Source organism: Festucalex cinctus, chromosome 14 (assembly GCF_051991245.1).
Source record: "Festucalex cinctus isolate MCC-2025b chromosome 14, RoL_Fcin_1.0, whole genome shotgun sequence".
NCBI lineage: Eukaryota > Metazoa > Chordata > Actinopteri > Syngnathiformes > Syngnathidae > Festucalex > Festucalex cinctus.
The window spans coordinates 22,780,659-22,924,837 of NC_135424.1; the positions used below are offsets into that span (position 1 = coordinate 22,780,659).

The 144,179-nt window shown below is 39.2% G+C and overlaps 2 protein-coding genes across 7 annotated transcripts; one reads left to right on the plus strand and one right to left on the minus strand.

Annotated features, from left to right (window-relative positions):
- The first annotated feature begins 11,606 nt into the window (after positions 1-11,606).
- On the plus strand, positions 11,607-97,904 carry gbf1 (golgi brefeldin A resistant guanine nucleotide exchange factor 1). 6 transcript variants are annotated; one of them, XM_077494409.1, is made up of 41 exons: positions 11,607-11,932; positions 14,132-14,235; positions 17,820-17,886; positions 46,628-46,759; positions 49,246-49,364; positions 49,712-49,820; positions 49,921-49,981; positions 54,690-54,744; positions 61,548-61,583; positions 63,020-63,167; positions 63,315-63,520; positions 63,608-63,761; positions 65,122-65,333; positions 66,704-66,802; positions 66,908-67,102; positions 67,189-67,384; positions 67,629-67,766; positions 67,857-67,945; positions 68,030-68,232; positions 68,385-68,508; positions 70,153-70,278; positions 71,832-71,914; positions 72,299-72,535; positions 73,169-73,262; positions 76,400-76,576; positions 76,885-76,949; positions 77,145-77,268; positions 78,076-78,147; positions 78,290-78,384; positions 78,469-78,622; positions 79,560-79,785; positions 80,496-80,653; positions 80,744-80,993; positions 82,448-82,668; positions 86,726-86,876; positions 88,292-88,422; positions 88,510-88,611; positions 88,808-88,921; positions 89,003-89,180; positions 95,827-96,033; positions 96,102-97,904. In XM_077494409.1, exons 2-41 carry the CDS (start codon positions 14,140-14,142, stop codon positions 96,347-96,349), a joined length of 5,652 nt encoding a protein of 1,883 aa, XP_077350535.1. In that variant the 5' UTR covers positions 11,607-11,932; positions 14,132-14,139; the 3' UTR covers positions 96,350-97,904. The 6 variants fall into 6 exon arrangements, with proteins under 6 accessions (XP_077350535.1, XP_077350538.1, XP_077350537.1 ...); XM_077494412.1 differs by having other exon boundaries at positions 95,857-96,033; XM_077494411.1 differs by having other exon boundaries at positions 82,448-82,656.
- Positions 97,905-98,938: 1,034 nt separating this feature from the next.
- On the minus strand, positions 98,939-110,449 carry macroh2a2 (macroH2A.2 histone). Its single transcript, XM_077494416.1, has 9 exons — positions 110,136-110,449; positions 108,654-108,831; positions 107,386-107,492; positions 105,964-106,161; positions 101,218-101,322; positions 101,029-101,128; positions 100,843-100,932; positions 100,587-100,761; positions 98,939-99,593 (listed from the first exon to the last, which is right to left on the minus strand). The coding sequence occupies exons 2-9, from the start codon at positions 108,823-108,825 to the stop codon at positions 99,428-99,430; spliced, it is 1,113 nt and encodes a 370-aa protein (XP_077350542.1). The 5' UTR covers positions 108,826-108,831; positions 110,136-110,449; the 3' UTR covers positions 98,939-99,427.
- Positions 110,450-144,179: the final 33,730 nt, after the last annotated feature.

Consider the following 144,179-nt stretch of genomic DNA (forward strand, 5'->3'; position numbering starts at 1 on the left):
TCTGTGTATAGATTTCGATAATAGTTATAAAAAATATGGTTAATTTCTTCTGGTGATTGTGTGCATTCACCATTTATATCTTTAATAGCCGTTATAAGAGATTTTTCCCGATTCCGTTGAAGTTGATTTGCCAGGAATTTACCTGATTTATTATTATGTTCAAAATTGTTATATCTCAACTGTTGTATTATAAACTCTGTCTTTTTAGATAACATGTTATCTAACTGTATTTTTATATTCTGTAGTTCTATCCATATTTGATTATTTGGGTTTAATACATATTCATCCATTAGTTGTTTAATTTTATCTTCCAGGTATTTTTCTAATTTTTGATCCTGTTTCTTTTTATAAGTTGAATATGATATAATTTTCCCTCTAATTACCGCTTTCCCTGCTTCCCAGAGAAGAGATGGAGATATATTTGGAGAGTCATTTATTTCCAAAAAATCTGCCCACTCCCTTCTAATAATTTTATCAAACTCTACGTCTTTCAGTAATGAGATGTTAAAACGCCATATCGGGGGAGGTTTAAAGGTAGAGTCAATTTGTAGAGTGAGGGAGACTGGTACATGATCACTTATAATTATAGAATGTATTTTTATAGCAGTTTTATCAACAATAGAATTATTTGTAAGGAAAAAATCAATTCTTGAGAATGATCGGTGCACAGCAGAGAAGAAAGTAAATTCCTTCTTAGTTGGGTTTTGAAGTCTCCAGCCATCGCTGAGGCCAAAATCCTCCATATATTCATCTATTACTTAGCGGATCGTAATCGCCTTGTATATATCGTATTATTAGAACGATCTATTAACGGGTTCAAGACCGTGTTAAAATCACCTCCAATAATAATAGTAGAATTTGTTGCTAAATCGAGTAACCGAGAGAAAAATTCATGGAAAAAATCAGGGTCATCATTATTTGGGGCATATAAATTACCAATTGTATATACTTTATTAAATATAGTTACCTGGATAATAATATATCGGCCCTCTAAATCTGTTACTATATTATTTAGAGTAAAGAATAAATTCTTATGTATAAGTATAGAGACACCTCTTTGTCTACTATTATAGGAGGCAGAGTAAACTTGACTAAAATTTTTATCTATAAATAATTTTTCTTCTGATTTTTGTAAGTGGGTTTCTTGTAGGAGACAAATATCTGCCTTAAATTTTGAGAGATGGTCTAAAATTTTTATTCTTTTTGCCTGGGAGCGAGCGCCACACACATTCCAGGAGACCAGAACTAATTTCTGCATACAAGCAATATAGACTCAGTCTTATGTATACATCTATATAAGCTGCTTATTAATATTAACATATTGTAGGATAGCAAAAGAGTAATTAGGCAATTTATATAATTTATATAAAGAGAGAGATAGCAAGTAGATAAGTATAATAGTGAAGAAACGTGGGGGGAAGTGAGTGTGAAGGAAATCTGTGGGGGATTCAACATAACAATACACCAGTAAATGGTGACCTAAGCGAGATTATTATTATTATTATTATTAATGTATTTTTTTTAAGAATATATTTTTATATTATTATTATTATTATTATTATTACTATATAGCCTATGCATAATATAAATTCATATTCTATTTCGTAACCCATTATCCATACATATACATATACATACATATACATATACATATATATACATATATACACATATACATACACATACATATACATATACATACGTCAAATAATCACACAATGCTCGGCTCTACCAATTGTCAGTTAGAACAGCCAAGGGGTCGAGGTTGGGTTTCGGAATAGCTGGCCGTCGATATATAATTTATCAACGACCATCGAAGTCCGTTTACCCTCCTGTCTATTTTGTTTCATTATAGGAAACAGTACTTTTCGCCGCTCGTTTATCTCTCTTGGGAATTGATCATTCATCCCGAAAGATGTCCCTTTGAGCTCCCGTCCTTTACTTTTTACCAATTCTTTATGTTTAAAATGTTCGAACTTAGCAATAATAGGACGGGGCTTATTGCCCTTACGAGCTCCGAGCCGGTGTACACGGTGAAAAGAGATATTATTTACCGTCTCCTGTGGGATCTTTAGCGATGATGTCATGAATTTTTTTATCTCACTCTCTGGATTATCTGGAGAATTTTCGGATATACCTGAGAATATTAGATTTTCCCGCATACTACGGGATTGAACATCTAAGACCGTTTCCTTTAGCATTTTATTTTCCTTTTTAATCGTCTCCAACTCGGCTGTGACAGCGACGAGAGAGGAGCGTAGCTCGGAGTTATCGCATTGGAGATCGCTTACCTGTTGGCTAACGAATTCCAAACTTGCCTTTAATTCTTTGACGTCCTCGCGGATAAGACAGAGGACGTCAAGTTTTTTATTTATGGAATCCAGCATACTCACCGATACGTCGGCGGTTGCTAAATCGTCCGTGTCTGTTGACGAGTCATTTTTCCTTTTTTTTTTCGAAGGATTATCCCGACTAGCCGCCGGCTCATCCATCGCGCAGCTATAAAAATAATCGTCAATAAAACGTTCGAGGTCGTCCACACTGGATAATATTTCCGATCTTTCTTAGAAAAGAAAAAAATCGAATTTATCTAATCATTAAATTCGGGTTTAATTAGAAATATAAAGCTAATTCTATTTTAGCAGCAGAGCGCCGCCATGTTAGATTTTCCCAGTCTCGCTACCGGTCACGCGATAGTCACAGCATCTCGCGATGGGAAATGTAGTTCCTATAAGAAACGTCTCTCTCAATGGATCGAGGATGTGATTCGGCAGTCGTACCAGGTCTCTGGTCGTTCCCCTCCTCCTCCGGTCACTCCACCAGGAATATGTGTACTTCGTGGGCCATTCTGAATGGCGTGTTCTTGAAGGACATCTGTGCGGTTGCTTCCCGGTCGTCGCCTTGTACGTTCTCAAGAGTCTACAGTTTGGATGTCACCTCTCCTCATCCACTGGATGTGGTTCGCGGTCCTGCGGAGACCCCTCTGTGAGGTAACATTTCCAGGGTTTTGGAAATGTTGACATGTGACAATGTGACATCGCTGGTATTCGGCGTTCTGTGCTGGTTTCAGCACCGCCATCTGGCGGTCGGGAGGGACGAAATAGAACGACAGTTCCGAATGTAACTACGGTTCGATCAGTCCCGAACGACCGCCAGCATTGCTAGTAACTCAGAGCCCTCGTATTGGTTTGCGCGAGAAGGTTCTGAGAGGCTGAGTTACGGTTACTATCCTTTTTATGTATGTGGATTATGTCAACTGGAACCATGGACAAGTTCTTTCATGTGTTCTTTCTAGAGCGATGCTTGCACGTGGGGGAATTCCATGCTGGTTTGTGCACCGGCACCTGGCGGTCGTTCGGGACTCAAAGAACCGTAGTTGCATTCGGAACTGTCGTTCTGCATGCAGACCAAGGTTTCTTTGCCAAGGTTTCGTTCTTTCCTTGAAGCCATCTGCATCCAGCTCCACAATCTGTGGTTACTTGGTATTTGTGTGTTCTCCATCCAGCCCTGCTCTCTGTTCTTTTCTAATTTTGTCTACAAAGATTTTCTGTTTCTCAACTTCCGTTTGATGTCTGCTGTTGAGTCCAAATTCCGCACCTCACATGACACCTTGGTCCAGAAAAAATGTTTTAGAGTAAACATTGACGTTGCCTGCGATTGGCTAGCAACCAGTCCAGGGTGTGCAATGCATACTGCCCAAAGCCGCGACCCTTGTGAGGAATAAGCGGTTAAAACCATCCTATTACTAGCATGCAGCAAGATGTCCAGAACTGGAATCTATAGCTATATTTGTGAGGAATAAGCGGTTAAAACCATCCTATTACTAACATGCAGCAAGATGTCCAGAACTGGAATCTATAGCTATGTTGCACTGTTACTTTGGTTTAGGCAGCTTGTGTTGTGATGGTCACTGTTAAGGTTGAGAAGTGCATGGTATCTTGCTGTTGAAAAACACAAAATGTTCAGTAAAAATAGTAGACTATTGCACATTTCAGGATGGGTGAGAATGGTGTTACAGTACCCCTGCATTCAGGAAAAAGAAAGCAATGAATCACACATCTTTGAGTATTAACAGATTCTTAACACAGCTGTGAGCCTTGAGATATGACACTGTACCACAATGTCAGTGTTGGTTATCTTTCATTGACCTTTACTAAAATCACCTGCCAGAATTGGCTAGAAAAGTGATGCAAACAATAATGCAGGTGTATTTGTTTCTGTAACACCTGGTTTGGAAAAAGGAGCGGCGCTGCATGCCGGTACTGATAAACTGAAGTGAACACATTTGTGATTAGAGCAGTGTGAATAATGCATGCAGCTGAGAAAATGGAACTTAAAACAAATATAAAATAAAATAAAAAGAATGGAGGGGCTCATTCGTATTTCATTTCTAACCTATAAAATGTTCAATGTTTTACTTCAAGTATGTTGTTTACTCAAAGGCATCCATCCATTTTCTTGACCGCTTATTCCTCACAAGGGTCATGGACAGTGCTGGAGCCTATCTGAGTTGGCTTTGGGCAGTAGGCGGGGGACACCCTGGACTGGTTGCCAGGCAATCGCAGGGCACACAGAGACAAACAACCATCCACACTCACAAGCACACCTCGGGACAATTCAGAGTGCCCAATTAACCTGCCATGCATGTCTTTGGAATGTGGGAGTAGACCGGAGTGCCTGGAGAAGACCCACGCAGGCAGGGGGAGAACATGCAAACTCCACCTAGGATGGCCGGAGCCTGGGCTTGTACCGGAGTCCTCAGAACTGGGAGGTGGACGTGCTAACCACTCGACCACCAGACAAAGGCATAATTTCAAAATAGGTTTCTGACAGTATAGTACCATTTACCGTTCATGAATAAATATTACAATAAACCTTATGCCCTATTAAAATACACCCTTGGCATGTTTTTACGTTTTATGTTTTTATGTTTTCACTCTTTTAAAGCTACAGAACGCAGAGAATTCAGTTTCGAATCGCTTCTGCCACCTGTTGATGAAAAATGATACCCTTTTTCACGTACACAATGCACACATAATGTCACATCTGTGGACAGAGGGCGGGAAATTCAAAGCTGAATCCAGTCTAAAAACTAAGAAAGGCTTTGTGACTTGTACTATAAGATAATGATTACTAAACCGGAAGATGAGTTGACCAAGACCAAGAAAATTCTGGGATTGTGATTCTGAAATTTCGAGCATACAACATCCAACATACAACATACAAAACATTCTAAATATGCTATTTTACATCATAGCACATTATTCCAATATTTTGCTATCACAAACTAATACATTTGTCGGTATGAGCAATCCTTAGCATTTAACTGGACACTGCTGCTTTTTTGGGGGGAATAAATAAAGGTGAGTTAACACAATGATGTGAAAAGTATTTCTTTAAGTGCTAAGGAAATTGGACATGGTTAAATTGAATTAATCGGTACTATATAGCACAACACTGAAGGAGCAGAATTAAAGAGTATTTTAATCAACCTATGATGCACATCTGTTTTCCTCATGCAGACTGCAGAGTTCTTATTGATAAAGAGCTGTCTGATCTAATGAGGGAAAAGTATGCATATGTTTGATGATAAAAATGTACAAATCCCACAGGTGATCAAACATTTTGTATAAAGTAAATAGTGGTCTGATTCATGACACTACTGTGTATCCTTTAAACTTAGACAGTCCAAATGTTTGACTTCTGATTGCACAGATTGATAACAGATCGTAAGCATCAGTTGAAGATTTGCACAGACCCACGCACTATAGCCTACAGCAAATATTTACATAAATAGTTTAAGATTTAGTGATACCTCTTAAGAATTGAAATTACTATGTTAGTACGTTCGTACAACGCTTATCTGGTAAGTGAAGTGAGGACACTGGGTACTTTATATATGGGATCGGTTTACGACGAATTCTGCTCCTACAGAACTACAGTGATAATGCTCATTTGTAGGAACTAGGGTATAAGGATGAGTTTGAGCCTTCGCTAACAGTAAATATTTGCGGTAAATGACATGCAATTCTAGGCAATAAATATGAAGTAATTAATTGAAAAACACTAAATATGGCGGTAAGTGACCATGCCCTGTTTTATATCCAGAAGAACAAGGCTACAGTGTATATTCATCAGTGACGTGCAGTGAGCTCTAGGCTTGGGTAGGCAGGCAGTCATAAATTGAAACATACACACCAATTGCAAATGTGTGTGTCGGCAGGCGAGTGTACAACATATACTAGGGTGACCCTATTTTAATCGGAAAAAAAGAGGACACTTAGGCCTAACTAATATAATTAAAAATGATACAGTTTCCTCCAAGATGCTATACATTCAAACTATTTTAATGCATGCCTCCTCTGTATTGTTAGAAAGAAAAATTACTTGACAAAATATGATTATGACAGACACAATGTTTTAAGCGCATTTTTTTCTCTGCAAACAAAGTGGGATGAGCAAGGTTCGTGCTCTTCGCCTCCCGTGAGGCAGCTCATCACTTCGCCACTCAGCTAAAGCTCCGAGCCACCGTTGCAGCCGAGGACAATATTCAAACACTAACTGATGTACGCAAATGTGGGTCTCCCCGTCGCGATAAACACGGTGCAGTGCACTCCGCCTCCCATTTGCCGCACAACAAAAACCGGACAATTTCATTCATTAATAAAAACCCTGGAAAGGTTGTAATAAAGTGGACATCTCCCAGTAAAAAAAAAAAAAAAAAGTCTAATTCCTTGCAAAATCAAGCTAGCAATAGCAATGTCAAACATCATGTAAAGTGAAACCATCCACAAAGCCAGTATTTCCTTTTGTAGCATTCCTTGTGAAAAGTACGAATAATTCTCCATCCCTTACTTTGCTGAAGATCCGGTAGCTAAGGCGTTGGTCTCCCATCCTTCAAAAGATGACGTTTTTCCTCAAAAGAAAGGCGTGAACATAGTTTTATATTTTCCAGAGTGGCGTCATGTTACCGGCGTACTATGCACTTAAGTGTGTTTTGAATTCACGAATGCACCGTGCGAACGTATGTTTGCATAGGAACAATACAGCTACGTAAAAAAGCTGCGTAGCAATCTGCCTATTTGCGTAAAGGACTTTTCTACTGAGAAACTGACTACGCATGCGTGAACACACATCGCTACTCAGAAAGGGCTGCTGGAGGCATCTGAGGCATGTGCCTTCAGCAGGAGAATTTTGCAGCATTTTTGCCTGCAGGCCAGAAGAAGTCGTGAGTCCTTTTTAATTGAGCTATGAAAATCGGCAGATGTTGTCACTTTCAAATCAATATAGGTAGTGTAGGCAATATGAAATGCAAAAATAATTTCAATCAATAGAAGAAGCCAATTCATTTTCGTTTCATTTCAGCCTTGGTCAGGCAGTGCCTACCTTGCCTGACCTGACCGCACGTCACTGATATTCATTGACAACAAAGTCCTTGTAAATTGTCCATTCAAATCTAAATCAGAAGGATGTTTGACTCATGTTCTTCTTGTTCGTGTCTTTGATGGAAAGACAATGGATGGATGGACTTTTCTAATAGCTTTCTATTAGCTGACCCTTGTATAAGAATACTTTAAGATTTGCGAGGCCCCGTGGAGGGAACGTAAGTAGGGTAACTTACTCTGAGATGACACGGCAAAGGCATACAACTAATATGTAGTTTGAATTTGGCTTCGTAAAGTGCATACATTACTTGAAATTCATCCAACAAATGTCAAGTATAACTAAAAGTAAATCTACCTAGAATCCATGTTGTCCAACTTTCCGCCAGTGGCTAAGTTTGGCTGCAGGTTATTAACCTTGCCTACAAGATGATTTCTCTCGGGATCTGTAAATTCACAAACCCCCGAGAATTCATCTTGTACCGACCTTGATGATTTTCACCGATGGTTCGGACCAATCACAAAGCAAAATTGTGTTTGGCTGCGGGATATGCCGCTGTGCCGAACACATGAAGTGCCGAGGCCGTGGGAACCGAACAAACCTAACATGGACAAATACATGGATGCTGCTATTCTGCTTATGCTGCAATTTTCTTGTTGAATGAAGAACGGCGAGAGGCGCTTCATGCATTTTTTGCTGGAAAAGATGCTAGTGCTATTTTTTTTAATATTATTATTATTTTTTTTTACCTACGACAACAATGGCGACATTTTCATCCGCTGCCGTGATTGGTCAAAACAAAAGCTTTGATAGACGTGCACAAGTTGCCGCATTGCCCAATCAGCTTGAAGTATTGTACTGAATGTCCCGCCTTTCCCCTGTCATGTTTAGGTTTTGGGGGGTTGGGTTTTGGTTTAGTTTTGTGTGTTTATGTTGTCTGTTGTCCGGTTTTGTCTCCCTTAGTCTCGTCATAAGTTAACCTCATCCACCTATGTGTGTCTCCCCTCCCCGTATGTGTTGCTAATTAGTGCCCTCTGCCTGCTATGTTTCCCAGGTGTGTCTCGTTAGTGTCTCGTTAGTGTTGTATTTAGTCAGTTGTGTTTGTTCACGCGTCATGTTAGCATTGTCTTGTCTTGTCCAGTTGAGGTGTGCTAAGCTGTGTTAATAGTGTGTACGTCTGGTCAAGTTTCTCTACGTCTGGTCAAGTTTCTCACCTCCAAGCCAAGTGTCTCTCTCTCTCATCTCCAGGCCCAGTTTCTCTCCCTCGCCTCCAGGCCCAGTGTCTCTCCCTCACCTCCAAGCCAATTGTCTCTCTCGTCCTGCCAAGTCTATCCACGTCATGCCAAGTCTGTTCACGTCATGCCAAGTCGGTCAACGTTATGCCAAGTCTGTTCACGTCATGCCAAGTCGGTCAACGTTATGCCAAGTCTTCTCACGTTCCATCCAGTCCCTTACTTAGTTACTGAAAATAAAGTTCCTTATATTGTCCATCCTTTTATTCTCCCTGTCGTTTTTCTCTGCCTTTGGGTCCATCCACCACATCCACAAACCTTCAATCATAACATCCCCGGGAAAAAATATGATTGATATTATGGAGAGCTCATCTGAGTGATTCACTAGTCACATTGTCAATCTTTGTGGGGGTGTATGTGATGTCGCTGAGCATTGATTGTGAAACAGCTGGATCTACATAGGTAGTCATTTTCATATAATTTGAATAATAACGATAAAGACGCTTTTAAGCATTGTCTTTATAGAGTCATATTGTAATAACAGTACAGACATGCGATTGATTGTTCTGACACTTTAACCAATTCATACATACTGTATCTCAGAAAGAACACCACTTATTTTCTGTCTGCAGTTCTGCAGACCCTTTTCAAAAAATTTGAATTTGATTTCAATACAAATTTGTATTTCACTCTTCAAAAAAAAAAAAAAAAAAAAGACGACAGAAAGAAGAAAAACTTGACATCTGCCCCTGATCAACACAGACACGCACCCACGCACGCACACACAAACATCAACACAAAATGAATGACAGCAAGCAGTCAAAATGCTTTCAATACAAAAATTCAACAAAATAATTTAACAGCATTACCTTGTGCTACCCTGGATATGCTGGAAACCATCTCAGGGTGTAATTGTGCTTTTATAAATTAAAAAGAAACAAAAAACAGATAGACTGAGATGTTAGTTTTACAATCAAGATTGTTGCACAAAGTGACATCTTGAGTTGAAATAAATACTGTTTGTTTTGTACTGTATTTAGGTTTGGAAAAAATGTCTGTTCTTCTTAATTTGTACCCCCCCCCCCCCCCTTTTTTTTGTTTTTGTTTTAAATTTGATATGCACGGTGATTGGTGATTGGTAAAATGTAATGATGGGCTTTATACATTACTTTAAGAGGGTTAAACTCCATCAATTCTTTAAATGTTAAAGTTTTTAGTTGCATACATATTGGATTACTGTGATCTCTGTATACACATCCAAAAACAACACAAATTTCACGTTTCTGTTGGGTTCGGTGTAGGTTTTGTCAGCACACCCCCATACTTCAATGATATAGGTCAGGTACGGAACAATCAATGAAATATATGACAATAACAAAGCACCCCATACTTCAATGATATAGGTCAGGTATGGAACAATCAATGAAATATATGACAATAACAAAGCATTATTAAAACGGCTACAGTTTGGGATACTTCTGATTTAACATGTTCTATATGCATTTTCCATGTTAAATGTTCATCAATAATAATGCAGAGAAACTTAATTTCATAAGTCCTTTCTATTTCTATTCCTTGCACTGTCAAGGGTGCTTCAACATCTATATTTCTACAACTAAAAATCATAAATCTGGTTGTACTAATACTTATAGACAGTCTGTTGGCGCTGAACCACTTCATAATATTCTTAAACTCTCTATTACTGTATCTTCACAGAGCGAAATTCCCTGCTCAAGTTACCTCTACGGGCCCACAACAATGCTCATGAGCAGAACTAAGCATGTAAGCTAGAAGTTCTGAGAATTGGTTGAGTCCATTTGGACTTTACTGAAGTACATATCTATTACAAGCTTTGAAGGGAAAAGTAGAAGCAGAAGTAGAAAATTTATCATGATTAATTACAGAAAAATGTGCGATTAATTAGTTAAAATATTTTAATCGTTTGACTAATCAGCTTGAACTATTGTCCAGAATGTCCCGACTTTCCCGAACAAATTAACGTGGAGCGGTACCAAATGGATATTGCGGAGAATTCGCTTGAGTAAACCGCAATATCAATCTGGCTATTGCCAGGTTAACACAATCCCAAAAAAAGGTGTAAATCATTAAAGTCAGTGAATCTGTAAATTATATAATTGCAAGGGCAAATGTAGTGTACAATTTTAAATTTACATCCTCTTACTTTACTCGAAATGCAGAACTAGAAGGGGCGTACGTTTTACGCCAATTTATATGATCTAATTGTAAATTCTCAGATGAATTTTCCTCTGGGGGAAATCCTTTTAAAAAAAAAATAAATAATAATAATAATATTATTATTATTATTATTATTATTTTATTTTATCATTTTATTTTATTGTATTATTATTATTATTATAATAATAATAGTAGTAGTAATAATAATAATAATAATATTATTATTATTATTATTACTACTACTATTATTATTATTATTATTATTCTTATGGGGAACATTTTAATACAATCATTGTATACAATATAAACAATTAGAACATAGAACATGCCAGGGAAGTTAAAACATTTAAAAGCTAAACAAAATAGAATCAATAGTATAATTGAAAAAGAAAGGAGAATAGGATAATACAAAATCCTATAAATAGATGATAAAGTTTGCAATAGTTATACGTTTTTACAGCTTTCGGACACAGACAACCAGACAATGGCAAAAAATAATTTCTCATGGATACAAAAAAATCAATAAAGGATGGTTTTCTAGGGGAAATCCTGTCAAAAGTTAATCGTTGAGATGACGCCATTTCCGCTTACTAGCTCAGACAGGCACACTGCTGTCTTTGTCCCACCCCTATTTTACTCAAATGAAGTTTATTTTATTTTTTATTTAAGAAATTTAGAAGATCCTGTAGTGTTTATACATATAAAATAAATACATCAAAATTCTCAATTTAAAGTAGCCTTATCACCCTTATCGCGTCGCTTCTAAACATTACTGCAAGACTGTCAATCAAAATACTGTCATCAAGCGCGGTTGAGAGCGCATTGCTTTTTCCACGTCACAGCAGTGTGTTTACCAAGACCAGACTGACAGCTACTGCAGGATATTTTAATTTTCCTAACTGCTCGTCATTTACTGCGGATCGAATGAATCAACGGTGCGGACAAAATATATTCTATTATGTTGTAGAATGTCTCAAAATTGTAGTTTGTCTATACGCTGTGAATTGAACTGCAACTGGGCTTCTCCACTCACCGGTGGCCGGCTACCTGCTAGCTTTCACAGCTAGTTCTTCAGTAGCTTCTACGGATCTCCATCTTCGAAGGAAAAGTCACACGCACAGGTAATGCTTATTTACTTTACAGCGAACTTTTCGGGCATTCCCCTTTGTCGCGAGCATTATACTTATATACCCGTGTTGTTTGCATGCTGAATGCATAGCCGATCTCGGCGAGTTTACATGCTATAGTTGAGCTAGGTTGCTAGCTGTACCTGTCAGTATTTTAGGCTGTTTTTCGTACAAGTAGCTTTAAATTTTACCCGAGTAGTGGTCACTGGCCATCATTCACTGTGATAGGAGCTTGTCACTGTTGACATGAACGTAACTAGCTTTCGTGGATGCTGACAGCATTTGTTCTATACAGTAATTGAAACGTGAAGATGCTTAATGAAATGCATGGCTGGATGATTTTAATTTTAACGTTTTGACAATTCCGAACATTTCTGATATTTTCCGCAATGCAATGCATTGCAATGCAAATGCTTCATTTACACGCGGTGAAAGCAAACTGCGTATTGCATTGCCTTTGTCTGTGACTAGCTTACTAGTCAATGACTATCAGATTGTTTGTAGTCAAACGGCGACATCAAATTACAACGATCCAAAGTAAAATGCTTTTCAATGGATGGAGAGCGACATTTCACCGAGTAAGACTTGCCATTTTGTCTTGACGTAAGGTCGGAATTGTCAATATATTGTTGGTGTCAAGTCGAAATCTCAGGATTTTGGTAAATTTTTTGTTCAAAAATCTACTGTTATTTTTAGAAATTATTCTAAATTAAATTATTCTAATCTAAAGTGTTGAAAACGGCTTGCTCTCTTTAGTGATGCAATGTTAACGGTTGAACAAACATGTCGTTGGGGGGTTTCCAGAAAAGTGACTATTTTAGAGGTAGTCTACAAGGTTTCGGCCCAACACCAGCGATATGGTAATTGATGTAACTCATTCACTGCCAGTCATTATAGAAAATTTTTACATTTCCAATACTCACGTGATATTACATTCAATAATTATATATAAACCGAATCTACCAAATAACAGAATAGACTCCCTACTTTTTGTCCCGTCCCGTTCTTTTATAATTGACAGCAGAAAAATGTAGGTTTGCCAAAATACAGCCATTTCTCCCATGGACTCTGAAACTGTGTTTATTTCCTATAAAATGGGGCAATGATGTCATCTACCGGTGGTTGGGCATCAGTAAAGTTGTTTCCAAGTTTGATATTTACAGTGGAGCATGCTCAGATTCGCCCCCATTTAGCACCGCTCTAAAAAATACAATTGACAAGTATACTTGTCAAAGGCAGTGAATGAGATTTATTAAGTGAGTAATAAAATGTGGCTACTCAGCCTTTGACTTCAACAGGATGCTGTGGACTATTTTCAAACAAAGTGTATTTTGCCGTGACCGCCGACCGGTAATTAGCTTTTTAGCACTTTTGCTGTGAATTGAGGAAAAACTACAAGTACAAATTCTGCGCCAGTAAATTGTACTACTATCTTACTTCATTCCTGCCTTTTAGGAGCAGCATCACCAGGTGTTGAAATTCAAGTACATTACAATGGAGGCAAACTTCATGTGGGCTGTGTTGGATGTTATTCTCAGAATGTACTGCAGGCCGATCATCATTGTCACCTTTGCTGTGTCATATCTTTATCCTCTTATGTTTTATGACTGCTTATCATGAATGTAAAATAATGTAGTGTCACCTGCTCACTGCTCAGCATCAAGATGTGTAGTAGTATTATCTGAAATGACTTTTTTTTTTTTTGGACACATGTATAAGGTTAATCCACCAATTTTTTTGAGATTTGCTCTTCAAATATGAACAGCCCAATATGTGGATGGTTTCCTGTAATCCATATTAGTATTAGGTGTTGACAAGGAAGACATATATTATAACTGACGGTAACCATCCTTTTGACACAAATCTTTTGAAAATAGGATGCAGACTGAGAACACACGACTCTTGCAAGTGTGTGTGCGTGCGTGTGCCTGTGGGTTTTTGTCACTATGCCCTTTTAGGGGGTTATTGGGTTATGCAAATTTGGGTCATGCGAACAAAACGGGCTGGTACACACGTGCCATGAATCCAACGGTGATTTTGCGTATATGCCAAACTTATGCGCAGAGTACAAACATTCCTATCCTAATCATTTGTTAGTGAATGAGGTTCATTCCATTGACTTAGATTGTCTAGTTATGCTGACCTAGATTGTTGTTCAAAATCAGTAATTGATGTTTTCATTTTTTCCATCAGAACTCAGCATGGTGGACAAAAATATCTATATTGTCCAGGGTGAAATTACTGCTGTTGTCGGGGCTATCAAGAGGAACTCAAGGTGGAACACCCACACTCCTTTGGTAAGTGAACACTTTTATTTTTATTTTTATTATTATTATAGCAAAGTGGTGATATTAAACATTCACCTTCCACTGTAAGAAGTACACTTATATAAAGCAAGTTTCACTTTTATCTCAGATAGAGGTGTCTTATAAAGTAATTTGCCCCAAAATATCTTTACATTAGTGTTTTTATTTGACCATTTATGCCTCAAGCTTCTTCTATTTAGTAGATTAACTCCTTAGTTGTTCACAGTGGGTACTCCTGCAAGCCTCTGGCCAATAGTTTTCAAACTGGATTCGGGTTTGAATTTCCCATCCTCTGTCTGTGGATGTGACATCATGCGCGCAGTGTGTACGTGGAGAAGGGAGTGTGCGGTTTAATTTTTCGGTCTCACGTGGCAGTAGCGATTCAAAATTAAATTTGTATTTTTTTTCCCAACCTGGGAGGGAGATAATTTAAATTTATTTTGTGCAACTCCGGGGCAATATGTTTGGCACTTTTTTTTTGTTTTTAACTGGCACAATATTTGCGTTTTCTTCCATATTTAGTATCTCAACAGAAGTGCTAACTTGCTAGCATACTGCCCCTGGCGAATGTAAACAATGCGTCATTGGCTTAAGCGATGTTGTGTTGATACTGTAATCGATCGTACGTCACTGGCCTCATGGAGGATTGTGGAATTACTGTGTGCAATTTGCATATTTTTGCTTGCAAAGGGACATTTATATTTAGTAGTTACTAGCAAGGTTCCCACAGTTTAATTTTTGACAGACAAATTGGCTGCTCGTCATAGTGCCGAACGTGGGAACTATTTACCTCACCACTCCCGGTCATTGGTTAGGTGGTGAACAGGGAGCACACAACCTGCATCAGGACGCTTGGTGTATCACTTTACAAGCAAAAGATTCAGCATTGCTGCATCCATTCACACTTTCTCATTCTACAGATCAACTGAGGGTGATTATTGGGTTCTTGGCGGGGTTTTCCATTTGAAAATGACCATTGGTGGCAATTTTGATCCATCTCCCCAAAATGCCAGCACTACTGTGAAATGTGATTTTTCATGACCAGTTGTCACAATATTCACACTTTGCCAGTACTCTGCAACACTTTGGCTCATGGGGATGTCAAACGTGGGGACCTCGTCCATGTTGGTGTTATGATCTGGTGTCACATCTTACATCTTTGTAGCAAATAAGCAAACTCAATAAATTCTTAGTTAATTGTAATTACCTCTCGATAATGTTCAACTGTTGTATTGCGGTGCACATTTTAGTTAGCAGCTGACTGGTCAAATTCAGATTAAAGCATAAAAATCCACAATTATTGCATGTCTTTGCGATATGCATTGTGCATTGGCCAATATCTCAATATCTCAATATCTCAATATCTCAATATCTCAATCTCTCTCTCTCTCTCTCTCTCTCTCTCTCTCTCTCTCTCTCTCTCTCTCTAATAAATATATATATATATATTTATTTATTTATATTGTGCAGTCTTATGCTGCGTTCTCACCAAAACCGGGAGGAGGCGTTTCGGCTACGCGTTTGCATTGTAGTCAATGGAGTTAATACGCGGTGCACAGCAGCACATTTGTGACGAAAATCGCATATTCAGCAAAGTTAAAAAAAAAAATTGAACTTTTTTCGCTTTTTCGCCTCGCGGCAGCCAATCGGCTTCGAGTACGGGCTATGTCACACACAGCGTCTCTCTATTGTCACTCCGAGTGCAACAACACGCCAGCCCGGACAGATTGGTGAGCAAAGAAGTAGCATTCAAGTGGTGGTAAGTCTGTTTACTTGCTAATGAACTGTACCGAGGTAGCAGCAATGTTTATCATCCATGTCAAAGCTATTTTTAGCACAAATGCCGGCCGCCAGATAGCCACTAAAAAAGCGAAAGGGCTATCACGTACCTCAAAAAAGGAGAGAATAGTGCCACAGCTGTTTAGTCTCAGGAAAGAAGTGGAAGTAGTTGGCGGTGCTCACTTTTGGTTGACTCGCTAAAGTGCTCCACTTCCTTGTTCACTAAGGGACACGCCTCCTCCACTCCGGGGCGCACGAATGAGTGGCAATCGTTCCAAAAAACTCTACGCAGTGAAACATTCTCGAAGGAAGAGTTTCAGTTCGCCTTTTTGGATTTGGTGAGAACCCAGCATAACTCTTCATACACCAAATACAGCAGCACCCTAGTGAGTACATTCCGGAAGCTCTAATGTAGGGCTTACACCATATTTCATGAGAAGCAGCACTCAGTCGTCATATTTTTCGGTATAGTAGCAAATCATATAGCAAATATCTCTTTGGCCTTGAGGTCGCCATCGTGAATGGTCATATGATCCCAAACGTGATGAACACAACTTTTAAGCTGCTATGCCAACGCTGCCTGCCATGCGCAGAACAGCGCCGTCGGTGCTCGAGGGAGCCATCCGCGCCGGAAGCCGATGGCACAGTGCCAATGGCGCCTTGTGTGCACCAGGCTTTAGCAGATTGTTCAAGCACCCATCTATGAACTTGTTCTTCCACTACTTGCAACGTGGAATCTGCAGAATATTACTTTCTTTTGGGGGGAATTTGGGTTCAATCTTTCAAAAGGCACAATAACCGGGCAGGATTATATGTTTGGCCACAATGCAACACAAAATTGTAGTTAAGGTGTAAGCCATTTTAAGGTAGAAGTGGAAGTTTTGCCCTTTTCTACTGCTGTCAACACTGGGTGCATTGAGAAATTAAACACCTTAACACCAGGAGAGAGAGGGGGTGATAGACAGAGACACAGAGAGACAGAGCGTGTGTGTGTGGCACGTGTGCTCAGAGAGGCAGAGTGCGCACCCATCCTATTAATTTCCGAACACAGCGATATAGTAAAGCAATCAGCAGTTTGTGCTTGAACTAAACGCTGTATGTAGTGCCTCACACACAGGGTTCTGGCACTCCTTTTTAGGGCACTCTGGATAACCCAACGGCACATTTGAAAAACACTGAAAAGTTGGAATAAAGCAGTGCGCACTTGGTGCCTATTTCCGAATGCACCCACTCTCAAAGTGGTGTTGGCAGTAAGAGTGAGTCTTTGAACACACTTTAGGGAACAGGGGTTTTGGCTACCAGTACAAGCTCTAATTTTAATGTATAGAAGTCATACCTGTAGCAGAATCAGACAAAAAAGTGCAACATACAAACAGAATAATATGGTATTTGATCCAAACCTGTAAGGTTTTGGTTGTCTTCTGCATTAATAATATATGTTGAGGCATTTACTGAGAACCGTTTGAAACAAGGTTTGAAATTCGTGGGAGCTGAGCCTCCACAAAGTGGAACCTATTTCCTACTTTTCCCTCTTAGCTTTAACTTTGACAACTTCTAACCAATCGAGATGTGTCTAATATCAGGCTTAACGAGTAAGTAATATTTGAACTTTTTTCAGTATAGTCAATAAAAATGGCTATCCCAGCAGTATCACATTTGTTGCATTAAGAGTTTTTGAATAGTACGAGTATTTTATTTTATTGCTTTAATTCAAACATTTTTTTGTTGATTAAGAAAAAAATCCAAATGAAATATTGAGATTTTGTCAACCCTGCTTCTTTTTTTTCCCCCCTCAGGATGAAGAGCAAGATCCATTGTTGAATAGCTTTGGCCACCTGAAGGAAATACTCAGCCACATAAAAGGTTAGTACTCTATTTGACATTTTTTCTCTGCTACTGTCTATCTTTATGAAGTATTGCTATTAGGGGTGGGACGATAACGGGTAACTCAGTATTCGATACGGTGACGATATGTGGCACACTAACGATAATATCACAATACACGGTAGCTACGATATTCGATATATTGTGAGAAATTTTCTCAGCGATATATCAGGGTATTCAGTATGAGTGACTGTGGAAACTTGCCAACTGTTCCTCTTTCCCAATAGCGTCTAGGCACAAGTTTGTTGCCACTGCTTCTGCCTACTTTCCCCCCATTTAGGGGATTAGCACCCCCACAAACAGGACAGGAGAGATTAAGTACTGACGGTGACCACAAAGGATCATAAAAGTCACAGCTTCGGATCGGATGAGTCACAGATGGAATCATATTTTGGATCAGAAAAAAAATAACATTAGATAAATAGTATGTTGCCTTCATTTATATATTTTCTAAAACACTTTTGCCCATTTAAAAAAAAAAAAAATCAACTCTAAATGTCTAATATTGCCGTTTAGGATTTAGGAACACAACTTTAAAGTGCAATAAGTGGCAGATCTAAAGTATAAATGACTAAGTTATTTTTCTAAAATCTAAACGGCTATATTTGACATTTTGAGATGAATGTTTTTTGTTTTTTTTTAAATTTATTTTATTGGCAAAGGTGTTTTTTTGTACCAGCCATGCAATCGCTGCTGATGCTTACACTAGCTGCTAGCCACGGACATTGGAGAGTTTCGCCGTATCATGATAGGTGTGATTAACGAGCTGTTTCTTAGCGTCCTAAATTAGCGATTTAATATACTTTCGGGATGGAATAATGTTGGTAGAAAATAAGTAATTTCAATAAAAACTTTGATAACACGTCGAAAAGGGAAGTCAAGCTGGCGGTCACATCGCCGTGTAGGCTGACTTCATAGTAAAAGCCCACACAAGGCTATTGCATTGGCGTCAATATATTATTTGGAAAAGCTTTATTTTGTGCATCTTGGTTGGTTGTAATCTGTGAAGTTGCCACGTTGTGTAACTACGAATAAAATTTTGAATCACCGCTGAACCATTCTCTGAGTCTTAGCCACACGTGAAAAGTATCCTGTATACTGCACGAGAGTTAACTCAGATTTCCCTGCATCGGCATGTTATATTTTCTGTCTGGCAGGAAGCTTTACTGGTTTTCTTTTGTACCAGTGACATGATTTAATGAGTTTAGTTTTTTTTTTATATGCTATGCAGTGCTTTCTGACAGACTTGAGCTGGCTTGGACAATATTACATGTTGTCATGCCTTTGCAATGAGACCTGGCAGCTTTCATAGCCCTTCATCTCCAATTGCAACAGTGGAAGGCCATTGGACAGTCAATACACGATTCTGTGAGGCTTTAACCCACACTGCTGTTGTCTGTCTCCGGGGAATGCCTCTGCCATTGTGAGATGGACAGGCACTGCTGGCTGAGAAATTTAGCATGTTGGTTACCCTTTTTTTTTTTTTTCTTATCCCAATTACCTCTTACCATTACTGGCAAAAATAAAAACATGTCTTCTATTATATTTGAACTGTTTTTTTGTTTTTTGTTTTTTTTTAAATCACAACTAACTTTCTTGACAAGGGGGAGACGGTTTAAATAATGAGTCCATGTCAAGACACCTTAAGCCCAATTCCCATGTGCAGTTTGTCTTAAATGTTACATTCATACCCAGTTGAAAGACGAAGGAAAGCCAAATATCCTCGATCTGTGCCTCACATACTGATTTGAGTTTTTTCGTCTTCACCAGCATAACATTGTATACCTAGTTTATCATTCAGAAGCACACAATATTCGTTAGAAAATGTAGTTTGGCGGCCGCTCCGAGGCTTTCACATTGTCCCAGCTGCCTGCATTATGAAAGCTCTGTAATTCCATTCACTCAAGCGTGTGTGTCTGCTCTTACTAACACCAAAAGGCAATAGGGAGAGAAATATGAATTGGTTCCCTCAAGATTTCTCAGCCAGGCCAGGTCTCCGATCTGTTGTTTCTTTTCTATTGCTCTGTGTCTGACTAACGGCTGTTCTGTTCGACCTAGCATGATTGACAGGACCATGTGCCACAGAGCTAGAGAGTTGTGCAGCTGGAAGTATATCATCTGTGATTTTAGTTGGGTAAATATAGCAGGTTGTCTTGTCAAGAAGAGAGATAAATTGTTCTGGGAAAGGAAGTGTTGCCCTCTTTTTAAACGGAGGAAAAAAAGTTTCCATCATCTCAAAAAATCTCTCTGGGCTTAAACAATGAGAGCACCACTGGAGAAGCTTGTCACTGATTGAACATGTGGTGTGATCCGTCAGCTCTACACTACAGTCACTCTGTCCAAGGCACCAGGGCCATCATGAGTAGGGGCGGCATTGTGGCTGTTCATTGGCCTCAACCAGTTAAGTTGAAAGTGAGCCAAATGTCTAAGCTTTTAATCTTGCGTTTAACACAGAGTTTAGTCTTTGCGTTCAAGTTTTCAAGTACAAAGTAGCCTTAGGAAAATTTGTGTTTATTCCAGCCATCAGTTTTCTTGACCACTTATTCTGTTCACGGTAACGGTGACAGCATCCTATTGGTTTATCCAATTCATACGCGTGTTTGTCCATGTCTGAACCTTGGGGATCACATAGCGTTTTAACCTGAATCTAACAGTCATGAAAATGGCTCTTAAAGAAGTAAAGTTATGGAATGATTTTGTCAATGCCAAGTTCCTTTACAGTATTCTCTATTGATGTAATTTTAGTATAAATCTTAGGGTATTGCTATTTCAAAATTCTCACAAAAATGCCCTAGGAAGTTTGTATCAGACACCGCCAGTGTATACTATACTTAATGGCCAACTATTTGCGAAGTGAAACACTGCCCTCATCTCTCAACTTGAAAACCATGCCATATTTTGCAGGATACTATAGAACTTTAGGGGTCATCCCCGTTCTTTTTTTGACGAACAAAAACTGGATTAAACCGAAGTTTGTCAGAACATCTGTGACACGAAACAAACCTGTTGCCATTTCCAGTCAATTACAGAAATATCAAACCAAGCATATGAAAAAAATAGACAGTATTTTACCAAACTTAGTTAAAACAAGATGACAAATGTCTGCAGTACTGTATATAGTTTATAACCTCTCATTCAATATCCATTAATATTATTTGTCGACTCAGTGACACCACTGCTTTATTTCTGCCTTACTAATACAGTGGTCATAGAAAGTGTTAAAAACCACTTTACAATCAAAAATTTTTTTTTTTAAATAATAAAATAATAATATATAGTGACGTGCGTATACAGTGTCACCTCAATTTACCAGGCATGAAAACCTCTCACCTTTTGGCGAAACTCGCCGTATTGAACCCAAAATAGGTGACCCACGTGAATCGTGCAGATCCAATGAGAAAATATCTCGGGGGCGTGGGGTATGGAAGGTAACCAGGGAGTGTATTAGTGGACTACCGACATGTGCGTAATACATCGTAAACAGGCATTAAGCGGAAAAGGCCATTATTTGGAAACCCCAGCGGCCACCAACAGTCGCACGCCGCATACGTCGTTTTATTTTTTGCTATACTAACTAGGGCTGCCAAGATTAGTCGACTAGTCGTGACTACGTCGACGACCAAAACCGTCGACTGCTAATTTAAATAGTCGACTAGTCAGTTTTACATAATATATATCAGCCTTATATTTGTTTTCGCTTCCAAGACTGCCTCAACCGCTCGTTTGACTGCCTGCCGCCCGTCCTCCTGCCTGCTCTTACTAGACGCACATGTACAGTAGCATTAATCCGGGTCAGACGTGACGTCAGCCCAGCTGTACACAGTATGCTCTCATGGCTAACCGACATCGGACTTCGAAGGTTTGGGAACACTAAAGCGAATAATGTTCAATGTAAAATATGCAAGACAGACCTTGCCTCTCACGGCAGTTGAGACCGAAGCAACCTTTTGTCGAATCCTTCTGACGGCGAGGGACAGTCATCTCAGCCACTGTAAGTTATTTGGATGGTTAGCGTAGCTAAGTGCTAACGTGGACGTTCATTTAGCACACACTGTGTGATAAAACGTGCCCACGTTGGTTACAGCTTTTAAGTCCTCTTCTCCTGCCCAGGGACCTCCAACCGATGGTATGCCGACTGAGCAGGCAGACTCTCGTTTTCCTTGTTTCACACAAACCTTTATTTTAGCACTCCTCAACGACAGACGGTGCACACACGCAAGGTCTTCCGCTCTCCTTCTCTTTCCTAAACAACACCGCCCTCCTGCGCCAAAAGTGCGGCACTACAGCACTTGAAGGGCCAGGCTTGGCCTGTAACACAGCGATGTTATGGATAAATAGTAAACGTGGCAACTAGGGGTGTGAATTGCCTAGTACCTGACGATTCGATTCGTATCACGATTCACCGGTCACGATTCGATTCGATACCGATTAATCCCGATACGAATTTATAAGTCGATTGTTGCGATTTTTTTTCATTCAAATTTAGAAAATACTAATCAGTAAGCTTGTAGAGTGTAAGATTTATATGAAAATGTATTATTTATTTATCTGAAATTTCAGTCTTATAGAGGTTGTAATCTGTTTCATGTTTGAACAGCATTAAAATAAAATATTAAGGCTTAATGTTCTGTTCATATAACATTCTTCCATGCTCAAGGTGTGAATCCTAAAAAAAATAAAAATAAAAAATAAAAAATAAAAAAAATCAAAAAAAATCGATTCTGCCGATTATTGAATCGATTCGAGAATCGCGCGATGTAGTATCGCGATATATCGACGAATCGATTTTTTTTTTTAACACCCCTCGTGGCAACGATGTCTTAACGTTACGTTACAGTGCTAAAAGACTCCGTTCCACTTCATTGGAGAGCTTTATTATGAAGCCATCAACGTGCATGCCTCAAAAGTATTTTTTATATTGTTTACATGTTTTGTTTTATTCTTTTTACTAATTGCTATTTAGTTTTGGTTTTATTTTCAAATGCACTCAACATTTGTTGTTATAAATGTTAAAGGCAACAGTGTTCGATAGGGGTGTGAATTGCCTAGTACCTGACGATTCGATCCGTATCACGATTCATAGGTCATGATTCGATTCGATACCGATTAATCCCGATATGAATTTGCAAGTCGATTGTTACGATTTCTTTTACTCAATTTAGAAAATACCATTCAGTAAACTTGTAGATGTACGCTTTAAGATTTGTATGAAAATTTATTATGTATTGATCTCAAACTTCTGTGTTTGTGAGCCACTGTATTTAACAAACAGGTTGTAACCTTTTTCATGTTAGAACAGCATTGAAATAAAATATTAAGGCTTAATGTTCCATTAATATAACATTCTTCCATGCTTAAGGTGTGAAAGTTAGACGTTTTGTTGAATATTTTTTCATCAAAAATGGATGTTAAAAAATCGATTCGGCTGCCTATTGAATCGATTCGAGAATTGCGTGCTGTAGTATCGCGATATATTGCCGAATCGATTTTTTTTTTAAACACCCCTAGTTTTTGAGCTAAAAGTTCAAATTTACTATCGGCATAATTGTCTTTTTTTGGATTGCAGAAGGAATCCTGGTACAAACTGCACTTTAATAAAAGTTGAATGTACTGTTAGTCTGTTACCTTTCACCTGTCACCATCTTTATTACTAACTTGTACATATATGTTAACAAATTCAAGCTATATGCTAATGATGGTTATATAAGAGTAGCTGCTTGCTTGTCAGCCCCTTAAAAATATTGGCCTAAGTCGTCAAAATAAAAAAAATTAAAAAAAATGCTGGCCACCTTTGCTAAAATTGGCTACATCCTTAGTTAAAAGGATAGTTTATTATTTTATGTATGTATAATTATATTCCTGAAATGAAAATGAACACATAATCAGAATGTGTTTCAGTTTTTGGGGTTTTCTGAGGAAAAAAAAAGACTTTGGGCAATTATTTAAGGAGGCTGACGATCCGATCCCATTAGTCGACTAATCGCGACCACTGTTGGTGATTAGTCGACTAGCAAAATAGTCGTTTGTGGCAGCCCTAATACTAACTAGAGCTGTCAAACAATTAATTTTTAAAATCAGATTAGAATTTTGATTAATTAATCAATCTTTAAAAAAATGTAAACTTAAAATGATTTTTATCAACATTTTTTGGCCGCCAAATTTGAAGAATGTTATTTAATGTTGAGGATGTCTTCCACATTTTTTTTGATCCACTCCACACTCTCATCCTCCTTTTTCTAATCAGTTAATTACTTGCATAATTTAAAATGAAACAAGACTCCAATATTTTTACTAGAAGAAATATTATGATGTCATATGCAAACATTTATTAAATGCTTTACTTACTGCATACTAATGCATGCAGTTATGGTTATTGCTCAAACACAACCTGCGCTACCTTTAAAGAGGTAACCATCCGTGTGTCAAGCTAAAGGATCATCTGCAGTCAAAATTAATACTGTGATCTGCGTTCACATATGATTAATGCAGTACTTTTTGGGATTAATCAACGCTTTAACATTGACAGCACTATTTCCACATGATGTGGCACAAAATACAATTACTGAGGTTCCGTCCCAAGGTAGCCACCATGTCCCACGACTTGTGAAAATAAGATCAATATGATTTATAAAAAAAAAAAAAAAAAAAAAAAAAAAAAAAAAAAAAAAAAAAAAAAAAAAAAAAAAAAAAGTCATTTTGTAGTCCTCAAGAATAAAGTGTTCAACGTGCAGTCATGAATATATACATGAGGCTATGATGATACTTTTGACCAGTTGAGTTTTAGCTGTTGAATACATACTAAGTTTTGAATTTAATGAATTCGATGACCGATAACTTCCCCCAGTATTTCATTATCCTGGCGGGCTGCCAAGATTGTTTGTCAGCCATGACACAAATATGTTCATTTTCTAGTCTTTCTCGTCAAAATTAGCAGCATAGGTTGTTAATACTCTGTATTAATGGTAAAATTTTGGGTGATTTGTGATACGATAGTAAAACGTTTACTTACCTCTCTATATGTAGGCATGCAGGCTAGCCTGGTGCTAGCTCCCCCGTAATAAAACAACATGCAGTTGGGATGATTTAGCTCATACTCTTTATAAATGTTAAAGTTAACTTTCCAATCCAATACCTGTGAGTCGCTTTAAAACTGTAATTTGATTGAATGGCTAATACTTTCCTGGCGATGAGCAACTTGCTCGTCACTTGTCAACATAACATAAAGCTACCTCCGGTGGCTCAAATGGCAGCGATGATCACAAGGTTTGCTCACAGTATCGCGTCTACGACCTTGGGATTGAAACTAGTGGGATTGAGCCATTTGTGGCAATTTATCAACTTGTTGGACTCCCCAAGCTAATGCCGGTTATGGCAAACGCGTCGCTGTCTCAGCAGGGGGCTAATTTGTGGGCTGGACGCTTTGCTCTTGTCTGCCAGATCTGGCCCGCAGGTCGCTAATTGGGATTGTCTGTGCTTGTCCATGCCAAGCCCGTTCATATACCTAAAATACTATTTAAATAGAGGTAATATTTCTAAGAAAATTTTATATGTTAACTCGAATTGTTTCTGTATAAGGACCTTTTTAAGTTTTGATTCCACTATATTTGACAAATAATTTTGAACTGAGAAAGGAGCGAATCGTTTCTTGAAATTATTTCATTCATTAATCGCGAACGACAGAACTCTCGTGGTGAATAACTTTTCCATTTGTGAAGTCTGGTATTAACTCGTGCTTCAGGTTACTTCCTTTACTCACTTTTCAGGTAGTTATATTGTGCGTCACAATCATGGACTTTGGGCCAACCAGGCCTAAAAAAAAAATCAATGATTTTTATTTTTTTTATTTTTTACATGCATGTCTTCACTTTATGCATACCACTTATTCACCCAATGTTTTCACATAGCAGTCCTTGTGTTGAAGACAACTTCCCTAATTTGTTGCGTTTTACTGCCATGTCAGTCATCGCTAGAGAATGCACACATAATGCCGACCGATCTTTGTCTCCTTTCAAGGTCGTGTGTATGTGTGTTTCTCAGACCTCAGCTGTGGTCAGCCAGGCGCTGGTGGGCGTCTCTGGGGTCATAGTCTGAGCACATTGGAACTGACTGTGGCCTTACAGCCCTCCCCCTCACATGCCATCTGATCCTTGCGCATATATCACTCCCAATTGAACCAGCAAAAGGCAGCTGGTAAATGCCAATGGGGAGGAACCGTATTTCATATAGCTCACCCATTTATGCAAATATGTTTACTCATGATGGCATTCAGAGCAAAGAGAATCCACATCATGGAAATTCTTTACATGTGTGGCTCCAGACCCTTGGGTCATGGAGCTTTAAGTATGAGGTCATGGAAGATACTCTCAGTTTGCTGTTAGTGTTATTTTTATGACCTGGTCAAAAAACAATACACTGAATCAGGCTCAGTTGCTGTGATCATCTGTGCCTTAGACCAGTGGTCCCCAACCACCGGGCTGTGGACCGGTACCTGGCCGTGGGCCACTTTGGACCGGGCCGCGGCGGGCAGCACAGTTGAAAGAATAAAAAAATTACTGTACTTGCGGTTAATTGATTAGCCAAGGCATTTAAAATGTTTTATTTTGAAAAATGACAGGATTCTCTCTGTTTACGACGGACTCTTGATGCATGTCAGGATGAACGGACACGGTGGGTTCACCGTATGGTAGGCCGCACGGACTGCGTGCATTGCGTGTCCGGAAATTTGCACCAGCCAGACCACACGATCACCGGGGTTCACACTGGAGAGTTGAGTTGAGCGGCGTCCGAAAAAAATAGAAAGCTTGTGGAACCTTCCGTATCGCCGCATCCTTTCCGCACCGCACTGCAGCAGGTGTGAATTGACACACAGACTTGAATGTGTTGTATTCTTGCGGCGTCCGTACAGAAAAAACACCGCGCCCGTTCAGCAGTTAGTGTGAATTTGGCGTTATGTTGGCGCATAAGGAGGGCGTTGTTCATATAGTTACATAAAATGAGGCTTTTTAGTTCACATTATTGTTATATCTACAAAATACCCCAGTTTTTATGTTGCTCGCATCGTTCATAAGCATTGCCATAGTGACGTCACCATATTTAAACGTTGTTGTTAGCCTTGTATGAACCGGTCCGTGCTGGAAAAAAAAGTTGGAGACCACTGCCTTAGACCATAGTTTTATGTAAATATATTTTTTTCATATTTGCTGTTCATATTATGTAGGCAGACATCAACAAAAACAAACTACAGTATTGTCTATTCATGTTTTATTCATAGTATTTTACCCTGCCCACTTCAATTAATTACACCAATTTGTAGACTGCATGAAAGCAGAGATTGTATGAAATGAGTTTGTCTTGGAAAATTTGAAAAATGCAAGCATTTATAGTTTGCCTAACTGGGTAAAAACATCCATTAATAATCCATCATGCTGAACCCTCACCCTGGTGAATACCACAGACAACTCAATTATGTATCGTATCTATAATGGCTTCATGTGGCAATGTATAGGTCATACTGCAAAGAAACAAAATCTCAAGATACAAAAAAATAAAATAAAAATCTACTGAACTATCTGTATTGTCTTTAAGTAGGTTTTATGACTGATTCTGATGTTGTGGATTATACTTACTACTTACTCTTATTATATTTATACTTTATTGATACTATACTCCCCATCAAAAGAGATGTGATTAATCAGTGTCTCTCTCCCACCACAGACAGGTTGCCATCTAGTTCTGATTAGTAGCTGTAAATTACAGTTAACTGGGGAATGGCAGGCATGGCTTAGGTTCAGTGTGAAAAAAGGATGCAACTGTTGTCCTGTATCAGAGGCTGCCTGCAATGTGCTGAGTGGAAGGAGTGTCCCAGCATAGAGCTATTAATCATGCGCACCGACATGTCTACAGGATTCGGGTGGGGGTCCAAGGGTGAAAGATTTAGACTAGAGTAAGGACAGGTTGTGGAGGGTCCTTTGTTGGATTTTGATGTGTTGACAGAAAAAGGGCAGAATTTTCAGCTTAACCTACCAGTACCTCATTACCCAAAAGAAAGGCAATTTTAGCAACTTGAACTTGGATTTTTATGTGAAAAAGTCTTTTATCCATCCCCCTGAGGGCAGACAACCATGAAGCCCTTAAAGCCATAGGAGAGTGCGAAATTTTGATTGCTGATTTTTATTTTCCATCTGTATCGACATTCGACACCAATTTCTTCTAAACATATCTTTTTTTTTTTTTTTTTTTTTTTTTTTAATCTCTTCCTGTCAGTGATTTGGATCATTGTAAATTGGATCTGATTAAAATGGCATCCAGAGTCATATCAAGACTTTTTAGTTGTTCCGATTGAAATGATTCCCGAATGGAAATCTGTGGTAACGAAGTCAAGTCATCTTTATTTATGTAGCACTTTCAAACAGCCGTATCTGTCAAAAAGCGCTTTTAAAAAACGCATAACTTAAACGACATGATCCATTCCGATCTGCCTTTTTACATGTTCCCCTCCATTAATCAGGCCAGCCCCGCGGCAGCAGTGGGACGTGCGGACCTCGAGAGTTTTAACACTATTAATGAAGCAACATCTTGATAAAACAAGTTTCAAGTACTTTAACCCATTTTGGCCATGAGTGCATTACCGCATTTCTAACACGAGAGCCAGGTGTGCTGTAGCGCTCTTGCACCTTTAAAGCGGGAAAGTGCATACTGGACACAGCCTGGCTATTCCGTTTGAACTATTTACTTGACTCCTTCATATTGACAAAGGGAATATATTGCCCCTGTGATTCTGATTCTAGATGAAATTCCATTTGGATTCAGCTTTTTCATTCTGATTGAGATGTCTATATGAAGCATTTTATTCCGTTTGCCTGTTCGGATTCATTCTTATCAGAATACATGGGTTCCTCCATGTGAACCCAGCTATTGGTTCTATTGAATGAAGGTGGGCCCTCCATGCGACCTGTGGGGCTCCATATGCTTGCGCTCAGTTAATTATTTACACTTATTTTGAATGAAAAATAATATAAATAGGAATAATCTAGTCAAACCTTTGCATGGATATATTTCATAAACCCAGTTGGTGGATTTGGACTAGTGTTGTTCCGATACCGATACTGCATAAAAACAGTGGTATCGGTATCGGTGACTACCCACAAGTAACATGCCGATACCATTAATTTCAAAGCTAATATAGGATTTTGGATGCAGCATGTTGTGTCTTGCTCGTGCAGGACATTCACTGATATGTGACATGTTCACTGCATGCCGATCTAAGATATCCTATTGGCCCTTGAATGCTCTGAACCAGTGGCAGGACAGCTTTTTCATGTTTAAAAAAAAATAAAAAAATAAAGTATCGGTATCGGCCGATACTGCAAAGCTGGGTATCGGTATCGGGAGCCAAATAACGGTATCGGAACAACACTAATTTGGACCACAGAAAGCAAACAGCAGCAAGTCTTTGTGTTACATGTCATGTTTTATTATGTGGTAAATTGAGTTAAGATATACCCGGTCATCCATCTAATTTGCTAAACTAATGGGCTTTGAGTTCAATGTTGCTTTAAGCACTTCACACTAAGCGAGTAACATTTTTAAAAGAGGGTATTAACATTTGGTGTGTTTCAACACCCTTTAATTCCCTGCCTTTTTTTTTTTGCCACCACCGGTTTCTAAAATCAGACTGGTGGTTGTCATGTGATAATACTTTTATTGGCTATACATTTTGAGAGCAAACTATGCTCTTATCGGCAAAATCTGGAGATGGCAAGTGTAGGTTTGCACTGTATTAACGAGTATTGCCTCTAAGTTTAGCACCCAAGTGTGAGTTAGGCCCACCACATATAGAGCGGTGTGACCAACCTGCACTGAACTGAAGTGCAGTCATCGCCATTCTGCAACTACAGTAGTTTTCACGATTATAGCTGATCGTTGGCAACCAACGCTTTGCTGTGATTTGAAATTTGAATCTTAGGTGAGCGGGGTCTCATTGGCAGATGTATTTGATTGGCCAGGGATGCACTGAAATTTCGGCCACCGAAAAATATCGGCCGAACATGGCAAAATAAAACGCATTCTTGGCTTTTGTCCGAAAAGCAATTAAAACCGAAACAATTCGACCAAAAAAGGATGTTGTGGAAACGCAAGCAATCACCGCGGCCAGCTAGTGTGACCTTACTACTCACTGGGGTTTCACCGCTGGAGTCTGTACCGGATGCAGCTGCTTCACACCGGAGAAGTTGAGTGGGCGTCACCTTGTAGAACTAATATAGACCTTTTGCACCTATGTCATGTGATCACGTGACTTCAGCAGTGTGGACGGCGGAAATGAATGAATGTTTAATTTATGTGGACGGGACACGGATCAACTTAGCGATAGGGCCTCTTTTGCAAGTTAATATTGCCCATCCAGCCATGACGTCTACTAGTTCGACTGAAGTTCGCCTGTCGGTAAGTGGCAAATTTAGTCGGGGCTCATAGAGCACGACATTTACAGAGGTTGGAGATTGGTAGTTTGGACCTTATCTTCTATTGCCTGCTGTGTTCACTGATTTAACAAAATTAGCGACTTTGCTGAAATTCACACAGGCCGCACGACATATATCATGTGGTCAACACCGTATCCCCTTATACTGGAGCTGATTTTAAAGCCTGAAAAGCCTGGATGCGTACCAGTTTTTTTTTTTTTTGTCGCTGGCTGGGTCTCCGGGAGATCCGCTGACACAAGGGGGACAAGATACCTATTTATCATGTAACTGACATATATTTTATGTTCACTATGGAGGAAAAAAATTAACGTGACTTAATGTTACCAATAGGGGTGTTAAAAAAAAATCGATTCGGCAATATATCGCGATACTACAGCAAGCAGTTCTCGAATCGATTCAATAGGCAGCCGAATTGATTTTTTAACATCCATTTTTGATGAAAAAATATTCAACAAAACGTCTAACTTTCACACCCTAAGCATGGAAGAATGTTAGATTAATGGAACATTAAGCCTTAATATTTTATTTCAATGCTTTTCTAACATGAAAAAGGTTACAACCTGTTTGTTAAATACAGTGGCTCACAGTTATAACACTTAAGTTTGAGATCAATAAATAAATTTTCATACAAATCATACAGTGTACATGTACAAGTTTACTGAATGGTAATTTCTAAATTGAGTAAAAAAAATCTTAACAAACGACTTGTAAATTCATATCGGGATTAATCGGTATCGAATTGAATCGTCACCTATGAATCGTGATACGGATCGAATCGTCAGGTACTAGGCAATTCACACCCCTAGTTACCAAAGACCTGGGAAGTGGTTACGCTTTGAGTTTCAACGGTTTCAATAGATGTAAATGGTTATTTTGCCGTCCAGCGTCCCGTTCCTGTGAAGGCTGTGACGTCACGTGCAAAAGGTCTATACAGCATTTCAGTGGGTCATGACAAGAAAAGGAGCACTGCCCAGGGACTGTGGCCAAGCTACTATTTTATTTATTTATTTATTTATTTATTTATTTATTTATTCATTCATTCATTCTCTTGTGGTGCCTTTTTTTTTTTTTTTTTTTTTTTTTTTGGGAGGTACGTGCGTGCCCCTCAAGTCCCTCCACTTTTTTAGTGACAATCAGGTGGCCACTGGTTGTGTGAAATACTTTAGCTAATGCTAAATACTATTGCTAGCTTGGTAGTTCACCAGCTGTAAACAAGTAAAAACACTTCCCAGTTACTGTAAGGCTTACAGTGTAAGCCGAATGTCTGCCGTGTGCAGATTTTCGGTGCACCACGCCGTTGCTCCAAACACGTCATCCATGCCGCCCCACACACATCCACGCCCGACCTGGAGCAAACTCCATTGCCTAAAATGCAATCACACAGCCAGAAACACTGCACATTTGATGAACGTAGCAGAGCCAACATGTTTAAATAGGCAAAAATGGTACGCAAGTACCTGTCTACTCTGTGCACAAGCACTAAGAGTGTTGCAGCTCATGTCCTCGAGGATGAGAAGAGGAATCACTGCAATAATGCAGAGAAGCTACTCCATCAAGAAAAACCTGCCTCTTTACCTCATGATGTAGAATGGGCTGACAGTATGTTTTTTCTACTTTGCTTATTTGCACTTAACAGGGAGAGCTTATAACTAGTGCTGTCAAACGATTACAATTTTTAATCTGATTAATCACACTTTTTAATTTTGATTAATCACGATTAATCAGCTAAATTACTTGCGTATTCGCCTAATAAAATAAATACAAAATACCGTAATATTTTGACATTAACGCATTTTATTATCTGAATGTCATTTGCAAACATTAATTAAATGCATGTACGCAATTGCATGCATGCGTGTATTGATCGAAATGTAACAGCATCATATCAATTGGTTGCAATTCAGCAATTATTAATTAATTCAACGCAAATTACTTTTGTTTTATCTAAAGTCCCGTCGGGGTGTTTTTTAAAGCGAAATTTACCACCGAGCACACCAACTGGAGTCACCCCGCTCATTTTGGAACAACAGGCGTAGGAAATGCCGTGCATTGACCTAATCACTGATCTGCGCAGCCTTCAATGTAACCATCCGCGGTTACGTTCAAGGCTCAAGTGCGGTCGAAAAAAATAGTGCGATTAATATGTGATTAATGCAACATTTTTCTGTGATTAATTAATCTATTAACGCTTTAACTTTGACAGCCCTACTTATAACGCAACTTGTCCAAGGTACTGACTAGGCAGCTAAAATTAAGTTTTAAAAATTTCTGTAATGCCGTTGGTAGTTTGAAAGGATTCTGCGTCTCCGTGAATGTGTCCCAACTAGAAATGGTAGATAGATGTGGGTAAAGGAGAGCAGTCATGCTGGTGCCAACCCAACATGCCACAATTTTTGAGCTACAAAAAAAAGGCATGCAACAAGGAGTGTTTTTAAATCTGACAACACTCCCGCATATTAAATAGAATGCTATCAGTATGGCTGAAAACATTTTGATGAAAGCCAACCTGCTGACATTGGAGGGAGCTAACTAAGCAAGACCGTCCGTATAGGCCAGTGCAGCTGACAAGGAGACGTGCTCAATACCAGAGACAACAAGGTGTTGATTGCTTTGAATGCAAAATAGATCTGCTGATATGTTCAAACATGTTCACTCCCTTCTCTCAAACCATCATTCACAGTTTTGGATTTCACATCTGTGGTATAAAGATACGGTCTTGGAGAGGAGATTTCAAAGTGTGGTACAGTGAGCCCTATCCCCTCCCCGTCCCATCCCATTTGCTATGTCACTCTGTTAGTGGAATAAAATTTGCGGTCGCTGCGGGTCGCACTAAGTCTCTTCATAACACCTCACTTGCATTCTTTTCTGCGTTCTGATATAATTGGAGGGATGTTCAATATCACTTTTTTCAACTCGAATACTCACAGGGACGAAGTAACTCATACCGCTATTATATTTTATATATACAATTTCAATGAAACCAATGACAGATAATTTTAGAGATTCACTCGGGTTAGCATCAATTAGTTAGTAGTGTTAATTTCGTCAATAATAACTAAACAAAAATAATTTTGTCAACACACATTTTTCACCGGACTAAAACTAGACTAAAACCCTCATTAATAAACAATAACTGGGACTAAATGAGTATGCATTTTTCTCAACTAGTGAAGACGAGACACATCATAAAAAACTGGACTAAAATCTATGGACATTTTAGTTCATGAACAAAATTATATGATTTTATAAAATCTTGTCTCTGCTAATCTGTCATGTGACACAGCACAAACACATGGGACAGACAGGAGGTTATTTCACGGTGAAAGGTTAAAAAGAAAAAAGAAAAAAAAGTAAATTATAGTTCTAACTTAACATTAATCCAGCGGCTATAACGTTAGAACAATAATGTTAATGCGACTTCTAACTAATTCTGGCTAACTTACTAGCTCATTGCATGGGGCCATAGTAGCCACTGTAATTGTGTGTCAAGTTGTTTTTCATCAAAAAGATGAGAAAATTGTATGTCAAATAGTTCTAGATCAAAAAATGTTCAATATTGTCTGCCAAAATGGTTGTCCTGACTAAAAGTAGACTAGTATTGTCATGATACCAAATTTTTGATGTCGATACGAAACCTGCATAATATACCTCGATACCGGTACTGAAACGGTACCTCGACAAAAATCTAAAACATCAGCAAAAGCAGCAATATTAAAACTGACAAAACAACTTACAAATTATTTTTTATTAATTCAAAATAGTAGGATGTATACATGTTAATGTATGTACATACTGTATATATTTATGTATATACTGTATGTGCTTTCACATTGCATGTTATATTCTTGAAGTATATATATATATTTTTTTTAAGGGAAGTGTCAAAAATGCGTCACAAAATGTCACTTTTTCTATGCATATCTGTGATTTACTAATGTGTGCCTGTTAATTGAACGCACCTTGAGTCCACGGCAGGAGTGATTGTTGCTTTTTCTTCTGTTTCTCCACGAAAAACATTTGCTCTTGTTACAAAAGGTTTCTAAAATTGAAAATCGAAAACGCGTGTGTTCTTCATGTGTTTATTGAAAACATGCGTAGGCAGAGTGTGGCTTCCACTCTGCGTGCGCGCTCCCGCGCCGTGGCAGGGATACAGTTTTTTTTTTTTTAATCATTATTACGATGGTAAGTACACGTTCCATATGATACTTAATTAGTGCGTCTTGCTTGTACCGAACCTGTTGATTTCCAGCAGAGCGACATTGTGTTTGCGGCGGGATATGCAGCTGTGACGTAACCAGGAAGCGCCGACAGTCGACACTGTGCGAAACAAACTAACCAAACATGGACGAATGGACACTGCAGTTAGTTCTGTCTTGCAAAATTACTCGCCGTTTCCTTGTTGAATGTTGAACAATGGAACTTCGTGCATTTTCATCTGGTTCAAGATGTTAGTGCTTTTTTTTTGTTAAAACTAAGATGATTGGCCACAACAAATGTGTACACGATGCTGCATCGTCCAATCACCTCGAAGTATTGTACACAATGTCCTGCCTTTCCTGAGCAAGTCACCGTGGAACAGTCCCAGATTATGTGAATGTGATAATGTGAGGAACTCCATTGAGTGAATCATAATTATCAATCTGGCTATTGCCTGGTTAGGATGCCAGGGCAGAACGCAAAAAAATATCTCCCGTTTGCAAAATACCCGGCTACGTGTAAACAGGGCGTGAGAAACCTTAGACTTGATTGAGCAAATTCAGATCAGCTGTTCTGGACCTGAGCGATCCGAGTTTTCAAATTCAGGACAAGTCAAATCAGAACTCGGGTTTACATGAGAGCATGTTAAACCTGCTTGATGGAATACACCCTACTCTGCAAAAATGAAGGTTGTTTATATTACAACATCCTAACAGGACTAAAATTTGTTTCTTGTTAGTCCAAATATGCAATTATCACATTGCTCAACAAATTTTGTATCTGGATTCCAGAGAATTTGTCTCGGTTATATCTGCCAGCTCCAACCATTGCTCACATTATCAGTGCCATTTTCTTTAAAGGTGACAAAAGCAATAACCAATTGTTTTTCTGTTTATCAGAGGTGACATGACCAGTGGCGCAAGGGGATGAGGAGGCCCTGTGTAGCCATAGCTAAATATACATCCCTGACAGCTCCATAATAGGTTCCAGGAAGTTCAGTCGAAAATAAAAACAAAGCAACATTTCTAGCTGATTGGCTTTGAAAGGCCGCTTTTCCTTGCTGAATGGGAAAAATGTGGACTTCAGCATTCCATGGCCGTGATGCCAGTCAGATTGGATAGGCGCAGCCTTGCGTGCGCAGAGCATGCTTGGTGTTAGGGAGACACATTACACTGCAGAAATGAACTTCATGGGAAAGAATTTGTCTACATGTTTTCAAAGGGCTCACGTAATATTAACAGGAAGTTCCTGAAGTGTAAAAATCTCTCAGTATTATAAATTATAGTTGTCCAAGTTGTTTTTCCACTTTAAACCTAGTAGTGGGCCATACAAACATAGTTTAGAACTATTTTATTATTTCTGTTAAAATGCATATATTCAGGCGTGGGGAGGGACTTTTCAATAGCTTTTAATTGTAGTGTTGCAAATATTCCATTACCATTTAGACTTTTCATAGTTCGCAATGACTCATCTGTGCTCCTGCTAGCTTCAGTGCCTTTGGTTTTGCTAGCATAATCTTACATGTACTACTGTTCTATCTTAATCTTCCCCTCACCCCACCTCCAGGTTCATGTGGAAGCTTTGACTGTTCACAAAATCAGGTATAGTTTATGAATTGAAGCAAATCACGGATTACCTTTGTGCCATATGTACCATATGAGCTCCTGATTTGCACCAGATTACCCTCCCCATGGCAACAGCTAGACTTTCGAACAACAGGGAGTTACTTACAAGGGATATTTCAAACCACTGATGCCACATTGGCTCTATGGAGGGGAAACATTAAAGCTCATCTGGTTTAACCCCACTGGGGCACCGAATTGCCCTTTTCTTAGTCTTTGGAGTTGTCCTGAACTGGCTTAGCAGACCAAGGCGACAACTGTCATAAATTATTCTCTTGTGGCTCCAAATGCCTGGCATGCTCGGATCAGCTTTAGGGGACCTTAAAAGCAAAAAGACTGTATTAAAGAGCACACAGGGACAGTCATGAATGAAATGTGCAAACAAGACCTGTCACTATCGTGTCCTTTTAAAATCGTTTATTCCATCGAATAATCGACCAATCGACGAGTGGCCAGCATTAGTGGCAAGCAACTAGCTGCTTTTTGCTAGCAGTGAGTGCCCCAATATAGGCTGCCAACAGCTGTTGAAGTAGTAGACAGTTTAATAGGCGAAAATTACTCTGAACTCGTCGATGCTAACAGCTTGACACAGTTGCAGTTCCCGAGTGAAACATTTTTAACAAAGCATGCTCACTCAAATGGGCCGTTTTAGCTGGCAAAGCGCTACCGTGGGTATGATGTAGGGCTGCTCGATTATGGAAAAAAAACAATAATCATGATTATTTTGGCAATAATTGAAATCACGATTATTCAAACGATTATTTTTTGGTACAAATCAAGGAAATCTTTAAGTATTTAAAAATATTAAGACCAATTAAAAAAAATAGAAACACTATAATTATATAAGTTCCTTTTGGACCAAACAGAATTTATAATATGTATTTATTTATGTTGGCAAAAATTTGAAGTTGGAGTGCAGCATGTGCACTATGCAGTGGGATGATTTTTTGGTAAAAAACAAGAGAATGCTTAAACAAAACAAATTCAGACAAATACTATAATTTGAAACACTATAATTATGCAAGTTACTTATGGATGAAACAAAATGTATTACATTAGCTATTGTAAAATAAAATAAAAAAGAGGTGCAGATGTATACATTTAAACAACTCAAAAATGAGTATTAACCTTTTTTTTAATATTATGCTGATAATTTTGATTAATTGCACAGTTTGATTATGATGTCACTTTTTTTTTTGTCCCATTACCCAAAGTCTCACCTACTAATGTTTCCATGTTTGGTGCTGTGCAGAATTTCAATTAATGAAAAAAGTGGATTATCTAAAAATGGAAATCAACTGGCTGCTCATTATTAAGTGAAATATCATTTTCTCTTGTGTATTCATAATTGTTCTTTAACCAAGCAAAAATATATTTTTGCCGAATACTCCATCGTTTCATAATTTTTAGTATTGTACCGAATACTAAAATGATAGATAGCTAAAGCGGTAATATTTATTTATTGTTAACAATTGTTTGAATTTTAAGAATATTCACAGCTTTCAGATCTTTGACATTCACATTTTTAGTTACATATTTCCAGTGTTATAGAATTCTTTATAAAGCAATGGTAATTAGAATTGCTACTATTAATTGTGGTGACAATTTTACAACAAAAACACTAGTGGCTGTAGTTGCATCAGTGTCATAATATTGTGTCTGATGAGCACACAGTGCAGTCTGCCTTTACAGTGTGTGGTTTCTGAAATGCCCTCCCCCATGGGTATGCCATTAGTAGAGAATTGAAGGAGTGCAGCAGGTGAAACAAACAAGGATCATAGACAAACCCACGAGTGCGCGCACACACGCGCACACACACTTGATTGCTCTACTAGTTTGTTTTCTGGTCTTTGCCAGATCTTATACATGCTTGCTTTTCTATTATATTTTTTTCCTAATTATCATGTCCAGAACAAGCACTTCTGTATATATTGTTTATACAATATTTGATGCTAAAGATATAATTCAGATGGTGATGTTCAACGATAGCAAGCTATGACTTGAATTTATTGCTAATTTCATGAATGAAAACAGGTCGGTTGGCATTTTAAACTTAATGTAACATAGTTGTTAACGGGGCGGTTGCAGATAAAGAACGGGATGCCGGCTCCTTGGCCCACATCCAGCCATTATTATTACTTGGTCGTCAACGAGGACATGAATTAGCACGGCGGACTTGACTACAAGTCGGGGGGGTTGGGGCTGGGGCAACACTCAGCCTGGCCATGGGGGCAAGATGAGCCTGGCAGGCTTCGGGGCTAATAATTAGGGGTGCACCGATCGATCGGCCGGCCAATTTCCTTAATTTTAGAAGATCGGTGATCGGCCGATCCCTTAAAAATAAACCGATCTTTTCCACCAATCTCATCTCCCTCTTCAGAGCTCTGAAAAAGTCAGCCACTGTCCTCTTCTGCTGAGATGACTAATAGGATTTTCATTTTTATTTGAGAGAACTACTTTATGTGCAGTTAAAACAACCCATTTGTATTATTTCACCAATATTGTTCATTGTTTTCCAGTAAAAGAAGATTGGAACACTGAAGGTATATGCTGCTTGTAATGAAAAAAAAAAATCGGTATCTGCAAAAATCGGGATCGGCAGGTCAAACTTTTTAAAAGATTGGGGATCGGTGATCGGCTGGAAAATTGTGATCGGTGCACCCCTACTAATAATATGCTGACGGAAACCCTGATTTATTTATTTATTATTATTATTTTTAATTTTACAAATTTTGCCCTTATATTATCCCAAACTGATAAATGAAAATCCGTCCATCCCTCCATCCATCCATCCATCCATTCATTCATTCATTCATTTACTTAACCGCTTAATCCTCACTAGGGTCACAGGGGTACTGGAGTACTGGGGTACTGCCTAGCTTTGCCTACAAATTCTGTCCATAAAGATTATGAACAGATTCTGTGACAAAGGGTGGCCGTGGTCGATTCCAAGTCCATCTCTCACCGGAAACAAATTTGAGTTATTGCCGGCAATGTGGACCAAACTCCGACATCGGCTGTACAGGTGACCGAAACAACCCATGTACTACAAAGATGATAAAATCAGAAATGTTCGGTCATGCTTTATGGTAACTGGGTCTTGTAAATGACAATTTTCATTTAAAAAAAAAAAAAAAAGTTCACATCAAATTCAGCCTAACCAATTACGTAAATGTGTAAAGTTTTGTAGAGATATGTAGGCAAGTAATGAAGTTATACTCTTTTTCACTATTTTTTTTTCTCCCCCCCACAAGATTCTCTATTGGGGATGTCACAAAAAGCATGCCCCACACAAGTTTTTACACAATCAAAAAGCTCAAATTTTCCATTATGCATCATCCAATGTTCAACATTTATTGTGTTGTATTGTAGTTGAAGTGATATTAACAAACCCGACTTTGTATTTTGACATTTTTGGGAAAATTTGACGCATTCCTAGTGTGAGACACTGTCATTGGGTTTCAGAAACGTTCAGTTAATGAAATGAAAAAAAAAGAATACTGTTTACTTCAAATATAAAAAAAAAAAAAAAAAGAAAAGAAGTAAAGAAAAATCTAAATTTATATTTAAAGCGTAAAATTAAGTCAATTGGAATAGCCCTTGAACTGACTCCAGCCTAAATAGATAACGACTGAAATATAAACACACCCTAAATTGAACTTGTGAGATGAAGATATTAGTCATTTTCACGTCTCGGAGAGTTACCAAGTAATCCTACTCTGCTTTTGATGTACTTGCTCCACTCTTCAGTACTGTGATTCTGTCTAGGATTGCCCTGTTTGTATAACTCTTGACTCTGCTTAGATAGCCTTACAATAATCTGTTGAGGTTCCACATGGAAATAATTACGTTTTATAGTCAGAAGGTTTGGTACATTGTGGGTATTGTTTGTATTTCATTTTTGCTGTTGAGTTCTTTTCGTCATTGTCTGGACAATAAAGTGTGTCTGCAGCTCAGTTTCATCTCCTGTTTTTCTCCCTGTGTCCTAAGCCTTTTCTGCTCCAGTGCCAATAGATGTGCATGTGTTAAAGAGAGCTTCTGTTTCTGCAGTAAGCCAGCTTCATCCCGAGGTGCTCTCCTGGGGGTTTGAGGTTCACCCCCGCACCCTTTCTTTTTGCTAGGGTCATTTGGAGTAGTAATCCACACATGGCTGGATACTCAGATCAGAGCGATAGGGCTCTAGCATTGTGAGAGCTTGAGGAGATTAGGCTCATGGTCAATCAGAGTCTGTACACAAACCATATTTTACAACTTTCATTTTATAACAAATTCAGCTCATGTTTGGATTGGTTTAAATGGGCAAACTCAGATGAGGACAGCATCTGCAGCACATTTATTCCTGCGTTTCCCGTCAGTTGCTTATTTTGTTGTTGTTGTCAATTCCAAGTAGAGGTCATCAGGCTTTTGGGTGGTTGCTTCACTATGACCACTTTGTGAGTTGAAATACTGAGTCTCTATTTGTGTTTTATTTAAGGTTGGTGATGGCCATTGACACATGGCTTCAGTCACTACCGTGTGCACTGATGGCCATCCAGATCAATACCGCAATTTAGTTTTCCAATCTGGTCTTTGGGAAAGAAGCTATAGCACTTATTGGGTGATCACCTCTGAAGAAGTCTTCATCAGGCGCTATTGACAGATTCATTTGGGCGCCCGGCTTCCACCAATACTACACGTTTTTCATCTCCACATTGAAACATAATGGGATACTAAAACCCCCCCATTTTTTCAATGAGTAATAGACTCAGTGAACACTTACTGTTTAATGTAAGGCGATTTGTATGTTTGACCTTAGTATATTTAAAAGATGTCCATCTCAAATAGCAAACTGGTTGCAGCATTATGCAAACTCAAATTCTTGCTTGGTTCTAAATTTTCACTTGGTTGACCCTCTCCCTCCTAAAAATGACTGCTCAAAGCTCTCAGATTTAACCCAAAATAAAACACCAGGTGAAAAAATATTCAATAAAGCAGAAAGTAATAGATTTTCCTTTGAAAGTAAGGAAGCCTTAAAGTGACCTTGGCGGCAGATAAAGTCTCTTTGAGTTTCCAAATGATTCCATATTTTATTTCTAAACAAAGCCGTAGGGCTATTGGATATCAGGCTCTAATGCATGCAGTGGTCACATGTGCAGTTTTAGAAATTAGTTGTGCTCTCACTACAGCTCTTTTGATGCCCAAGTTGTTTTTCTATGCCTGGAGTGGAGCCATGATCTACACGGTATTGTGAGGGCAAATACTCAATGTATCATCAGATTATGAAGAAAGTTATAGACAAGAATGTTTACGCTGTAAGACTAGGGGTGTCCAAACTTTTTAATTTGAGGGCCACATACAGAAAATCAGAAGGACTCAAGGGCCACATAATGTTATGAACAGAAATTGTGTTTAGTCCTAAAATTGTACAAATAATTTATTTGTGCTTTTACATATTTAGGAAAATGCTACAGTGCATAAACCAATTTATTTGTAATATGGCAGTTTTGGGAGTTTTTCTATTTTAGTTAGTTTTCAGGGTGGTTCTGTTAGTTTTTATTAGTTTTGTTCTTTAAAAAATGCTTATTTTTAGTTTAGTTTGTTAGTTTCAGTATTAGTATTATTTTTTATTTATTTATTTTTTTTTTTTTTTTTTAAATGTGTATTACTTGAGCGTAATATTTAAAAAAAAAAACACCATGGGAGCAATGTCATCTGAAGGTGCTTTTCTATTGTCTGCTGCTAGATGACGTCACTTCTGTGTGACATACTTTCAAACGTCATTCCGGTTTATATCAAAATAAATCTACTAAAAATCACATTTCAAATCATCCCCAAAGGCTCATGCATTAAATTAATTACCAAAGGCAAAAACGAAGGGCATGTTTGATATAATTATAGTTTGTTTTAGTTAGTTTTGTAAACATAAAATATAGTTTCAGTTAGTTTTTGTTTTTTAAAAAGCATTTTTTTTTTATTTCAGTAACAATATTGTTTTTTTAATTTTAGTTTTAGTTTTTTCATTAGTTTTAGTTCATTAAAATAACCTTTAATGGCACCTGTTTTTCGATACCCTCCCTTCTTACTTTGACCATCTCCAACATTTTTTTTTTAAATGTATTTTATTTGAACGGAGTCAAATGCCATTTTTAGCATATATCGCAGGCCACTGAGAAATGGATGGCGGGCCGCAAAGGGCCCCCGGGCTGTAGTTTGGACACCACTGCTGTAAGACCATTGGCTATAACAGTATTTCTCAACCTTTTTTGTGCCACACTTCTTTCATTGACAGACTCTCGAGGCAGTCCACATATAGAAAAAAAATAAAAATAAAATAAAATGCCTATAGTGTTTAATTTTTTTTTAACGCTTATATCTATTGTATATCATTGAGCAAATGAGCAACAAGTTTACATAACTTGGAAAAGTGCAAATATCTTAAAATCAAAAGTGCAAATATTCTTACAGTTGCATTATGCACATTTTAATCAAACTGTATAAAAGATATTGCCAATGCTAAGAAATATGCAGTGCTTAATTCTATCATGGCCAACATTGCAATCACTACTACTTCATTTCCTCCTCAAAATCATCAGCTTACACTTGAGCTCTCTGAAAAACATACTTTTGTACACTTTCAGTTAAGAGGATGGTGATATATGTTCAATTTATAATTCTGCATATTAAGAGATGTTTAATGATTGATTTACATCAGAAAACTGTCCAAAGCCATGCTTGCATCGTTCACATACAAATGTTATACAACTGCGCACAGTTTTTCACTTTAATTTGTTCGGTGCTCCCGACGGACCTCGACTCCATCCCCTCCGCCAGTATGGTTTGCCGAGACTGCATATTTCTTTCAACACTTTTCACGGGTTTAGCACTTGTGAAATTAGAGAAATACAATTGTTGGTGCTATTACAGTAGGCTTACTGGTATCTTTTCTTTATCGCTGTTATGGTGCTTGTTGAGTCGCGATGTTCATGGTTCTTGGTGGAACAGAATTGTCAACAAATCTGCTCCACCAATGGCGGCCGTTTTTCGGCAAATCTCTACTGTTATTTTGATTGTCACTCTTGTCAGCATTGTCAAACCCGAATGCTTAGGCGAGGAACGTGAACTCTGCTAAAATGCTAAGGAACACGTCCGTCACATCGTGACACTCTTCCCGCCGTACCTTCAAAATAAGTTACTACACAGTTAAGCTGTCACGACACTTTTATTGTGACGAGGTGCGACAACAACAGTGCCTCTAGATGTGCGCAAATGACATTTTCAGAGCCAATCACTGCACAATGTCTTGTAAGCTTACTTCGAGCCTTGAAAACTAATAAATGTATTGTAACGCAGCATATTTCACATACAATAACAATAACGGTGTTTCAAATATGGGGAGAATAATTATTTAGATGAGTCCGTTTATTTAAAAAAAAAGAAGAAAAAAAAAGAACGGAGTTACCCAACACCGCTAGTTTAAACACGCCGGTTATTCCCAACACTGGTTGTTACCAATTAGTTGGAATTGGGCAATTTCCCACAACACACCAGACAGTATCTTAGGTCACACTAGTGAGCTGCGGCACAGTTTTTGAGAAACACTGACTATATTGCTATGGCTATGGTATGGCTATAAGACAATTGCCAAGAAGCTTGATGTTCCTCTGACTACAGCTGCACATATTATTTTAGAAGTTAAAGATCCACGAGAATATAACTAACCTCCCTGGAGCAGGAGGAAAATTATGAAAAATTGAAGGGATGTGTAATATGAATGCTACCAAAAGAGCAAAGAACAATCCATCCATCCATCCATCCATCCATTTTCTTGACCGCTTATTCCTCACAAGGGTCGCGGGGGTTGCTGGCGCCTATCTCAGCTGGCTCTGGGCAGTAGGCGGGGGACACCCTAGACTGGTTGCCAGCCAATCGCAGGGCACACAGAGACGAACAACCATCCACACTCACACGCACACCTAGGGACAATTCGGAGCACCCAATTAACCTGCCATGCATGTCTTTGGAATGTGGGAGGAGACTGGAGTACCCGGAGAAGACCCACGCGGGCACGGGGAGAACATGCAAACTCCACCCAGGAAGGCCGGAGCCTGGACTCGAACCGGAGTCCTCAGAACTGGGAGGCGGACGTGCTAACCACTCGACCACCGTGCCGCCCAGCAAAGAACAATATCAAAGAAATTAAAGGTCTACTCCAAGGTCAAGGTACATCAGTGTCAGATGGCACCATCCGTCCTTGTTTGAACCAAAGTGGACGTCATAGGAGATGACCAAGATGACCAGTGTCTTGAATCTTTGCGTAGAGTACAATGAAATGTCAAGACTATCAAGGCACTCTAGCGAGAAATGTGCTGCCTAATGTTATAAAACTTGGTCTTGTCACAGGTCATGAGTTAAGCAACAGTATAATTACCCTAAAACACTACCACCACCACCAAGAATGACTAAGAGAAAAACATTGGATTATTATGATGTGGTGCAATATGAGCCCTGGTCTATTGAACATCCGTGGAAGGACCTGAAATGCACAGTCTAGAGAAAGCGTCCTTCAAACGTCAGAAAACTGGAACTGTTTGCTCATGAATGAGTGGGACAAAATACCCGCTGATAGGTGCGGAAGTCTCAGTAAAAGTTAAACGTTATTTAGTAATTGCCTCAAAAAGTTGTGCAACAAAATAATTCTGTTAAGGTTACTGTCATTTTTTTTCCAGACCTGTTTCATGTTGTTTTTCCCTTTAATTAAAACCCCCTTACCATGCGGACATACCGATAATTTTGTCCATGTGTGTAATGTACTATAAGGTTATAACTGAAATGACGTGTGCGAAGATAGTGTGTTCTTGTTCTGCTTGATGCTGGCACAGAAGATGATGGTTGCACCCCAGGCATGACATTTGGGATAGTGGGGATTAATTGTGGCTAAGATTTCGACATAATGTGTGCACAAAATGCTAATTTGTGGCAATGACTTACTAATTTGTGGCTGAGAACTAGGTGGATCATGAGCCAGAACCACAAATTTGTGACCACAATATCTGTGGCTCCAAAATGAGTTGAGTGAGTTGAGTAAGCAAATCAAGAGTTTCTTCCCGATCAGCTTTTAAGGTGCAGGTCGATGCCACAGCTAAAGACAATGGACAAGGATACAGTGGTATTATTGAATTTTATTTTAGGCGAGGATAAGATACAAAGAAATTATTAAAACTCTGGCTTTGCAGGCCATTGATGAGAACAGACTAAATTGTCACTAGGGATGTAACGATATCCAAACATCACGATACGATATTATCACGATATGAAGGTCACAATACGATAATTATCACGGTATTGTGGGGGCGTTAGTGATATTTAAAAAAAACATCACAATATTGTAAAAAAAAAGAGCTCATACAAAAAAAAAAAAAAAAAAAAAAAGCACAATATTGTGCTTTTGTACATAATATAACATAATATAAACCACCTACAATCTCTAATTACAATATTCAGGCACTTACTTGCTAATGCAAGCACACATTGATTGCTTCACAAGCAAATTAGGTTCCCCTTTATCTGACAATTAGCATAGATTGTAAACATAGAAGGCCAAAACATCCCTAATGAAAATTTAATTGCACGAATAAACTACTAGAGGGTGCTAGAACTGCACAAATGGAAATCAACCTGACTTTTTTTTTAACAGATGTGTTCCTTTTAAATATTGTGAACATGACGACGACGATATTGTGGCAGTTTTAATATCACGATATCACGATATTGCCTTTATCGTGACATCCCTAATTGTCACTATCACATATGCAGAGTTGTGAATGTGAACAGCAATAGTTTTAGTCAAATTTGAGTCTAATTCCACTTGAAAGATAAAGCACAGTCTAATGCATAATTATTGTTATAGGAATAATATAGCCACCAAGATGATTGATTTGTTACACCAATTAATGACGTGATGTCTCATTTCTCCAAACATTTGTACCTTGTTACTCAACTCAGCCTTTCAATGGGAGCTCCGGTGGCAGGCACTAACATGTAAAAAGAAGACGACTTTGAGGGGAGCGCTGGTGGGAGGTGCTAACATGTAAACAGTGGGGAGAGGAGGTTGCAAATAAAGAAAAGAGATTGAGCCTATATATGATTAGATATGTCGCCGCCTCACTGGTCATCAGTTGCTAACTTCTCCGAGCTATGTTTGCGTACACCATGTTTGCGTGGATCATCTGACCAAGGGTAGCAAGGTCATTTAGTTTATTCCTAAAGGCAATCAAGTTACAGTGGATAAGGTGTACTGTATGCAAGGGTTTAAGGAGAGTGGTATGTGACCATCCAGACCTTGCTTAGATAAATACATTCTATTAAACTATACAGCACATATGTTTGTTTAAACTCGATTGCTAATGAATTATCACATGTCTGATGCCTATTCCTTGTTTACAGAGCTGCCAGATGTTGAACCCAATGTATTCCTACGACCATTCCTAGAGGTGGTCCGCTCGGAGGATACCACTGGACCAATCACAGGCCTTGCCCTTACCTCTGTCAACAAGTTCTTGTCATATGGCTTAATAGGTAAGATCATAGCCATTGCCCTTATTACAACTTTGACGAGACAGCAGTCACATTGTGTGACTCTCACTATCACAGTGCATCACATGACACTGGGGAGGGAAAATTACTAAAGGTGCTCAATTTGGACATTTTCACTTGCGGGGTGTACTCACTGTTGTTGCTAGGGGTTTAGCTATTAATGGCTGTATTTTGAGTTATTTTTAGGAAATACAAAATGTTTATAAGCTGATACTGAGTACTTGTGTCAAAATGTCATTCCTTTAGTGTTGTCCCATGAAAAGATAATTGAAAATCCGCACAAATGTGAGGGATGTACTCACTTTTGTGATTAATTTTAATAATTGATTAATCTTTTTTTTTTTTTTTTGTTTTTTTGTTTTTTTTTTTTAAACAATTAATTGATTAATCAGATTAAAAAAACATTGTTGAAATGCATATCCCTTTATGCAAGAATAGGACAATATTTCAAATGGACTGAAGAACAAAAGCAATGTATACTATGATTCAATCTAGGGATGGCCGATATGGGCTAAAACAACTTTTTTTTTTTTTTTTCTAAAAACTAACGATATTTTGACAGTATTCTACAACAAAAATCCTGTAAAGCTGCACTCTCTTCACAGACCAATTCTAGAGAGACACTATTTCTGAACAACAGTATTTGTTTATATTTCAATTTGCTTCATACATGTTCTGCAAAACATTTTACAACAAAATTCTAAGGCAATGTTTAACAATGAAATCTTGTATTATTCTGTTCAGGCTATATAATGTTGTTGTCATTGATTTTTGTAAATAATTTGTCAATTAAATGTCTCTTATGCCGTAAAAACAGATATTATCATATTTTGAGCTGCAGTAAGGTTTTATGTAATTTTTGCTGATGAACCTGTGAGTTCCCTGAAGTTTTTGTTATCATTTTAGTACATCAATGTCCATTGATAAATACAAACAACTTTTTAATAAACATATGCTAAAAGACATTTCTACAAATTTTGACAAATTGTTCTTCTTGTTAAATATTCAGCTGATGTCAATATTATACCTTTTTTTTAGTTAAAGTAAAGAATCTGCCCCAAATATCGGCCTCCTTGAGTACTAATAATTGTCATCAACCCTGGAAAAAAAAACATCATCATCATATTGGTCTATTCTCAAATGACAGCTTCAGCAGTGGTCACACACTGATTTCCATCGTTTTCACATCCTGTAGCACGTTTCAGTTGAGAACGGCTGCGCTGTAATTGTAGTTTTACTTTAAAAGTCCTTAATTGTACCTTCTATTCTCAGGCTTTGCATCTATGCTTCCCATACACTCATCTCTTTACCCATGCTTATGAATTGCTGCTTTCAAGGGTGATGTTAATGAAAAACAGGCTGACATAGAGCTTGCTAGCCACTCAGATTTCCAAAACAGAAGATCCTGTTGCTCCACCAGCCAATTTGTCCAGCGCTCCTCCTCACATCTATCTGGTCCCATGTTGGGAAGAACAAAATGAATGAACTGAAACTAGTTTTTGCCTAGACATGGATGAGCTTGACTTTCACTTTTACTGTTACATATAACTGTTAAATTGTAGGCATCAGCCAGCCCCCGTTGCTTGCTTTGATCATAACGTTGTACCTTGTTGAGAGAAAATATACTGAAGAGTTGTGCAATTTACTCTTGAGTTGAGAGATATTTATAGTATCCATGGATGGGTTACGAGATATGTACTACTTTGTTTGGTAGGTCTTAGATCAAACGCAAATGTAATGTAATTGAATGTCAAAATGAGTTGTTTTGCTCAATAGCATTAAACTATTACATTTAAAAAAAAAAAAAAAAGACAATGATTCCATACATCCAAAAAATTCATACACATTTTGGTTTGTGTCTCAGTGAACATTTTAATCATTGTCACTGAAACACTTAATGGATACTTAGAATTAGCGTTGTTCCGATACTGATACTGCTATCGGCAGTGGTGCCGATACTGCATTAAAACAGTGGTATCGGTATTGGTGAGTACTCACAAGTAACATGCCGATACCAACGCTAATATAGGATTTTGGATGCAGCATCTTGTGTCTTGCTCGTGCACGACATTCACTGATATGTAATATGCTCACTGCATGACGATCTAGATATCCTATTGGCCCTTGAATGCTCTGAACCAATGGCAGGACAGCTTTTTCATGTTGAGGGAAAAAAAAAACTTAGTTATCTGAATGGTATCGGCCGATACTGCAAAGCTGGGTATCGGAATCGGTATCAGGGAGCCAAAAAAAAAAAAACGGTATCGGAACACTACTACTTAGAATACAAACAATAAATTGAAATTCATTTTTTATTCCCCTCAACTTGCTAAAGTTATAATAATCTTACGTCTTCGCTCTATCATCATTATTTTAGTTTTTTTGTTTTTTTTGTTTTTCTGAATAAAATGCCCTAAATTATATTTAATGAACACTATATCCAAAGCATTGTAATTTTGTACTTGCAGATGCTAACCATGAAGGTGCAGCCGAGGCCATAGAGAACATGGCAGATGCTGTAACACATGCCAGATTTGTCGGAACGGACCCTGCCAGTGATGAAGTGGTTCTTATGAAAATTCTACAGGTACTACATCTCTGCTGGACATTTATTTCTTTTAGACCTGAGAGGATGCTGATTCTACATGTTTTTTATTTATTTATTTTTTATTTTTTTTATTTATTTACAAATATGTAAGTATATTGTCTTACAGTCTCTTTGGTGCTGTAAGATTGTATCGTTTTATTTAATTGTTTTAAAAAATGTATTTTGGTGTGCGCGTGTGAGTGTGTGTTTGTGTGTGTGTGCGTGCGTATGCGTGTGAATAGTTTAATTTTATTTTAGTTTAATTTTATTTAGCAGTGCATTTTCATGACAAAAAAAAAATCCACATTATAGACAACGTCAAGTCCCATCTTATGTTCCTCTTTCAGGTCTTGCGGACACTGCTGCTGACGCCTGTTGGAGCCCACCTGACCAATGAATCTGTTTGTGAGATCATGCAGTCCTGCTTCCGAATCTGCTTTGAGATGCGGTTAAGTGGTTAGTGATCCAACATCCTTTTTGTTTCTTTCACTTGTATCCTTTTTTTTATTTTTTACATTTAAGTTATTGTTTTGGGTTATTTTTCCTGTCTCCACAGAGCTCCTCAGAAAATCAGCTGAACACACCCTTGTCGATATGGTGCAGCTACTGTTTTCAAGGTAAATTGATAAAACTGTATATTGATAAAACTGTTTATATAATACTGTTGTAAGATGTGTATTTTTGTATCGATTTTAAATACAGTTGCATTTAATGTTGTAGAGTTTTTTCCCCATCTTAAAATTCAGATTTTGAGATAACATATTTCTCTTAACTAATTACAAAGGACTAAACCTTGTGAAATTATTTATGCTTATACATTCATCTTTACTGTCTTTACTGTATCATGGTTGTGATATGTCTGGATATTTTCTTCTTTGAGTTTATTGTTCATTTTGGTTATGGATTGCATTATTATTATTACCGCTGATTGACTAATGGCATAACATGATTTGTACATGGCATTTAGCATATGCGCTTCCATTTTTCCATCAGCCACTCATTGGGCATACATCAGAGTGCCAGTCAGATGCCGTTGTGCTCTTTAGGGAGTGATCTGTATGTTGATAAAGCTAGTCTCAGCTTAAACTACAAAGCCCCATAAATATTACCAGCTGCTTAATAGTACAATCAGGATCATCTAATTTTAATTACTTTTCCGTTCATCTAACTAGAAATACACGAGCATGAAAAAAGAAAACATGTTGGTATTTACATGCATATACATGCGTTTCCAGCAATTATGAATTTACAGACAACTGGTATAATGCTAAATGATGCGTGGGGTTCTCTTTACAAATCAAGCAAAACTCATTTGTGGTTTTTATTGTAAAATTTTTAAACAAACTACAGTCGACCACCACATGTTCGCTGTTCGGTGGATTCACATTATTCACCTTTTTTTTTTATATTAACTTTTTGTTCCAAGTTTGTTAAAAAAATAAATAAAATAAAAATAAAAGAAAGAAAAGCTCTGACCTGGTACTTATGGTGCATTCGAGGATGGTCACAAAGTCGGACTTTTCCGAGTTCAAACCAGGAAGTGTGTACGTGAACTCGGAAATTACACTTGCGAAGTCGGAAGAAAAAAAAAGGACCCCGACTTCACCCGAGTACTACAATGTCACGTCACTCTGAATCTGGCAAAACACAATTTACTCAAGTATAAAACTAGATATCTTTCTTCATTTATAAATATTCGTCATAACTTCATGTAACGCAACGTACGTGACAGTATGCCGCTATATCCCTGCATGAAATGATACAATAAACTACTTAACTGTATGGAATGCTTATGAAATAAGATTAAAACAATAAATGAAGCAAAGTTGCAAAAAAGTACGTTTTCTGGAGGTCAAATTGAGTTTTATGGAGCAAAATAAAAAACAATTTATTACTACCCGCCATTTTGGTTGACTTTCACCTCGAACGCTTTTTAGGTCGGAACTGGGAAGTTTCAACTCAGATATTTCCGACTTCCGACCATCCTCGACCTCGAATGCAGCATTATTCTGACTTGTATTGCCTTACTTATTAGGACAGACAGACCTCAAACGGTAATTTATTTAGAATGTGCCACATTTTTGGTTTTCTCGAATGCAGCATAAAATTCTTGCTTCCTTCCCACCTTCATACTACAGAAACACTGTACTTTTCTGCCATATTCATATAAATTTCTTGTCAGTCTTATAGAAATCCTAAGACTTCACAATTCTCCAATCTTAAAATGTGGGGGTTCTTATTCCACGATCTGACAGAAACCGAAGATACCAAAGACAAATTTTCAAAGATTAACACCTTGACACCTTTTTTCAACAGTGCATGAGTAAAATACAGTATATAAGGCACCATATATGCACACATGCTTACTCTTCTCTTTTTCACAGACACAGACATTCGCCTCCAAACTTGCATGCACACAACCTCCAACCCCCAAGCACGCATTCATACTCACAAATACACACACACACGCTGCACACGCCTACACGCAAATGTGCATGCACACACAAATTTGCACGCACACACACGCTTATTACTTATCATTGTTCAACCTCCACCAGCCTCCAGTCCACAGATGGTGGATAATAGAGATGTGAGTGAATCGGAGCCCTTAATGAGCAGTGCCGCTCGTCTGTTTTACTGGACTCTTGGATTCTAAGAGTATTAGTATGTTAATCTGTTGGACCCACAGCTCATCCAATAATCATGCTTGTGAGACAACTCTCTATTATCACAGTTAATGTCAGGGGGGCTGATTCCTTCTGTTTTTTTTTTCTTTCTTTTCTTTGTATTTGTGTGTGCGCGTGATTGCTGGTGACATCTCATTTTCCAGTAAAGCCTTAAAGTCCACAAAACTGCAGACATGCACACAGTCTTGCATGCACACGCACACACGCATACACACACTTTTTATAACATTGCTCACCATCTTTAGAATTTGCTTGAGACTTAGGCAAGGAATGTTCAAATTCCCACCATGTTATTGGCTTTTAAGTGGCTAAAGGCATGTTTTACCTTCCTGCAGAGTTAATCATATGTTTATTTTTATGAAAGGGATGTCCATGGGCATTTTTCTTTAGTCGGTTTTATCCTGTGTTTTTTGTAAGTTGTTCTTACTGCTAATCAGTCATTTGTCTGTGAATGTTTTGTAGTTATACTGCTACTTATAGATGCATTGTGGAGTTTAAATTGTGGTAAAGATTTTACAGCATTTTTTATGCTCCACAAATGCCCAGATGAGCTTGTATCTTCCATTCAATATGGAGTGTTCTTTCCTGGGGGGGGTAGAGGGTGATGTCATGCTCGTCCCCATGGACATTTAGTGCTGCGTATTGTAACAATCGGCAGTGTGGCACCGCACCACAAGGTGGCGCTTTCTTTTCTTTGTATGTTAGTAGTTTTTCCTTTTGCCTTTTTGGCGATGAATGTTTTTTTTTTTTTTTTTTTTTTTTTTTTTTTTGTATTGCCCGGATTTTTCCCTGAACGGTCTTTTTGGAATGCGCGGTGGCGTCAAGCCCGCTTCTTTTTTTGTTGTTAGTTTAAAATAAATGTTCACGTAAGTTGCTCTCCCTTTTTTTTGCGTTGCTGTCCCGCTTCGCCTTCCATGGCAAAATCAGCCTCCACGCATTACAGTATGACACACTTGACCTTTAGCAAACTATGCTCAAACCACGCCTCCCAAACGGCCAAGGTCCGCCAAGCTCGTATCCGCTCCATTGAAGTCCATTGTAAAATCAATCCACAAAACTTTTCAACAAACAAGTTCTTTATGACGCGATGCCCCGTAAATACTAGTAATACACGGACTGAGAAAGACCAACTTTACTAAGCCCGATCGATGGACGTAAACCTGGTTCAGTCTGTGCTCAGTCCGTTTATTTGTACGAATCTTTGTGTCATACATAACTCGCTAAGATTATCTTGATCATTGTTATTACTGTTAACTGGGTAACTTTACAACTTTACAAGGAGGTAGTTTACGCTGGGTCTCATGGGAGGTTTGCGATGTTGTTGGGTGGGAGGTTTGCGATGTTGTTTCATTGATTTACACAAAGTGAACATAGGAAAGTAACTGGCACTTTGAACTTATTTTGTTTTCATCTTTCACGTAGCATTTTGTGTTCCCTCAGAGTAAACAACTGTTCTATTGCAGACAATAGCAAACCAAACATGGTGACACCGGTGACACCCGAGAAAATCACGGTGGAGCAATCCTAGATTTATATTGTGGAGAACTCCCTTGAGGGAATACCAATTAACAATCGAGATATTGCCAGTTTAAGTCAATCTGCTTCTGGCTAATGGTGTCTCCAGCAGTCGAAAATGTATGATGATGCTCTGCGCACAAATAACCTGGTTGCCAAGTTTGATAGAATTAGAAGAGTCCTCACATCAATGTTAGAGACTACTGTGAGAAGATAAACATACAGTGAACTTTAGTTGACCTGTTTAGCTAGCTGAGTAAGGCGACCCAGTGGTTCCGCACATTTTCACAAGCTAGGCTTTATTTGTTACTGTCATCTTTAGCTGTAGTTACCGATTGATTGAGCAAGCGTCATTGCCACAAAATGACACTCGTATTTTAATATAGCGCTACATCAGTCCCAGTAATCCCAATATCCCTCCATCCATCCATTTTCTTTACCGCTTATTCCTCACAAGGGTCGCGGGGGGTGCTGGCGCCTATCTCAGCTGGCTCTGGGCAGTAGGCGGGGGACACCCTGGACTGGTTGCCAGCCAATCGCAGAGCACACAGAGACGAACAACCATCCACACTCACAAGTCACACCTAGGGACAATTCGGAGCGCCCGATTAACCTGCCATGCATGTCTTTGGAATGTGGGAGGAGACCGGAGTACCCGGAGAAGACCGTAATCCCAACACTGAAATCAAATTACCCACACTTAAGAAAATTAATATGTGCTGGCACCATTGCCATTGAAATTTTTATGAGGTTTGATAAATCTCACTGTATGTGCTCAATTAATCTTCTTGCATATATTCCTCCTACATTGCAGAACAAGAACCGAACAGCAATATTGCCAGTTTGGCAGACACAATTATTGTGTCCAAGTAATAGATCACCTTTCACAGCAATCAAGTTTGCACATCAACATTTCGCAAACCTATAGCAAATCAGGCTCTAAATTTGATTTATTGTATTTGTTTCAAAATCTAGCGCCTATAAAATAAATATGCAGCAATAAACACTGAAAACATGATTCTCTCTAATTTGATCAATTTTAGAATGAATGCACCAAAATTTACAATGTGGCAAGGTACAGTCCTGATTACTGACCAAATTTCTTTATTTCTTTTTCTCACAGACTTCCCCAATTTAAGGAGGAGGCCAAAAGTTACGCTGGTGCCAGCATGAAGAAGGTAATTACATTTTGACTGAGTATCTGATATGCTTGTTAGTTGATTAACTTCTATTATGTTGTTTTGGTTTTTGCAATGTTTTTTTGTTTGTTTGTTTGTTTTTACACATTTCCATTTCCTTTACTGTCTATGGTGATGATATAGAATTAATTTGGTGTTACTCAATTACTTTTTTATATGTAGAATAGCGAATAATTTAGAATAGTGCTACAGTGCGAGTCTGTGTGTATAGCTTAACTTCCTTATACAATGATTGAAATCATTTACCCACTGTAAAGCACTTTGTTACAGCAGTAGCTGTGATTGCGCTATATAAAGAATAATTGAATTAATTTCTAATGGAAATTGACAAACACAATCAGAAGATAATGGAGTTATTATAATACTACTCCTAGTTAATGATGCAATAGCATTACACTATAACATTTACATGTACAGTTGCACTCAATAGATGTAAGTAGCGGTGGGCTCACTATTTTTCTTATATTAGTTATGTTGAGCTATTTAAATTGTCATGGTGGTTCATGAAAACCACTGTGTGACTTAGCAAATATACAAATTACAAATGGGGGTTGAATTATTTTGAGTAGAACTGCACCTTCTAGGCAGTAAAATTAGTGCTATTGCATCATCTACTAGGCATGCAGTGGGAATTGCTCGAAGACTGCAAGGGAAAAAAAGTGGTGAATAGGCCTATGTTATGTACTGCTGTGTGGACATTTCATTGACTAAATATGCGCTAGATCAGTGTTTCTCAACCCTGGTCCTCCAGGGCACGCTAGCTAGCCTGTTTTCCATGTCTCCTGATTCCAACGCAGGTGAGGATCGTTGTCAGGCTTCTCCGGAGCTTGCTGATGAGCTGTCACTGGAACCCATGGCGTTGGGAATATGGTGACATGGAAAACAGGCTTGATAGTGTGCCCCGAGTATCAGGTTTGCGAAACAGTGCGCTAGAATACCTTCATCTTTACTACTTATTACAAGTCACTGACGCGACTTCCTTCTCACTCATCCCTGAAGCGGTAAATGCTGGATTTTATCCCACCCATCAGACGCTCAGCGTCTCTGGAGATTAATGGTGCAGTGGGCTGGCCCACACGCTCGGCTTCTGCGTGATGATTGGATGATATGTCTGAGGCAGAAATGATGAGCTTACCCTCATTTGAATAACCAGTAGATGCCACTGTAGACATGGTAATAATGAATTAATCAATTTAACTGATTAAGATTGTTTATAATTGATTGTAGGCTAATTGCGTCTTGTAAATGTCCATAAATGACAGTCAACTACTGGTTGGTGTATTGCAGTCGGGAATATTTTTCAAAAGGTTGAGAACAAATTGCTTTGAATAAATAATAATATGCTCCAGAGGACACCGTTTATTCCAAATATGTGTAGTTCCTTTCAGCACATATGGTGCTGATGCAAGGTCTTGATCTCTGGGCGAAGCAAGATTGCTGCCCACTGCTCCTCCGGAATAGTTTTATGCAGAAAACAAATGTTGCTGTATATTGTCCTTGTGGCCAAGTAACATTACCTTTTATCTTCATTGTGAAAGTTAAATATACTACTGCATGCTGACCAGGGGTGTGTTAAAAAAATTGATTCACATGGATTCTCATTTGCTGCGATTCAGAATTGATGTAAAATGTCCCAAAATCGATTCTATTTATTTAATAATTTATTTATAACCGTTCTTGTGAGTGATAAGTGCCGCGAGTAGCGTGCTAATTAGCATTAGCGAGTCAATGGCGGTTTCCATTTTGCATCAACCTTGAGCTATCTACCTTTAGGAAACAAGCTTAACGAAATGTTATCGTTCACCTCAACTGGCGTGTAATAAACAGATCGATACCAACAACATTGGATGCTTTTTGAGGGACTGTTGTTTACTAAACTATGCTCAATCTACTCAGAGAGGGCAGAATATACAGTGGAGTAAAAAATATTTGGCCAAAATCCAACAGGAAATGTATGGGAAACTGGCCGAATACTTTTTTTGCCCCACTGTACACCTACTATAAAACAGGGTTCACCAATTCCGGTCCTCGAGGTCTGGAGTCCTGAAGGTTTTAGATGTTTCCGCCCACTATCACACCTGATTCATATAATCAGCTCATCAGCATGCCTGATAACGATCCTGATCTTTAGTATCAGGTGTGTTGCGAGGCGGAAACATCTAAAACCTGAAGAACTCTGGAAGTGGAGGACCGGAATTGGTGAACCCTGCCATAAAAGCTATAACGTTTAAAGTTAGCTACATAGAGTTGCAGTTGTAGTCCACACACTGTTTTTGTGGAAAAAGGGACTTTACTTCCAATTTACAACTTCATAAATGTTTAGAAGAAAAAAAAAAAAAAAAAAAAAAGAGACCTGGTCTCTATTTGTCATTCTGTCTTGCAAAGCAGACTGAAATAAATCATGAAATCATGTAGATTGAAATAATCATGAATCATTTTGAATCGCAAATCGTTTCGAATCGAAAATCGATTCTGAATCGGACAGCAGGGCTTAATTCTACCTTCGATCTCCGCCGTGGTACGCGATAATTCCTCGAGAGTCTCTTTGTTGTCACCGGCAGCCATGTCATTCAATGTGTACTTACGCACACGATCACGTGACTGTCCATAACGGCCGATACTGTACTTACTGCAAAAATATTGTTAAAAAGTGTTATAAAATCTAAATTGCTCAATATAAATTGACAATTTTTTTTCAGGCAAGAGTTGAAATTAATCATTTCACAGAATTATTGGTTAGTTTTTCTAGTCTTGTGTCTTAAGTCTTGTGTTCCTTGAAATGTTTCAGGTCATCACACCAGTTTCTATGGGGTATATGCCATGGAAGAGGCGGGACATGATTTTGCACAACAGTTTATTTCCGGTCCGGGTTGCGAACGTGCAACCGAGGGCACAAAGTCGGAAGCGCAATTATTTTTGAAGCAGCCCACGTGTCGCAAACCGAACCGGAAACAAACTGTTGTGCAAAAAAAAGTCCCGCCTCTTCCGTGGCATATACCGCATATATAATAAGAAAACAAGTTAAGAAATGCTTCTGGCGCTCTGTAGACAAATAAAATTACTTCCCTATGATAATTTTCTGTGATTAATCATTTTTGTAAACTTGAGTTCAAATTCGCCTGCCAAATGCAGGCATTTGCTGCATGAAAGCGGAGTGAAATTTACAAGATCTCAAAAAAAGAAAAGAAAAGAAAACTACTTAACGAGCTTGCGAGGAACGGGAAGTACGGAGCAGTAAACGTCACAATGACGTCAAACCAAACACGCTGGGCGCTTCCTCCGTTTCGACGTCGTTGCTACAGCAACTTGTCAAGTCAAATCTCAAAGGGCTTCACATGCCCACAGTTGAAAAATACCAATGACATCCCCTGATCGAACCACAAAAGGGCAAGGAAAAAAAAAAAAAAAAAAAACTTGGATCAATAATGTGGCTCAGTCTGAAGAGGGCCAGATCGGATTTGGACACATGCTAAAAACAGTCTGGATAGTCAGCCCAAAAAAATCGGATTTGAGGAGAAATATGATTGGAGTCAAATATGCCTGCAATCTGAACGCAGCCTTTGTTTGACTTTGAACCCACCCACTGCCATCTCCAATTTTTTTGTTTTTTTTGTTTTTATAAACCAATAATAAGCCTTGGCAGAAAACTGTTGTCAGCGGTATATAACAAAAAAAGTAGATTTGGTGAATCTTGCAGAAAGAGTAGTTTGAAAATGGATGTTTTCAGCTTTTCCACAGTTGTATTGGTTTGCATGGCCTGCCTGTTTGTCTAGTCAACCTACCCTGCTGGTTTGCACCATAATGGTTTCAGTCTATAGTTGGTGTTTGTTCCCAAAACAGTGTTGCATTTAGTACCCCGGCCATTGTCACAATAGGTGTATCCGGATAGTATTATTATTTATTTATATATTTATTTAGTTGTTTAAACAGTCTTATTCCAAAATGGACTTAAAAAAAAATCCTTGGAAAATGTTTTATTAATAAATTCAGTAAAAAAAAATAAATACATCACATGTACATAAGTACTCACAGTTTTCTCAATACTTACAGCCTCACGTCTTTTTGAATGATGCCCTAAGCTATCTTTCTGCGGTTCACTCGTTTGTGTTTGCTGCCTCTCCATATGCATCCGTTTGAATGGAGAGTGTTGATGCAGATCTTCCCTGACATATTCAATATGATTGTGGTTTGGAGGGAAAGCATGGACACGTTTTATGAAGAAATAGAGTATTTCACTTTATATATGTACATACATTAAATCTTGCAGCCCGAGCATATCTGGTACCGACAGTGGGCAGGAACTGTCGGGCCATAAGCAAAAGTGACGTAACACCCTGACCCCGGGTTTTCACTGGATGCGGATGCGGTGCGGTGCGTCTTGACTGCGTGCTCCGGACGGGTCAATTTTTTTGTCAATCCACACCGGCTCCGCACAGCTGCGGTCCGGCAGCTCCGTCGCCGCCCACTTCCCAACGTGTCTCGCGGGACCGCGCGCGCGCGATCATGTGGCATTTCACAACGACAAACATACAGAAAGTCTGCTCAACAGAGAAGCAGAAAGATATGAGATTCCATGCAGCATCCTTTTTTTGGTTGTCCTTGTAAAGTATATTAATAACGAGAGTCGGGTCAGTGCGGGTCCACTCTTTATTTCTGTCTTCCGCGTCCGGTTGCCGCTCAGTACGGCAAGCGAGACGGGCACAACAAGCAATCGCGAACATCAAACTCACAATACATTACAGTCCTTATAAAAAGGATGTGCCGTGTCATATATTATTTTGTGGTTTTCCACCTCCAATATAAACCTCTCCTCGTCCATGTTCGCTGGTGTCTAAACCGTGAATGAGCACATGGCCCGGCGACGCCCACGTCACGTTTTGCTGAAAAACTTGCGAAATAGGAGCTGGCGAGTATTTTATTCTGAAAGGTAACCGGAAATTTATTTTGAAACTGCCTCGGTCTTCCTGTCCCGCTCGATGTGTTTTGTGCTAGCTTGCCATTTGCCGGAGGCCTACCGCTGCGGCGTCCGGCAAAAATAGAAAATAGGCTATCCTTGCGGAAGGCTTGCGGCACGCCGCAGGCCTTCCGCAGTCGACACGCAACGCACCCGCAAGCGGTGTAAACTGCACCATTCGAATGAATGGAATCTAATTGCTTGCGTCGCCGGACCGCACCGCAACCGCACCGCAACCGCATCCAGTGAAAACCCGGGGTGAGTAAATACCACAATCCACCCTCCAACCCACTTACTTTTTTTGTTCAGAAACATTAACCTATACATTTAAAACAATCATAAAAAATGTATCTGTATTCGAGACAAATACAATACATGGAAAAAATATGCTTAAAGGGATAGTTCGGATTTTTTGACATGAATCTCTATTTCATCCTCAACTCGAGTATGTGCGATCATCACTGACTTACCCCTGACAGCGTTCTGTGACACGAGTTCTGGTCCGGTGTTGGACGAGAACAAAATAGTCCAGCAAGCTGGCTGGGGTCACGGAAATAAAAGCGTTTTTCTTCTAAAAACAATTTGTGCTCAAAAGAGTGATACATTTGCACACTAAACTCCTTTCTGAAAAAAGTTAGACGCCTTTACCGCCGGGCCTTATTTTTCTGTTCGTTCGTATCACTGTGCGCCGCCCTGTAGACAGCTAATCGACGCGCTGCATACTTAAGAATGATGGGTGTGATATCACTGTTGTTTTTTGTTTGTTTGTTTGTTTTTTTAAACTTAATTATTACAATCAATGTTCCACCTAGTCACTTGTGTTTACAATACAGAATCATCTACTCGGCTTCCATCCTCCATTGTAGTTGTTGGTATGTCTGAGTTTACATATTATACCCCCTGCAATGTGCTCACATACTCCTGGTTGGGGAACACTGCATTGGACAACCTAATCCAAAGTAATGCTGAAGGACCAGATTTGACTGCTCAGAAATCCCACCTCTCCATTGAAAAAACTAATGTTCATAAATGCAAAATATCCCCGCCCTCCATTTCTTTTTTTAAAGTAATATAAAATAGACCTGTTTTAGCGCAGACAAATCTTGTTACTCTTTACTGTCATTCTTTACGTCATCTGAAACTACGCTATGGAAATTGTGACAAACTATACATGAGCAAATACGGTGAAGCTGTATCTCGACAAAAAAAATGATGTGACCAAAACCTGTGCTGTGACTGCAACAACTGAAAAAACTGGTAGCACCAGTGCTACCAATGCAAAAGTTAGTGGTGAGCCCTGAATATGTTTTGTTTGCACTATTTTGCACCAGATTGCTGACTTCTAGTTTTGATTTGAAATTTGCAAAATAAATGTTATCCAAAGTGAAGTTATTCTTTAGTTTATTTTTTTTAAATCCATATAACTCCTATAAAGGACTCTGTAAACCAGTAAGCAAATTATTTATTCAAAACAAAAAAACAACAACACTTAATTCTGTACTGTGATATATACCGTTACCGTGAAGAGATGCAGTTTATACCGTGATATGAATTTTGGGCCATATCGCCCAGTCCTACCGTCTTTGTCTACAGACAATTCCTTTGAGTTCGTGCTTGTTACGTAGAATTTTGAGGAAAAAATAATTTCTTCAATTTTGGAATAAGGCTGTAACAACTATCAAATAACAAGAAAACAAGATGCACTGAATACTTTCCGGATGGACTGTACGTACATAATTGTGCCTGTATTTGTTTTGTGTTCATACCAATGCTGACATATTTCCAATCACTAATCACGCACACCTGCCTACTCCCCTTTTCTTCTGAGGCTTACAATATCTTATGGAAAAACAAACGAGTGCAGGTAAGAAAGATGACTTATTATGTGGGAAAAAACTACACGTCTATTTTGCTTACTAATAATGATTGAACATGCATACATATCCATAAATATTGTGACATCAACACAATTATTTTATTTTTTAGTTTAAAAACAACCATGATGGTTTTGAAATGAAACCATGAAGATGCACTTTAACTACAGACTTTTACCTTTAATTTGAGGTTATTTTCCGCCAAGTCAGGAGAATGGTGTAGGTAGTCAAACGTTTTGCATTTATGCCTCCCACTTGTTAAGGGACCCAAAAGTACTGGGTCAAATTAAGAATCATAAATCAAACATTCACTTTTTAATGCTTGGTTGCAAATCATGTGCAATCAATTACAGCTTGAAGTCTGGAAGCAATTCCTGGTGATGTTCTGCAAGGTCTCTACTTGCCACTGTCTTAATTTCATGCTTGTTCTTGGGACATTGTTTTTCTTCAGTTTTGTCTGCAGCAACTGAAATGCATGCTCAGTCATATTCAGGTCAGATGTGTGGCTTGGATAATGTTTAATGTTCCTTTTTTTTTTTTTGCCTTAAAAAAATACTGATTTTGCAGTATGTTTCAGGTCATTGTCCATCTGCACTGTGAAGCACCATCCAATAATTTCTGACACATTTGGCTGACTATGACCAGATAATATTGCCCATAACACTTCAGAATTCATCCTGAAACGTGTCAGCAGTCACATAATCACTAAATACATAGGAAGGCAGTTTCATTGGCAACCATACATGCTGTGGGCATGCATATTACCAAATCACTGTGTCATCATCTGTTGCAGCTGCGAAAGTTTTATTAAGCATGGAAGGAAATTTGGACAGGATCATAATCACACAAGTGCATGTAACTCTTTTCCGAAAACATAGCATTGGCTCTCAAACGTTTGGGCACACATTTACACGTTACTTGATAGCGCATGAGCTGTACGATTACCGGGACACAATTTTGTTTGTCCACAGATGAAACGCTTGGTTTGTGTCCATACCCAAATTAGAGTATTGGTACAGCACTCATCTCTCTTAGCTCAATGGGACCATTGTAAAACCCAGTGTCCCAAGATGTTGCTTCAAGTCCGATGACAAATGCACAAAGTTGATCGTTGACTAGGGTGTCGTGCTGCACATATGGACACACTTATGTTTGGACAGCGTGTTTGTCATGGACGCGTCCATGATAATCAAGGAGATCCAATAGCAAAACACTGTCGAGATTCAAATCAGGCGTGCTTTTCTCCCAAATCATACACTCCAAGACCATTGTCGAAGTGAATATTTGTCACCTAGCAGAAGATTCAGCAGCAGGAGCTTTTTCCAGCTGAACTGGTGTTTGGTGCATAGATACAGTCAAGACTTGATAGTCATCCTTCATTCAAATTTTTGGGAAGAAGTCTCAATAAGGTGATTTCTCTTTTCAGTTGAAGATGCGCACAGGCGGGATGAGTGAGTCATCCAAATGGAAAAAGCAGAAACGTTCACCAAAGCCAACTCACCACATGGTGCGAAGTGCCTCTGGACAGATGGACCCTACTCAGTCTAACAATCTCAGTAATGCCAGCCTATCTGGTAAGTTTTTTAAAACATAAGCAAAATAAAATGTGCCTCACTTCCCAACGACTGTTACCTAATGTTACTGCAACTGTCCAAATTCATTTCAGCCACACTTCCCGAGCATTTTATCTTTCCCTTGAGCTGTCCTTATCCTTTGCTTAGGTGGAGTTGTCTTAATGGAGCAGAGGTGTTCACTACCAGCCTCAGACAGTGCTGGCTCTTCAATCTCCAGTCCCACAACGACAGACAGTGGCCTAGACTCCAGCTCCAAAGCCACTTCTCGAGAAGACCTCTCTGACTTGGATCAGTGTAGCTTGGTTGCAAGTACACCTGGCAATGATAACTCACTCCTAGACACAGATGCACAGGTGAGCCTGCAGTCATATTCTGTTTATGGCTAATACATGACTACTATGCTAAAGATGTAAATTATGTCCTTTTCCACTTTAATCAAGTCTGAGGGTAAACCAACTCAATCAGCATCAGTAGAGTCGATCCCGGAGGTTCTTGAGGAAAAAGACTCAGAACAGTCAAGTAGCACCTCTGTCCATGACATGGATTACGTCAATCCCCGAGGTGTACGATTTACACAGTCCACGCAAAGAGATGGTAAGAATATTCACAAAGTGTGCAACATATTTACTTGGAGATTATGTGAACGTGATTAGTGATCATGACGCATTGCAGGTTGATCACGTTGATTAGCAATGAGATTTACTCGATCAAACATAGCAGAAATGTGCGCGTCAACCTTTTCCTTCTCTACTGCCTTTTTAGTTAGCAAAACACAAAAAATTAACATATGCTAGCCTGTCACACTGTAGTTCCGAAGTGTTTTTGTCGCTTCTTCTTTTAGAATGTCATCCTCTATTAAGTCTGTTAATGCTGCACTCTGTTGGTTGACTTTTGATATTGCAACCCATTACAGATTTTTCTCAACTCAACTCAAGTTTATTTATATAGCGCTTTCAAACAGCCTGAGCTGTCACAAAGCGCTTTACAGAAACACAAAAAACAAACATTTAATTGTATATTTTATATGTTTACATTATATTTTATTTTTACAGTCTACACATCTCTCTCTCTCTCTCTCTCTCTCTCTCTCTCTCTCTCTCTCTCTCTCTCTCTCTCTCTCTCTCTAGAAAGAGACAGACAAAGTATTGGTGTCATTTTAAAAAGTTTTATTTTCCCGCTTTTCTCTTTGGAGTTGCGTAAAGTTTTATTTTCCCGCTTTTCTCTTTGGAGTTGCGTAAACAAACCTCATTTAATTGTATATTTTATATGTTTACATTATATTTTATTTTTACAGTCTACACATCTCGCTCTCTCTCTCTCTCTCTCTCTCTCTCTCTCTCTCTCTCTCTCTCTCTCTCTCTCTCTCTCTTTCTCTCTTTCTCTTTCTCTCTCTCTCTTTCTCTCTCTCTCTAGAAAGAGACAGACAAAGTATTGGTGTCATTTTAAAAAGTTTTATTTTCCCGCTTTTCTCTTTGGAGTTGCGTAAAGTTTTATTTTCCCGCTTTTCTCTTTGGAGTTGCGTAAACAAACCTCGTTGAAGTTAAATGGCTTCAAAATGTTTTGTACTTCTCCTGCAGTGCACTAGCAAGGAGGAGGGCGGTGTCGGGCGGAGGAATGAGGAATGAGGAATGCATTGTGTACTAGTAACCGGGATCTGTTCTAAAAAATAGCTTACCAGTGATTGTAACTTGCTAAGAAAAATTTATAGAAGAAAAATGTCAAGATTTTTTTTTCAACTTATCATGCTACACATTTCTTAATTTACTAAATATTCTATATTTTGTTTAAAATGTAATCGATTGTGTTGAATGAAAGTAAGAGCTGTTTTCATTTACTTAAATATTACAAAAAATCTGTGAATCCGTAATAAGTGAAACTTGAAGTAGTGAGGAACCACTGTATATATGTCTGTATGTACATCACTTTATTCTCTTTTTTTTTTTTTCTCCCATAGGTGCATCCCTCATACCCTATGGTCTGCCATGTCTAAGGGAGCTCTTCCGGTTTCTAATCTCATTGACCAACCCTCATGACCGCCACAACACTGATGCGATGATGCACATGGGCCTGCAACTGCTGAATGTAGCCCTGGAGTCTGCGCACTTTGTCAACTACCAATCTCTGCTAGGTCTGATCAAAGATGAGCTTTGTAGGCATCTTTTCCAGGTAAATTAGCATAATTCATTTTTCAGTCATGTTAATATAAAAAATCAACTCACCATTGTTCAAATGCCAGGTTATTATGATATAAAATAAGGCTACGTTCACACTCCAGGTCTTAATGCTTAATTCCGATTTTTTTGGGTGAAATTATTTTGAGTAAGTGTTTATTATCGATTAATTGTGACCTCAATCTGTCTGCTATGTGAACGTTATGCGTCCGCAAAGTGACCCTCATGTGCAGAAGAAGATATGTCAGTCACAATGCTGTTTTTGCGGAAGTGAAAATGTATGTATGGTCTCACGTGTCAGGGTCACAGACTTTTATAAGTCCGTCATCGGGGCTCATACTTTTACCATCTCATATCTACAGCGGAGTGATGCGGGAGGAGGTAAAAATACTATTTAGTGAAAATGAGGCAAGCCTGTTTGAGCTCCTCATCTGATGTAGACCCCCACCCCCAACGATGACATGTCATTGCCGCAACTAATAAATGAGTCTGCATGGCTAAGTATAAATATAATCTAAATAAATAATATAAATAAATAAATATTAATATAATATACAACTAATATCACCACAAATGTCTTGTTATCCTTTAAGTTTCAATTGGGATTAAATTAAAGTCAAATATAAAGTCACAACTGTTACTCAAAACAACTTTGCCAATTCACGTATATCTATGTAATGCTCATGCCCGCGTGGAGCACGTTGGACGACTTTTGATGACGTAGACATTGGATATATTCATTCATTCCTTTATTGAATCAGGTACGAAACTCAGTGAGATGAAAAATCTCTTTTCCTAGAGTAACCTGGCCATTCATACGGCGGTCGCATTGCAAAAATTTGGGTACATATCCGATCTAGGACCGCATATGAAAGTGACCCAGGTCGGATATTTAAAAATCAGATTTGACCCGTTCAGACTGACATAAAAGAGACAGATACAGGGCACATTTGGGCAAAAAATAAAAATAAAAATCCAGTCTGGGATGCATTTGCCTGCAGTGATAACGTAACCTAATTGATTCCAAGGAAAATAATTTCAAAACTTATTTCACACTTAATGGCACTTGTACAACTCAATTAAAAACAAACTTTTTAAGAGAAAAAAAAAATGAACATTAAAAAAAAAGAGCAATAAGCTTTTGATGATCTTTCTGTGGCAATATTTGCCCACCTTTGCAAATACACTATACATCTATTGATAAGGACTGCAAAGACATCTACTGTGCACAAAATTAATAGATGAAATTCAAAATGTAAAATTTAAGAAAAGTACTGCATTATAATGAAAGTCAAATGTTATGGTTTGGAAAGAGGTGCGGAGAAGGGTGAATAAAATCTTTTTTTTTTTTCTGCTTTGTTGTAGCTGCTGAGCATGGAACGTATGAACCTCTATGCTTTATCATTACGAGTGTGCTTCTTGCTATTTGAAAGCATGAGAGTTCATCTTAAATTTCAACTGGAGGTAATGTTTCATTTTTCAGTATTCTTTATTTGTAATGTGATATATTCCGAATGGAAACAGAACAATGTGAGACTTAATTGTGACGAATTATGGTAAACCTGACAGATGTATCTGAAGAAACTGATGGACATAATCACATCAGAGAATATCAAGATGCCATACGAAATGAAGGAAATGGCTCTGGAGGCACTGGTTCAGCTGTGGAGGATCCCAAGCTTTGTTACTGAGCTGTACATCAACTATGATTGCGACTTCTACTGCTCAAACCTATTTGAAGACCTCACCAAGCTATTGTCAAAGGTACCCACCCTCCCTTTGTAGGGGACACATTTAATGATGGATTGGTTTGAATTATATGCATATTAATATTTATTTTAATCCTACAGAATGCATTCCCTGTATCAGGGCAGCTCTACACCACTCACCTTCTGTCACTCGAAGCTCTACTAACTGTAATTGACAGCACTGAGGCCCATTGCCAAGCTAAAGGGCTAGACAACACCATTGTTCACCAAGACCAGTCAGAAAAACTGCCACTGGAGGAAGAAACGTTAATGAAAAATGGAATAGACGCTACATCTGGTAAACTATAACGATATTTATATTATTTTCCATATTGTATTACAATAATATATATTATTAAAATATATTTGTTTTTTTTGTTTGTCTCATGATATCATATTTGGTAAAGTTCTTACCTAAAAGGGAAGTCTAGCTGCATATAACATTATTATTCTACCAAAAATGTTTTTACTTTACTTCCACTTTACCTTTTTTTAATGTGTACACATTGATTGATTAAGATTTTTAAACTTTTTTTTCTCAGATCTTATTCAAGAAGGCAGCACCAATGGTTTGATTTTGCCACTAGTGGATCGTGGTCCAGGATGCCCACCAACCAGTGGAAATTTGATGGCACAAAAGATGAAACTGTGTAGAGAGGAACAAAGAGAGAATGACCCTAGTATGGCTCGAGACTTGCATTGTATTAATGAAATAAAAAAGCAATATATGTGAATTAAAAGTGCATTTTATTTCTCATTGTTTCCCCCAGCTGACAAGAAAATCTTGAAAACACCTCAGCGTTTCTCTTCAAATCTACCTGAGTCGCAAGAGTTGCTTGAAATAAGAGCAAAGAAAAAAGTATAATATACACACACATTAACTCTTGCTCACTGTTGTTTGGTATGTATGTAATTAAGACATTTATTTTTGCCTTGTTCATAGCTTCTGATAACAGGAACAGAGCAATTTAATCTGAAACCAAAGAAGGGAATTCAGTTTCTTCAGGAGAAAGGACTTCTCAGTAATCCAATGGATAACAACCAAGTGGCCCAGTGGCTTCGAGAAAATCCCCGATTGGACAAAAAGATGATAGGGGAATTTGTCAGTGATCGCAATAATATGGAGCTCCTGGACAGTTTTGTCAAGTAAGATGTTCAAAAAACATTAAACAGTTGGTAATTTTGTTAATTATTTATTTGCCATCCTAAATTTTGTTTGGTGGTGATTAACTTAAACATTTTTTGTGATAATCTTTAATATACCCCTTTTTTTATATTAAATATGAACTGTGTTGCAGCACATTCACCTTCCAGGGACTTCGTATTGATGAGGCCTTGAGACTTTACCTGGAGGCCTTTAGATTACCTGGAGAGGCTCCTGTCATACAAAGACTTCTGGAAACATTTACGGACAACTGGCATGTAAGACATTGTCTGTCACCTTTGGAAAGAATTTTATGTACACAGAAATATTTAGAATTATATGTAAAGGCCGTTCATCATTTTGCATTAGTTACAGCAGATGTTTCCAACATTGTTATTGCAGCACAATATTTAAGCCACCTTTTTTTACACAATTGAAATGTAAACAAAGGTGCAAATATACCAACTGGAATGGAATAAAATGGAAATAAAAACAGGCCAGGTAATGTTTACCCTGCCTGCAAGTCTAATTGTAGCATAACTGCTTAAAGCACATTTACTTAGCAAATACAATGAAAGCACATACCTTCAGAAGTCAGTGGCAAATTGCATGACTCAAGAAAGTCCATAATTTTCTCCTGTGTGGTTGATCGTCGTGTTGTGGGGTGGAAAAATCGACAATGATACGGTAGCAGCCAGTTGGTGGTGGCATCATGCTTTGGTACGTCGCAGGCAAGTGTATTGTTGAAAAATGTTTCCCCCCTGTGATTGTTTAGGCAGTGGTAACCGGCAACCCTCCTGCAAGCGTTAGTTTGCCATGAATGTCTCTGATGGTCATTCAGAGGAGCGAGAAAATGCCGTGATTGCTTGTTGATATTACTAGCGGGTATGTTGGCATCTTGGCATCACAAACTCACGTCAACTAGATGGCGAGTTACGGTCACGGTAAAATAAACACCGCGGATTGTTTATCTTGGCCAAACAATACTCGACCGCATCCTCTTAACTTTACGGCAACAGTTTTCCTGGACAATTTGCAAACGATTGTTTTTTTTTTTGTTGTTGTTTTTTTTTGTTTTTTTTAATCAAACAGGCTCCACACGACGAAGGTAGCTCACTCCCACTTTGCCAAAGATGCGACAGAACTGGCTGCATCTCATGCAGCCTCACACCCTCCGACATTGTTTTTATGCAGCAACGAACGGTGCATGTACATCCAAATTGACACGAAGACGTGTAATGTTCCGCATTACGTCATGTCAATTTCGCAATATTTCATATTTTTATCACCCAAAAAAATACACCAGTAATATCGTCGAAGGTATGATATGGAACACCCCTAGCATTTAGCATCCTGGCCGTTTTCAAACCTCAAACCAGTTTCAACTTGACAGAATCCCTTACCGCCAGTGCCGACAAATAAGTTACAGCCACAGCTCCGATTGGCCACCTCAGGAATAGAGGGGCAAGTGCCGTAGCACAATCAGACTCAATGCTGCTGCCGCCGACCTCCATCTACCACCCCTCACATGGTTAATTAAACCTTGCATAATATACTGTTGGTTGACATCAGTTTTAAAGACGGTTTGTCCCTGTCAAACACACTGGGACACACAAGGGGAAAAGGCCTACTCTATTGCTAGAACATTTGTCTTCCCTAAATAGCAAGAGAGACCATGTGACCTGGAAACTATTCCTAGTAGTGACCTTTTCTTGGATTGAACACTTAATATAAAAATAGCGTCAATGAGTAATTATAGGTAATGACTCAGCGTGAATGGGTTTTCCACGCTATTGGATATCATTATATCAGACGACTTTCAGTTGAAAGTTTCGCATGACATTTATCACAAGTCTCTTTACATTTAGCATTTGGCTGTAAACCATGACATATAATCTGCACTTCCTTTTGTGTTTTTGCAGAAAGTAAATGGCTCTCCCTTCCTGACTAATGATGCAGGATTTGCCTTGGCCTACGCTGTTATAATGTTGAACACTGACCAGCATAACCACAATGTCCGAAAGCAGAATATCCCTATGACTGTAGAGGTGAGTACTCACTCACTCACTCACTCACTCACTCACTCTCATAGCTGAACTTGTTTCTTTTTTCTGCCCAACTTTTGAGATTCCACAAAAGCAAAATTACGAAATTATAGTTTGCTACAACTTTGTACCTCTCTCTATCATGTGTTACCTCTTAAATATATTTCCATTTATTTCTTCAATTTTTTTTTATTTTATTTTTTATAACCCAAGTAAAAATGGTTTTGAGAATTTTGATCTTTAAAATTAAATGCGCAGATGCCATACTAATTAACCTAAAGCTTCCTAGTATTCATACATCAATAGTTTTTCTCTTTGTTGTCTGAGCGGTGCATGCCAGTGTCTGATGGTATGACATTCCTCTGGGAGTTGTAGCATTTGCACTAGTGCAGCTTGGCGGCTCCGAAAGCCCTCAGTCAACAGCTGTAACCAGTGGTGGTCTGTCTGAGATGTGAATTCGCTGCAAACAGGCGACCAAGGCTTGAGGGAAGGCAGACTCACCTCATCTGTTGTCTCTGCCTATATTTTTGGCAGCTTCGATTGCAGATTCTGAAGACTAAACAGGCTCGAGGTTTTGTGAATAGATCGTGGGTGGGCCACATGTCCTGATTAAATCGCAAGTTCTTGTTTTCTAGCTGTCGCTCCTTCATTCTTTCATGTGCTTTGAATGATCTTCCATGAGGCTCCAGTTTGTTTCGATAATCACACTTCCAAGAGAGCATTTGTAGTTTAGGAAAGAAGGCATTTGACCTCTTGGCTCAGACAACAGGAAGGGGTTACCAAACAATAATTTAAAGAGGCCCAATAAAAGTGGCGCCGTGCACTTCGGCTACTTAGCAGCTTGCAATGTGTAGTATTCAACACAGCACATGTTGGCACTGTGGTTATTTTAGACGTGAGAAAACTATGCAGAGCAACAGTGTGTAAATCAAAGCCTTTTGTGAAGGATTTGACAGCGGGGCAGCATATTTTTTATAGAGTGTTGTAATGGTAAATGTGCATGCATCATGCGGACCTTATTTCAATATGCATGGGTTTTTTGTCGACTAACACGGATTAAGGACTCTGCGGTCCTTCATGACTGCAACTAATTCTCTCTCTCTTTTGGCCAGCATATAGACACTTAGACAATCTTTAGTCCAAGATCTGTGGCAAAAAAAAAAAAAAAAAAGTATTTACTAAGATAATGTTGAGTAGCTATTGATGCTCTAGCGTATTCATTGATGCTTTGACCATTTAGCACATCCTACTAACCTGAGACTTGAGGCTGTCAGTTATCACTCACCGATTGTGTTTATTTACAGGAGGCTCTTTGCCCTAATCCCTGTTTTGGAGCCTTAACCATATTAAGTGACACATAATGAGTGTGTACCCACCCGGAACCCTTTTAATTGTTCAGTGGATGCTCAGTTCAAGTAAAAGCATGAGTGTTTGTAACATTATCTGAAATTTATAGACAGGGGCTTAACTTTAATTGATGAAAGTTTCTGCTGTAGAAGAGGAAGTCCAAAAGGACGTTCAATTTAATAAGCTGCCCTTGTTTTTGTTTTCAACAGCAATTCAAGAAGAATCTGAAGGGAGTTAATGGAAACCAAGACTTTAACCAAGACATGCTAGAGGATATCTACAATGCCATCAAGTAAGCTTGAGTGCACACCAGCTTTAAAACATTTGTAAATTAAAAAAAAATAAAATATAGCACACCTCTGGCAGGTGTGTGGTTTTTCAGAATATGATGTAAAGCAAGCCCAGAAAACTGGTTTTGTGGCATATTTGATAATCTATGGCCGTTGGTATATATAATTTTATTTACCAACTAGTGTTGCAGCATCATGAGCAATTACACAGTCTGTATATTGCTTGAGTATACTTCAACAGGATTGATGGAAATGGACCTCAGAATACCCAACTTGAACAACACTTCACTATGCATTAAGCATGAAAGAGTTCTGGAGACAAGCACTTTATTTTGCCATCAGTCGTAATGATTTCACTATGAAGCATATTCATCTTTCTTTTGCAGGACTGACGAGATTGTGATGCCAGATGAGCAAACTGGTTTAGTGAAGGAGAACTACGTGTGGAGTGTGCTGCTACACCGCGGTGCTACACCAGAGGGGATTTTTCTTCACCTGCCACCTGGCAGCTATGACCATGACTTATTCACCATGACTTGGGGTCCTACTATTGCCGCTCTCTCCTACGTCTTTGATAAGAGTCTGGATGACAACATACTCCAAAAGGCCATTACTGGCTTTAGGTACTGTACGTATGTTGACAATTTGGTTGGGCTGGAAGTTGCTTAGTGAGATCATGTTTTGAAGACAATTCCCCACAATATGAAACTTATCATAAGCTCAATTGACTTTATTCACAGCATAACGCAAAGCTCAATTGACTTTATTCACAGTATAATGCATTAAAAAAATCATATAAATATCAACATTAATCAAGATATGCATTAGAAAGTATATATATTCTAAAAAGTGACATACAAGAGGCGGCTGTTCCATTGTCACTCGATCTGGGATAAGTATTGTATATACTTAGCCCATAGTATCTTTATCTTTTGAAAATATTGATAAAGTCTGAACTTGCCGGTCCACATATGTATAGCAAGGCTGTCTGAGGAGTCTTTAAATGTAATTTTTTTATTTTATTTTTTTTAATGAATGCTTTCCAGAACATCTTCATTGTGGCTTTTGATATGCAGAATGACTACTTTGTACCGGTACTTAAAATTACTGCCTGGTTGTATTAAACATGATTTATAATTGCGAATACATCATCTTTGTAAGGATAGTTGTAGGGATATTATTGTAGTACAGTAATGTGAAAACTTGTGGTCATGCCAAAATTGTGTACTAATGTTTGTGTGTTTGCCTCTGTGTAGGAAATGTGCCAAGATAGCAGCTCACTATGGATTTAACGATGTTTTTGACAATTTAATCATCTCGCTGTGCAAGTTTACCACGCTGAGCAGTGAGGTGACAACACTTTGCATTTACCTCTTGTTCTATTTTATTTGATACCATCCTCTTAATTTCACTCATGAGATACAAAAACAAGGTGCTTACCTCTTTTACTGCCACACGTTATCCAAAAAACAGCCCCGACAGTGCCAGCCGATTTCGAGCATTCTAACTGATATTGTACATAACATTGATGTTTACTAGGGGTGGGAATCTCTGACATGAGGCCGATTCGATATGTATCTCGATACACAAGTTGCGATTCGATTGAAAAACGATTATCTTTCAGAACAGAACGGTTCGATACGGTTCGATTAAGTTTGGGACCGATACAATTTTCGATTCGATACGATTAATTTCAATATTCAAAACTTATAGTGACATTTGTTGCTTGTAAACATTAATCTTAAAACACCACAAATTTTTACAGTATCTACAAATGTGTAAAAAAAAGAACAACAACAATGTCTTATATATTTTTATATATTGAATCAATTATTTAAATGGACCGGAACAAAGGGCTGGGCGATATGACTGAAAAATGTATCAGTTTAAATATTTATTAGTTGTTATTGACAGTTCTAATTGTTTTTTGTTTTTGTTTTTTAATTTAAAATCAGGATCAGGAAAACAAAAGGCTGATAATTAAATTTGAAATATAAATATTTAACCTTTAAAAAGACACCAACACAATTAAACAGAATATGTCCACATTGTGAAGTATTTCAGAAACATAAATTTAAGACATGAAATAAACCTACCGTCCAGCCAAAAGAAATATGAAGCCACCTTATGGAACAATAAATCTATCAAACACATTTTAACAACTTAATATGTCCAAAAATATTTCCAAAAGTGCATTTCCCTTTTTATAACAATTTTTGTTTTTAACAATTTTAGTTTTTCTTTGCCATTACATTCATTTTTGGTTAATGTATGACATCTTTTTTGTTTTTTTAATCTGAGACACGATGATGACCACGGAATCACTACTGTTTGTTTTGTTTTTTGGGCTGTCGTTCATTTTGAGTTTGATGACGTAATTGCGGGCACTTCTCAGTTCCCTGCTGCTCATGCTAGTTGTGTACATTGACAGGGAGCCACAAACTGAGAAATGAGATACTTGCAGTGTGCTTTTAGCTTAGCTGGTGTGTTGGCTGTGGGACATACCTGTGTCGTTTGAATCCATGCATTGGATCGTCACGGGAGTTATTCTTTTTGGCTCGCGCGCAGTACCAACGCCGGCCCGGGACATACAAGTGCACCGAGAGGACTCGATAGCCATGGGAAATACCGAGATGTACGGCACCGGCTTCTGCTAACTGTCTCCACTGTTGCATGTTGTCACTCGTTGTGCGCGCGCGTGCCGTGTTGCGAGCACGGCGTTGACGGTAGGCTCCCCCCCAAGGTGCGTAACGTCTTTGCATTATGTTTACAACATCCGGGGAATGAAGCGTCTCTGAGCGCTACTTTGCTAGCTCTCTGTAAACACGGAAGTAGCTTGAATAGTGCTGCTACTGAAATGTAAACAAAACAAGTAGAGCACGGTGCAGAACTCTTGCTATTGTTATGAAAACCATAAAGCCTCACTCGCAACCGATTCACAGCAACGCGATATCCGGTCCACAGCTTTACAAGCAATGTATCTAAGGATTCCCGGCGGATTTTGTATCGGTTGACAATTCTGCTACCGATACGGCCGTTTAGCTCCCCTTGACGACCGATGGTTCGGTCGAATCGGTTTTTTGTCCCACCCCTAATGTTTACCACATGAAAGATCACATTACATTCTTTCATTAGAAAAAAACAGTATGTTTCTAACTTATTCCGTTCTTTCGTAATCACCATTTGAAAATATGTAATTTGAGAAAACAAGCTCTTTGCGGAAAGATACATTTTCTCCACAACAGTGACTTTTGACACTTTTTTTTTTATTTATTTTTTTTATTTTGTGAGGCTCTGTGAATTTGATTAAATGTAACAAAAGCTTTGTTCATTCATGTAATCCTTGAAAACGTTCTATTTCGTCAGATTTTGTCATGTTTCATTGTAATTTCTTACACCTTGAGCCAATTGAAAAGAGATACAATGCTGCCATCTGCTGGCCATAGTTAGTGGGCGTTTTTGATTCCACAACCCATTGACCAGGCAGCGCTGCATTCAACACTTCACATTAGGGGTGTGAATTGCCTAGTACCTGACGATTCGATTCGTATCACAATTCACAGGTCACGATTCGATTCGATACCGATTAATCCCGATACGAATTTATAAGTCGATTGTTGCGATTTTTTTTCATTCAAATTTAGAAAATACTAATCAGTAAGCTTGTAGAGTGTAAGATTTATATGAAAATGTATTATTTATTTATCTGAAATTTCAGTCTTATAGAGGTTGTAATCTGTTTCATGTTTGAACAGCATTAAAATAAAATATTAAGGCTTAATGTTCCGTTCATATAACATTCTTCCATGCTCAAGGTGTGAATCCTAAAAATAAATAAATAAAAAAAATCGATTCTGCCGATTATTGAATCGATTCGAGAATCGCGCGATGTAGTATCGCGATATATCGCCGAATCGATTTTTTTTTAACACCCCTACTTCACATTGAAAAACAAAAAAAAACAACCACAATAAAACTTAGTTGACGTCATTCAACGTTTATGGCGGCATATATCGTGATTTTAGTCATCGTTATTAAACTTTTTTGGCGGTATGAGTTAAAGAGGACACATTTTCTTGAGTTAGTAGTTTGATATCTGTCCATATCTGTGCTTTTGAATGGCTGTGCTAAAGAATAATAGCATGTTAAAACATTACAGTGCACCAAACAACTAAGATACACATGGCAGTCATGTTTTAGTGATTTAATACTTTTTCATAATACAATTTCATATGAAACTAGTGAAAGGTGTGCAATGCAAATGAAAAATGTAAATAATGTGTTTAACAAAATTAAGATGAAAGGGCATTTTGAAAAACATTCGGTGAGCATGAGGTGGTATCAGACAGCTTTTTTTTTCCAAGCTAAATCTTAAACATCAGACAAATAAAATTTGTAACAGGATGCTGCATTGACAAATGGACAGAGGAAGGAAAAGTTGGTATTGGTCACTGACTGGTTGTTCTCCCTTCTATCCATCCTTATAGTCAGTGGAAAACCTTCCAACTGTGTTTGGGAGCAACGCAAAGGCACAAACAGCCGCCAAGACAGTGTTTGATCTTGCCCATCAGCATGGTAACATCCTGAGAGAGGGTTGGAAGAACATCATGGACTCGATGCTTCAACTGTTCAGGGCCGAGCTCCTACCCAAAGCCATGGTTGAGGTCAGTTGGAAGTGGCTTAAATTTTTATCTTATTTTTTTTTTATTCATTTCCTTTTTTTACAGTAAGTTGCTTTTTAATAGAGCTACTCGTGCATTCCAAAGAGGTAATGATGAAGGCCATCATATTTGTATTGTGTAAAACGGGTTTTGAGGAACCTTTTTGAATTGCAGCTGAAAGTCTCTGTTATCTTAGTATTGTATCAAATTTTCATTCCGTTCCTTGCTTGTGTTAGTGCAGAGCTGTATTTTATTAGAGCTCTCTGCTGCCACCTACAGTCATTCATTGTTTTGTTGTTTTTTTAAATCAGGTGGAGGATTTTCTTGAACCAAATGGAAAAATCTCTCTTCAAAGAGAGGAAACTCCTTCTAATCGGTATGTACATTGTTTGCCACTGTGAATAATGTCTTGTGTAATGTTCTTTTTAATACTGTCACTTTGGCTATTTTGTACAATGTAAGAAGGGTTCTCTAACTGCAATGAGAGCTTTTAATGATGCAAAGAGCAATTAAACAAATCAGTAGTAAAAACAAAACAGCATTTTTTTTTTCTTTTGCAATATCATTTCAGTGGGGAGTCAGCAGTGTTGAGCTTTGTCAACTGGCTCACTCTGAGTGGTGCTGAGCAGTCTGGACTTAGAGGACCATCTATGGAAAATCAGGAAGCTAAACAGTCCGCCATCCTCTGCATAAAGGTGCAAGATACAATTTACAATACATGACTCTGATAACAATATATCCATCTAAAATTATAACCGCCTAATATCCATTATGTATTAGGATGTGTTGTTATATTGTTAGGCAGTGGACTCCTGCTGTTCGCCTGACTATGCATAGAAAATTTCTGCAAATAATTGATGCTCTAAAATTTATTTTAATAGCCTATATTAATAACTAAATCCATAAAGTTTATGGTTGCAAAACATTTTATTAGCACTTCATCTGCTTACAATATATCTTCTAAAATAACAGCTTACCTGAAGCACACTCTTTTAGTTTGTAATTGCGACCTGCATAGCAAAAGTTGTTTGCGACGTTTTCCTGACGTGTATGAAGGTAAATGTCAACCTCTGTCGTGTAGATTTCAGAAACTTCAGAGAAACTCATTCTCAGATCAAAATGTTTGGACGGCCATTTTAAGGACTCAGATAAAGCAAGGTATTCTGGGAAATGAAGTGCTATTCTACCATCATATCAAACAAGACGTAGGCTAAATGCTAAGCTAACGCCTGTGGATTCATACAGGTACATAACCAGTGCTAAAGAGCACTTTGCTCCCTAGCGTCCAGTCTCTTGACAACAAGATGGACGAGCTGAGATCCAGGATAACAGCAGGCTCAGGTGATAGAAAAATAGTGCTTGATGGATATTGACCTGCTGATGGAAAAGTGTCGAGCAGCTTTTCTTCTATTACAGTTCAGTGTAATACACAAATACAAATACCGAACTGCAAATAAGTGTGGGTCCACTGTATACTGGAATCTATTTGTCTTTATCTCCAGCAATGTGACCCGGAGAAGATGATCACAGAGAGCAAGTTCCTCCAGCTTGAGTCTTTACAGGAACTGATGAAGGTAATTGTTAGATTACATTTACCTGTAAATGTTAATTACAGCTATACCTTTACCCATGAGTTATCTTTTTTTGTGTTGTTTCTCAGAAGTCTCATTAATTTATTTGCTTCCGATTAAAGAATAACTAGATTATGTTCTTCAGGCTTTGATATCGATAACCCCCGATGAAGAGACATATGATGAAGAGGATGCCGCATTCTGCTTAGAGATGTTACTGCGCATTGTAATGGAAAATCGGTAAGGGTTGAAGCAGAACAAAGTGGTACCACACTTTTGTTGTTTTGACATTTTCGTAAACTAAATATAAGTTTCTGCTTTCAGAGACCGTGTGTCATGTGTGTGGCAAACAGTGCGTGACCACCTCTGTCACCTCTGCGTCCACGCCAACGAGAGCTGCTTTTTGGTTGAGAGGGGCGTAGTCGGACTCCTTCGACTTGCCATTCGCTTGCTACGACGAGAAGATATTAGCTCCCAGGTATAGTAGTCACTTTCTTCTATATGCTCATATATCAGACAACCAGTATGTCACCAGAATTTCCAAGCTTTTTGATTATGGCCATTTTCTTGTTGGCTACACAGTAAATTCTGTACAGTAATTTTTACTCTAAACAGTGTATTTGGTAACACTCCAAACAGAGTAAATTTTAAACATGGATCGAAGAGAGTAAAATATCCAGACTAAATTGGACTCAAATTATTTTTAGTGTATACGAGGGAATTTGCCTATCCCATGAAAAACTTATTAAAGATTTTTCACTCAGAAATTCTAAGTAAATTTTGCAAGGAGAAATGTTGACAAAATTATACTGGTTTATTAAAAAAAAAAAAAAAAAAAAAATTTACACAAGTGTTGAGGAATGAACTCACACCATCAGCTTGGAAGACTGCCACTCGACAACCTGAGTTATGCCACTATGCTACTCCTACTGTTTGCTAATATACACAAGGATCCCTAGGAAGTACAAAGATTCCAGATAACACGAGTGATATACAGTACTAACACACGGTGGCGTTCCCAGGCCAGCCATGAGACATAGTCTCTCCATCATGTTCCAGGTATCCAGGAGGCGCTCACTACATGCCACCTCATATGGCTCCTCTTGATGCGGAGGAGCAGCTCAACCCATGTTTGATTGTTGTTTACATGACGCTCATTCGGATTGACGTATATAATGTGCTACCTCTGTGATTCCGGATGAAATTCCATCCGGATTCAGCCTTTTCATTCTGATTGAGGTGTTTATATGGAGTATTTTCATCCCGTTTGGACGTTCAGACTCATTCTAATCGGAATACATGGCTCCATGTCAACCCGGCTACAGATAACCTCGCTGCATGTATGATATAATCATTGTGCAATCAAGAGATCTCAATACCCCTGATCTTTGTTGTTGTTTTTTTTCTTCATATAGGTGCTTCTTTCCCTGCGTCTCCTGCTTATGATGAAACCACATGTTTTGTCCCGGGTAAGCAGAGAGGTGGCTTATGGCCTTCATGAGCTGCTCAAGACCAATGCGGCCAACATCCACAGCACAGACCATTGGTACACACTCTTCTCGCTGCTTGAATGCGTTGGTGCTGGAGTGAAACCTCCTGCCTCCTTTCAGTTTACCTCTGCCAGCACGGACATTGAGACAGGTGCAATATTTCTTTGACTTCAGATTGCCATTGATGATGGACACACATTTCATTATTATTAACTGTTAATAAATATTAGGGGTGTTAAAAAAAAAATCGATTCGGCGATATATCGCGATACTACATCGCGCGATTCTCGAATCGATTCAATAATCGGCAGAATCGATTTTTTTTTTTTTTTTTTTTTTTTAGGATTCACACCTTGAGCATGGAAGAATGTTATATGAACGGCACATTAAGCCTTAATATTTTAATTTTAATGCTGTTCAAACATGAAACAGATTACAACCTCTATAAGACTGAAATTTCAGATAAATAAATAATACATTTTCATATAAATCTTACACTCTACAAGCTTACTGATTAGTATTTTCTAAATATGAATGAAAAAAAATCGCAACAATCGACTTATAAATTCGTATCGGGATTAATCGGTATCGAATCGTGACCATTCGTATCGGGATTAATCGGTATCGAATCGAATCGTGACCTGTGAATCGTGATACGAATCGAATCGTCAGGTACTAGGCAATTCACACCCCTAATAAATATAATATATATATATATTTTTTTTTTAAAGTGGTTGTTTGTTCAAATAATGCTATCGTTTAAATTGTATTCCAAACCCAGATGTAGGAAATGAATGCAAAACCATTGATCTCTTGTCTCATATTCATTGTTTGACATCAAGTAATGTTTTGTGTTTCCAGGAGCTCAGTCAGATAGTGAGTTGCCATCCCATCATCCGAGTGACGTGTGTTTAGATCGCGGCTATACGTCTGACTCGGAGGTCTACACTGAACACAGCAAGGCCCGAATCCCTCGCTCCACAACAGATGTGGATGTAGCAAGCAGCGGATGGCTGGTGGTCAGTTCTCACACGTTATTTCAGATGAGGTTATGCTTTGACATTATTTTCTGTAAATCCTCAACTTAACCACTACTTTGTGTTTTTTAGGTAGGAAAAGAGGACTTAGAGACCAATAAGAGCCCACCATTAAGCTCCAAATCTCAACTCAATCACCCCTTGGTCAACCAGTACAGTCTGACACTGGGTCAGGACCTTGGCCAGCATGACACAAAGTCTCTCATCAAGTGTGTGGAAACATTGTCATTCATTGTCCGTGATGCTGCCCACGTCACACCGGACAACTTTGAGTTGTGTGTTCGAGCCATTCGGGTATTCGTGGAGGCTAGTCTCAATGGAGGTTAGTTATTGAAGTGAACATTACTAAGATTTTTATATTGGTAGATAATTTCTAGCCAAATGGGCATGTATAACATTCTGAAGATATTGAGAGTACGTACTTGACTCAGTTAACAAGTTTTTTTTATCCTAATGGAAGGCATATTTCACTTACTTAAATATAATGTTAATATATCAGTGTGTAGTCCCTCCGATGTTGTTACTGACTAGGAACATTTGAAAGTTACATATTACAAAGCACTGATAGAAATTAATACATGCAGAGATACTGTATTACATTTAACTACAACTACTTCAAGTTCAAGCATGCAGAATTTGTTCCTTCTCAAAATTATTTATTTATTTATTTATTTATTTTTTGCAGTGATTTCCAACGAATTAAATAAATGAAAGATGGTTATGTTTACTAAAAGAAATTATCCAATTTCACAGACACTGTCCCAAAATTATTAACAATGATTAAAATTAACAAATTATGTATAGTCGATTCCCGCAATTTGTGTCGGCTGTAGGGCTGTAACGATATCCAAATATCATGATAAGATATTATCACGATATTGTGGGGAGGTTGGCGATATTTAAAAAAGGTCACAATATTGTAAAACAAATGAGCTCATACAAAAAAAGCACAATATTGTACTTTTGTACATATCAGCAATACATATAAACTACCTTCAATTCTCAACTCAACTCAACTCAACTTTATTTATATAGGGCTTTCAAAAAGCCTGAGCTGTCACAAATCTCTAATAACGCTTAATATTGAGGCACTTACTTGCTAATACAAGCACACCTTGAGTTTCTCCACGTATTGACTCGCTTCAAAACATTTTACAATCGCCTTCATCTGACAATTAGTGTATTTTAAATATAGAAGGACCAAAACATACCTAATGAAAATTAAACTGCACAAAAAAAAACTAGCCACCAGAGGATGCTATAACCGCACAAATGGAAATTAACCTGACTTTTTTTTTTTTTTTTAGCAGATGTGTAGCTTTTAAATATCATGAACATGACAACAACGATATTGTGGCAGTTTTAATATCACGATATTGCCGGTATTGTTGCATCCCTAGTCGGCTGGGAAAAGCGACTGAGCAAGCCCACAAATCATATAATTGGCGCCCATTGAAATGGATTGGGGTAAAGAAAAGGATAATTTCTTTCTTCTTTATTTTTCTTTTTTACACAAAAACCTTTAAAACCACAGATGTACTTTCAATATATCTTTTTGGCAGATTTCACACAAATAAAATTTTGGAGTAAGCTACTGAGTGCTACTGTGTGAACTATTAATTAATGTTTAATTTAAAAATAAAGGCAACAAAGCATTTGAACAAAATGAATCATTCAAGATGTAGCAAGGACCTCTTTATTTTTTATTTTTTCTACAAATCAACAAACTGTTCCGAGTTTTACTGCAAAGATGTTTCAGCACGTTTCATTCCTCAGGTTACCGCAACCATGACAAGAAAAGGAGTCATAAGTATGATTCTGCCAAGTCCCGCTTGAGGAAGAAGGCTGGAGGAAAGGAGAAAGAGAATGGGAATGGCACAAGACGAGGCGGAAGCCGGGCTTCTAGCCAACGTCCATCACGTTCCCATAGTGATGATGAGGAGGACGAGGGTGTTCCTGCAGGTTACCATACGGTGTCATTACAGGTTAGTCGGGATGTAAGTACAGGAGCCTTCTTTTTCATTCTCTCTCATGGTATTGAGGTCCCTCTCGCGTTTACCAAAAGCATCTTGGTCAACAAACACAATGGCCTTAAGCAACCAGTAACTGCATTTTTTTTTTTTTTGTTGATAGACGACATACATCGACAAAATTGTTTGTACCTTCCCTTAAAGAAAAAAAACGTTTTCACCTTTGTCACTGAAATAACGCATAACCGGAACGTTACTTTAGAAAAGTATTTAGTTATAGATACTAATTGCTTTGGTAACTGAGTTACGGCCCAAAATTCACATCACAGTTTAAACTGCATCCCTTCACAGTAACGGTCTATATCATGGTATAAAATAGATTGTTTTTTTAAAATAATTTGCTTGCTAATAGAAAACCTAAATGCCGTTAGTTTTAACGGTGTGAACTTATTCCCAACCCTGTGTATAACTAACAACTGTTATAATGAACTTTAAAAAAATGCAGTGGTATAAGTCTTTAAATAATTGTTGTCCAACAAAATATTATATTAAGCGTCCCATCATTTTTGTCTAAAATATGTATATATGTATATATATATATATATATATATATATATATATATATATATATATATATATATTAATTATTATTATTTGTCTGTTTGACCACCGAAATAAAATACAGTAATGCCTGGTTTTAATTAGCTAATTTTCAGTACATTTTTATTATTCATCATTTTTGTCAATTTCAGTTGTTTCAGTGACAATTGTTTCACAGAAGGGAACTAAAACCTTTGATTCCAAATAATGGGATGTAATTTCACATAATACCTACTTTATTAATAGTAATACTGCACCTTAAAGCCGTCATATTGAGCACGACGACGCTTAGAATAAAGGCTTTTACACACCTCCTGTAAAGTGTTTGTTTGGCTATAAGTATTTGTTAATGAAAAAAATATGCGGCATAACAAATCAACTCTAACATTGTCTTTTTAAAGTGTTGTTGAAAATGTGTTTCAAAAACATGCATGGTAGCTGAATTGGACATTTTTAGTTGTCTTCTATTTGTGTATTTGTGTCCTGTGATTGGCCAGCAAATGGCGACCAGTTCAGGGTGAAAGAGAAACACTGAATATTTTTGAGTATGCACTGTATCAGGGCTGGACTGACCATCTGGCATACATGGCAGATGCCCAGTGGGCCGGCCTCTTCTGGGGCTGATGCAGTGCTTTTTTTGCTACCTTTTACCACAAGAGACTGGCCTACAATTTAGAAGGGCCAGACCATCCATCCATTTTGAATATAGATAGCAAACTGAAACATCATCAATCAACATCAGTGGCAGAACTACATGTTAGGCAAGATTGGCCGGTGGGCTGAAGTCACAATGCCAGGGCCTTTTTTATTATTATTATTATTATTATTATTATTATTATTATTATTATTATTATTATTTATTTATTTTTGTGCCAGTCCAGCCCTGCACTGTATGCATTGCATTGGAAATGGGCACTTTGCTGGTGTCCGACCAAAACCTTGTGCCTACAAAATCATCAGTTTTTAGTAGTGTTGTTCCGATACCGTTTTTTGGCTCCCGATACCGTTTTTTGGCTCCCGATACCGATACCCAGCTTTGCAGTATCAGCCGATACTGATATAATGCCGATACTTAAGTTTTTTTTTTTTCCTCAACATGAAGAAGCTTCACTTCAAGGACGCATCTGTTGAGGAAGGACGCATCTGTACTTGCTCCTGCACTCGCTCGTGAATCTAACTACTTGTTGATTTTTGCATTGGGATTTGTAACTACATTGTTGCAGAATGCCTGGCGGAAAAAGAGCCGACGAGATTGAGGAGATAAAATCTTCTCTTAAAAAACTCAGTGGAATGGTTGCCGAATTACTTGAAATGAAGAAGAGCATTGAGCCACTTCTTCAGGAAATACAGCAATTGAAGAAAGAGACACAGGAAAAAGATCGACGCATTGTTGCCTTGGAACAAAAAGTGGATGATTTGGAACAAAATCTTCGTATCAACGATGTGATAGTCACCGGTATCAAGATCAAGCCGCGCCGTGGCCCTTTGAGAGCTGCGGCGAGCACGAGCACGGAAGATTCTGACCAATATTCAGGGAACGAGACTGTGGAACAGCAAGTGACACTTCAACTCAGAGATTTGGGATTAACTGTTGATCCTGCGCACATTCAGATGTGCTTTTCGCTTCCAACTGGAGGGACACGACCACCGGCAGTTCTGATCAGGTTTGTTGACAGAAAGAAAAAGATTGCTCTTCTGAGAGACCGTCACAAGCTTCGTGGGAAACATGTCTACATCAACGAAAACCTCACCAAACGGAATGCTGACATCGCCAAAAAAGCTCGACAAATGAGAAAGAATGGACTTATCGAAAGCACGTGGACAAAAGACTGCCGAATTTTTATTCAAACTAAAGATAACTCTGGTCAACTAAAAACACGAATCGTGAAAGGAGCTGAGGAATTGGCTGCGCTTGAGAGACAACAGTAATTCACAATATCACAACAACAACAACAACATCACTAATTACCCAAAGCTGGAGTTGTATATGATTATTTGCTGACTTTGCCAAGGCTAACTCTTGTTTATACACCTGCATTGATAACATGTATTGCTGTTCCCGTTTGAATCTAAATATTGTCTGGCTCGAATTCCGTTTGGACATTTGTTGTAACAGTCAAGGCTACATGATAAGGCTGTATTGTGGCTCCAATGAATCTGCTGTCAATACGCAAAATGGGGGTTGGTGGTCTGGTTCCTGGAATGCAGCTGGCGTGGGCCGCTCTGCTGGGTGAGCGAGGCTGGGCAGCGCACAGGAGTAATCAGATCCACAACATGCTAGCAACCAGTGGTGCTACCTGACCAGAATCGAGTGCTGAAATTGCTTGAAAGCAATGGGCCGAATGCAAGCCGATCTACTCTTCTGGAAAGCACAACATGTGTGAAAGCTGATCCGAGGTCAGCGAAGACCCTACTGGTGAAAGAGAAGAATTGCGCTTGCCTTGGCTGCTCGCCTGGCGGGGTGGGCCTGCTGGTGGCGTCTGGGAACCGACTCACCAGTTCCAAATGACTGGGACTAGCCACAATCTACACACGGACATTCAAGAAGAACTGAGCGAGCAGTGTCTGGGATAGTATGGGATGGATAACGATAAAAATTAATGTCTATTCTAAATAATGTATATGATTGATGCGTTATAGTAATGGGTCGATGGGGACGGGTCTCGAATAAGCTTCGGCTTCTACCCGTCAGCCCTTCTTTCGGACGTCAATGTTGCAAATGATGTGATGTGATTGATGTAAACTGTAATGTGTCCGAAAGGAAAAAATGAATTAAAAAAAAAAAAAAAAAAAAAAAAAAAGCTGTCCTGCCATTGGTTCAAAGCAGTCTTAGCAATATTATCAATATTACTACTATTACTAATATTAATAATTAATCAAAAATAATTAATATAAGAATATTAAAATTACAAAGTAAAAATAAAAATGTAAAAATAATTAATAAAAATATTAATAATATTACTAATAATACTGAGCAATATTAGCGTTGGAATTAATGGTATCAGTATGTTACTTGTGAGTAGTCACCGATACTGATACCACTGTTTTAATGCAGTATCGGCACCTCTGCCAATACCAGTATCGGTATCGGAACAACACTAGTTTTTAGGAGAACCTAAAAATGGCATGTTTGGTCAAATAGAACATTGCATCATAAAAGAGAGCAAGTCATTGTCAACACTAGATGGTCAATAATTTGTAAAATAAAATAAAATAAATAAATAAGACCCACACATGTGGACTGACCAACAGTCTAGATTTTTGAAAAAATTAGAAATTTACCAAGATGTGGATTATGAGGTTTCATCTTAACACCAGTGACTTGAACCTGCACTCTAAATCTAGAGAAATCCATCTAATATAGACATTGCTCAAAATCATGCACCTTTATGATTGTGTTACGTTGTGTTGGATGTAGCGTTGCTTCCATTTTTATTGTATTATTCTTATTCTTACTGATGTGGGTGTGTCTTTGATGGTTCAGCTTTTAGACTTGATGCATACGTTGCACACTCGGGCTGCCAGCATCTACAGCTCTTGGGCGGAAGAACAGCGCAACCTGGAGGCTGCCGGTAAAAAGATTGAAGCGGACTCCCAGACATTGTGGAGCAGCTGCTGGTGTCCACTGCTGCAAGGTTTGCTCCTATCACATTGTACACGGGTTCACTCTTCACCTGATGTTCTCATTTGAGAGGATTTGTGTTGTGCTAGATTTGCAATATTATGATAAAGGAAGGTTGAACTTTACTTTCCATTTGAAGTCTCTCAAAATATCACTGTTAGTCATGAGAAAAACATCTGAATGGGAATGTCCCACAAAAAGTACCAACCAGTAACCAAAAACTATAATGGCACTCTTGATCTGCTCCTATCAAATGGGGTTTGTGTTCATGTCAACATACTTTAAAAATATAGAAAAAAGATGCTCAGTTACATATTTTTGTGAATGTTTTTTTTTAACAATAAGCCTACTGCATGTTATTTTTATGTAATTTGACATTAAATTAGACTAACTCAGGGGTGTTCAAACTTTTTTTATTTGAGGGCCACATACAGAAAATCAGAAGGACGCAAGGGCCACATAAATGTTATGAAGAGAAATTGTGTTCAGTCCTAAAAATTGTACAAGTAATTTATTTGTGCTTTTGCATATTTAGAAAAATGCTACCGTATATAAACCATTATATTTGTAATATGGGAGTTGGTTCTGTTAGTTTTTATTCGTTTAGTTCTTTAAAAAATGCTTAGTTTTAAGTTGTTAGTTTCAGTATTAGTATTGTTTTTTTTGTTTTTTTTAAATGTGTATTACTTGTGTGCAATATTTAAAAAACACCATGGGAGCGACATCATCTGAAGGTGCTTTTCTATTGGCTGCTGCTAGATGACGTCACTTCTGTGTGACATACTTTCAAATGTCATTATTACGGTTTATATCAAAATAAATCTACTAAAAATCACATTAAAAATCATCCCCAAAAAAATTAATTACCAAAGACTAAAACAAAGGACATGTTTGCTATAATTATAGATAGTTTTTGTACACATAAAATGTCATTTCAGTTAGTTTTCGGTTTTTTTCAAAAGCATTTTTATTTTATTTTGGTAACAATGTTGTTGTTGTTTTTATTTTAGTTTTAGTTTTCCATTAGTTTTAGTGAACTGAAATAACCTTGAATGGTACCAGTTTTTCGATACCCTCCCTTCTTACTTTGACCATCTCCAAACATTTTTGTATTGTTGATTTTATTTGAACTGAGTCAAATGCCAATTTTAGCATATGTCGCAGGGCACTGAAAAATGGACGGTGGGCTGCAAATGGCCCCCGGGCCGTAGTTTGGACACCACTGGCCTAACTGTTTCCAAATTATAACATGTACCATATCAAAACAAGGAGCAGCATAACAATACAGTACAATTTACAGCTTTATATAAATACATTAAATTCAAATCAATTGTCCACCCTTGGCATAAGCTCTAATCAAAACCACATTGACAGTGTCTGTCACCTCTTTGATTGATATCTTTGTGTCTGCACTGTTTCTGTCTCAAGGCATTGCGTGGCTGTGCTGTGACGCCAGACGTCAAGTGCGTATGCAGGCTCTTAACTACCTCCAGAGGGCGCTGCTTGTGCATGATCTGCAGACGCTAGATGCTACAGAGTGGGAGTCATGCTTCAATAAGGTGATTTTTAATTTGCTCAGGAGACTTTGGAAACAACAACACTATTTTATGTACATTCAAAAACCCAAAGCAATAATCTCCTTGCAGGTGCTGTTTCCATTACTGACCAAGCTGCTTAACAACATCAGTCCAGCTGATGTTGGTGGAATGGAGGAAACCAGAATGAGAGCCTGCACCATCCTATCAAAGGTTTGCACTACACATGGATAAGTTAATGTGAATTTTTATTGGCATTGGAGTTTCATATTGTTTTACTGCCATCTAGTTGCATCTTGGTACTAAGGAGCTATGTTGAAGTCTCTAATTTGACTTTTAGGCTTCTGGGAAGATTTGTTTTAAAAGATTAATGGGTATTTTTTTTTTCTTATTCTGCAACGTATGCCAGGTTTTCCTGCAGCACCTCCTACCGCTTTTATCCCTGCCTACCTTTGCTGCCCTGTGGCTCACCATTCTGGATTTCATGGACAAGTACATGCATGCAGGATCAAGTGACTTATTGGTAAGCGCTTTGTCAGCAAACGTAATTTCAGTAGCATGTAAATGTGGGACTCAACGTATGTGACGGTGTTGGTATGTCTAGTTGGAGGCCATCCCAGAATCTCTGAAGAACATGCTGCTGGTGATGGACACAGCAGAAATCTTCCGCAGCCCAGATTCCAAGACAAGATACTCGGATTTATGGGAAATAACGTGGGAACGAATCAACTGTTTCCTGCCTCACCTGAGAGAGGAGCTCTTTAAACAGACTGTTTTACCAGGTGCGTGTTTATTAGGGCCCGAGCAGCGACTGCTGCGAGGTCCTTATTGTTTTTGTAAAAATTATTATTATTATTATTATTCCGCTTCTTCTTCTTCTTCTTCTTCTTTATTCTCCGCAAACGGTCGCATTTTTGAGGACCTAAACATTTACGAAAACTCACTAAACTTTGCAATCTCTTCGGGCCCGGCGAAAAATTTGATATTATGTAGTTGTCATAACAACGCGACTCTATAGCGCCCCCTAGCGTAGACAAATAAAAACCAATCCCGGCCCGTTTGACCTAGAGCTACGAAAATTGGCAGGCACGTGTAGCATCCCGAGACGCACAAAAAAAGACAATGGAAGCCATTTCCTAAAATGTACAGGAAGTGAGCTACGAATTTTTGAATGTCCAATTTTGGCCCATTTTGGCACATTCCCTGTGGTCATGCTTTTCCCCCCTTTGCAAACATTTTTAATCCAATTGACTTCAAACTTGCCATGTATCATCTCAAGACCTGAGACAACAAAATATCTTGACTATTCGAAATACTATATGACAGGGGCGGGGCATCAAAAATTGCCTTTCAAATTTCATTTGTCCAGAAAGACAAAATGCTTAATAACTCCCATGTACAAGCTCCAAAAAATCTCAAACTTCTCATGCAACTTAATCGTCACGGCCTGAAAACATCTATATAATAAAATTCAGTTATACATTTAGTGCCACCTAGTGGTGACAATAAATGTCATACTTTACATTTTTAGCTACTGTGCCGAGCTCGTTGAAGGGATCCAGTTGAAAATTGATCAGAAAAGCCTTAAGATGTTGATCATGCCCCACACCGAATGTTGTAACTTTTCGCCAAAGGGCGTGGCCGTTACGGTGCCGCAAAGTCTGAAGATTTTTCGTGACAATAAAAGTTGCATGAACTTGACCCAGATGATCCTATCTTCTCAAAATTTCACACATTTGATGAGAGTCCAGGCCTTAAGACATCTACGAACTTATATTTCATCTTACTTATAGCGCCACCTAGTGGCAATTTTTTTTCTTATGAATTTTCTTCAACGTTTTTCTCCTAACACGTTAACTGGACCTACCTCATATTTGTTCAGAAGAGGGTTTCGGCCTTCATGATGTCACAACACGAAGTTTGTGAGTTTTCGCGAAACGCTGTGGGCGTGGCTAAGCACTGTTCGCCAAGAAAACAACGCCGATTTTGAGGGTCTAAACATGCACAGAAAGTCATGAAACTTGGCACACACATCTGACCTGGTAAAATGAGTATTATTTTATCATGTATTGTGCTATTTTTACAAAAATGACTCAATAGCGCCCCCTAGAAATTTTTAACTAAGCAGCCCCGCTTGTACGTTGAAGCAAGATCTTTGGAAATTTTTAGGTGTATGAGGGAGCCCAAGACCTACAAAAAAGTCTCTTGGACCCATGTGCTAAAATGAACAGGAAGCGAGCTACGAATTTTTGAATGTCCCATTTTTTACGATTTTAGCACATTTACAGGGGGCATAGTTTTGCCCACTTCTCCTGCACGTTTCATCCGACTGACTTCAGACTTGACTTGGTCCATGTCAAGACCTGAGCCAACGACAGTGGAAAAAATCTTGACTTTTCGGAATACTATATGATGAGGGCGGAGCATCAAATTTTGTGTTTCGCAATGAAAAAGGATATGCTTAATAACTCCCCGGTACATGCTCCAAAAAATCCCAAACTTGACATGTATGTTAATATTTAAGGCCTGAAGCTATCTCTATGACAACATTCAGTTATATATGCAGCGCCACCTAGCCCTTGAGGAATGAAAAAAAAATACCCCACTTACGGTATTTTTACAAAAAATGTAAACTCATTCTAAGTGTTATAACTAAGTCATTTATGAATATTCTTGTACTTTCCACCACTCAAAATGTTCACTGGCATCAGACCTAACCAAACATACATATTTTTGTTATTTAGTTTTATTGATTTTTGATAGCCTCTATGGACATTAAAAGCAATGTCGTGAATGAAGGATATGCTTAATAATTTCCAGGTACATGCTCCAAAAAATCCCATACTTGAAATGTATATTTATAGTCAAGGCCTGAAGGTATCTCTATGACAAAATTCATCTGTAAATACAGCGCCACCTAGTCCGTGAGTCATAAAAAAAATGCCTCACTTACGGTATTTTTACAAAAATTTTAAACTCATTGTAAGTGTGATAACTAAGTCATTAAAGGGACACTTTACTTATTGATCCATTTTTAGCAGCAAAAAGTTGCTACTTTTTCAATAATTAATTTGGTGACGTGATTATTTTTTTATGTACATTTAATAACTTTTAAACCATTGTTAAAATGAATCGAACGCCGGCATGTTTGTTACACGTGACTAAATAACCCGGATGTTTACGTCACTAGTGTGTAAACGCTACACTATGGAAGCACTATGCAACGCAGCCGTGCATCTAGCGTCAAACCCGGAAGGATTAAACCTTATCGCTTCGAGCCAACACGACAAAATAACACTACCGAAGGAAAGTCTGCCTTGGATGTGAAAGTTGTGGCGCCAGATGGTCTTTTCGGGCACAAAATAAACTTTGACGAACGAGTGAATCAGGCGGGGGGGTGAGTGGTGCTCGTGCGGGAGCTGCAGGAATGGACAATCCGCTAATGAATGTGTGCTGTCTGGAAATGAAAGAACTCGAGGATCGGTTCCTTGCGGACAATCTCAACTGCATCCTGGAACATCAGACATTCAACATGGCAATACTAAATAGACATTCTCAGGATAGCTTTGGTTGCGATGAAAGATGTGAAGAAGAAAAGTCTTGGAGGAGCAAATATCCAACAGGTAAAGTGACACACAGTACGAGCAATGCAAAACGTGTGGAACTGACGAAATATTTCATGAAAAAGAAAAAATAGTAAAATTAAATGTATCGTCGTTACAGCACCCAACCTCCCCTAGCTGTTTTTTTTTTTCTTTTTTGCGTAGCGTCCCACTGCGGTCAGGCCAGCCGCCACTCGAAAAGACGAAGTCAAGCCAGCCGCCCCAACGATTGTTAATACTGTGCATTACGGTAACGTGCCGACGTGCCCCTGCGTTGGCCACCTTCAAATGAATTATGAAATAAAACAGTCCGTGCAGTATAATAACCAATGCCCCCCCACCCCCGAAACATGCCTACCTTTCGCTTTAAATTTGCTTCGCTTCTCCGAGATCTTTCAGTGGCCGTAGTAAGACCTCGATTTGTGCCGGCTGTTGTGAGAGTGAAGGCTCCGTGTTGCTAGCAGTTGCGGCTCCTCCATCGGCTTGATTATTTCCCACGTCTGGTTCTTTAAAGATACTCGGTACTGCGTTGGGCTTTAGTATTAGGCGTGTGGCGTACCCCATCTCAAATTGTAACATATATTCGAAGTCCTCATGCCTGAAATGTTCGCTGCGCGCACGCCTGCTTGTCCTTCGGGAGGTTGACAGCACTTAGCAAACAAACCATTGTCTACTCAAGTAGCTTTTTTTTTTTTTTTTTTTTTTTTTTGGGGGGGGGGGGGGGGGTCTCGCGGGTTTTTCCTTGCCGACGCCTTGCAAAATTTTGCAATACAGTAAGGCATAACTGACGTTTGTGTCTTCCTCGTTGTTATGTCTGCGTGAACTACTGTTCCCCAAGCGAGTATACACACTAGTGACGTCACCACTTGGGGGCGTTGCAACACGGAAGTACTTCTATGTTGAAAAAATCAATAAATCAATAAAGGAGTGTATTCTTCAGCTCTTATGCATGTTTCGTAGCTATACTAACTATTTACTGCCAATCAAGCCATACATGTAAAATTAAAGGAGCCTTCCTTTAATGAATATTCTTTTACATTCCACAACTAAATATGTTCACTGGCATCAGACCGATCCAAACATATGTAATTTTTTATTTAGTTTCATTTTTTTTTATCGCCTCTATGGACAACAAAAGCAACATTGTGCAATGAGTACGAGCGATGATGTGTAAATGTACTTTTGCAAAAAATACCAATCAGGGCAACTCATTGCCTAAAAATAAAAAAAAGACGCTGATTTTTGCAGATCTTAACAATCACCAAAACACATTGAGCTTGACACACTCATCACACCTGGCAAAAAAAAATAAAAAAAAATCCAAATGTAAAGGTTTATCATGGCATTGTCAAAGAAATTCTGCTTCCAACGTGCCAGTACCCCAACGTGCAAGTACCCCAACGTGGCCCGGGCTGCGAGGGCCCTTTATAGCTGATCGCAGCTCTAGTTTCATTTACTTTCTGCACACCATTTTGCTTGACTCTACTTTTACAATATAATCCAACATAATTTCAAGTACCGTATTTTCTGGACTATAAATCACACTTTTTTTCATAGGTTGGGTGTTCTTGCGACTTACTCTAGAGAGCCTTACACATGAAAATAATATACTGGGGGAATATACTTTCACAGACAGCCACAAGGTGGCACTCTACACTTCCATCCATCCATTTTCTCGACCGCTTATTCCTCACAAGGGTCGCAGGGGGTGCTGGAGCCTATCTCAGCTGGCTTTGGGCAGTAGGCGGGGACACCCTGAACTGGTTGCCAGCCAATCGCAGGCAACACAGAGATGAACAACCATCCACACTCACAAGTACACCTAGGGACAATTTGGAGCGCCTAATTAACCTGCCATGCATGTCTTTGGAATGTGGGAGGAGACCGGAGTACCCGGAGAAGACCCACGCGGGCACGGGGAGAACATGCAAACTCCACCCAGGAAGGACGGAGCCTGGACTCGAACCCGAGTCCATAGAACTGGGAGGCGGACATGCTAACCAGTCAGCCCACCGTGCCGCCCCCAAATCAAACTTTGACCGAAAAAAAAAAAAAAATGTCTTGGACTTTGATCTAATTTTCGGAGTCCGAACACGAACGCAAAACCGAACGTATCTGGAATGGGTAGACAAGTCAAGCAAGAAATAAATTAAAATAGAAATTTTCGTTTTTGGAGCTTGGGAACAGATTAATTGCATTTACGTTATTTCCTACTGGAAAAAAATGTTTCAGAGGTTGAACAAATCGAGCTTTGAGCACTTCACAAGAATGAATTATGTTCAAACTCCGAGGTACCACTATACTATATATGCTTAAGGCAACTTATACTCCAGTGTGACTTATGTGTTTTTTTTGTTTCTACCCAATTATGCATTTGTGGCCTAGTGCGACTTATACCCCGGAGCGACTTATAGTCCAGAAAATACGATGTTATATGCATATGTTACACATCGCGGAAATAAAAATATTCTGCTCAGGGGATGAAACTTCATATTCATCATAATACTCTTAGATATTGACACATACAGGCCACGTTATATAAGTTGAATTTTGTATGGTAAAATTGTCACTATAATAGCAAAAAGAAGTTACAAGTAACAGTCAGTTTTCACCATTGCTATTGTACTGCTACACTACTAATGCTACATTCAGACCAACAGCAGGGGAGGCCTTGTGGAATGCTTCCTTCGCTAGTGTTTGACCGCGTAGAGTTTTTTTGGAACTTTTTTTTTTTTTTTTGGGAATGCTGTAGAACACTTTAGCAAGTCAACAAAAAGCACCACTACTACTTCTAGTACTTCTACTTCTTTCCTGGCACTATACAGCAGGGGCACTATTTTCTCCAGCATCACATTTTTATTGATTTTTTTTTATGTACTATTGTATTACAATATTGTGATATTGCGATATTAAACCTGCCACAATATAGCATTTTTATCATGTCACTATATAAAATTCACTGCCTTTGACAAGTATACTTGTCAATTGTATTTTTTAGAGCGGGGATAGATTGGGGAGAATCTGATTAGGCTCAGCTTTAAATGTCAAACTTGGAAACAACTTTACTGATGCCCAACCACCGGTAGATGACATCATTGCCCCATTTTGTACGAATTTAACACAGTTTCAGAGTCCATGGGAGAAATGGCTGTATTTTGGCAAACCTACATTTTTCTACTGTCAATTATAAAAGAACGGGACGGGGCAAAATATTCTATTCTATTCTATTCTGTCATTTGGTAGATTCGGCTTATATATAATTATTGAACATAATATTGCGTGGGTATTGAAAATGTTGAAATTTTCTAAAATGGCTGGCAGTGAATGAGTTCAAAGCAGCACATCTGTTAAAATCAGGTTGATTTCTATTTGTGCACTTGTAGTACCCTCTGGTGGCTAGTTTTTTAGTGCAGTTTAATCTTCACAAGGCATGCTTCGTCCATTCTGTTTAAAATTCATGCTAATGGTCAGATGAAGGGGAACGTAATATGTTTGTGAACAAAGTCAATATGTGGAGGAACTCAATGTGTGCGTGCATTAAGTGCTTCAAGATAAAGTGTGATTGTAGATTAATGGGTTGGTTATATGCATTGCTTTTATGTACAAAAGCACATTGTTTTTTTTGTTTGTTTGTTTTGTTTTTAAGTATGAGCTGATTTTTTTTTTTTTTTTTTATAATATTGTGACATTTTTCTTTTTTGGAACGCCAACCTCCCCACAATATCGTAATAATTATCGTAACGTGACCTTCATATCATAATATTGCATCGTGATGTTTGGATATCATTACATCCCTACTAAATACTGACTTTTCATCTGCGTTCAGCAGATCCATTGAAATTACCTCATCCTTCAGAACCGGGACCCAGTCCGCCATCTGAGGCGCCATCCTCATCAGGCCGGCCTCCCTCGCCACAGGTTCCAGCACTCCAACAACCGCCCTCCCCCCTGTCTGTGCCCATAAGTCCTGCGGAGCCTCGAGCGCCAAGCAGGCCGGCATCGCCCCAGGAGATTCAAGCAGCCAGTGTCAATGGTAGCGCATTCAAATGATTCAACTGTGATCCCACAGGAAAACAAAACTTTTTTGTTGTTGTCTTTCAGGACCAGAGCGATCATCTTCTCCATCGTTGCCCCCGCTGCCAGTGGCACCGCAACCCCCTCACGGTCAAGTGTCCTCAGCCTTGAGCCAGTCCCCTCTCATCATCCAACCGCTCGCCTCGCCGCTGCAGGTGGGGGTCCCGCCCATGTCCCTGCCAATCATCCTCAACCCCGCCCTCATTGAGGCCACATCCCCGGTACCACTGCTTCCTGCTCCCAGACCCACAAGCCCCTCTGACGAGGTCCAGTAGGACGCATGCGCTCGTCAACCTGCGACTTCTTGACGCCGGAAGTCCGATCCAGTCGGTTTCGCCTCTGCTGGAGGATGCATCATTACTAATCATGGCAATTCTGACAGATTGCAGTTTATTTTGACTCATTCCACAGTCAAAATGTACAAATATTTGTGAGAAGACTTATGTTATCACATTCCCATTTTAGAGAATTTTCTGTTAAGGGTCACGGTTACTTGCGTTCACTCTCAAAATATTTTATTTTAAGAAGTAGTAGTGATGGTGCCCTTCCATATTCCATAAATGCTCAACTTTAGCTTACGTAGTTTGTCTGATTCTGAGTGACAGTGCATGCACGTAAGCTACGAGCTTCACAACATATTCCTCACTGGAGCAAATTCCACATTTAAACCTCCTGAGAAAAGATGAAATACTTAAGCTTGCTTCGTGCCTCTTTGGTGCATGTAAATGCTGAGATTGCAGACATTATAAATAATGCATGTCAGCTCAATCAGGTTGCTTCATGTTCTTAGCAACCTTGTAATCACTCAAATGAGGGATCAGCTCAGACTGCAGAAAATCAAAACATTTGCAGTAGATTATTGTTCTTTATGTATTTGACTAAGACTGCTCTGGACTCCCCTCTTTCTATACGTGTATTTTTTAAACCCCATTCAACAAAAAAAACTGTTTCAAAACACCTCCTGAATGGTTAGTGTGCATGTGGAGCCCTTCAGACGACCCGCAGATCAACATTCCAATGTGTAGATGAATTCTATAGAGGTGCAGTATTATTTTGTCGTGTTTCGCTCGTCACTGTGTAGAATGTAGCACACATGGTTAAAACCCGGGGCCTGCAAACAATGCTGAAAACCTTCATGACAAACATGGAACTGAATGAATGAGGTTCCACCCTCATTTTGTTTTCAACCTGAAAATGGCTGCCAAGAGTGGAAAACCAAAGTTGCCCATTGCATCCCTTTTCAGAAAGGATTTGAACCGAATGGGGAATGAATGAGGAAAGATCACGTTCATTCAGAAACTCACTCATGCTTGTGCTTGCTGCCTTTGTCAATGACAAGTGAAGACGGTTCACCCACTTTCATTGACTGGCTTGCTGACGTGATATAATAATTCTCACAAAATTCCAAGTGTATTCAATTTAAATTGATATATATTCCGTTTGTGCTGAGCAACGGATACATGACAATTACTGGATTTGAAAAGATTTTGTGCTTGTGTTTGCATCATTATGGCTAAAATTCTCTACTTGAATGCCAATTATGTCACTGAGATAGTACAGGGGCACCTTAATGTTGGCCGACTCTGAGGTTCTCTTTGTGATGTTTTATGTTATTTATTGAGTTGACATGGAAAATTAGTCTCATAATACCAACAGCTTGAGATTTTTTTTTAAACAAAAAAAATGTACATTTATTTTGTTGTGGATCTGGAGCTGATGTTTTGCGTAAACAGGAAACAAATGAATATGTACATAATATATAAATGAAAGGTGATGTACTTTTTACAATGTAATAAATATAATGTAAATAAGGTTTGTTGTATACTTTCATCGGTGTTCATTATGAAATGATTTATTCATCATCCACAAGTTCTACACATCAAGTTTATGTCATATTTTTTCTAAGGTGTTGGCGTCATAGGATGAAAACAGCCACTCAAGTAGATAGGTTGTAATAACATTTTCTTTTATGTAGCATCAGAAGTCAGACACTTGTTTATGGATTATCCATCATAGTAGTGTAGATGATGTAATTGTTTCCACTGAGGGGACAGCCCACCAAAAGTGGCAATTACCCTTTGTTACCTCATTATATAGTGAATGTTAAAAGTCTACCACCCCTGGGCCTGTTCAAATGTCAGGCTTTTGTGATATTTAAAAGACAGAGAGAGAGACCAAGAAAAAATCCAAAACATTTTCCACCATTAATGTGGCTTGTAACCTGTAAATCCCAAAATTTAAAATAGTTTCTATTTTTCAAAGAGGAGGTAAATCAATAACTGAAATCATGTGGTTGCACAAAAAGAGAGGGGTATCTGCTTGGCGCAAAACATGATCCAATTAGCATTGTTTACCATTTTTCCAACCTTAAATGAGTCAAGGACTTTTAGTATTCCTGTAAAGACACTCCCAAAAGCAAATGATGTAAAACATTTTATTTCAAAGCAGAATGAGAACCTTTTTTTTTTTTTTTTTTTTTTAGTAACTAGTGTATCAGAAACTACAGAAGCCAAGAAATAACTTCTAATTTGTACATGGAATGTAAAAACATCTGTGACACAGCAACATAATGTAAATTTAAGGGCCTTAAATTATCTCATCTCTACGGGACAGCAACATACAATATATGTCAACAGCTTTCCACTCACATTTCCTTCTTAATTTCAATCAGATCCACAAATGTTATCAGCTACAGTGCCATGGAAAAACGGTTTTCTTCTCAAATTCTTACTTTTTCTTTAATAGTTTCCCCACTTCAAAATTGTCAAATAAACGTAAACATGAGATGCAGTTATGGTGATTTCATTTTCGTGGTAAAACGAGTCATTAAATTGATTATTTATTTTTTTAAATGTGTCATGTCCTGATGTTTCAAGAGAAAACAATTTTTTATGTACAGTTTGAATTTAAGAAAAAACTGATGAGCTAAAAAGAAAACTAGCCTAGTTATTTATTAAGCGAAATGTGTTACTTTCTCTTCTGTATTCACAAATGTTCTTTAACCAAGCAATAATTTGACATAAATACTCAATTGTTCAAAACAATTTTCAGAAGGATAACCTAATACCAAAGTATGACAGTCGCAGCCGTTTTTTTATTAAAGGGAAAAAAAAATACTCAAAGCTATATGGTACCTTGCCCTCTGTGAAAAGGTATAGCTAAATAGTTTTATTTACTTAATAAATAAAAAATGTGTTGTTTACGTAGGTTACCTTTTGTCTGATATTTACATTTGTTTGATTATCTTAAAGTGGAGAAACAATGCAAAAAAAAAAATTAACATGAGAAGAGAGCACACACATATTGACACCAATCAGCATGACACACGAAGAAAAGTCAACAACGATGAATCCTCACTTGGAGTCCAACTTGGCCATTTCCTGAAGGTATATTCCGATGCTCTCACTGTCAAACACAACAAAGTAGATGTTCTTCAGAGAGGAGTTGGTGGATGACACAAAGTGGTTGGAGATGGCCTTGAGGATGAGCTGGGCAGCCGTTGGCTTTGGGAAGCCGTTCCTGTTGGCGAGGTTCAAGTAAGGACAACAAGAAAGACTCTCGCATTCAGTTGATTACATGTTAGGACAAAGATACAATATTTAACTGTAATCGGTTTCCATTATTATGATTTATTTTGCATTATTATTAGTTTGTTGTTTTGTTTTGTTTTAAAGACCTTCTTTTTGTCTCTTAGTTTGTGGACAAATTTCCAAACACAAATATTGTACCCCCAACTAGTTCATAGGTCTCAAACTCAGGTTCTCAAGGGCCGCAGCACTGCATGTTTTAGAGGTTTCCCTCCTCCAACACACCTGAATCAAATGATCAGGATCGTATCCGGTTTCTGCACTATACTCTACATTCTTCTTCGTCGCTTAGCTATGTCGTCGTCATGTCCACAATATTTAGAAGGAACACATCTGTTAAAAAAAGTCAGGTTGATTTTTATTTGTGCAGTTCTAGCACCCTCTAGTGGCTAGTTTATTAGTGCAACTTAATTTTCATTAGGGATGTTTTGGCCTTGTATGTTCAAAATCTATGCTAATTTGCTTGTGAAGCGATCAATGTGTGCTTGCATTAGCAAGTAAGTGCCTCAATATTGTTATTAGTGATTGTAGGTGGTTGATATGCATTGCTTTTATGTACAAAAGCACAATACTGTTTTGTTTTGTTTTTTTAACATGAGCGCTTGTTTTGTTTTTTGTTTTTCAATATTGTGATCTTTTTTAAATATCGCCAACCCCCCACAATATCGTGATAATTATCGTATCGTGGCCTTCATATTGTGATATCGTATCGTGATGTTTGGATATCGTTACATCCCTAGTGCCTTCTAGTCTTCATGCTGAAACACGACATAACCTTGTAATGTAAATACTTTCTTCAAAAAGTGGTCCACTATTTGTGCTCGTTCCTTAAACATCCAGCCAAGGTACATCAAATCCAGAATGAATCACTTCAAGTAGCTGAAGCACAAGTCAGTGATTAGCATAAAAGTGGGTGTGTCCTCACCGCCCGGCAGGGAGCGATGGGAAAGCCAGTGACTTGAATTTCTTCTCCTCTGCAGCCGAGAGGCAGTTCTCCACCGTCTTTTCCAGATGTTCCTCACACTTATCTGAGCCCCACTGAGGAACGTTGCAGTGGATGACGACGCGGGCTGTCATGCCACTGGCCTGGCTCACTGCCACTGCATGGGGGGGGGACGCATCCTTTCAAGTTCAGGAGCAAAACACACAAAAGAAAAGATGATGATTCTTGCAGTCGTTACCTGATGCCACCTCCAAAGGTCCCTGTGCTTTCCGTAGCTCCTTCACTCCCTCCAGGAATTCTTGGCCTCCTGCCTTCTCCAATGCGTTGCCTGCAAACAACACAGCAGCAGCAACAGATCAGATGAGTGCAAAAAAAAAATTTTTTTTTAAAGTCAAAAGGTGTCTCCAAATCGCTCCTTTCTCACCGACGCCATCTTTGAGGTCCATCTCTGCATTTGTCGGGTTAATTATGGCATCTACCTTGATTGTTCCAATCTTGCCAATTTCAGTCACTGTGAGCGAAAGCTGTGGTTCCCCCCACCATCACCAGCATACTGTGAGTACAACGTAGTGAAAAAAGCAAAGCAAATCTGGCCGTTATTACGCAGTACTACCTTTTGACCAAGGAACAGGCTCTTGGCTGAGAGGACGGTAAATCCATCTCCGGGACCATCTTCCGCTGTGGAGTTTGGTACAGATTCTTTGTCGTTGTCTGTGCTCTTTACCACATGGAGAAACAAGAATGCGACAATGAAATTCAAAACAAAATCCACAACGTCAACACTGTGAAAGCTTTTGAAAAATTATCCAATTTTTTTCCACAATATTGTGATTGTGATTTTTTTTTCCCCTTTTTTTACATCCACTCGCCATATATATTTTTTAAAACAGGTAAAAAGTTAATCTGTATTATATAATAAATTGCCAGATTCATTGTACTATTGTATTGTTTGGTTGAAGTATGAATTTATATGAAAGATATATATATCTACTTCAGTTAATTGTAACCTTAGTAAACACTCTGACTTGCCGTCTTTTAAGTATTAACGATGACAACTTGACAAAATTCTATCAAGCAAGTGTGAAGTAAACGTTAGCATCAGATTAACGCTCAAAACAAGTGGTTTTGCAAGGAAATGCTTTCATTTTGTAAATGACCAAAACACATTGAATATCAAAACTGAGAATTAAAAGGAGACAGTCCCAAAAACTTTGACTTGTCGTCTCTCATGAGGTTGGCCCGCACCAGCTAGCTAGTACGCTAGTACTGAAGAGCTTTGGCTGGCTACTGTGGCATACGTTGTGAAGTTGCTCTTCTTACTACGCCACAACAGTGTGCTGAAATAAAAACAATGTCATGACGGTCTGTGAGCAGGTGTGGAGAATGGGTCGCGAGTAATTGGCATATCTGGTGTATGTTTACACCTGTTGAACAGTCAACCGTGACAGTATTTAGAAGCCAAAGTAATAACACAACCACCGGTCACCAGATTGAGTAGTCATGTTCAAACGTTTTTTTTGTTTTGTTTTTTTTCTGTCAGAGCAGAAGCTCGACAGTTTGATTCTGAACCTGACAGTAATCATCACTCTGTACATAAAGAACAAGCTTTGCTCATTTCTAAGCTAAGCTAAATTGTTTAAACAGTAATCAGTAAAAGTGTTGGGGCGATTTAGTAGACTTTTCACAGATGTTTGGCCAAAATTGTGTTCAAACGTAACGTAGCTAATTTTGCACAGCAAAATAGCAGGCAAATATAAAACATGTCTGGAAGACTGTGGAGAGAAAATCTACTGGCCAAACTGAACAATAATCAGAAAAAAAATCCACTTCGGTTACGGCATCAACCTGGGGAAGTGGCCTATAATGTTAAAAGTATATTAACTCTTTTACTGCCACATGTAAAAAAACAACCCCCACAGTGCCAGCTGATTTCGAGCATACCTCATCTTTCAAGGCAAACAGAATATTGTGTTCTGCCATCTGCTGGCCATAGTTAGTGGGTGTTTTTGATTTCACAACTCATTAACCCACTGAGCCATAGATGTCTATTAGACGTCTAGTCTAAGTTTAGACCGAAATTAGCCCGGCTATAATTGGTCTATATTTTAGCCCAAATCTAGACGATACAATTAATCAAGTAAATATTAACTATTAAATTTGAAAAATAACTGTAGGCTGTATAAATGATGGCAAAATGTTGAATTACTACGATTTAAACAGTAATTGATCAATGTAAAGTGTAGTTCATATTTAGATTTGATTTAGACGTCTAAATGAGGTTCTCATTCCAACTCTATTTAGACCAAATCCTGACGATTACGGAGGTTTATATTTAGACCAGATTTAGACGTCTAAATCAAGACCTCGTATCAACCTCTCTTTATACCACATCTTGACAATGTAATTAAATACCTTATAATGTCCCAAAAATAACCACACAACAGTTTCGGTATAAAATAAAATGCCGGTTCGCACGAATGGTGAGCGGCAGTCCCAAGCATGCAGATGGTCAACACTTCCTCCCCACTAGGTGGCAGCAACGCGCTTAAAAGAAGCTTACACTTCTGGTCAACACAAACAGAATGCCAACTGTAGTCGACTGTAGACGTCGGTTGCAAAACAAATACTTGCTTCTCGAAAACAGCTCGAAGAGCTGCTTATGGGTGAGTGCTCAGCGATACGTTATTGAAGTGTTATTTTGTTTTACAATGTTTAATGTATCTATCACTCCGATTGTGAGTAAAACAATTGCATGCTACCAAGTTAGCTTAGTAGCTAACTTGTTAGCTTGCCAGTTTATGCTATATACATGGTGTTAGTTTGTTCACAGTTAAGTTGCCAATTTGTGCTACATCGTGTCAGTTGTTTCATTTATAAATAATTTTGAAGATAAGTGCTTCCGGCACAAGGTGTTAGGGAGTTAGTCAGCTTTTTATTTCTTTTATGTTGGCTAGTTGCTACAATGTTTTAAATAAACATAATGATTATGGATTGTACATCAGCTGTTAAGATGCTTCCCCTCCCAATAGTGAACCGTGGATCTTGTGTGATCGCAAGGAGTCAACATATCCAAAAGCACAGACAGAATGCCACATCATTTTTGTAAAAAAATAAAAATAAAAAATAAAAAAAAAGGCAAAGATTTTTTGGTAATTGGAAAATGTTTATTTATTTCATTCTTCAAGAGCTAGGAAGAGAGTGTACGAATGGAGAAAAGAAAGGAGGTCATAAGGATTAAACAAATGTATTTATTATTATTATTTTTAAAGGTCATATCAATAGTAATTAAAGTTATTCTGTTATTTTTATGTCTGTTTGTCTCAGAGTTTCAGACAAGAGATGTAGATACCCTGATTGCCATCCATCCAAGTCTTTGGGAGAAATCAAAGCTGAGAGTGGACAGTTGCCCATGAAAACTCTGGAGACTTTTAACAAGATGTTCTGGGGAATTGGTGTATTTTTTTTTCTTCTGTGTTTTAATTTATGTATCCCATGCACTGATCTGTATACATGACTGTATAGCCCACACACCCCCATGCAAGCCGTTGAGGCCACAGGCTGGCCTGAAAAATGAAGCTCAGTTCCTTAGACCCCCAATATTATATTTGAAAGAGACCTCTTTTGTTGAATTACAGTTATAATTCTTTAATTAAAAAATACAGGTTTCCTCCTGTAAACATAATGAAGCATAAAATTTATACATGTATTTAAGGCAAGTTGTGAAATGTCTGAAGTCTTTAACAAATGTTAAGTGTTTAACAAATTTAAAACAAATCATGTTTCTACTAAGTACTGTCTCAAATGTCCAATTTTGATACTGTACTGTAAATGTATAGGATCGTATGCCGAGAAATGTTTCTTGGATGTAATAATATGGTGACCTCGTGGCTTCAAAATGTATGTATACAAATCATTGATCCCAGGCAGGTGGTGTCTAAAAAAAAAAAAAAATTCTGATTATTTTTATTTTTGAACTATTTTGGAAATTTTGTTTATTAGACTTTGAGCCACATTTCCACATTATGAAAACAAATATGCATAACATATCAGTAATATTGTATAGTTTTATTGTAATATGTTTAAGAATGTGTAAATAAATCAAATATATATTGGTTTCACATTCAAATATTTGTGATGGTTGGATGTTTGGAAAAAAAATATGCATTTATATTTAAATAGGATAGTTTGGTTAATCTTATCCAGTAGTAAAATAAGCATCACATTTGTGTTACTGAAACCTAGTTAAAAGGTCCAAAAAACACATGATGTGAATCGTCATAACATCCTGGAACTACATCAAGGTAAGGATCGCAGCTTATTTTTATTTTTTATTTTTTTTTATTTTTTTAAGACAACCTGATTTAACATTCATTTTTGACAGCTTTACTTTTAATATTGGTTCGTTGTGAATAATATGTTTAACTGACATTTATATGTCTAATGGAGTTTAACTTTGGTATAAAAGTGAACATGTAGCAAACGTCTACATTTAATATATTACACGAGAGGTCCGGGCGGTGATGTCTAATAGACGTCTAAAAAAAACTTTAATTTTTAGACCATTTGTAGGCGGTTTTTAGCCTAGACGTCTAAGCACCATTTAGAAATCTATTAGACGTCTTTTAGACCGAAAAATGGTGGGTGGGAACTTATGATCGCTGCACTTAGACGTTGCATGGCCATTGATAAACAAAAAAAATAATAATAAATTGTTGACGTCATTTAACGTTTACATTGTGATTTTACTAAACGTTATTAATCATTTTTGGTGGTCAAAGAGTTAGTAGAAATATTGATTTTGACTTCTGAGGGCTGAACAAATAATTTCTCAAAATTACATCACAGTACACGTATCTTTTTTTTTTTTTTTTTTTGCTTCTAGTCAGAAAAATACAGTTTGCTGCTATCCACAATGTGAAATAAGAACTGCTGTTCATTATATTCCAATGTTTTTATTGTTTTAATAAAACCCTTTCTTCAGGTCCCTGGAATTAAACTGAAAAGAAAAAAAAACCCTACACCACAAAATTAGAAAGTTACAACAATAATGCTACGAAATCAGTGTCTGTCACTTCAACTTTTTAACAGTATGTTAACACGTGAAACTGAATGTATCTAGTCACTATATATAAAAAATATAAAACAGACGACAAAAAAAAAAAAAAAAAGAGAGTCTTAAAGCCAACCAAAATAAGGCAGGGTTGTTGTTTTTTTCCCACATTACCGCCTTCACAATGTGAAAATTGCTTTCTACTACAACGCGATGTCAATTTGAAATTATTTTGTTCCGTTCTAATTAAACAAATCAAACTTGTTTGGTCTGCTGTGTCTGGTGCACATGTGACAGGTACACACTCACCTTTGGCTTTCGCCCTCGCTTGCCTTTAACCTTTTTGGAGGGTTTGACGGGTTTGGCGCTTTTGGAGCGCAATTCCTGCTTGTCGGGGACGGATGGCTGGCTGTCCGCTTTGACTCGGCTTCCTCGCTTCTTGGAAAGAAGCTCCGGGTGAATGCGAGGCAGAACTCCTCCATTTGATATGGTCACACCGCGAAGAAGCTGGAAGACATCAACGTTGAATCAACTCATACTCAAAGGTATTTCTTACTGTACTTCATTTTCTCAGTGTATCACTATATGTATGTAAATGTGCATCCTGTTAGAAACAGCCCTCTTTATAATGCTGAGCTGAGAAGCTAGTTCTAGTCGAGATTTACATACACAAATGTCTTGCACATAAATATGATTGCAATATAGTCTTTTTGAGTTTAAAATAGGGCCGTCAGGCGATAACAATTTTGAATCGTAATTTATTGCATGACTTAAACAGTTAACTCACGATGAATTCCACATTTTGTGTTTGTTTGTTTTTTTGTTTGTTTTTGTTTTTTCTCTCAGGCCACAACCCCCCGCCCCACCGCTCCCGGCCCCCGGAGCCCGACACCCGGGCCAGGGAGGGAGCCCCAGGCCCAAGGGAGGGGGTGGGGGGCGGACAGGGAAGTGGGGAGGGAGAAGCGGGGAGGAGACGACAAGAAGGGGAAAGGGTGGCGGGACATTTTGTGTTCTATAATGTACAATAAAATATTTTTTTCTAAGTTTACATACTTGTTAACAAAAGTGGGAAAAAATGTTAAACTAATAGAATTATGGACGCATCTTTTAGTCATTGATAGAGTTAAGTAATTTCATAATAACTCATATATTGAGTTAAAATTAAAAAGATGTACTGTTCTGTAAAGCGCTTTGTGACAGCTAAGGCTGTTTGAAAGCGCTTTATAAATAAAGATGACTTTACTACTATTAAAAAACGAGTGTGATACTGATTAGTGTTGAGGTCATTTTTCTGCCACTAGATGGCATAATTGCATTTGTTGGTGACGGCTCAGTGCATTTCTCTTTTCATATTAAGAGCTATCTAATCTTTAATATGAAGTAACTTGTGAAATTCTGCACATTTTTTAAATTTTAAAATACAACTTGATCCCACTCTCCACAAATAAATGCATTATTATTAACTTTAGTACTGCTAAATTTTGACGTGGATGTGTCTGCTGCGTTGTGACTAGAATTCCCCCAGGACAGGATTTCCAAATAAGGGGCGGTCATTAAATGTGCGTTAAAAAAAATAAATAAATAAAAAATAGTGGCGTTAAAGGAACTTTAAATTAACATACTAATTTTGACAACCCTAGTTTAAAATAAGATGTTAATTTTACTCAAACATCATCCATATTGTGAAGTTGTAACTAGAACTAGCAGATGTTCATACAATGTTGTAGCTACCTGGTTAAGCTCCTCATCATTGGCTACAGCCAACTTAATATGTCTTGGAGTGATTCTGCCCTTCTTGTTGTCACGTGCAGCGTTTCCGGCCAACTCCAAAATCTCAGCTGCAAGGGACAAGACAGAGACGTACAACATGTTCATTTTGATTTGGACTCATGTACCGGTACTCTTCGCTTCGTGATGCCCATTCTCTACCAAATTCTTTTGCTCTCTCTACAGGGCAATGTGGACTAACGATGCAGTAGTATTAACAATTCAAAATAGAGCAGATTTGAGTGAAGTGGTCTACCACGAGCCAACCATGAAATTCACAATTATATACATAGGCTTCCCTGTGGATGAAATAGTGAAGTGTATAATCTTATCTCAGCAACCAAAATGCAAGCCAGTATGGGCGATCAAGGCAACTGCTTAACAAACAATACAAAAACAAACAAACAAACAAACAAAAAAATCACATTCTCCACTCCCAGGTGGGAAGATAATGACTTCAAACAATACGCACAAAAAAACGCACATGGGTATGTATCGCACACAATGTATGTGAATAAGTGAAGAAAACTCAATATATTTAATATAACAAAAGCAAGAATGTGTTGATTTAATCACAATTGTTGATAAAATCTGAACTAGTGGCCCGATACAGTCATGTGGTGGACCCGGGCCATCAAGCCACTGTTAAAGGCATACTTTACTTATTTAGCCATGTTTGGCAGTCAAACATTAATATTTTGCCTATTATAAATTTGATATTTTAATTATTTTTCATGTACATTTAGTACCTTTAAAAACACATTTTGCAACTTGCTGTCGACTGAAAATGACATCACAAGGGCTCAGGTAACCAATCACAGCTCAGCTTGTGAATGTCACATGACTAAACCTAGAAAACAGGTGAGCTGTGATTGGTTACCTGACCCCTTGTGATGTCATTTTCAGTTGACAGCAAGTTGCAAAACGTGTTTTTAAAGGTACTATTTGTACATGAAAAATAATGAAAGTATCAAATCAATTATAGACAAAATGTTAACTTTTTATTGCTATAATGGGCTAAATAAGTGATGTATCCCTGTTTTCATGTATTTAGTGACTACATAAACAGTGACATTAGATGGTGGTAACCTAAAATGTTAATACAGGGGGAAAAAAACAACAACTAATTTTGGTACCAATACATAAATGGGAACTTAGAACTGCAGTGTATATGTACGAGGATAAAAATCCCTGAGAAACACATTAGCAGAGAATTTGTGCTTTCATCCTACCTGCCAAGTATTCGATGACTGCTGCCATGTAGACGGGCGCCCCCATGCCGATGCGATATTTATGCGTGCCAGTGCGCAGATACCTCATCATTCGGCCAACAGGGAAGATGACCCCTGCCCGGGCTGAGCGGGAGATCTTGGTGACCTTCTTTTTCCCCCCTCTGGCAGACATCCTCTTCTGCAGTACCAAATTTGTGAAGAGACAGAGTTAAGAGAAATCTAAACAACATAAACTGTATCATTAATTCTGCCTTTCCAAAGACATCAAAGTCCAGTTTTAATGGACAGTCAGGTGGGTATTCATTTAACGCTGCATTTATTATTGTGGGCGTAGAACTGCACTGCAATACACGAGAGGTGTTTCTAGTTTATTTATTTTGAGCAGGCAATTACATGTACGACAGTGTATTTTGCTTTAAAGGTTATAAGCTTTCAGTTTGTCCTGTATATTTTTATCACTCAATTATTTATTGTCGACATGTAAAATGTTTATTTGAATGGATGACTTACATGTTTGTTAAAAATTAAAGGCGTTTCAACTGTAAAACCACAAACACTACTTGTAAAATATGTCTTAATCAGTTTATTAATTAATCAAAGTTGAATCTATTACTTCCAACTTTTGGAAGGGCAATTTGGGTAAGGTCTGTGTTGTGACCCCGTCAAACACCGAAAAAATAAAGTTGTTGAAAAAAAAATGTTTTGGGATGACAGTAAGCTATTCATCTACAAAGGGAGAAGGAAGTGATCAACATTTGTTTGCATTTTCGTAACTTCAAGGTGGCGCTTATATGGCTAGGTGGCCCAATATTTTTGTCCATATACGTCACGTCCACCGCGACTTGGAGGCATTAATATTGGGTCCATTTTTTTTTTCTTTTGTGTTTTTAGGAATCATTTAATGGCATTTGAAATATATGAAAGGTTATTGTACTGGCCCACGGTATTGCCTTACTTAGTAACATTGCGAAGTATATGGACGCCATTGGCTCATTATCATGTTCGTGTCCGCACTAACTCGCACGGATTCTCTGGGCTGGCATTTCTGTGGAGGGATACAAGCACCGGAAAAGACGGGGCTAAGCACAACTCAACGTAGCTACGCAGACGCTAGTATTGAACATTTCTGCCATTCGCGTTGTACAAATGCTACCCTCAGCATCAATAGCTTAAGCGACTCGTACAATACTTGCATACACAAAGCAATTCACGTAATATAGTGCCTATAAATGTGCACTTTAACTAGCGAGTTGGCTGTGTCAAATTACTCCGCACATCTCGCGAGCTTCTACTGTTCGGTTACATTTTCCTCACTAAAACACACTTCAACATGGCCCTTCCCGCCCACTTATATTGTCATGTACAGCGCCAGTCCTCATGACAACCTTGCCAGACATAGAGACTAGGAAGAGGCAGTGCCCTCGTCTGCCAAACATAAGGCGCCGAAGCGTGTAAATAAGACAAACGGTCCAAGTTCTCTACCTGTTTTTCTGTCCTCCTGTCACGCGAGACAAGCGCGCCCTCGCTGATGAATCCTCAACAACACACTCCCGTATCCAAGCTGTTTCAATCTGAATTCGCTGCTCGTGTCGACTACCTCAGGTTGTTTTTCCTTCAATCCCTCTTAAAAATACAGCAAGAAGGACAAGCGCAGGCTGTATGGAGGCTGCCTCTGTGCTACTGATGCTGGAAAGGGGAAAAATTCAATACCAGGAAAAAGTCGATGAAAACGCCCCCCAGTAACGAGACTCCAAAAGAAATGTTTGAAAGAATGGCGATGTGACTTGAAAGTGTTATGTCGGGTGTTATTTAAATAAATAAATAAATAAATAAAAGTACAATTAAAAAAACAAAACAAAAAATCCATGGATTTTGAACTCATAATCAGTGGCGGAGCCAGACTTTTATAAATAGGGGGCCGGGGGGGCAAGGATACTTCATCCAAAGATGATGCCAAATTTGTTTTCATGAAAATTAATTTCAATCCGAGTCGCTAAATGTTCAAATATATTTAAGTACATATTAAGCACAGAGGAGATTTTTGCACATAATGTGCCATTTATGAACAATGTATAAAATGTACAAAAAATAATTCAGTACTGTTTAATCTGAATGAACTTGCACGCACACACGCAGATACTGTATTCATGCAATTATTCAAAAAAAAACATACAGAACTTTTATCAACATAACATTATATTATGAACATAGTGCAAATTTGTATTACAGGATGACTAAAGGTCCTAAGTGCCAAACTCTCCTTGTCGTTTCATTTTCTACACAACCTATGAAAAAGAAATGTATTACTCCAACTACTACTTCATTTACAACCACATAATTTATTAATGTGATTAAATGATAATGTTATTAAATCCTCCACTTCTACAGGACTGTCTCAGAAAATTAGAATATTGTGATAGTCTTTTATTTTCTGTAATGCAATAAAATAAACAAAAATACCATACATTCTGGTTTCATTACTAATCAACTGAAATATTGCAAGCCTTTTATTTTAAAATTGCTGATTATGGCTTACAGCTTAAACAAAACTTAAACATCCTGTCTCAAAATATTAGAATATCCTGAAAAAAGTATACTAGTCGGCTATTCAACTAATTACTTGAATCGTCTAACTCAAAAACCTGTAAGTGTTTCCAAGTGAATCCAGAATGTATGACATTTTTGGTTGTTTTAATTGCATTACAGAAAATAAAGGACTCTTTCACAATATTCTAATTTTCTGAGGCGGTTCTGTAGACTAAAAACGTTATGGCATAATCATAAGAGAATAAGAATAAATGTGAACGTCAGTTAGCGTCTGTTTGAACTTTCAACCATTGGTGGGTGCTATTGTATTGCATAACAACAATGCATTTATTTTTAGGTGGTCACTTGTCACCTTCTGTTTTACTCTCGCAAGCCTTTACTACCTTTTTATCTTACTAAAGCTTCTCCCGCTAACTGCTCTTGTTAGCCACCAAGGCTCTGACTAACTCCTGTTAGCCGCTCCAGCTAAATCGGCCCGCTCGGTCTTTTGGCGTCACTCGCCTGGCTTCGCACTAGCTGCCAAGTCACTGTTGCTCGCCGAGATGCTCATTATTCAAAATAAGAATTGGCGGTAGGCTTGCAAGTGTGGTCTCTCTGAGTCACTGTAGTGTGCGTGATTTGAAATGCATTCGCTTCGGCTACATTCTATGGTAGTGACATCTAGTGATCAACTATTACACAGTCACGTTAAAACGACTGAATGCTGAAAATTCTATTTCAAATCGCCAGTGCATCCTGTTGACAAAAAAATGAAACTGCTCACACCCTTCTTCATGTACACAATGCACCTATGACGTCACATCCACAGACAGAGGGCGGGAAATTCAAACCCAAATTCAATCTGAAAATTTACCGACCAGAGACTTGCAGCTAAGGTGGAACAGCTGTTCCATCCATCCATCCATTTTCTTGACCGCTTATTCCTCACAAGGCAAGGCAAGGCAAGGCAAGTTTATTTGTATAGCACATTTCATACACAAGGCAACTCAATGTGCTTTACACGAGGAAAGACAACACATAAGCATCAAGAAACAGTAGTTAACATTCAGAGGAAAAAAATAAAAAAATAAAAATAAATACATAAAAATAGGTTACAAAATTTACTAAAAAAAAAGGGTCGCGGGGGCTGCTGGCGCCTATCTCAGCTGGCTCTGGGCAGTAGGCGGGGGACACCCTGGACTGGTTGCCAACCAATCGCAGGCCACACAGAGACAAACAACCATCCACACTCACACCTCGGGACAATTCGGAGCACCCAATTAACCTGCCATGCATGTCTTTGGAATGTGGGAGGAGACCGGAGTACCCGGAGAAGACCCACGCAGGCACGGGGAGAACATGCAAACTCCCCCCAGGTAGGTCCGAGCCTGGACTCGAACCGGAGACCTCAGAACTGGGAAGCAGACGTGCTAGCCACTCGACTACCGTGCCGCCGTGGAACAGCTGTTAATCTACAAATTGGAAGATGTTTCAGTCATAAATGGTCATTTAGGAAACAAACCTAATAGACGAATGGACGCTGAAAATAATTCTGTTTTTGCAGAATTACTCACTGTTTCCTTGTTGAATGTTGAACAGTGAGAGGTGCTTCATGCATTTTTATAAAGATATTTGATGAAAAGATGTTTGCGCTCTTCCTCCCCCCTAAGACGAGATCGAAGACGACATTTTCATCCATTGCCTTGATTGGTCAAAACAATCCTTTTCCGAACGGATCTGTTAAGGTTCCGGTGCGACCGGAGAGTGGATCCCAGAATCACAGAACACAGAGGAGTAAGCGAGAGGTTTTATTCACCAAAACACGTGAATATGAACATAAAGCGCTGGACACAGCCAGGAAAAAGGTTAACAAAAGGTGCTTGCAAATTGCAAGGAGGGAAATTAACACAACACAAAAAGACCCGAAGGCTACAAACCGCAAACACAAGAAAGCAACAACTTACTATAGCTATGGAACACGCCACATAAAAGTGGGAACAAAAAGAGACGTAGCAAAACTTACGTAGATGAAAATCGAGAATCTTGGACTACAATAATAATTAGCGAAGGCGAAAAACAGTCGAAACACTAGGCGATGGCTGTGAGCAGACGGAGCAACGACCCGACAGTGGCTGCAAGGAGTCCCAGTTCTTAGGAAGGCCTAATAGGTGATGCCCTGCAGGTGTGGTGCAGGGGACACGCCCCTCTCATTAATCAGGCACTGTGAGACAAGGAAAACACACTGAGAGCCCAGCAACATGACAGTACCCCCCCCCCTCAACGGACGCCTCTTGGCGGACCACCTGGTTTTTCCGGATGTGCCGCATGGAACACACGCAGGAGGGACGGATCCAGGATCCAGGAGCGGGGAATCCACTGCCGCTCCTCAGGACCGTAGCCTTCCCAGTCGACCAGGTACTGGAACCCCCTGCCCCGAGCTCTAGAGTCCAAAATCTCCTTCACCGTGTAGATCGGTTCACCATCCAGGGTACGTCGAGCCGGAGGTGGAGCCGCCGGGGGGTTCAAGGTACTGGAGGATACCGGTTTGAGCAGAGACACGTGAAAGACAGGATGTACCTTTAGGGTCGGTGGAAGTCGCAGCTTCACAGAGACTAGGTTCACGATGGCCTCCACCTCGAACGGACCCACGAACCTCGGTCCTAACTTCTTGGCCCCACCGGCCAGCCTGAGATCCCGTGACGACAGCCAGACCATGTCACCCGGCCTGTAGACAGGGGCCGGTCGACGGCGACGATCCGCCATCTGGCGGTTGCGCTGAGCAGTGCGGGAGAGAGCCGCACGGGCCTCCCGCCAGACCCGATGGGCTCGCTTCAGGTGCAATTGAATCGAGGGGAGGACCACCTGCCCTTCTTGGGAAGGGAACAGCGGAGGCTGATAGGCATGGGCAACATAGAAGGGTGATTGACCAGTGGCAGAGGAAACCTGAGTGTTGTGGGTGTATTCAACCCAAGGCAAATGAATTGTCCAGTGGGATTATACTGGCATACGCACCGCAACATCGCTTCGAGGTCTTGGTTGGTTCTTTCAGTTTGTCCATTGGATTGCGGGTGGTATCCAGATGACAGGTTGTAGGTGGCCCCCAGGGACTTGCAGAACCTTTTCCAAACTTGAGAAACAAACTGTGGTCCACGATCTGACACAATATCCTGTGGTATGCCATGCAGACGGAAAACGTGCTTCACCAGTAAACGCGAGGTCTCCAAAGCGGATGGCAGCCGGGATAATGCGACGAAATGAGCAGACTTAGAGAATCTGTCCACAATAGTCAGGACCACGGAAGATCCCCGGGAGACCAGTCACAAAATCCAGAGCAATGTGTGACCATGGTCGAGACGGCACTGGCAGGGGATGGAGCAAGCCCGACGGAGGCTGGTGAGAAGCCTTTCCACATGCGCAGGCGGCGCATGCCTTAACGTAGTCCAGAACACCCTGCCTGAGAGAGGGCCACCAGAATCTTTGGGAAATAACCTCTCGCGTACGAGTCGCTCCAGGATGACAGGCCACCCTCGACTCATGCCCCCACTGCAGGACCTCTCGTCGTAGTACGTCAGGGACAAAGAGTAGACCTGCTGGGCATTCCGCAGGCACAGCTAAGTCTCATAGAGCCTCCACCACCTTTTCCTCAATCCTCCAGCGCAGCGCCCCCACCACGCAGTGGACCGGAAGGATAGTCTCGTCCTCAGTAGCCTCTCCACAGCTTGGGTCAAACATCCTAAAGAGGGCGTCTGGCTTCTTGTTTTTAGTGCCCTGTCTGTAAGTGATAACAAAGTCAAAGCGTGTGAAAAGAAGCGCCCACCTGGCCTGTCGGGGATTCATCCGCTTGGCTGTTCGCAGATATTCCAGGTTACGGTGGTCTGTGAACACTGAATGGTTCCTTAGCTCCTTCCAAAAAGGTGACGCCATTCCTGAAGTGCAGCGACAATGGCCAGAAGTTCACGGTTTCCCACATCGTAGTTTGCCTCGGCAGGTGTCAAACGTCTGGAGAAAAAGGCACAGGGGTGGAGCACCTGGTCGACCGGAGACCGCTGAGAGAGCACAGCCCCCACTCCTGAATCCGATGCGTCCACCTCAAGCACAAAGGGAAGAAGAGGGTCAGGGTGACGCAAAACAGGCGGGCAGGTAAATGCCCTCTTCAAATCATTAAAAGCCTCCTCTGCCGAGTCTAACCACTCAAAGCGAAGCTTAGGAGATGTTAACCTAGTAAGTGGTCTCACCTTCTGGCTATAATTGCGGATGAACCGACGGTAGAAGTTCGCGAACCCTAAGAATCTCTGCAACTGCTTCCACGAGGTTGGCCTTGGCCACTCGAACACAGTGCGAATCTTCCCAGCATCAGCTTGGATTTGGCCATCCTCCACCACAAACCCCAAAAATTGTACGGAGGATGAATGGAACTCACACTTTTCAGCTTTAACGTATAGACGGTTAGCTAGCAAGCGTTGGAGAACCAGTCTAACGTGTTGTTGGTGTTCCTTAAGATCGCGGGAGTAGATTAGGATATCATCCAAATAGACAAAACAAAACACGTTAATCATATCGCGCAAGACATCGTTCACGAAACATTGAAAGACTGCTGGAGCATTAGTTAGCCCGAAAGGCATCACCAAATATTCGAAGTGACCCAGGGGAGTCTTCAAGGCAGTTTACCACTCATCCCCCTCCCTGACGCGGATAAGGTAGTAGGCACTGCGTAAATCTAATTTTGAGAATATTTTGGCGGCTTGGAGGGAAGCGAAAGCTGAATCCAGCAACGGTAACGGGTACTTATTCTTTACAGTCATTTAATTTAGGCCACGATAATCTACACAGGGGCGAAGTGATTTATCCTTCTTATCAACAAAGAAGAACCCAGCTCCCATAGGGGAAGTGGATGGCCGTATATGCCCTGCCGCCAGTGCGCTTGAAATATACTCCCGGAGGGCTGCCAGCTCAGGTTGGGAAACATGGTACAGCCGGGAACTAGGAAGTGGCATATTGGGAATTAAATCAATAGCACAGTCGTAGGGGCGATAACGTCTGTGTCCTCTCTTCACTGAAGACTTTACTCAAATCATGGTATTCGGGTGGTACGTTGTCTAGACAAAGAGCTTCCTCTGAGGAAATAGCAGGCAGACAACTGCCCCCCTCAGCAGCCCGCAGGCAATGTGCGTGACAGTAAACGCTCCAGTTTTCAAGTGAGGATTTAGCCCAATTAATCTCGGGGTTATGTAACTTTAGCCAAGGCAAGCCCAACACCACTGGTGCCGATCGTGACGACATAATCAAAAAACTGAGAGACTCGACATGGTTACCTAAAAGACGTAAACATAAAGGCTCAGTGGTGTGAGTTACTACCCCCAGAAGGCGCCCGTTGAGGTCGTAAACCCTACATTCCTTCGGTAAGGCTGTAGGCTCGTAACCCAGGGCCGCTATTACACTTGGATCAACAAAATTATCGTCTGCCCCGGAATCGACCAGGGCCACCACCTTAATTCTTTTACAATTAAAAGCGACCTCTCCCGGGAGCTCAAGTCTCTTAGTCTCAGAGGAATGCGTGATTAAGGCAGCACGGTTGTACTCACACGGTGTTATGGTGTGTGAAACTATGGTTGACTTGGGTCCGTCTCTAGCCTGCTGACTGCCCATCCTGACCAGTCGTGTGGAGTGACGAGCCGACAGCTGAGGACACTGTGCCACCAGATGGCCCCGCAATCCGCAGTAGTAGCATGCTCCATATCGGGCCCGGTGTCTCCTCTCCTCAGCCCGAAGCGGGCCAGCTCCCAGTTGCATGGGTTCCTGCCCCCCCTCGGGAAGTGCCCACACTGGGGCTGCAGCAACAACCTGAGAGCCGACGTCACCAACATGTCCATGCCTGGCAGGGTTGGCTGATTCGGACGAACGTTCCAAGTCCTTCTCCCGCTGTCTCTCATGGATCCTGTTATCCAAGCGAATGGATAGAGCAATGAGCTCCTCCAAGCTTCCAGTTTCGTCCCGTAAGGCCAGTTCATCTTTAACGCGCGAATTGAGTCCACGACGGAAAAGAACACACATGGAGGGCTCATTAAAGCAGCTCTCAGTGGCCAGCGAGCGGAACGTAATAGCATAGTCAGCTACGGAGTGATGGCCCTGAGTACAGTCCACGAGCTGATTACCGGCCTCCCTGCCTCGAATAGGATGGTCAAACACGCGGCGTAACTCGGCGGAAAACAGAGCAAAAGATGCTTTTAGGTCCGGACGAGTCTTGCTCACGGCCATGGCCCAGGTTGCCGCTCGGCCAGTCAAAAGACTCATCACGAAAGCCACTCGCGAGTTGTCGTTATGATAGGTGAGTGGCTGTTGTTCGAAAATTAGGGAGCAGTGATGAAGAAAGGTGCCGCAATCCCCAGTCTCCCCCCCCCCCATAGCGTGACGTATGTGCGAGATTTGGCTCCCTAAGTGTTACCGGTGGGTTGGCGGGACAGACAGCAGCGGAGGTGTCTGTTCTGCCGCCAGCCCCCAACTGTCCAACCTGGGCACCGACTTCCTCCAGCCGGTGGGCCAGCAAGGTGACCATCTCCCTGAGCTCAGAGATGGTGGACTCCTGCTGACTCACTCGGCGATTTTGGCTGGCCAATGCGTGACGGACCTCCTTGTGTTCTGTAGGATCCATGGTCGGGTCGTTCTGTTAAGGTTCCGGTGCGACCGGAGAGTGGATCCCAGAATCACAGAACACAGAGGAGTAAGCGAGAGGTTTTATTCACCAAAACATGAATATGAACATAAAGCGCTGGACACAGCCAGGAAAAAGGTTAACAAAAGGTGCTTGCAAATTGCAAGGAGGGAAATTAACACAACACAAAAAGACCCGAAGGCTACAAACCGCAAACACAAGAAAGCAACAACTTACTATAGCTATGAAACACGCCACATAAAAGTGGGAACAAAAAGAGACGTAGCAAAACTTACGTAGATGAAAATCGAGAATCTTGGACTATAATAATAATTAGCGAAGGCGAAAAACAGTCGAAACATAGCCGATGGCTGTGAGCAGACGGAGCAACGACCCGACAGTGGCTGCAAGGAGTCCCAGTCCTTATGAAGGCCCAATAGGTGATGCCCTCCAGGTGTGGTGCAGGGGACACGCCCCTCTCATTAATCAGGCACTGTGAGACAAGGAAAACACACTGAGAGCCCAGCAACATGACAGGATCTGCCGAGTGAAGTTCCAGCTTCAACTCCCTTGAGTGAATCACAATGATCAATCTGGTTTGTGAGGTGAAACAAATACTGGCATTCAAAAATTCTGTTCCGACCATTTCAATGAAGGTCAAATTGAAATATAGTCTAATATTCAATTTTGGGTTCCTATTTTTGTATCCGATTTCAGAGGAGTCAGTAACCCAGGGCCCAGGCTACAGGCGAGCTAGGCGGTCGCCTAGGGCGCCATCTTGTGGAGGGGGCGCCAAATTGCAGAAAGGAAAAAAAACAACATTTAAAAAACACAAACACAAAAAGCCCTCCCCCCCTCTCGTGTTTTCTAGCATAAAATGTTATATAGCAAATATATTTTATTGAGTTCCTTTTTTTTTTAATTACTTCTATTTCAAATAAATGACTGTGAGTTCACGACCTGCTGTCCTGGCGCCCTGAACCTGACCCGCTGCTGCCGCTTACAATGAATGAAAGGTAGGGGGAGGGGTCGTATATCATCTCAGAGTGTAGTGGCAGCACTTTAGAAAGATAGATAGATGGTTGGCACACTTGTGTTGTTTATACATTGACATCGACAACAATGAAAAGGTCCAAGCCTTCAAGTGCTGCATTAAAGGAAGGCTCCTTTAATTTTACATGTATGGCTTGATCGGCAGTAAATAGTTAGTTTAGCTACGAAAAATGCATAAGAGCTGAAGAATACACCCTTATATTGATTTATTTAAATTTTCTTCAACATAGAAGTACTTCCGTGTTGGAACGCCCCCGAGTGGTGACGTAACAAGTGTGTATACTCGCTTGGCGAACAGTAGTTCACGCAGACATAACAACGAGGAGGACACAAACTGTCACTTATGCCTTTGTGTATTGCAAAATTTTGCAAGGCGTCGGCAAGGAAAAACCCGCGAGACCCCCCTAAAAAAAAAAAAAAAACGACTTGAGTAGACAATGGTTTGTTTGCTAAGTGCTGTCAACCTCCCGAAGGACAAGCAGGCGTGCGCGCAGCGAACATTTCAGGCATGAGGACTAAGAAAATATGTTACAATTTGAGATGGGGTACGCCACACGCCTAATACTAAAGCCCAACGCAGTACCGAGTATCTTTAAAGAACCAGACGTGGGAAATAATCAAGCCGATGGAGGATCTCTGGCGGCTACTTCCGCAACTGCTAGCAACACGGAGCCTTCACTCTCACCCAACAGCCGGCACAAATCGAGGTCTAACTACGGCCACTGAAAGATCTCGGAGAAGCGAAGCAAATTTAAAGCGAAAGGTAGGCATGTTTCGGGGGTGGGGGGGCATTTGTTATTATACTGCACGGACTGTTTTATTTCATAATTCATTTGAGTGTGAACATCGTCAAGTACGGGGACGAGGACGTTATGTTTTATTAGCTCGTAAGTTGTTTATACTAAACAAACTGACCATGTTCATAATCTTATTTTAACCAAAAAATTATAGAATGTGGATTAGTGTCATTATCATGTGTCATGTGCGACGTACTACATTTGTGTTCTGTCCCGCTGTTCTTCCTGTGGTGCCTTCCACTTTCATTTGCATTTCGTTCGGATCCAAACCATTGATAACCAGCCTAGGTAACGGCGTCTCGCATTTCCTTACTTCATTCTGTCTATAAATAAACACGGTTAATACACAACCTTCTTGCAAGCTTTCGTTTACATCATCGGGACGCTACGCAAAAAAAGAAAAGAAAAAAAACAGCTAGGGGAGGTTGGGCGCTGTAACGATCATACATTTAATTTTACTATTTTTTCTTTTTCCTGAAATAGTTCGTCAGTTCCACACGTTTTGCATTGCTCGTACTGTGTGTCACTTTACCTGTTGGATATTGGCAGTTGAGATTGTCCGCAAGGAACCGATCCTCGAGTTCTTTCATTTCCAGACAGCACACATTCATTAGCGGATTGTCCATTCCTGTGCAGCTCCCGCACCACCCCCCGCCTGATTCACTCGTTCGTTAAAGTTTATTTTGTGCCCGAAAAGACCATCTGGCGCCACAACTTTCACATCCAAGGCAGACTTTCCTTCGGTAGGGTTATTTTGTCGTGTTGGATCGAAGCGATAAGGTTTAATCCTTCCGGGTTTGACGCTAGATGCACGGCTGCGTTGCATAGTGCTTCCATAGTGTAGCGTTTACACACTAGTGACGTAAACATCCGGGTTATTTAGTCACGTGTAACAAACATGCCGGCGTTCGATTCATTTTAACATCGGTTTAAAAGTTATTAAATGTACATAAAAAAATAATCACGTCACCAAATTAATTATTGAAAAAGTAGCAACTTTTTGCTGCTAAAAATGGATCAATAAGTAAAGTGTTCCTTTAAGAAAGCGGCGAAAGGAGGAGGAGGAAAAACGGGCCCAGGGTAGAGGTATGTATGTCAGTCAATCATCATTGTTTATAAAATAAACACGAAAATAGCATTAGCTTCTTAGCTTGCTTGTAACTTGTTTACTGCACCATTACATCCATGCTAGTAGCTACTTTGCACACAAGAGTGGGGCAACGCTTGCTGAGTTTAAACTAAAACAGCCAGTAAGTCCAGATACCTGCAAATGGATTTGCACAAGTCATTGTTTCACATAACCACATTAATTTATTGAAAATAAGAATTATGTGCTGGTTTAATGTAAACATCGATATAGTAAATGCATTTTTTTTTTTTAACTAGATGCGCTGAGAAAATATTTGCAGCCACAACAAGCACCTGCAGAAGCTGTGGTAAACAATCCTTCAGTGTCATCTTCACCAAAGGCTACTGAATGTAAGTGCATGGATGGTGCATTTAATACAAACAGCCATAATTTCTGACATTGTATTCTATCATAATGCAAATGGATTTGTTTTCCCTGCTTTAACACCAAAATAATTTGAAGTGATGTATTTTGTTTAATGTACAGCTGAAGCAACAGCCAGTCAAGCACCAATCAGCAGTACTTTGAGTGACACAAAGCTCAATCTTCTAGATCCAGGTGACTATTTCAGTTATATCAGCTATTGCTGCATCATGTACAGTGCTCAGCATATATGAGTATACCACCTTTGAAAAATGTAAAGATTTTGTTCAATATCTCCCCGCGACCCTTGTGAGGAATAAGCGGTCAAGAAAATGGATGGATGGATGGATGTTCAATATCTCAATAAACATAAGAACAATTTCCAAAATATTGACAAAATGTTTTCTGTAGAATACGCACTTGACTCACAACATGAAAGTAAGGTTGTAATAGGATGCATAGATTACAAAATCTTCAATTTAATCAAATTAACTAACGCAAAAAAAAAAAAAAAAAAAGCAACCCACAACAAAAACGACTACATCTAGTATTTTCTATGATCTCCATGACTGTTATGGGTAGCAACATGTCTGCTAGGCCTGGAATTAACAAGCCTTTTTCTCGGGGTCTACTTATTTGTGCAATATGTACTCTAATAAATGAAAAATAAAAAATAAAAACTCTTATCAGAGATGCAGTCATTTCTTACCTGGCCAAAATCCAATTTGTCAAGCGTGGAACTTTTAGTTTTTCTAGAGGAGAAAAAACTTCGAGAAATCTATCCCAACATGTGGGTAGCACTCAGAGTGGCCGCTACCATACCAGTGACTGTAGCATCAGCTGAGAGATGCTTTTCCAAGCTTAAACTAATAAAAAACTATTTAAGGTCTACCATGTCACAAGAACGGCTAATGGACTGGCACTTATCAGCATCAATCAAGAAGTATCCAGGCAGCTATCCTTTGACGCACCAATTGATGCCTTTGCTGCAAGGAGGTCCCGGCGTGCACTATTTTAAGTATTTGCCGTTATGTTCCTAAGTTATTTAGTGAAGTTTTTTTGCACACTATTCACATTATCTGTGAATCACCTTATTGCCAAAGTTTTACAATATATCAAAGTTTGTATATTGATACATTTACTATTTTTTGTATCTTACACAATTATTAATGTATATAGTGAAAACATTTTGCGGTTTTAAATACTGTCATTTTGCAAAAATTGCAATAAAAAGTTGCATTGCATTGTACTTCTGTTATTTTTCTTATTTTTATTTGTTTGTGGAATTTGGTCTTTATTGTGTGGTGTGCTATTAAATATAATATATCTATAAAAAAAAAAAATTGTGTTTTTTTTTTTTTATGGGATTGGGGGAGGGCGACCATGTACATTTTCGCCTAGGGTACCAAATCATGTAGGGCCGGCCCTGCAGTAACCCCATCACTACCAGTCAGTCATGAACCTCTCCATGTGCCACTGCATGTGTATTTGGATGACACATACAATGGGGTTATTCCAGAATTGGAAGACATTTGGCCTTTAAAATTCTTGAAAAATAAACATTTCCTTTTCTGTGTTTTTGCTACATATTCATCTATAATGGGTAATAAATTATGAAAGGCTTGATTAGCTCATCTTACAGATCAATGGTACAATGTAATTAATTAATTAATTAATTAATGTATTTATTTATTTACTTTTTATCACAACCCCCTTAAATTAATGTAGTGCAACCACGTCTCTTTATTCACAGCAGAATGATTGCAGGTACAGCGTTTCAAATCTGGACGAAGTTAGCTTTCTCTCAGGAGTAGAAGCTAGATGTTCAACTAGCTGTTACTGCTGGCCAAGAGGAGAAACTTGCTTATGTAAATAAGTAAAAACATTTCTCATTCTAATCTATCATATGCTTAACAGGGTTGCATGAGGTAGAGTGAACATTCAAAGAAGGCTAACTACGCTATTAAAAACAATATGAAAAATAGAATACCCAGACATACTTTTGAAAAGCTGTGTGATGATGTCAAGTCCAGCCTATTATCCGATTCACTGCTCTCTTCCTCTTCTACCATTCTACCATATACTAAAAATGTTATGGTAACAGGTTTGCGTGCTTGTTGTGGGACACACGTTCCATAATAATAATTATGTAAAATATTATGTTTATTAAAACATATGATCCCACAGTTACAAGAGACAGTAATGAAACAAAGAATACAATAAATAAATACATAACTTTAAATTTCATTTTAACTGTCTTATATGAGACAGGGTGGGACAAGAGAAAAATAGCATTTTAGGGAGTACTCCAGACTTATTTGTTATTTTAAAAAAACTATTTGCAAGCATTCTTTTCGTTTTCTTTTTTTAAGATTTGGTCTCAGGCATGTACATTTACTCAGAAACTGCATGTTTTAGTATTTTCTATGTGGATTATTAAAAATGTGATAGTTGAGATGTAAAGTGGAATGACCCAATACTTGATTCGATTGTCACTGACGCAGACTGACAAACACGTTTCCTTCCAAACTTCTGACGACATCCCAGCCTGCTTGCTTGTCAACAACTGCATCGACTGTTTATGCCACGGGCTGGTTGTGTCCAAAACATGCTACAGGCTCACAGGCATCCTTCGGCAGCAAGAGTTTATCATTGGGTGCTGCAGTATACCAAGTGTCATCAGGAGCAAGTTTTGCGTGGTGCCACTCTACCATGTCTACTATACATGGTGTCCATATAAATCCATTTGACTAGCACCTAAAATGTGCATGTGCAAATCACCATATAATAAGCTACAGGGACTGCACCAAAGGATTAGGGGTGCCGTGAAAACAAACTGAATATTGGCCCCTCCAAGTCAATAATACAAATTGAAAACACTATTTTCTAGGCCTGTCATGGTCTCTTCCACAGCAACTGGGGTCTCTGTCATCTCTTTTAGTTGATACGAGGGAGTAGCCTTTAACAGATGTTTTTTAATTTAGGTTTTATTTTTTGTTTGTTTTTTGCGGGGGTGGGTAATGAATCAATGGTACTCTATTGCATATTACCGTTTAGGAATCACAATTGGATACTGCACAGTTGCTATATGTTTTTTACCAGAAGATGTCAGTGCAGTGTTGACTGAAGTTATCCCGAATCTGTCAACACTACAGCTGGAGTAGAGTGTAGTGGAGGGTTTATGTTATAATATTATACATATTAACATGATTTAACCACCACAAAAATGTCTACAATATGTATTTTTCTACATTTTTTAAGTCTGCATTATCAATTAATTTATTTTATTTTAATTTATTTATTTATTTATTTTTTGCTACATGGAGTGCTAGTTTGACACTGTCGCTATTCACTCAAAAAAAAAAAAAAGAAAGAAAGAAAAAAAAAGGTCCCCAAATGATTAATTTAGCAACAAAGTATTTCCGCTTAATTGGTAAAACCGAAGTTACATGTCCCTGCTTGCTGGAGCTGCCAACATCCATGCAAAATAAAAGACCTATCAAAACAGAAGCCGGTCAAACACAGTGGACGGACTGGCCGGATGTCACCCGCGGGCCCTAATTAGCTTAGGTCTGCTCTACAGCATTTAACAGACAGAAGGCTGTTCAATTTCGTAGGAAATGACTTGTGACGAGCATAATTTACCACTCAACTTCAATTCAGCTCAATTTTGGGTCTGTTTCTAATTTCAAATACAAAAGCCATAAAGCATGTGTTGAAATGTCAAAAATATGTCAGACAATTTCATGCACCAATCAAGAACTGTTCTTTTAATTTTAAATTAGTTTTGTGTCTCCATACACTCCTATAAGTAGAATAAGGATATATGGATATACTGTAAAGTTCTTGGTGAGAACATATTAAACAGTGGCATGAATGAAGCAGTAAGAGGTACATCTGTGACCCCCCCCCAAAAAAAAAAAAAAAATGCTGAATCCACTTTAATAAGTGCAACTTCCAGAATGTGATCATAGTCTCGTGTTGTTCTTGGGTAGGACAGTTGAAGTTAGTACTCAAGCAGATGCTGGACGCTTCAAAGTGGCCCGGCAGATGACTTTTCCAGCCTTAAGCCAAAGCTAAATGGGCATAGACACCCATAGTCAGCATTAGCTTTGAATGGAGAAAACACCTGGACAACGAAAGTAGTACAAACGACAGTTTCTTGAATGTTTTTAAACACTAGTTTCGAAATAAATACGGCCAATTTTTAAATAGATCGATAGGACCACACTCATTTGACATTAGGCAGGAAGGCAACAGATCACCGCATGAGGAATTTTTTCTGGCAACAGTAGCAAAGGGCAGAGGTGGGAATAAATCACATATGTGCAAATCATAAGGAAGTCTCAAGTCTGACCCTTCAAGTTTCAAGCAAGTCCCAAGTTACTGCAACGAAAACCAAGAAAGTCAAGTCGTGTCGCCACTAAATGTCAAACAAAAGACTAGCGATACAACATTGTTCAGACACATCATACATTGGAGTAATAATAAAATGATTTTCATTCATAACAACCCAACCACTGTTGATCCCAAGCCCGGACAGAAAAGGATGGGTTGCGTGACTTGCGTCAGGAAGGGCGTCCGGTGTACAAATCATGCAAGTGACCCCGCTTGGCGACCTCCGAGGAGACAAGCAGAAAGTCACTTTTGTCAAAGTAGCATATGTAAAATCCACTCCAACATATCTACATATCGGTTAATTTGTTTCAATTAGAAATTCTAGTTCATTTGTTTCTAATATCCACAGCATTGTTTATTTTGTCCGGGTGGGAAAATGACCTTGCTTGTCAGCCAGGTTCAATTTCCGATCATCCTTCTGCCCAGCCTATCTCAGTTACACAAGTTGAAGAGGGAAACCCAGCCTTTCCTCTTTGCCGTTTATGGATGGAGGTAATGACAGCTTTCCAGGTCACAGTGGTTTATTTCAGGGTCTTTGTGCTTTGTTGAGTGACCTGTGATCTTCAGGACAGGGAGAAGGTGATGGAGTTCATCCTACGGGAGGTTTTGTAGTCGGAGGATCTCGACACTTTGCACAACAATGACCACTTATCCCAGGTTAGAGTGAGCAATGGTGACGTACAACATTCCGATGCTTGTTATTTCCTGCACAGATATAAACGCGTTTGTAGCTCAACTTTTACCTTTAGGCTTTATATTTTGTCCAACTACGGTACAGGTTTTTGCTCACGTTTAATGTTGAAATGACACTTTCTTAATGCCGGTTCTTTACGTTCCGTTTTATTCATTTTTTAAATTTTTATTTTAAAATACAAAACATCTGCAAAATCCACCTTACAGTAAAGAGGTCATGAGTTCGAATCTGAGCTCCGGTCTTCCTGTCTCATTTGCATGTTTACTAGGGATGTAACGGTATCCAAACATCACGATACGATATTATCACGATATAAAGCTCACGATACGATAATTATCACAATATTGTGGGGAGGTTGGGGAATATTCTGCGATTGGCTGGCAACCAGTCCAGGGTGTCCCCCGCCTACTGCCCAGAGCCAGCTGAGATAGGCTCCACCCTTGTGAGGAATAAGCGGTCAAGAAAATGGATGGATGGATGGGTTGGCGATATTTAAAAAACGTCACAATATTGTGTAAAAAACAAAAAAAAAAAAAAAAAAAGAGCTCATACCAAAAGAGCATAATATTGTGCTTTTATACATAACAGCAATGCATATAAACCACCTACAATCTCTAATAACAATATTGAGGCGCTTACATGCTAATGCAAGCACACATTGAGTTCCTCAACATATTGACTTGCTTCACAAGCATATTACTTATTATTCGTCTGACCGTGAGCGTAGAATTTAAACACAGAAGGGCCAAAATATCCCTAATGAAAATTAAATTGCATTATAAAACTAGCCACCAGAAGGTGCTAGAACTGCACAAATGGAAATAAACCTGACGTTTCTTAACAGATGTGTTCCTTTTAAATATTGTGACGATGGCGACGATCCAGTGGTTTTACAACACTTACCACAATTGGAGGCAGATGAAGCTCACTTATAGTCCAGCATGGGTTAACCCGGCCTGTGTGACAAGTACATCAGCAGCAGCATGTGGGACAAGAGGAGACTTGTTTCCCAGCAGTGGAAAAGTCATCTTCCAAACCACACTCAGGTGGCACCATTAAGTAGCAGCTGGGATATCTATCAGACTGTTTACTATATCCTCCGTCCACTTTCTCATGTACGCTTAGCACTGCTTTAAACTACATGATCTTGTATTCAGTTTGACATATTTTCTATAGCGCTTGTCCTTATGGTCGCGGCTGGAGGCTAACCCAGCTGTCGCCAGTTAATCTTAGAGTGAATTACGCCAGAGAATTATCAAAGCACCATTTTAAGCAAGAGATAATTGACTTGATGCAAAACTTAAATACCCCCCACGTTTCAGGAAGTCATTTCGGACTTATTTTAAGTTCAACAGACACAAAAACAAGCTATAGTAATCAAAAGCAGAAGCAACAAGTTGCAAGTTCAAAGATGCTGTTCAGATGTGTCACATCTGCACAGATAATTGAAGGATAGTAACAGCTGGAATGGAATGGAATGTTTTCCATATATCATTTTAAAATCATATCTCGAAAAAGGTTGAACCAAAAGAGGAATCACTGCGAGATGATCGTCTGCAATCTATATGCACATTAGCATGGTACATATCTGCCTTACACGTTAAACTATTACATACAGTACTATTAAAGTGTGATATCGCCGTGTATACATGGATTTATATCAGTCCTTGAGTTGTCAGGTCATGCTCGAAGACATTATTAAAAAAACATCTCTTTACTTTGACTAGAGTTGCTTTTTTTTCCTCCTCAAAAGTTCATGACAGATTTTATGTTGGTCCATATACATATTTTGGTGAATGGCCACTGTGGTTGCATGTGACCATTTCTTATCAGTACTGACCTAAGGAGAGGCATCTTTGCAGCCATATCCATCTTCTGGGAATCATGCCAGTTTTGCACACCCAGACATGACGTTTAGCTGCCATTAGTCTTGTTGCAGATCCTTTACAGGACTTTTTTATTATTATTTATTTATTTATTTATTTATTTATTTTTGGAGCCTTTCTCACCTCTGTGCCTTAAATGATCAATTATGCTACTGGAGTACAAAACGAAAAACCTAAATCATAGTATACAGTTACAATAATACAGGTAATGCACTTTTTAAGTTAGTATGAACTGTTGCATTGTTAACTTTTTTTGTTTTAATTATACCTCACACAGCGTTCACAAGCACATTTTGAGAGATATGAGAGGTTTGATTGCTGTGATTGATTAAAAGCATAAATAAGCTCACCTTTTTCAAACGTTCTTGTCTTGATCGAGGATGAAAGGAAACACAGGACTATATTTGTTGAATCCAGTGGTCAGGCGATTAAAATTTTTGATCGTAATTAATTGCATGACTTCAATAGTAAACTCACAATTAATCGTAACATTTTATATCTGTTCTAAATGTACAATTTAATGTACAATAAATATTTTTTCCCCAAGTTTTCACACTCTTGATAGGATAAAAAAATTGGGAAAAAATGTTAAACTAATCGAGCTATTGCATATTTTAGTCAGTGATAAAGTAATTTCACAACAATTAATACAATTGAGTTCAAATTAAAGATGTACTGTTAAAAAAAAAAAAAACTAGTGTGATATTGATTTGTGTTGAGGTCATTTTTCTGCCACTAGATGGCATTATTTGTAAATCATTAAGACAGCTCAGTGCATTTTTCTTTTCATTTTAAAAAAGCGCAGAATTTCACAAGTTACCTCATATTAAAGATTAGATAGCTAATCTTTAATATGAGGTAACTTGTGAAATTCTGCGCTTTTTTAAAATTGTAAAATACAACTTGACCCCAGTCTCCACAAATATATGCATTATTATTCAATTTATTACTGCTAAATGTTAATGTGGATGTGTCTGCTGCGTTGCGACTGGAATTCCCCCCAAGTAAGGGGTGGTCATTAATCGTGCATTAAAAAAAATTAGTGGCATTAAAGGAATTTTGAATCAACTCACAATTAATGCACTAATTTTGACACCACTAGTTGATACATTACTATTACTTGGATAATAGCATCAATCGCAAAAAAGTTGTGAAAAGGCTAAAGTAATTATGAGAGGCCAATGAGAAAATTAGTTGTAATGAAGCCCAAAACAAACTAAAATTTTGATTGAAAGAAGTTCCGAGCATCTCCACTCCCCAAAAGTTGCTGGAATGCAGTCGATGGAAAGAATGTGCATATGGCATATAAAACAGAAGCCGATGCAGATGCTGTCAATCAAATCTTTTGGGTTCTTAGATTTCAGGGAAAAGTCAGTACTTCACGAGCCACTGACCTCACTGCTCATGCCTCATTCGGACGTTCTACAGTGTCCGTGCTGGTTGATGGTTTCCTGTATGGGTGGGAGAAGAGTAACATGTCATCTTCCCTCTTTCTGAAATGTATGGTCTTGTGTTGTCTGGATCAGGCTCGGTTGCATTAGGTAAAGACAATTGTAGCCTCTCACAGGGGACAGATTGATCCCTATTTCGTTACGTTAGTCGAAGTGGATGCTGCAGGCGTATTCCAAGGCCATACAAACATAACATGTCTGTCAGTAAATCAGCTATGAAAATGTAATGTTAATCAGCCTGTCAAGATCTGTTTTTGTTGATTTTGGTTTAGATTGGATTTTGGTTATGTCATGTTTTCCTTGTTATTATGTCCACCTGTTCTCATCATTACGTTTCATTGTGTCTTTCAATCAGCTTCTTCAGCCACTTGTGTCTTGCTCAGGTGTCTCTTGTCTCGTCAGTTTATTTGTATTAATTAGTGTTGTTCCGATACCGATACTGGTATCGGCAGATGTGCCGATACTGCATTAAAACAGTGGTATCGGTATCAGTGAATACTCACAAGTAACATGCCGATACTATTAATTCCAACACTAATATAGAATTTTGGATGCAGAATCTTGTGTCTTGCTCATGCACGATATTCACTGATATGTGACATGTTTACTGCATGCCTATCTAAGATATCCTATTGGTCCTTGAATGCTCTGAACCAATGGCAGGACAGCTTTTTCATGTTGAGGGGGAAAAAAAAACCCTTAGGTATTGGTATGGTATCGGTATCGGCCGATATGTAAAGCTGGGTATCGGTATCGGGGGCCAAAAAACGGTATCGGAACAACACTAGTATTAATGCTACTTTTGAGTAAGACGGGATTGTCGCAGTTCTGACCTCAAAGCGTTTCAATGCCAATATAAACAACAAAGATGGTTGGTCATGTGGAGTTATGAATTTAAACAAAAAAAGGTGAAATAACTGAAAACATGATTTAGATTGTAGTTTGTTTGTTTTTTTTGTATTTTTTAAAATTCACCTGCTGTTGTTTTTAAAGTGCTTTATAAATAAAGTAGAGTTGAGTTTCTTCAAACTAGCCACCCTACGCTTTGATTTGTCAGGGTTCCGGCTCCATGAGCCCTGTTCCCCTCCTTCCTCCGCGTGTGAGTGTGTGTGTGTGTGTTTGGGGGGGGGGGGGGGGGGGGGGGGGGGGGGGTTGGGCGGGGGGGTGGTGACAAGGCAGCTAATTAGGTGGACGAGAAGCAGCTGGAGCAGCAGCCAGGTGGGGATGATTACCTTGCCAGCCTACTTAAGCCAGCCCCGGACCACAGCTCGGCGCCAGAACGTCTTGAGTAGTATACCAGTCATTAGTGTCCAGTTGACTTACTCACTTGTTTGGCTTGCTCCCTAACTTATTGTGTATCACCTGTCCAGGCCATCTCCACCGGCTCCCGCCTTGCTTGCTCGCCTGCCATCCTGCCTGCCTACCTGCCTGCCTACCTGCCTGTTCACCGGCTCGCCACCTGTCTCTCTGCTCCTGGCCGTCCTCCACCCTGCGGGCACTCTCCTGATCAAGTTGGCCCACTCACCTCTGCTCATTAAAGCTACTTGCACCAGCCCTACTTGTCTCGTCATACCTGCATTTGGGTCCTCTCTGCGCCCCCCATCCTAACATTACGTTCTGCCCAAAACATGGACCCCGCAGGTACTGACCCCGCCCAACGCAACCAAGCCGCTCAAGGACTACTTCTTGAACAACACGACCAAGCCCTTCATGTTACCCCTCGGAAAGGTAAAGGAGTTCTCCCAAGCATTATCTTCCGTCCAAGACCAGTTGGCAATGTTGCAGACCCACGGACAATTCGCCTCGGCGCCCCCGCAGTCACCCGCGCACGCTCCCCCCATGCAGGCACAGGTAACTCGGGAACCCTTCGTCCCCGGCTCCTTGTTGCGGCGACCTGGGTTCATGTCGGGCCTTTTTGGTACAATGCTCTATAGCGTTCGAGCAACAGCCCCACTCTTATGCCTCCGATCGATCAAAAATCGCCTACTTGATTGCCTTCGAGGGGCTGCGCTCGCCTGGGCTTCCGCAGAATGGGAGCGTCAATCGCCTGTGTGCGCGTCCTATCCTGCGTTCACGGAGGAGATGAGGAAAATATTTGACCACCCGGTGCGCGGTAAGGGGGCGGCTAAACGCTTAATGTCTCTCCGCCAGGGCTCCCGTAGCGTAGCTGAATTTTCAGTAAGTTGCGTACGCTTGCAGCCGAGAGCAATTTTAATAATGAGGCACTCCAGGAGGTATTCATTCGCGCCCTTAACGACTCCCTTAAGGATGAATTAGCCTCCCGCGACGAACCCGCTGACCTAGACCGACTCATTGATTTTTGCTATCCGGATTGACTGTCGGCTCAGAGAACCTCAGAGACAGCGCCGTTCGGCACTGCCCCGTCTCACCGCCAGCAGTACAAGCTATACAACCTCTATACAACCTAACATAGCCCCTACACTAGCCTTACGTCCCGCCGACACTCCAGAGCCAATGCAGCTAGGGGGCGCCAGATTGACTCAGGAGGAGAGGGCACGGAGACTGAACAACCGGTTATGCTTGTATTGCGGTCAAGGGGGTCATTTCAAGGGTCTTGCCATATAAGACCAGTAAAAGGGGGGGCTCACCAGTAACTGGGGAGAGACTGGTAAGCCAGACAAACAGCTCCTCATCACATCGCTTAGTGCTCTCAATTACCTTGTCACGCCAACACCGGTCCAGGACAGTTTCTGCGTTAGTCGATTGTGGAGCAGACGAGAACCTCATTGACTACAGTTTGGTAAAAGAACTAGGGTTAGAGACACGCCCCTTGTCAAACTACGCCTGTTTCCCTCTGTCTCTCTGGTAACCATTATGAGGAGATCAGCCTCTTTATTTTTGATTGCCCCCGATCTCCCTTGGTATTAGGGTTACCGTGGCTCAAGAAACATAATCCTGAGATTGATTGGGCCATCCCAAAGCTGACAGCATGGAGTGAGACCTGCCATGAGGGCTGTTTGTGTTCAGCCCAAGTTACAGTCCAGAGCACTAAGGCACCTGAACCCCCCGATCTCAGTACAGTCCCTCACTGCTATCACGACCTCAGTCGGTTCTTTTCCAAGGACCAAGCTGCGTCCCTGCCACCTCACAGGCCTTAGGATTGTGCCATTGATCTGCTGCCAGGTGTCACCCTCCCCAGCAGCCGCCTCTACATCTCACGACCAGAGAGGGAGGCGATGGAGAGGTACATCAGAGTCTCTGGCTGCAGGCATCATACGGCCCTCCTCCTCTCCTGTTGGTGCTGGGTTTTTCTTCGTTGGAGGAGTGGCGGCATTTACTTGAGGGAGATACAAGAACCATACCATACCATACCATACCTTTTGTGGTATGGACGGACCACAAGAACCTTGAGTACCTTAAGGCAGCCAAACGACTGAACCCCAGACAAGCCAGATGGTCCCTCTTCTTTAGCAGATTCAATTTTACTTTGTCCTATGTTCCAGGTTCCAAGAACACTAAACCAGATGCCCTGTCACGCCAGTTCGCTACCGCAGAGACCAAAGAGGATCAAGAATCCATCCTCCTGCCTGTTTCGTGGGATCAGTCGAACTTGCTATAGAGACCCTAGTCAAGAACGAGCAGCCAGATCCTCGAGGTGGGTCACCTAGAACCCTGTTTGTCCCTGATCATGTCCGCCCGCAGGTACTCAAATGGGCTCATGCCTCTCGTCTCACATGCCACCCGGGAGTGAGGAGAACCCTGTCAGTACTGCATCAGCGATTCTGGTGGCGCACCATGGGGGCAGACACACGGGAGTATGTCGCAGCCTGTCCGGTATGTGCTCGCAACAAGAATTCCACCAGACCCAGTGCTGGGTACCTCCGTCCATTGCCGGTCCCCAGTCGTTCTTGGTCCCATATTGCCCTTGATTTTGTCTCCGGTCTCCCCCGATCCCATGGGTATACTGTAATACTTACAATTATTGACAGATTCTCCAAGCCTGCCCACTTTGTCCCTCTGGTCAAGCTCCCCTCAGCCACAGAGATGCAGACCTTTTAGTTCAGCATGTTTTTCATCTCCACGGCATCCCACATGACAGAGGTCCTCAGTTTACTTCCCTCGTCTGGAAATCCTTTTGTTCAGCCCTGGGCATTTCAGTTAGCCTCTCATCTGGGTATCACCCCCAAACCAACGGCCAGTCTGAACGGGCAAACCAGCAACTCGAAACCTCCCTCAGATGTATGTCTCACCATAACCCGTCCACCTGGAGCACCTTTTCTCCCCTGGGTCGAATACGCAAAATAATGCTCCTTCTAACGCCTCCTTAGGCATGTCGCCTTTCCGCTGCTCCTTAGGTTATCAACCTCCCCCGTTTCCTGCCCAAGAAAAGGACCTGGCAGTCCCTTCCATTCAAGCCCACTTGAGTCGATGTGCCAGGGTCTGGAAACGGGCTCGTGCCTCTCTGCTCCAGTCCACAACTCGATCGGAGCCACAAGCTAACCGTCGTCGCTCGCCGGCGCCCTCCTACACAGTGGGCCAGAAGGTTTGGCTGAATGCTAAAGACCTCCCCTTGAAGGTTAGCTCCCGCAAATTGGCTCCTCGATTCATAGGTCCGTATGAAATCGAGAAGATAATCAACCCTTGCGCGGTGCGGCTCAAGTTGCCTACTTCTCTCCCAATCCATCCGACATTCCACGTATCTCAAGTAAAAACAGGGCCGCCAGCCAATCATAGGGCACACACAGACAAACAACCATACGCACCCACAATCATATCTATGGGCAATTTGGAGTGGTCAATCGGCCTACCGTGCATGTTTTTGGAATGTGGGAGAAAACCAGAGAACCCGGAATAAACCCACGCAGGCACAGGGAGAACATGCAAACTCCGCGCAGCCAGACCGGAATCGGACCATGAACCTCAGAACTGTCAGGCGGATGTGCTAATTAGTGTACCACCGCGCCACCCAATGTAGTTTCATTTATTTTTGTTTTTATTTTGTTACCAATAATAATTTTACCAATTTTAGCTTTTTTTTTGTTAGTTTTTCTAATTACCTTGGTTGGCACTGCTGTACTTAAGATCATCACCTTCCCAATCTTGATATTCTCTCACTTTCTCAACTTTCTCTCTCTCATGCCACTCCATCTCAGTAGAACTGGCCAAGGAAGATGTCTGCCTCACCCCAGGTCTTAAAAAAAACAAAAAACAAGACCATCTAAATTGCTCCCTTAGATGGAATTCTTCCTTGCCTCTATCACCATGGTGCTTGTTCAGTTGTTTTTTTCTTGAATACGTGAGGAGTGTGGTTCTAGTCCTGTGCCACAAGTTAAAGTGCCTTCACATAACATCTGCTGTGAGATGGCGCTCCATGAACAAAACTGACTTGACTGTACTCTAGTGATGAAATAGGCCCTGAGAGTGGCGACAAAGCCCAATAAACCGGCGTGTCCACGCTGCCAACTTCTGCATTCTAGCTGGGGTATTTTTAGCTCTGGCATTTATACTTGGCAACCTTTCACACAGTCATACGGTCGATTCACACCATTTCCTGTTCTTGTCAAAGCACATTTATAGTATATACAAATGAAACTAATGTATAACATTTCATTTACAATGAATTGATGTTATTCAAAGTTCATTACTTCTTTATCGTTTCTTGGTATTTCACTAAAAATATAGCTTATTTAATTCTGTATTGTTTCTGTAATCCTGGCTGACTAAATGTTAGATTTAAGTATGATCATTATACACATGACATGAAATGATTGGATCATCTTGTCTTTTGTTCAAGTTCCTTAATTGGTTCCACCCGGGACAAATTTGTTTCAGAAATAGACACATTAATGACATGATACAATGAAAACAACACATAACTGTAGCACACCCTACATCAGTTTAAAAGTCAATGGCAACAAAGTAACGCTGGATGTTACCGTTCATACACTGCCACACACAACACAACACCTGCATACCATCTCACAACACTCCATCATAGCAACCACGCAAGATTCGTGTCACCTCACATCACCCTCCCTCTCATCACCACGTCAACATACCAAAAACATTGTCAGCAGTCACACAACCCCAACACGATCACAAACATTCATTTATATCCATATAAAATTGATTTCTGGCTGTTGAGTGTGACTGCTCCAAGTGCAAAGGAATATTTGTATCGATTGCGATTGCAAAAGCGAAGAATTACTCCTCTCCACATTCAGAAGGATAAATTCACAGTTCAACATGAGTGCTACACAGGAAAAATGATGTTTGTAGAATTTATGGAGAACGCTATTATTATTATTATTATCAGTCACAGTTATCATCGGGATTCATACAATAAATCAATTAAAAGGTACTGTTAAATGTACTCTTCACATTTGCATCACACTGGAATGAGAAGTACTTCCTGTTTCCGTGTTCTAAGAATCATGGAAAATGTTGTAAACTGACCGGGAGTTGAGTGTTTCTGGCTGTGTGTTTCCAATGCTAAAGTGTGGGGCCGCAAGGTACGTTGTGCCAATGCTGTTACCCTGATTTTTTATTTTTATTTATTTTTATTTATTTTTAGTATTTTTATTTTCATTTTTTTATCACTAGACAGGTGCGTACACGCAAAAAGTAAAGCAGTGTGAGATTACTTGCTTGTTTTCATTTAAAGACATGAAGGAAACACTTTAGTTTTTTTTATTCAGTTTTATAAACAAGTTTTTGCAAAACATAAGAGAAGTGCATGCATTCAATGATCGATAGCTGCGTGGATGTCATGTCTGAGGTCACGCCAGGGTTAAGTTTGATTTTATGACCTGTTAAGTTTTGGTTCATGACCGTGAGGTCAAGTGTCTATTTGGAATTGATGTAACTAGCATCTAGTTTCAACTGGTTTTAGGCTATGTGATGTTATGTGATGTCAAGGGCTATGTGATGTCAAGAATCTTTAATCCCTTTACCTGGTCAACAGCCAATCAGATAATTCCTTGTCAGTCCTGTTACCCACATGTCTAGCCACAACCAATCAGATCGATTCCTTATCTATATAAGCCTCCTGAGAAGTGTGCGTCTTTGTCGGATGATTACTTCTGTTACCACTGTCTCTCTGTACAACTATCTTTGTTTCTCGTTTAGTCAAGTTTGTTCCATGCTTCTCGATGTGAAAAATAGTTAAAATCTTATTTGTATCTGCGCTTTGGGATACAACCTTCAGCACATGACAGTGGAGAAGCAAAAGAAAGCAAATACTGTACCATTTGCCTTCTGCAGTTGACCCAAGGTGCGTTTAATGACCACTCACACAGTAGGGCAGCTCAAATATCCATGGAATTCCTCATTCATTGCACCAAACAGCAATTACGAGTACGTGAAAACATTTACTAATTCATTTGACACACCAAAATCATAAGAGCCGCATGTCAACTTAAGTTGCAGGGGCAATTTTTTTCGTGGAGGAGCCAACTACATTGCCACAACATCGAGACTGAGCAAAAAGGGTTGGGTAATATTGAGTGCATGTTTAGCCCTGTTGAACTGTCAACCGAGATAGCATAGCATTGGCTAAAATAACACAGGTAACAGATTGACTAGCGATTACATTCGTTATAGTTTCTGGTGACAATTTATTGTATATTTAATTTTCAGAAAAATTGTAGTGTTTAATATGGAAAATATCAATTCTCACTCTGTTGATTCGAAATTAGTGCAATACTTTTCCAAACTCCAAATCTCTGAGCCTCTGTAAAAATAAAAAAATGAAGCTGCTAATGCATTCTGGCACAAAAATTGTTGATCTGTTGACACAAGCATTAAATATATCGACCTTTGTCTTCAAACCAGTGCAAGAACACACTCACATTGCGGCCTGTGATGAGAGCTGTTATTCATGCTCTTGAAATAAAACATGAAAGTGGCATGCGGTGACACTCAGACGAATGGCCATCACTATATGTCAGTCATCTCATGAATGTAACCCGACTCCTGCAAGGGGACCGACCACGCTGCTTTCACTCTACTGCCTGTAGAAAGATGGCTTCTAATGCCACTGCACTCGAGGTTGGCCGTGCTCGCTGTCATTTCTTGTTAGTCGTCTGCGGATACACGAATTATTGTCTTTCCTTCAGTTATTGTCAAAGGAAGACACTTATATTGCACGACACCAGACACAAGATGGTCAAAGTGGTGAAAGGTCAAAAAAGCACATGCTCCTTGTCACTGCTGTGCCAGGTTTATTTTCAAAGTGATCTTCAAACTCACTCACGTAGCGTTGCTCGAGCAGTGCCCTTTTTCCCGGAATGACAAAAGTGGCCTATCTGTTGGTGACCTTTTTTTAAATTATTATTCCTTAATATTTTAAACATACGGAAACATGGAACTGATAAGTGTTTTTGACTAGCAAAACTCGATTGAGGGTATTTGCAAATACACACAGATGCACAATCAGGGGTGCAAGGTGGTCTCCAATTGCCATGGTCAACTACATCATCTGTAGGCTAAAGGGAGATATTTTGCTGTTTACCTGTATAAACGTGCCATGCGCGGACCCCAGCGAGTCAGTTTATGTTTCATTCTAACCACCCTTATTTTAATCAGAATGAGGAGAGCCGCTTCGTTTGAGCAGAGTCGTTCCATCCCATAACGGCGCAAAACACCCTATTGTATCTCCAGCCATGCTCATAGTTAGACTATGCTTTGCACTAGACTTGTGCTGATCTTCATGTTGTGCTTGATGAACATTATTGTTTTTATTTTGTTTTTGTTTCTTTGCAAATATTCTCTCATTTTGAATTTGATTCCCGCAACATGTTCCGGAAAGCTGGGACAAGATCAACAAGACTGGGAAAGTTGTGGAATGATCAAAAAACATTGGAACAACCGTGGAACATTCCACAGTTTAATTAGAAACAGGTGGGTGTCATGAATTAGGTATAAAAGAAGTATAAAAGTTATTTTTAAAAACAATCCCTGAAAGTCTCAGTTGTTCATAACAAGCAGTGCACCACTTTGTGCAACAGCATTGGGGTCACTATAAAAAAAAATGGTGACATTCTTGCCCCTGCATTATTCACCACGAAAAACACAATGAAAATGCAGGAGTATAACACAAAATACATGTTTTCTTTTTTTGTCATAAGTATGTTACTGTTATTTAGCATATCCTTCTTGTAGGATCGAGTCATGGTGAACTATTTCAAATTTAATTTGTTTTCTCCTGATTTATTTATAATACAAAGTAAAACATTATAACTATTAAGTATAATCCAAATACTAATCCATTTTCTTACCCGCTTATTCAGGTCGCAGTGGTGCTGGAGCCCATCCCAGCTGGCTTCGGGCAGTAGGCGGGGTACACCTTGATTTTGTTGCCAGCGAATCTCAGGCCACACAGAGATTAACAACCATCATAATACAAATACCACAGGAAAAATAATTTTTCATTAAAAAGAAGATTTAATTAAAATAATTTGTCAACCTGCATAATAACATATATTTATAATTTAACAAGTATTGACAACATAGATGTCTGTTGATTTGCCACAGTCATCATTGTCACTGTTACTGTTCCGGTTAGTAACGGTAGTGACGATCATTCACACAAGCAATACCTTTCCCCTAACTAAACGAGTATGTCATAGTTCCGGGTGTATTATGCTTATGTGAATTATGGGTCATTGTGTTATGGATTATTATGCTTATGCAAATGACCCTTTTGCTGTTGTTTGTCTAGTCTTATGCAAATGTATTTTATGACGAGAATATTGTCAGTTGCTATGATAGGCTAGATTGATAGAGAGCCAGATGACCATATGTAACCCAACTGACTTTGTTGCTTGTCGCATGATGTTTATGACAAACTAATACTTTGATAATCCTAGTCAGTCACATGAATAGGACTGCAGCTTCCAGAATGATGCCATGCAGTTTCCATCCGGCTCAGTATGCAAGCTTTGTTTCACCTGGGAGCAGAGGGCTTCCTATTTCCATGCAACAGGTTTCAAAGCAAAGCATAGACTTGAACAAAGTGTTCAAAGTACAGGTAGTTCACTTGAAATACTCAACAAAATCATCAATCCTGCATTTTCTGTGGCGCTCATCCTCACTAGGGTTGCAGTTGAGCTGGGGGGCACTCTCCCAGCTGGCTTGGGGGGGAGAGCTATTGTACACTCTATAGTCCAGGGGTGTCCAAACTTTTTCATGTGAGGGCCACATACAGAAAATCAGAAGGACGCAAGGGCCACTTAATGTTATGAAGAGAAATTGTTTAGTCTGAAAAATTGTACAAATAATTTATTTCTGCTTTTGCATATTTAGAAAAATGCTACAGTATATAAACCAATTTATTTGTAATATGGCGGTAGGGTTATTATAGTTTTGCAATTTTTCATTTTAGTTTTTATTTTGTTTTGAAAATTTAGTTAGTTTTAATTAGTTTTCAGGGTGGTTCTGTTAGTTTTTGTATTAGTTTTAGTTCTTTAATAAATGCTTACTTTTAGTTTAGTTTCAATATTAGTTTTATTTATTTATTTTTTTTAATTTTTTTAATGTGTATTACTTGTGCACAATATTTAAAAAACACCATGGGTCATTATTCCGGTTAAAATAAATCGACTTCAAATCACATTTGAAATTATCCCCAAAGGCTCATGCATTCAATTAATTATCAAAGACTAAAACGAAGGACATGTTTACTATAATTATAGTTAGTTTTATTTTAGTTAGTTTTGTAAACATAAAAAGTAGTTTCAGTTAGTTTTCTTTTTTAGAAAAGCATCTTTGTTTTTATTTTATTTCGTTAACGAAATTGTTTTTTGAATTTTATGTTTTTTCGTTAGTTTTAGTTAACTAAAAAAACCTTTAATGGCACCTGTTTTTCAACACCTTCCCTTCTTACTTTGACCATCTCCAAACATTTTTGTTTTTATTTTATTTGAACTGAGTCAAATGCCATTTTTAGCATATGTTGCGGGCCACTGAAAAATGGACAGCGGGCCGCAAATGGCCCCCGGGCCGTAGTTTGGACACCACTGCTCTAGACTGTTTACCATCCAATTATAGTTATCAAAATCATTTTTTTTTTAAAATCATAATTCTGTCATTTTGAAGTATGATGAATAAATACAAACACATTTACCCAGAATGACTTAATAATGAGTTGTTAACTTGTTCCATAACCCAAGCAAGATGTGGTAGGACAGTGGAGTAGCTGATAGTCTACATGCAAATAGTTTGTATCCAGTAAGTTATATTGTGATTCACGTACATTCATTTCATGTAATGTTTCTTACTATGTAGTAAATATTAGTGTTGTTCTGGTACCATTTTTTTGGCCCCCGATACTGATTCCGATACCCAGCTTTGCAGTATAGGCTGAAAAAAAATATTTCGCAGGTGGTACATCACTGAGAAAAGGTTGAGAATCACTGACTTACATGATCCTAATTTAGCTAGTTCAGGGCTTTGTTGCTAACGTTAGGATAACGTTATATTTATGTCACCTCATAACATTAGCCTTGCCGAAACGCACAGTTTAACTACAATGTAGTGGTGACAAAATCCTCCTTTGTACAGTGATATTGCCAGCAGTTTAAAACAATGATTTATTTGGAAACAACTTTAAAACTTACATGTGTGAATGATGTTTTCATTATATGTACAGTATGTTCTTTGGAAACATGCCGTTACTCACTGGAAAGACGTTTATTTATTTCTGCCTCGCTCACATTTACCATCATGGCGCAGGAGACGGAGCGACCTGTCAATCAAATGGAGTGACATTGGCACCCCCGTGTTAGTAATAAAGTCTTCCGCGTGACCCGCCCTACTTATTCTCTGATTGGCGGATCAGTCCTCATGCCTTTAATTAACCAATAAGACATTTAGTGCACCAGCCAGTTAGAGGCAGTAAGGGTGGGTCATAGCTGAATCGTGTGCAAAAACTGTGCATCCAGGAGGATTCAGAAGTGGGTAGACCCAAAATTGAGGATTTAGAAGTGGGTAGACGTAAAACTGACTGAAAAAGAAGTGGGTATACGCCGTATATCTGGCTTGCGTATACCCTGGACTACACCACCGTTCACACTTACTACCTTGCTAAGGCTGCTTAGTTTTTTTCTACGAAAGACATGATCATGTTTGCATTCCAACAGACGAAATAGTTGCCATGCAACAGCATTTGCTACAGGTTGGCTCCTGCTGCAGTTGGGGATCTATCTGGAAAATTAGTAATTCCAGTAAAATTTGACACATAGGAAAGAAAAAAAAAAAGTTGAGTCTCTTGTTTAGTATGAGACACTACAGTTTATTGACGTGACAGACTGGCTTTCAAAAACACAGATGTCTGTAATGGATTGCCTTGAAAAGATGGCCTGTGAAAATACTTAGTCTGTTTTACCTAATTATACTTTGGCTGCAGAGAACTAAATCAGACTTAAGTTTCCAGTTGTCCTTTGTTTGTACTTTTCACCATTTTAAGAATTCATTTTTTCTTTTGTGTCGTGTGAAACCGATTTGACCTATTTTACTGTATTTCTTAATTGGGGGACTACTGTAATTGAATTGTATTGTCATCTTACAATATTTTTTGGCAGAGAATATTGGTGCTTGCATTTATTATTCTTTTTGCATCACTATTTTTTTTATTATTTTTTTTAGAAAATATTGGTGTGATTCCCCCCTGCCCCCTCCCTCCCTATTTTTTTCATGCATGATGGCGACAAGGGATGTCACGATACCAGAAATGTAGTAGTTGAGCCGATACCATTGAAATTCCACGATTCTCAATGCCATTTCGATACCACGGTAAAAATAGAAAATAAGCAATAAATTCCATGTACTTCAACATACACTCCTTTATTAGAAGTGAACAACAAACAACGATACTGTGTGCTAAAATAGAACAATTGTCATGTAGCTTTAAAGCATTCAAATGCAATACTGTGCATGTCCTAGCTTTAAGTATTAAACACTAAAATAAAATAAAAAATGCATCACAGTGCTATATATATATATATATATATATATATATATATATATATATATATATATATATATATATATATATATATATATATATATATATATATATATATATATATATACATTGTGCTTATTTACCAACCTGTTGCAGCATGTAGCCTCACACACACGCACACACACAAACAAACAAACAAAATAACGAATAACGTTTGATATATTATTTCAGGGTTGTTTAATGTTACTTTAGGTGATTCAGTAAAATGGCTGCCCGGCAACATTACCTAACTTTACATAACGCTAACGTTTCTTCGCCAAGCAGCTCATTTAGTGTGGAATTTGAATTCCCTAAACTAATAACGTTAATATCATCATATTAACGTTATTAGTTTAGGGAATTCAAATGCACTCACGTTTAATTCTTTGAGCAAGTCTGGATGTCGATCTCTTAGATGTTTCGCTAAGTTGGATGTGTTCCCCCCTTTTGTCTGGAAATAGTTTCGGCATCTTTTGCATACAGGTATTTGAGGATCGATTATTAATCCCGGTTCATCAACCTCAAATCCAAAGTACTTCCATACACGACTTTTAGAGTTTTTCTTTTCAACTAACTGCCGCTGCAGTTGAAGACGACGCAGATGTGCGGGTACTGCCATGTTGCACGCATAGACTGTTGTTCTCCTTCCTTATTGTCGTAGCGGCAGGTTAGTCACGGGACATCATTAGACGTTGCGTGAGTTGCCAGATAATGGCTCATTTGCACCCACAAAACAACACAAAAGACACGGCCAGATCTGCCGCCTCGGTGCCAATGATACTTCGGGTATTGTAGAAAAGGCAGTACCATCACATTGTCAGAATCTTGGCATCAACTTGATACCGAAGTATCGGTTCTTGTGACAACCCTAATGGCGACTAAGTCTGGGTTTCCAGGCTTGGTTACGTTAAGGGAAGCCCAGGTTGTGTTTGACCAATAAACATAACTACATGCATTAAAGTAAAGCATTTAATCAGTGTTTGCGTATGACATTCAGAATATTTGTTCATGTCAAACTATTGGGTTCATTTTTTTCCCATTTTAAATTATGCAAGTAATTCACTGATGCAAAAAAGGAGTATGAGCATGTGCAGTGCATCAAAAACTGTTGAAGACGTCCTCATAACATTAAATGTTGAAAGAATTAACACATAACAGGTGCTCTTTAAATTTGGCAGGCAAAAAAGGTTGATAAACTCAACATCGGACAAACTAACAGCTGTTAAAAAAAAACAAAAAACACTGTTGTTTGTTTACATTCAAGCTTCATTTGCTGCCATGTTTCTGCCAATGCAAGTGATGTCAGCAACTTCATTTAAGTTCCTCTCATCTGTAAACAACTTAACACTTCACACAACACGCAAATGAAAGCTGTGATATGAGGAGGAGTAAAACCAAGGACCTCCTGTATGCCAAAGGCCAGTGTTAAGGGAGCACTTCTTCACTCCCTTCTGTACTGCCACACCTGCATGAACTTTGAGACTGCCAACAGGCTGCTGCGGGAACTGCAAGTATTTTTCTCTATAACATTATTATTATTATTATTGTTGTTGTTGTTGTTGTTGTTGTTGTTGTTGTTGTTATTATTATTATTATTATTATTATTATTATTATTA

Bases quoted from the DNA above. Each gene is read 5' to 3' on its own strand.
- macroh2a2 (XM_077494416.1), bottom strand. From the start codon at position 108,825: ATGTCTGCCAGAGGGGGGAAAAAGAAGGTCACCAAGATCTCCCGCTCA. The intron at 107,493-108,653 runs GTAGGATGAAAG...TGTCCCTTGCAG, and splicing joins AGTCATCGAATACTTGGCAG to CTGAGATTTTGGAGTTGGCC. The intron at 100,762-100,842 runs GTAACGACTGCA...CCCCCCATGCAG, and splicing joins ACCTTTGGAGGTGGCATCAG to TGGCAGTGAGCCAGGCCAGT.
- gbf1 (XM_077494409.1), top strand. From the start codon at position 14,140: ATGGTGGACAAAAATATCTATATTGTCCAGGGTGAAATTACTGCTGTT. The intron at 49,982-54,689 runs GTAAATTGATAA...TTTTTCTCACAG, and splicing joins GTGCAGCTACTGTTTTCAAG to ACTTCCCCAATTTAAGGAGG. The intron at 68,509-70,152 runs GTAAGACATTGT...GTGTTTTTGCAG, and splicing joins CATTTACGGACAACTGGCAT to AAAGTAAATGGCTCTCCCTT.